This window comes from Gopherus evgoodei, chromosome 4, assembly GCF_007399415.2.
Source record: "Gopherus evgoodei ecotype Sinaloan lineage chromosome 4, rGopEvg1_v1.p, whole genome shotgun sequence".
Classification (NCBI taxonomy): domain Eukaryota; kingdom Metazoa; phylum Chordata; order Testudines; family Testudinidae; genus Gopherus; species Gopherus evgoodei.
Genome location: NC_044325.1, coordinates 36,244,486 through 36,388,664, shown reverse-complemented (window position 1 = coordinate 36,388,664; position 144,179 = coordinate 36,244,486). Strand labels below are relative to the sequence as shown.

The window sequence follows — 144,179 nt, the reverse complement described above, 5'->3', positions numbered from 1 at the left end:
TAGAATTACATTACAGCTAGCATCCGCAGCTGATGGAAATCAGCATACATAATACTAGATCCTTGTGTATGTGAAATACACTTGGGATTGCCAAATCTCCCCCCTCCTCGCCTCCCACCCCCGCACCAGGGTTGTGCCATATAGAGGATAACAGCCTACTACTGGTTCCAGCTAACGGAGTTATGCCCGGATCCACAAAGGAACCTAGACATTGTGATACTTCTCTCCCCTAACAGTTGCTTAGCTGTTTTGTGTAGAGCTAAGCAACCTCTGAGCATGACGACCAGATCAGGGCCCACGGGCAAGTTTGGCAGAGGAACACCTACCTTTCCCTGATTTGTGAATTGCTTTGGGGATCAGGTGGGAAACGTGTCCTGGTGCCTAGAGTGAGGCAGCAGTGCACATGCTCAAAGGCAACAACTTAGCCACCTAGGGAACTTTTACTGCAAAAACTTAGGTGCTGAGGCCTGAATGCACAAAAGGAGTTAGGTGCCTAAGTCCCTTTTCAGGGCCCCTAAGTCCCAGTTTTGTTATCATTGCAATTCACAAAACTCCCACTGAACCCTGGAGTCACCAAAACTAACTTGGCAACTAAGTTCTCCTGGTGCCTATGTTTCTGCCTGACCATGCATGCTGCTGCCTCAGTGTGAGCTTCCGGGCACCCGACAAAGCCCCAGAGCAATCCACTAACGGGGGAAGATAGGTGTCCTCTGCCTAAGTCACATTCGGGACCTGATCTGAAAGCATGCTCAGAGGGCAACCACTGGATCAGGGGTTGCAGACAAGTTCACACAAACCAGCAGGGGTGGAGGAGGAGGCGGTGGCCTTCCTTCATAACTTTTAGTACCGTGGTCAGGGTATATGCTGCCTGCCCCAAATGACTAAGGGAGAGAGAGCACAAGCATGAGAATGACTCTGTAGCCTGGTGGTTAGAGCATGCACCTGGTAGGGGGGAGACCCAGAATCCAGACCCCCGCAGTGAGTCTAAATTATTTATCCACAGTGCAACAGCTCCAACAGGAGAGATAGAGGGACTCGATGCAGCAGAAAATCCCATCGTCCAGTGGTGGGGGCGCTCACCTCAGAGGGTTGGTCTCTGTTCAGATCCCTTCTTCCCCTCAGGCAGAGGGGGATTGGAACCGGGGGTCCCCCATATCCCAGATGTGAATCCTAAACACAGGGCTAAAAGTTACAATGTCGTCCTTCACTTCCCCCCAGCTCCTTGCTAACAGCATAAACGCTTGCCACTAAGGGAGGGCTTGTCACAGAGAATCCCAAGCAGAAATAGGTGCTTCCCTGCAGTGCAGTCTTCGGTGCCTATCATTGAAATGGGGCAAGGCTTAGCGCACACACCCATCTCATTGGCATTTCCCATTGGCTACTTTAGGCCTAGCACGCTGGCTTTTTTGGACCACAGTCTAATGTGCCTATTGCTCCCCCATTCATTGTACAAGGAGCCCAGCTGCCTAACTCAGGCTTTGTGAATCGTAGTCATTTTCTGAATGCATAGAAGTTAGACACAATGATGCTCAGTGCCACAATTGGATGTCAGCTGAGCAGGAGTTTTGCAGATCACTGTGGTGCCTAAAAATGGCATTTAGGCACCAAAGTAGCTTTGTGGATCCACCACCATACTCCTTTAGCTAAGGCTCCTGGAGTCAAAATCTACTTATGACCTATATTTGACAAAATCTACTTATGACCTATATATGACAATGCCAAATATTAACATTGCTCAGTAAATAATGAGAAAAATTATTTGCAAACATTTCAGAGACTTCTAAACAGAATTTAATTTGACTGTGTTCACAATCCAATTTAGATGCTATAAAAGCAGCAAAGAGTCCTGTGGCACCTTATAGATTAACAGACGTATTGGAGCATGAGCTTTCATGGGTAAATACCCACTTCATCGGATGCATGACCCACGAAAGCTCATGCTCCAATACGTCTGTTAGTCTATAAGGTGCCACAGGACTCTTCGCTGCTTTTACAGATCCAGACTAACACGCCTACCCATCTGACAATTTAGATGCTGTTTGCAAAGTCGGGTGATTGGAGTTTTGTTCCTATGGATGTTCGCAAAAGACAAATTTCTGACTCAGTGCTGAGGTTCATTTTATTACAAAACAAAATTTCATTTCATGTTCAAAATCTGCAATTGGTGTCTTCTGTGGAAAATACTAAAATTAACACATAGCTGCTATAATGCCAGGTGCTTTATAAATATTAAAAGTAAAGAGAGGGGTGGGCATGAAACCAAATTTGTTTTGATCTCTAACCTGAGAACAGAAACAATGTCACGTGATCAATCATACAGCTCAAACATCTGATTCCAAGTACAGGAGTGACCATTCACAGTGAACAGCTCATAAACAAGCCTTACGTAGACATATGTCTACACAAAACATTTGTCTGACAATTCCAAATAGTCATCAAATTCATTTAAAAAAGCCAGGTTCCTTGCAGAACATTTAACCGCAGGGAAAAGAGCTCAATTTGCAGAATAAATTGTTTGCTGTGAATTGTTCCCTCAGCTCAAATGCTTAGCTTGAATAACTGATTTATCTCCCTGGTTTTAGTTGTCTTCCATTTCAGAAAGCAATATATTATATAAAAATCATGGCTATTTATTACCTGAGACGCGTTATTTTGAAAAGAAAACAAGGGAGTATATTTTTTAAAACTATAAATTTTCAGTATGTTTACCCCTTGCATAAACAAACAGTGCTGGAGCATGCAAGTAATATTAAAGTTAATTTAAATTGCAAATCTGACCTTATTAAAATGGCTTTTTGGAGAGCTGTAAACAAACAGTGTGAGCTGGTATTGTAGCCAAAACAACAGAACGCATTCACAACCAGCACTATAATTAACATGGAAAAATTTCTTTTTCAGTTCTGAAAATCTCAGAAGGGGAGAAGGAGCTGGGGAAAACATATTATGGCAATATCTTGGGGTGGAGAAACGATTCCATCTGGACAGCCCCTTTAAGAATTCTTTGGGACAATTACTCTTTCAAAGTCAATATAAATTCTGATGAACAGCATGAAAACATTATTACACAGTTGCTAATTTAATGTGTTTTGAATATTTTTTTCCTACAGCTACTACATTCCTTCTTAATGTTTGAAGCACAACCATTAAGATTTACTATGTTTTCAGTGAGAATAAAAATGGAACAATTAAGACTGTGCTTGTATCTGCAACAGATATAGAGAGCTAGTAAATTTCAGCATTAAACGCCAAACAGATATATAAGGTTTGTTTCTTGGTTTATGGAAAATCTATACCTAAAGGTATATTTAAATCAGCACATTGTCAGCAAACAAATTGTTTCCTTTTACTTAGAAAAATAATACAGGCTGCAGCAGACCAAGCAAATTAGATGGAGTAGAGGTGAAACTTGATGGGTATTTTTCCCTCTGCAATTGAGCTTTGCGGTTGGTAATTGTGGCTCTTTGGTACAGCACACCTGGCAGCTCCCCAGGAGCTCAGAGGAGTACTGGCTCAGAGTTTAAAAATACCTCTGAACAACATAAAAGCACAAACCAAATATAGTCATGGCTAAAAATACAGATTTAGTTGAAGAACATCTATAACAACACAATCATGCAGAAGGTTCTGAAAAGAACCACCTGCATTCCATGTGTCCAGAAAGGGACTGGCTAGGAAGAAGCATTCTGCTGATGAGAAGCAGGAAATCCTATGCATGAATGGACAATGAACCACTAAGGCTACTGACTCTCTTTAACATGGGCACAGTGGGGAGTAAAGATTTCCCTCTCTGGGGGACTGCACTGGGGCTACTTGGATTAGCATTGAGAGCACGGGGTCTGAATGTCAGATGCTAATCCCTGGAGCAAGCGGGTAGGGAATTGGCAAATAATTTGTGGCTGTACCTGGCTGTACCTCAGATGCAGTCATCGGTGAAGATGGCTGGCCACATAGAAGGAGGGAGCTGCACCACAGAGGTGCACCACAGTACTTGACTCCAACCCTGCTGGGGTCTCTCAGGAGGAATTGTGTCTCAGTGAGATGTAATGCTTCCCTCCTGGGCCAACGCAGCTACACACCATCTTTTATTCTGACCAGTGCATAAAATGCACCATCCAGCCCCAAATGACGTTCTGCAGAGGCAATGAATTGTATGGGAGTTCTCAATCCTCTCTCATGTAGCGAATGCAACACAGAAATGGATTAAACCAGCCTTAGACTAAACTACCAATGGTCAAAGCTCAGGTTCTGGTGAGTTCCTCAGTCAGAGTTCATTGTTTTCCTTTGTGCTTGTACAGTGCCTCGCATAAATGGGGCATAGATACTCACTGTCGCCTCTAAGCACTACTGAATTGTATGTATATAACCCTTTGCACCTGCCAAATGGGACTGGAAATCTCACAAGAACAGGATTTGTTGGGAAGTTTCCAATAGTTGCTATTTCTGCACAGGCTGACAAAACTATGAGAACGAGCTTTCTTTGCAACAGTTTGATGCTTCCACTGCCAGCCAGGACCCAGGAGTGAAGATGCAGCATGGAAATGAAAGTAATGGGGAAAAAAGTAATCCAATTATTGCAAAGCTTGGAAAGAATCAGTTCAGGCCTGATGCAAATTCTGGATCAATGCTCAGGGCAGGTCTTGCTTTGTTCAAATCAGTTCACCAAGCCCTTCCTTTGATGTGCCAACATAACTCCATTAAACACTAAACAGGCTCTGGTTCCTTTATTAGATTTCATTCTTTTGGTTGCTTATTTCAGGATCAGCTGACTACATCTAGGGATCAGTCATCATCTAACAAAACATATTTACTATAGAACTAAAGGAGCTAGTTCAATCTCTAACCAAGAGGCAGGGTTGGGCGGGCAAGGCAGAGTGGGAAGGTGAAAGCTTTCCATGTTAATCTCTCCTGTTGGCCACTCCACCAGACACCTAAATCAGAGTCAGACACTCCAAGGTAGATGAATAGGAAAGTCTTTATTAAGGTTAAATTGCTAATGGGCTGCCTGCTAGCTGGATTATTACTCTCACCTCCAGCTAGCTGCTCCCACAACTGGTTCAAACCAGCTCATCTCAGAGAACAGTAATAAAGAAAAAGGCCTAAGCAACCCTTCCAGAATGAACTCTGAAACACACTGCATTGTCACATGACATATCTGACAAAGGGCCACCGACTGAGGCACAGTGGCAGTCCCAGTTGCAGACAGAAATCGCAGGAGCAAAATGATCAATTGGCCTGCCAGGTGATTATACACAAGGCATGCCAAAGAGGCACTGAGAAATAAAGTTCACAACCAGCCACGCTCAACGGCCCTGAACATTTCAGTGTTATTGCCTGGGAATTAGATAGAGAGGAGAATGGAAAAGGCAGTAGGTCATGCATGAAGGCAGCAGTGCAAGGTTTAGATCTGCTTGCCTGACATTTAAGGGAGAATTTGAATTCAACCAGTTACTATCTGGCAAGCAGGAAAAGACAACTCTTAAAAGGCTAAGGGAAAACTCTCAGTTAATCTACAACACACTCAGCAGGTAAAATATCAAATACCAAAGAAACAGCATTTCCACTATGGGAAGGAATGGCAATTTTTAAATGAACTGGAGACAATACCTATGTAGTGTATAGCAAAAAATATTTTAACAGGGGCGTTGTTGGTGAAATACAAAAAAAAATCATGCTTGTTTTTGTTGTGAGGAAGCTCTGGGACCAACTTTTAAAGGGATTTAACAATAATATCCTTTCATCTAAGGAGCTGAATCAGGAATGAATTAAGTCTCCAAAACACCTTTTTGAGGTTAGGAAATATTAGACCCATTTTATAAATGGTGAAACTGAGTAGTTAAGGGAAGCACTCAAAGTCACAGAGTGAGTTAGTGCCCAAGATAGAGTCCAAGAAGTCTTGACACCCTGTCGCTTGCTGTTATTAGACAACACTCCCTTAGTTCAGGGAGGACTGCAGTTAAGGAAAGAACTGAAAGAGTGATGGGGATTAACTAAGTGGGTACTAAGCACAAGGCAAAGAGACTCACTGTTAGATCAATAAAGCTAGTGTGCAGGATCTGAAATAAATGCAAGCTCTTATGTACTCATTTTGCAAAGAAAGACTGACTAAAGATAATGAACTCAGACTAGGGGAATGTTTAGATAGGGAGTGGGATATTATAACAGGATGACCTGAACTGCTTAGTAGGAATTAACTGGAGAAGACAAATAGGAGTTTTGATGGTCAGCAGGAGAGTGGATAGGATGTGACATTTCTCTTCATAAGGATTAGGCCAATGAATGTTGGTAGTAAGAGCTTTTTTAATAGATGCAGAACTAACAAGTGAGAACTGGACATTTCTGGGTACAAAGTCAGGCAGAGGACCCTCCTTAGGTTGAACCAGTGGGACTTTCGGGCAATGACAACTTCTGACTAAACTTTTCACAAGCCTGTCAGGCTTGTGTAAATTAACTTATGTAAATGACACAGCAAATGTGGCAGTTCAGAGCCTCAGTTAATGGGCAGGCTTCAGCACCTACAGCTGTAAAGTAACTGAAAGGCAGTGCATTGCCTGACTGGTTTTCCATCAGTGCAGGCATTCCATCCTCAAGGCTAAGTTCAAGCTCCTTGTTTTGCCTACTACACCAGTGATCTCACAAAGGCATTTTCCCCGTCAGTTGGAATGGAGTTCTGCACTGCATGAAAAGAAGAGATTTAAATTAGAATTATGCCAAGTCCCTAGAACCAAGTACCACTCATTGCACTGATGGATAAACACCAGTTCACCCACACTATGTGGTGCATTTCAAAGACTAGCAGTACTAAGCATGAATATAACATGCCTGCTATTCTTTCATAAGGTCTATCAAGACCCAGCTGGGTCAAGGGCATGGAGAAATCTACACCTGTGGGTGACAGCTCAGCTCAGCCCAACCGGTAAGAAGAGCAAACATGTCCACAAAGAGTTCTCCTGCCATCCAAGGAAGACAGGTGATCTTTGTTGGTGATTCAAAAGAATCCAAAGAACATTCTTCATGGGACAAGAGGACAACAGGATGGTCTGCTGTCTTCACAGAGCCAAGATATAAGATGTCACTAAGACTGGATAGGCGTCTGAAGTCGATGCACACTGTATGTCAAAAATGGCATTACCTCTTTCTGATCCACTGATAATTCAGAAGAAAATGATTTTGAAAGCTTATGGATCAATGTCTTACCACATAAGGCACAAGATGGGGTATTAGTTGGTATCTGCTATGGACCACCAAATCACATTAGGGAACAGGATGATCAGCTCCTTATGCATCTATCTATAATGTGTAGGAAAAAGCTGTAAGATCATGGAGGACTTCAATTTGAGAGACATATGTTGTCGGTACTAAAATGTCCTTGCAATTTCTAACATTAGAGATGACAATTTCCTTAACTCAAAAAGAGTTGCAACCAACACGGGGGAATTCAATATTAGATCTAGTCTTGACAGGTAAAGAGGAACTGATCACAGATCTAACAATTAATGGTGGCTTAAGCGAAAGTCTCCGTGACTTGATCACATTTCTAATGTGCAAACAGAATAAAGTCCAAACCAGTAATGTATATACTTGACGCTTTCAAAGGGCCAGTTTTACAAAGCTAAAAAAATGTTATGAACCAAATGAGCTGGGAAGATGAATTTAATCAGAAAAATGTGAATGATAATTGCAAGTTGTTTAAGAACTCTTTGCGAGATTCCCAAAAAGCCACAACCAAGGAAGGAGGACGTGTGTTAAATAACCAACCTGGTTTACAAGAGAAGTGAAGGCAGCTATACAAAATAAAAAATGCATCTACAACAAATCCTGACAATGGTATTTGTCCAATACCAGATAGAAATGGTAGAATTATCAATAATAATGCAGAAAAAACAGAAGTGTTGAATAAATATTTCTGTTCTGTATTAGGGAAAAATAGATTATGCAGTCTCATATGATGATAGCACTCATATTAAACAGCAACTATTAAAGTTAGACATTTTTAAATCAGCAGGTACAGATAACTTGCATACAAGAGTTTTAAAATTGCTGGCTGAGGAGCTCACTGGTCCATCAACGTTGACTTTCAATATGTCTTGCAATAATCTCCAGAATATTGGAAGAAAACTAATGTTGTGCCAACATTTTAAAAGGGTAAATTGGATGACCTGGGTATTTATAGGCCTGTCAGTGTGACATCAATTTCAGGCAAGATAATAGAGCAACTGAGAAGGGAATCGATTTGTAAAGAATTAAGAGGGTGATATAATTAACATGATGTAGTGGGGCAGCTGCCCCACTCCCACAGAACAGGGGTTGAAACCAGCCCTGGAGAGAGCTGTGGCTGGGAAAAAGTGAAAGCAGCTAAGGGAGTAGCTGACCACAGGTGTGGCCAGCCCAGTCAGGCCACAGCTGGCCCTATAAAGGGGCTGTGAGCCAGGAACTGAGGAGTCTCACTCTAGCCCTGGAGTGGGAAGAGCTAGCTGCCTGGGAGCAAAGTACCTGAAGTGGAGCAGTGCTGGAGAAGGGCAAAGGGAGCTGGGGAGCTCCAGCCTGGTAAATCCCCAGGCTGCAGGCCTTAGTGAAGGCCTACCCAGATATTGGGGCTACAGAAGTGCAACTTGGGAATAGGCAGAGGCAGCTGATTCTAATCCCTTGCCAATGATGACTGGCCATTACAAACTGCAGTCTGCTCCAGTGAACAGGGGCTAGATGGTGACTGGCAGTAGCCACTGAAGCAAGGTGGCTTTACATGGTTGAGGGTTCCCCTAGGAGGGGAGACCCAAAGCACAGGAGTACTGCTGGGCAGAACTCTGAGGTAAAGGGGCACTGGGGTCTGGGAGGGACACAGGGCCAGCGGCAGGTGATCCACCAGCCTGCAGAGGGCACTCTGGGCTGAAATCAAGCTAATTCCCAAGACGACCAGCAGGAGGCGCCGCACCAGTGAGTCTGCTTCATTACACATGGGTTTATGGGAAATAGATCCTGTCAACAAACTGTTTTTGATGAGATGACAAGTTTGATTGATAAACGTAATAGTGCTGATATAACATACTTTGACTTGGTACTACACAGCAATTTGATTTAAAAAAAACTAGAATAATATAAATAACTTGTCACATTAAATGGATTAAAAGAAATCTAACTGGTAGGTCTCAAAATGTAACTGTAAAAGGGAATCATCAAGTTAGTGGGTGTGTTTCTAGCAGGGTCTCACAGGGATCTGTTCTTAGCCCTGTGCTATTTATGAATGACCTAAAAGAAAACAAATCCATCACTGATAAAGTTTGCAGATGATACAAAAATTGGTCAAGTGGTAAATAATGATGAGGATGGGTCACTATTACAGAGCAACCTGGATAGCTTGGTTAACTGGGTACAAGCAAACTACGTGTTTTAAAACAGCTAATGTAAAAGTATACACCTAGGAATAAAAAATGTAGGCCATACTTACAGGATGAGGGGCTCTATTTTGAGAAGTAGTGACCCTGAAAAAGATTTGGGAGTCATGGGGGATAATCAGCTGAATATGAGCTCCCAATGTGACACTCTGGCCAAAAGGACTAATGTAATCCTGGGATGCATAAACAGGGGAATCTCTAGTAGGAATACAGAAGTTATTTTACTTTAGTCTTTGGTACTGGTGTGACTGCTGCTGGAATACTGTGCCCAGCTGTGGGGTCCACAATGCAAGAAGGATGTTGAAAAATTGGAGAAGGCGCAAAAAAGCCATAAGAATGATTAAAGGATTAGAAAGCACGTCTTACAGTGATACACTCATAGAACTCAATCTACTTAGTTTAACAAAGAGAAGGTTAAGGGGTTGCTTGATCACAGTCTAAGTATCAACTTGGGGGAAGAAATATGTAATAATGGGCTCTTCAATATAGCAGAGAATGATATAACCTGATGCAGTGGCTAGAAGCTGAAGCTAGACAAATTCAGACAAGAAATAAAGCATAAATTGTTAACAATGAGAGTCCAGGATTCTCCATCACTGAGAAATCACGATTGTATGTTTCTCTTGAATCAAAATTGGATGTTTTTCTAGAAGCTATGCTCTGGAAATGATTTTGGGGGAGTTTGCTGGCCTGTGTTACACAGGAGCTCAAACTAGATGTTCATAATAGTTCCTTCTGGCCTTTTCATCCCCACCCCCACCAAGCAGCCACAGAAAGCTTAGACAACCAAACTGCTATGGGCCCACTGCATAGGAGAGGCAGGCCACAAAGGGTCAGCAAACGGGAATCCATTCTGGGGCTCAACAGGCCCAATCCTCCTGTGTCATGTAGAAGGAGCACAACAGTCCCCTTCCCACTATAGCAGCTGCTATACTATGGCAACAGAATGGCTTGGTCGGCATGCGGGATAATTTCTCCCTCCTCCCAGCATCTCTTGGATTACTCTGCACAATAATGGCCAGGCTTTGCACAACAGGGGAGGTCGGGCAGACAAGCTGCTTCTTCAACTGAATCCAATACCAAGCCACATTTTCTGTATGCAACATATTTAAACCCAGAGCTTATTACAAACAGAACTAATTTCACTGATCAATGAAACACACGTCTGGTGTGGAACACAGCAGCTGTTTAAGAGTGCCCAGCAACACTGCCCAACAGTTTATAACAAGAAGAGAAGCACTATGCATTGTCCTTGCCTCAATGCCATACTGTAACGACAACAAGGAGTCCGGTGGCACCTTAAAGACTAGCAGATGTATTTGGGCATGGGTTTTTTACCCACGAAAGCTTATGCCCAAATAAATCTGTTAGTCTTTAAGGTGCCACCAGACTCCTTGTTGTTTTTGTAGATACAGACTAACATGGCTACCCCTCTGATACTTGATACTGTAATGGATTGGATTGGAAGTTAGCCAGGACATTCAGGGCCAACATCTCTACTTGTGAAAAACAAGCCATGAGTAGATTAATACCACAAATAGTCAGAACCTCAGTTTTACGCCACACCTGACTGGCAGTGCTTCTAGCAACATAACACCCCCTAATGCCATGCTGTGTTATAGGCTCACCCTGGGTAAGGGGGAAGACTGATGTTTACTGAATACCCAGTTCAGCTATCTACAGCAGCTTGAGTTTTCCTTAAAGGTTTTCTGTCCAGGTACTGATCAGTCCTCACCCTACACAGCTTATAGAAACTGAGTGCTGGTCTACACTGGGGGTGGGGGGGTGGGGGAATCGATCTAAGATATGCAACTTCAGCTATGTGAATAGCGTAGCTGAAGTCGAAGTATCTTAGATCGATTTACCTCTCGTCCTCACGGCGTGGGATCGAGGTCCGCCGCTCCCCATGTTGACTCCGCTACTGCCATTCGCACTGGTGGAGTTCCAGAGTCGACGGGAGTGCATTCGGGAATCAATATATTACGTCTAGATGAGATGTGATATATCGATCCCCGAGAAATCGATCGCTACCCGCCGATACGGCGGGTAGTCTAGACGTACCCTGACAAGATTACAGCTAAAGGTGCTATGGCTACAGGCTAATCAAAAACTCACAGTTCTGAATGGATTCCATCACCATTACCTTTGACCATCCCGTGCTTTGCTGCACATTGGGCTACCCATATTTGCTATCCATCACCTAACCCAGGCTTAATTGTGTATGTGCTGCACTGTAGAGGGAAAACATTATGTTCACCAGTGGGAGAAAGGATGAAGACACTGAACAGGAAAACCTGTGTTACTTGTACTATGGTGGTGGCCCAAGGCTTTAACCAACTTCATTGTGCTAAGCACAGTACAAAGGGCTTGCAGTCTGAACAGACAAGGCAAAGGATGGGAAAAGGAAGTATCATTATCCCCACAACTGGGGAACTGAGGCACAAAGAGATTAAGTGGTCACACAGAGAGTCTGCGTCAAAGCCAGGACTAGAACCCATACCCCTCAAGTTTGAGGGCTTGTGTAGACAGTGTGTGGCAAGGCAGGGTGTAATTCTACAGTGCATTAGCCTGCCACACACCAGCTGGCCATGTGAACATTGCAAACTTGTAGTGTGTGGTAGTAGTGTGTGGTAGCAGGATGGTAAAGTGTGCTATGGAGCTTTTAGTGCACCAGTAGCAGAGCCCACACGGTGACTGTGCACAGCAGGTTAACATTACACATTTACACCCTAGGTAGCTGGTCATGCGCTACATTTCCTTGTGGACATGCCTCTTTCCAGTCCTTTAAACACAAATCTAATTTTCCTTTCTTTGTCCAGCTCTGCCAAGGACTTTCAGTGTGACCTCAAGCATATCACTTCACTTACACAATGTGATATATTGAATGTCCCCTAGGGATGAGAATCAGTACTGGTATAGTTCTTTGACGAGTTCCTCAGATGAAAAGCTCTGTAGAAGTACAATGCAAAATTATTATATGGTCCAGAAAATGGTACAATATGGAGAGCCCTGCACAGATACAAATTTTGTATCTGCAGCCAATTTGCGATCAGCGAAAATCATCTGCAGATATAAAGCGGATATCCGCAGATTCGCAGGGCTCTAACAATACACTGACACAACTGCTGCATAACAACAACTCTTTCAGTAATAAACTTCTTTCCTAATTGATTACATTCTTGCCTATCCAGAAACTAACACTCCAGAGTAGCTTATTTATTAACCACCTTTATCTTCTGTAAAATGGCACCATAGTTGTGGTAGCCTGGATATATCATTATTATTCACTGACCAGAGAAACAAACTTCATTGCAGATTTCTTAGAATAATTTAAACATCTTAGATTTCATCAAGAGCAGAGCTAAATAGGTACTGTAAAAGGCAATATACAAACACACACACACACACACACATACACACACACCTGTTTATATATATTAAATGATTAAAACACCAAGCTCTGAACATACCAAAACTGAATAACTGTGTGATCCGATTTCTGTAACCTTTGTCCTGCCTCATGGCATCCTTTCTTTACAGTTTGTTGTGTTACTCACTTGTCATGTTATGTTGCAGATTAGAATGTAAACTCTTCAGGGCAAGGAACTGGTCTTCCTATCTATCCAGTATGGCATCTAATACCTAACAATAATACAGAGAAACAATAAAGGATTTGTGAACATTCATTTGAATGGAGAGTCACCAATTCACTTCCATTGTACTATCCCTTCTTATTCACTTTCCATAAGCATTCATTAGTAATTTGTTTGTTCACAGGAAGATTCGTGGAAAGCATGAGAATGTTCGCACAAGATACATGCCCAAAAATATTTGTGACCATCTTGCAATTTCTTTCATTTCCTTCCTCCAGGCTATAAATGTTTTGGTCATCTAATCAAGGAGAAGAAGCAATATCATGCAAATTGGTAGCCAATACACATAACAAACAAAACAGACGTAAAGAGACAGAGAATCATTTACAAGCAACCCATAGTCTGAAAGATGTTTACATAAAGTGATCAAATGGGCAAATTCATAAAAAAAACTATTGGCAGATTACTCACAAACTGAAATTCATTAAATATTAATAATTTGCCCCATTTCAACCATCATGTTGCAGCAGATGCTACATTCCAGAGCAGTTGGCTTAGAAGCTTAAGCACAGCACATTGGAAATATCCAGCTCCAATGATCCACCGGCATGAATCCAGACATCAACCCAACCTTTCATCCCTCTAAAGTAGATGCATTGAGTTCCAGGGAGAATACTCAGTGTAAGTCTTTCAGATGAGAATTAAAAAGCAAGGTCACTCTGCATGGATATTAAAGATCACATGCCTCCTTTTAATTAAAAATTAAAAGTCCTCGCCCACAGACAACCTGCCAACCTTAAGCATATTCTCATCAGCAACCACACACTGCACCATGGTAACTCTAGCTCAGGAACCAATCCATGCAACAAACCTCGATGCCAACTCTGCCCACATATTTACACCAGTGACACCATCACAGGACCTAATCAGATCCGCTACAACATCACCAGTTCATTCACCTGCATGTCCACCAATGTAATATACGCCATCATGTGCCAGCAATGCCCCTGTGCTATGTACATCGGCCAAAATGGACAATCCCTACGTAAAAGGATAAATGGACACAAAAGTCAGATATTAGGAATGGCAATATACAAAAACCTGTAGGAGAACACTTCAACCTTCCTGGACATACAATAGCAGATTTTAAGGTAACCATCCTGCAGCAAAAAAAACTTCAGGACTGGACTCCAAAGAGAAACTGCTGAACTTCAGTTGATTTGCAAATTTGACACGATCAGCTCAGGATTAAACAAAGACTGTGAATGGCTAGCCAACTACAAAAGCAGTTTCTCCTCCCTTGATGTTCACATCTGAACTGCTAGAAGAGGGCCTCCCTGATTGAACTAACCTTGTTATCTCTAGATTGATTCTTGCCCGCATATTTATACTTGCTCCTGGAAATTTCCACCACGTGCATCTGACGAAGTGGGTATTCATCCATGAAAGCTTATGCTCCAATACGTCTGTTAGTCTATAAGGTGCCACAGGACTCTTTTTCGATGTAATCAAAGGTATCCTTGGCCAGAATTCCTCCTACCAATACTTACGTTGTCTGTCAATTGTCTCTCTCGCTTGTCCACAGAGTTTATAGAGTGGATGTACAGTAGTTAGGTTACTGTGAGCATTTTGTTTCCTGTGCACCACATCTTTAAATTTCGGAGTAGTCTCTCTATGTGCCATTTTGTTCTGAGAGCTCAACGCAGCTTGGTCAATTCTTGTTTTGATTAGTTAGTCATTAAAACAAAGGTATTTATCGTATACAGAGAAACATAGCAGTTTGTACGGCATGTGGAAGTACTCCAGGATGAAAGGAACTATGTAAATGTAAATTATTTTTATGAAGATTTCATATCATACACCACTGACACAGGAAAGGCATTATACTGTCTATTTCACGGACAACTCAAAGGCAATCCATGAGCCACATTCAGCTAGCAGAAATCTAAAACATGGCCCATGTGCATTGTTCTCTCTTTACCAATGACTGCAGATTCCATGCGACTTCCACCGAGATAATGATGAAGCATTGAAAGCTTATGCCTTTCGGCTCCATAGGTGCAACATCCCTCTTAAAGATGAAGGGGGCTCCAATCAGCTCCACTTCACACAAATTAAATGTAGCCAACACTGCCCATAACTGAGGAAAATCTGTGCTAATCTTGCTCTACTTGGCAACCACTATGGAAGGTGAGGGGAGAAATCCTTCACAAACAGCCTAGGCAATCCTGGAATGAAGCTCTTGCTAGTGCTATAGCCATAAATCATTTATCTGGAGGCCCTGAAAAGGTCTTCATTATTCTATTGACATCTAAGCACTAAGTCTTCTTTATGATGGTCCTTACTTCACGTATGGTACAAACAAGTTTGGAGGAGTTGGAAGCAATTCAGATAAAAATGATCCCATGAAATGAATCGGCTAAATCCAAAACCAGTCTGGCTTCTGCTTGCTCTAAACAGGTGCTTATATACATTTTAAAGTAGTACAGAGCTGAGAGAACTGTTTGGCAAAGGAAAACGCCTGAGAGGGAAGTGACTTCTTCAACACGCTGTCTTAAGTGCAATCCAGATTTATTGTACTATGGCTAATGTTGAAATTCATTTGATGTATTTACAGCGCTGTTACTCTGTGTTATGTCTTCGAAGAATGTGATGACCAAATGCCACACGGGCTCCTCAGAAATGCACCGTAGACCTAATAAATACATAAATAATCTGACATTTCTTTGACATTTATTGACTTCCCAGAGGCTCATGGTATATGGAAGATAGGCCTCTGGAATTTTAAACAGTGTCTGACCCGGATAGTTAGGAAAGAAAAGACTTCTTATACCTCTAATCCAAGATCCAAAGAGTATAAGAAACTGAAAGTGAGAAAGATAGGGATGGATATTGACAAGATTTTAATGCTGGTGATATACAGGCACTGGTCTCCCATCCGGAGATCTAAATCAATTTATAATGTAGACAGCCCATCAGTTAAACCTCATCTATCAGTATGAGCTAAAAAATGTGTTTGGTTTCCAGAGATTGCAAAGTTTCTATGGAATTTAGGGCTGGGTGTGTGAAGGTGAGAGAGGCTTTTTTGCTTTCAATACATTGGGGTTTTTCCCTAGTCCATTTAACTATATCAGCATCACTGTAAGGCAGGTTTAGGTATAAGAAAACATTGTTTGGTTTTGTTTTCAACAGGACTACCTATCTTTTCATCTAATATTTTTCAATAAGTAGACTGTGGCATTTTGAGAGAAACAAATGTGACCGGTATTCAGTCTTCCCACTAGCGCTTTTAACAAAAGCTATTTGTAATTATAACCAGCTTTTGAGAGAAAGGGAGGCAGAGTAATAAAGGCAATGAGCGCAATTCCATTAAAAAAAAAAAAGGGTCATAAAATGATCATATGGTTCTCAGTGATACAAACAACCTGAAAATGTGGCGTTAGATTAAAGTGCCATGCAGGGCTGTGTGATATAGTGTGTTTCAAAATCATAAATGCAAAAGGAGTCAGGGGAGGGGTTAAAGGAGGATGGTAAAGACAACTGAAGAACTCAATAAAAGCCAGTTCAATAATGGCCTTCATAGCACTTGATTTATTGTTTTTAATAAAGTATCTTAAAGGCCATGTTTGAATACACCATGGTGTTTTATTTAGTTAATTTGCTATGGGACAAAATATGGTGTTTGACAAATGCCTGTTATTAACAAAGGAGTAAATGAGTTCAGAACTTCCTCCCATGAGAGCCAGAAATGACCACAGTGCAATAGGCAAGACCCACCACTCTGCCATAGCGTCCCTGTTACACTAATGAGCATTATCTCTGCCTACTCTGACAATGGAGGAGAGGACAAGAAAAGTGAATGAAGCTTCCTATAATTCTCGCTGTGACTGGACAGAGGGGGAGAAGAGAACACGGAAGCCGGCTTCTAGGTTGTTCACAAGGATTGGTGTAATTTTGGAAGATGGTCACATACTTTGGTGGTGAGTAAAAGGTAAATACCTCAGGTGACATCCTAGCTCCAGTGAAGTCAATGGCAAAATTCCCAGTGAAGTCACAGTGTGGCCAGGATTTCACTCAGATTATACAGAAAGGCAGTACTACATCCAGTTATGGACATAGACAGTCTGAGCAACATGAGTTAGGTAACAAGAGGGGTAAGCTGTTTTCTGGGAGTATTATTTTGAAAAATAAATTAGTTTCACAAGATGAGTAATTCTGGTCCATTCCTTTCTGGAGACAAGTCTGGACCAAATTCTTGGATCCAAACTTTGCACTGGACCATCTTTTCCTACTGAGTTAAACCAAAACCCTGATTCCAGATGACCTCAAACTTTGGGTAACTTGTATCCTAATTTCATGGCTTTGACTCATCTCTGTGTCATTCACCCATTCAAGCCTCACACTCTTCATCACCCACCATTTGCCATTGATACCTCCTGGGCACTGGAGTTGTATCCAGCAGATGCTATAACTGGGGACTTCGGCAACACAGACATAGCTGCTCAAAGAGCTGATCTGGTTCCCAACTCCCTGGGCAGTTGTTCTCCATTCTGCCTGACACCCCTTCCCCCCACCCCTCATCCCCTGTCCCTCAGGGAGCTGGCTGCCTAGGGAGTCTGGCCTCCAGGAACAAGCTGACTGTCTCCATTTCAGTTCCCCCACAATGGAATTTTTCAGAATTTTTCCTCTGTTTTTATTATCATCTTTGTACTTTGTCCCAATTTGAGGTGAAAAACTTCCCGCAAAATTGAAATTTTCCACTAGCAGGAAATTCCATTGTCTGGCCAGCTCTGCTCTAACTCTAGAGGTCGGGTGGGGTGCCCATCAGATAAAATGTGAAAAGGGGGCTCCCTTGCAACCCATTCTGGGGTGTTGTCCAGATGAAAGTGAAATGCTCCTATGGCTCTTTGCAAAACAGCTGGATTTCTCTGATGTTTTGACCACAACTCTGTCTCTCAGCAGCAACAGACTTCCAGCACCAAGAGCTGTACTTGAGCCCTTGTTGAGCACATAAGGGCTGTGGCATTTTCCTTACAGTCCCTAACCTTAACTTGTACTAGTACCCAGCAGCCTCACAGCACTTTTCATCTATAGATTTCAAAGGACTTTGCAAAGGTGGGGTAGTGTCATTAATCCCATTTTACAGACGGAGAACCTGAGACACAGTGTCAGTGACAGAAGACTGCACATCTCCTAACTTCAGGTCTGGTGTCCAGTTCACTAATAACCCTGCCTCCCCCAGCAATTCACGGTTGTCTTACTGCCCATAACAGCAGGGCAATAGCTTGCCCCATCGTAAGCCCACCAATTGCTGTATCAGGCCTGTCGCTCAGTACCACCATCAGTAGGCCCTGCACGTAAAATGGAGACCTAACAATGAATGGCATGTTAAGATGGCACAATTCTATTGTCTGGCTCTTCAGATGTTCTACCACCTTAAACTGAACTCAGTGACAAATACAAGTAACAGTACTGCCTTCACCAAAGCATATCACACAGGTAGAGAACACTAATGGAACATGAACAGAAAACTTGCATGTATGAAGATACCCAGTGTCTGATTTCCAGAAGTGCTGAAGCAGCCCTTCCAAGCAGGTTCAGGGCTTACTGAAGTCAGCGGGAGCAGCAGGTTCTTGCTACCTCTGGAAATCAACAAGTTCATCTAGTACATCTCGTTGCTTATTCAAGATTGCCCATGACACTGTATTCCCAAGCACTGCATCTCACGATCTAGTTTTAAAGCATGGTTCAAGTCATATGTCTGGTACAGCATTTTCCATATTCTAAGAATGCTCTCTTTTGTGTGTAATGTATGGATCTGTTAGGCATCAGGATTATAGTGAGGCTCTGTTACTAGAACTCCTTACTATTCGCTTTATATTATATATTGTATGAGTGCGCAGCCCAGGTGCTAGCCAGCAGTGGTGCACTGGGGCCAGACAAGGGGGCTCAGCTTTACAGAACTGGAGCAAGAATTACAAGCACTATTACCTATACCAGCTGCTGCTAACCACTAATTTAGATCAGCAGTTCACCCTGGCTCTCTCTTATCGCTCAGGAACTAAAGTTCTTTCTTAAGTATGTTCCCTTACTAACTAATCCCACAAAGAGCATCTCAAACCATCACAAACATGCTGCCAAGCTGCCTCCTTGTGCTGACTCCACAAACAGTGCAGTAATCAGGCGCAGTATCCTGGTGTTATCTTGCTTAGTGAGGCAGACCTATATAACTCACCTGGCTCCAAAGATGCTTGTAAATAACTGCTGTCTTCCACAGGCCCTGTGCTGCCTTGGGATCTCTTTTCCACCATACTGTGTGTATTCTTTGCTTATCTAAGCTTTTTGGTAAGCAATTGGCCTTCAGATTACTGTAAATAAAAGGAAAAAGCTCATAGGTTTAATGCGCATATTTCAGTACCTCACTGCTCAATGGAAACTTTGGTTTCTGGTCCTTATGCAGTAGAACCCAGTTAGTCCCAGGAATGCAATATGAAGATTTGAAACATTGGCAGAAGAGCACGTACATCAATCAAAGGGAAACAATAGGGGAAAGGGTCATGACCAAAGTGTACAGGATACTCAAGGAACTATAAAAGCAGGCCAATAAAAATCAATGGGATTTCAACAAGGAAATACATCAAAACATAAATGAGCAATATTAAGGTTATAAACCAAATGTCTGTAGTTCTTCAAAGCAGATCAACCCCCTAGGCTCCATGGCAATGCATATAAATCACCATCATCCCACCATCAGAGGGATTTGACACACTTGGAAGAGGTTAGCCTCCTCCCCTTCCCCCAACACCTTCTTCTATGCTAAAGCTCGCATGAACAGCCAACCAAGAGAGCCACTTAGTTAAGTACCACCAAAGCCTTCAGATCCCCTAAAAAGGATGAGTTTCTTTTCCAGAAAATCAGGCTTACAGGACACTCCATACTCCTATGAAAAAGAACGACTCCCTTCAAGTGTGTCAGATTCTACACACACAAACGTTGCTAGGAATAAGCAAACTAAGCAATTGCTTAGGGCCCTGAGCAGCTAAAGGGGGCCCCCATTCACTTTATTATAAAAAAAACTTGCCTGTTTTAGTATTGGGGGGGGGCTAAAAATATTCCTGCTTAGGGTGCCCAATGGGCAAGCACCAATTCTGTGTACGCATATTGCTGTAATCGCAACAAAAATCAAAACTGTTTCACACATCATCCTTCTGAGGGACAATGAAAATGACGACCTTTCAGGTCAGATTTTTAGATAATTGTTCTAAATTCCACTGTGTGTTTCAGTTTGACTATCATCCTGTTTCCCGCACTGTTCTGCGCTGCTAGTCTCCCTTTGCACTGGTCAGCTATGCATAGGGACCAGATACTGGCCGTCTCCCTCGAGCTGGGGATTCCTCTGGCATGGGAGACATTCCCAAGAGAATTGAGCTAGCTTAACTAGTTCCCAGCTCCCCTCCCAATCACCCCGATTCAGGTGCCATGTCAGGAATGGTGAAGTATTTCCTCTCTGCAAAGAAGGAAGCTAACCCATAATGACTATAGAAGCGAAGAGCTGGCCAGTAACCTAGGGCACATCAATCTTTTGGAAGCCTGACACGAATTAGTCAGTTGCTTTCCCAAGACTTGAAGAGGAAGCTCATCTGCCTCTCTGACCTCTATGACTAAGTAATTCTGACTGTCCTTTGAGCCCTATTGCTGGCCCTGCATCCTCTTCAAACCTATCCTTGCCTTCAAGAATCTTTGCTCCCAGCTTTCAGCTCCTGCCTCTCACCCGTGCTGCACTCTGTCAATTACATTTCTCTTCAGGGTCTCTTTACATCATCGCCCTATACTGCTTACATGCTTTCTTCTACAATGCCACTCCCCAAGTCTAGATCCACCTCTTTGAATATGGAAGCGCCTTAAACAGGTTAGACCATGTAACCACTTCCTCTGCAATCAAACCCTACCCCTTTTGTCTCTCTCTGACTTCGCTCCTCGCCCTGGTCCCAAAGATGTTAAAATAACATTTAAACACAAAGAAATCTCCCTCTCAAAAAAAAAAATCACCCAGATGCAGACATTATGAGAACTAGCAAACTCATGACCCTATTTTATGTAAAACATGCCTTTCTCTTACCTGCTGCCCTTAGTCATTGTTTTGTGTAATCTAGGCCTCCATCCCACAACTGCATATGCAAGTGCAGACTCTCCCTCCTGCAAAGTCACATCAAAGTAAATTGGTCTTTGGGCAGTGGTAAGGGTCTGGCCAGTAGATTCCTTTGGAGGATCAAAGCCTTACAATGCCAAGCTCTTCAGGGCAGGGACTATGTTTCATAACTGCCTCTAAAGCAAAATGCAAATACATAGTGCTCTAGAAATATACTCATACATTTCTTAATAGGAAGGAAAGGAGGGGTGGCTTTTTGAGACTTGTGCAACAACTAACTTACACCTGCCTGCTTCTGGCAACAGTTGGAGACGGGTTTTTTTTTTATTTTGAATTACTTAGCCCCAGACAAACCTATGTGGGTAACAGATGCTTTATGAAGCACTTGCTTTGTTTAGCTTAATCTGTGCAGAGCAGATACAAAATTAGTAAGAGGTGAATGAAAATTCCTTGTGTGAGTAGCAACATGTTTTGTGTGCATGAAGTCTTCCATAGTTTCAACCTCATCTTTCCCCACAAATAAAACTGTATCTGTTCCACATTTTCACAGCTGAGAGAGGCCGGCTCTTAATCTGCTGAAAATACCAAACACTTCTTAGTTATAGTAACACTGCCATCTAGTGCTTCTGGGGCAAAACAGAAGTTTTTCTGCTTTCATGAACTTGTCACAAAAGATAAAAAGTCGTAAGGTTCCTGTCAACCCTCTATTTTTCATTTGGAAACCAATCTTTGTGATACCTCTATAGATTTTTCTGAGTACAGCTCAGGCTAGCTTTAATGAGGTTTTCTTGTAGCCTGAAGTATGTGCTAGCCCTCTTGACTGCCTTGGTTGAGTGGTGTTTTTCAAATATTGTGTCAGTCACACTCAAATGAACTGGAATAGCATTGCTGTTTATCCGTTTTCAGTTAGGGCTAAGAGGCTTTACATGGGGGAATAGGATGCCAGTGTGGAAGTTGCATCAGTAACTAAGCAATAACGTGATCCTTGTTCCTTAACTCCAGTGACGTGATTTTTAAAAGGCAACAGATGTGAGCATATTGGCTGGGCCTTGGTTTTGCTCTCAGACTATCTGGGGCTTGCACTCTGGCCAGATACTTTTCTTCAGACCTAGAGAATCCTGGCAGATTCTCAGGGATTTGTGCAGTTTCCGGGGGACACATCAGAGGCCAGGGCCATCTGTGGGAAGACCCGTTGTGACTCTACAGCAGTTATGGACCGCAGTGGGCCCTCACGAGCACTGTAGCCATACTTCTTGAAAAAGAGAGAGCCATCCTTCAGATCCACTCGAGACAAGTTTGTGTCTGTAAAGCATTTGTATTATTGAATCCATTTTCTAATGAGGAAATTGTGACAATGTCAGGAATAACACCCAGATAGCCTACCAGTACCCGCTAAAGACTAAAAGACAAACACACACACACACACCAATGTTGTAATCAGCATGTTACTTAAATGAAAGCCAAAGAAACTTCTGCAAAGTGGTTTCTCTTTTGAGATGACCTAGTATGGCTAAGTACCCCCAGCAGAAGCCGTCAAAGGTATCAGGGAAGCTGGCAGGCAGAGAATTGCAGTAATCAGTCTTTGAAATGATAAAAGCCAGACAGCATCTTTCCTGCATTGGGCTGCATTAAACAATTTGCTTGCAAAAGATTTTGGTGGTAAAGGGACAGATGATAAACAGAAACCTGAAAGGAAAGGAAAAAATAATGTGGAGACCATTAATACCTCCCACTCCTGAGCATTTTGGGAAGGCTGACCCAAAATCCAGGAGTTGATTTTTTTTTTGAATGGGGGGAGGAAGGGAATGAAGGAAAGTAATAAAAATGATCAGAATCTATTTTTACACTTAAAGTGTCATTCCCAATGTTCTCTGGAGAACAAACAAAAGCAAGAGACACATATAATAGATCATTATCCCACACAGTAAATGTAATATGATCTTAAAACTAGCACTCAAGATTTTGTTCTTGTAAGCACTGTATAGTTTGTGTGATGAGCCGACCTCTCCTATGGTTTATGATAAATAACCCACTAGCTGAGCTACCCTCATTTTCTTATGCATGGAATCTCTGACACCTATTCACAATGCAGTAGTTTAATTGTATTTGTATTACAAAAGCTGGATTACAATGAAAACCTTGTCAGTCCCACTAGCTGTACAGTGGTAAGGGAAAACCCACAAAAGTGACTATTAAACTTAACAGGTGTAGGGAAGATAAACTAGCTCTAACATTGGAGTCCGAGGGATTGACTTTTAAAAGAGAGACAAAAAGCATTAAAGTCTCTATTTATAGTTTGGCTAAACTATTGTTTGGGTACGTAATAGCGTCTACAAATATTTGTAGTTTGGAAGATGTAAACAGCATGGATGGAGAGAAATTCTTTACAATGGTAGCAAGCATTTTAAAGAGTATATTTAGGATAAATATTAGGGATATTTTCCTGATATTGAGATCTGTCAAGCTGAACAGTTGTGAACCAGGGATTTCTTGGTGTGACATCTGAAGTCTCTACCAAGAGCCAGCAGCCCACTGGTCATTATAATCAGTGTGAAATATATATATGGATAATATTTAAGGAATTATGAGTCTGTACTGAAAATTATGTTCTTAAGGCAGATAACCCGGGGATGACTTGTCTTGGATAAGATCCTTTCAAGCAAGAGGTAATAGACTCATCTCTCTGTCTGGTTGCATATTTTGGACACACTCTCTCTCACAGTGTATGCCTGTTTGCATACTGAGCCAAAAGCTAATAGAATCGTAGAATATCAGGGTTGGAAGGGACCTCAGGAGGTGATCCAGTCTAACCCCATGCTCAAAGCAGGACCAATCCTCAACTAAATCACCCCAGCCAGGGCTTTGCAAGTCTGACCTTAAAAACCTCTAAGGATGGAGATTCCACGACCTCCCTAGGTAACCCATTCCAGTGCGTCACCACCCTCCTAGTGAAAAAGTTTGTCCTAATATCCAACCTAAACATCTCCAACTGCAACTTGAGACCATAACTCCTTGTTCTATCATCTGGTACCACCAAGAAAAGTCTAGACACAGAGACTGGAAAATCTTTAAGAGAGGAAATTTACAGGAAGAAAAAATAACAGGAGGAGAGCTTTTCCGAGTAAAGACAGAAGATTTTGGGGGCATATCTGGGGGTGAAGAGATACACCTGAATCCTTCACTGAGGAGGCAAACTAGCAGTATGTGTCCTATGAACAGAGGATCACTGGCTCTAAAATTCTGGAAGGATTGTGGGGTGAGCCTTACTCTGTAATACATGAAAGTATCTAGTTAAGGCTAGGTTCTAGATCATTCCAGATGATTTATGTATTATGATTTATTGTATATGTAACCATTTGTTTCCAATACTTTACTTGCTATCACTTGAATCTCTAGCCTTTGTTAAATAAATATTGACCAGTTTTCACTATAAACATATCTAAGTGCTGTGTGTTAAGCAGAGCAGTGATCTGAAGTGTACCTGGTAAGCTGGAAAGTACAGCTTTTGTGAATAATGCAAGCGTCAACTGATGCGGGGGCTGGGTACTCCAGGAAGGTGCTTGGAGTGTTCCAAGGTTGGTGCCTATCGCTAACCTGGAGGGGGTGGGGCCTGCAGCAGTTTAGAAGGGAGTGCTTGTGTGTTGCCTGTTGCTTCTGGAGCTGGGGAGCTGACCCACGCAGGCATAGGCAATATTCCTTCATGCTAAGGGCAGGTTGTAGTGTAGTGCCCCGGGCACCCCATCACAACAGTCACCCAAAGGACATCAGGAAAAATTTTCAACTAAACTGCCCCATGCATTCAGTACGCTGTCAGGGATGATCTATGCTGAGCAGAAGGAACTAAATCAGTTAATATAGAATTTACCAGATGCTATCATACCAGTTGCCCATCTATTCCAGCATTCTGTCTCTGAGGACGTTTGACTAATAGATACTTGCTAGCATATGCATGAATTATGCTGATAATACTACCCACAATATATATTTTAAGCATTTAAGTATACATATTATTAAACATTATTATAGTAGTTATATAGACCAGATTGGCCTATACCTTTGTTATAATCCTGTACACTTATGCTAAGTATCACACAACACCTTGCATTAGCTGAAGTAAGCCTTGGCTTGAGTTGCTAAGAAAACTGTCAGTGTCAAGAGAGATGATCATTTCTTCATGGCAACAGGAAAGGAATTACACACAGAAATATAGCAGATGCCTTCATGCTCCTTAGTACCTGGAATGCACAGGTCCAGAACAAAAAATAAAGAGGTGTTTCAGAAACAAAGTAGAAAGTGGATTAGTTAAATCCAGTTTCAAATGACAAATACAGTACCTTTTACTGGTACACAAGTAGGGTATAAAAGGATGGCTTTGGAGATGCAAATTCAGGGAGCACAACTTCTGCCTATGGTGAATGTAACATTGCCACACAGGATTTCTCTTCAAAGACTGGTATTGCAGAGAACCTTTTTCTTATACCATTAATTTTATTAATAAACTTGACTGACATTGGTTATTTGGTCTCTTGAGTATATTCCATAACGAAATAATGAACCAAAGTGTGGTCAAGCTGGCTAGATCATCGGGCTCAATGGATAGTGATCAACTGCTCAATGTCTAGTTGGCAGCCAGTATCAAGCAGAGTGCCCCGGGATCCGTCCCAGCACCGGTTTTGTTCAATATCTTCATTAATGATCTGGATGATGGAATAGATTGCACCCTCAGCAAGTTCGTGGATGACACTAAGCTGGGGGGAGAGGTAGATAAACTGGAGGGTAGGGATAGGGTCCCGAATGACCCAGTCAAATTGGAGGACTGGGACAAAAGAAATCTGATGAGGTTCAACAAAGACATGTGCAGAGTCCTGCACTTAGGATGGAAGAATCCCATGCACTGCTACAGGCTGGGGACCAATTGGCTAAGCGGCAGTTCTGCAGAAAAGGACCTGGGGATTACAGTGGACAAGAAGCTGGATAGGAGTCGACAGTGTGCCCTTGTTGCCAAGAAGTTTAATGGCATATTTGGCTGTAGAAGTAGGAGCATTGCCAGCAGATCGAGGGAAGTGATTATTCCCATCTCTTCGGCAATGGTGAGGCCACATCTGGAGTATTGCATCCAGTTTTGCTCCCCCCCCCCCACAGAAAGGATGTGGACAAATTGGAGAGAGTCCAGCAGAGGGCAACAAAAATTATTAGAGGGTTGGGGCACTTATGAGGAGAGGCTGAGGGAACTGGGGTTAGTCTGCAGAATAGAAGCGTAAGGAAGGATTTGATAGCAGCCTTCAACTACCTGAAGGGGGGTTCCAAAGAGGATGGAGCTAGGTCGTTCTCAGTGGTGGCAGATGAAAGAATAAGGAGCAGTGGTCTCAAGTTGCAGTGGGGGAGGTCTAGGCTGAATATTAGGGCTTGACAAAGTCCTGGCTGGGATGATTTATTTGGTGTTGGTCCTACTTTGAGCAGGAGTTTGGAAGAGATCTCAGGAGGTCATCTAGTCCAATCCTAATCTTCTATGAATCAAGCAATTAGCCATGCAATCAACAAAGGATGATCACAGAAGTTGTGCAATAGCAATAGCACAGAGGATGAGACATGGTCTCCTGTGGTTTGTGATAAATATGCCACTAGCTGAGCGTATACATATGGATCTGACAGGTCTTTTCTAGCAGTAGTTCCTACAATTTTTAGACTGTTTATTTTTTGTTAGTTATTTTGGCCCTGATTCAAGAATGTACTTAAACATGTGCCTAAATTTAAGCACATTCATTTTAGTTGGACTTTGTGCCCACAAAGTCCATCTTACCTGGTTTGGATGGGAAACATGTTGCTTGAAGCCTGCTCTTCCATCTGGAAAATGTAACCCAAGAACATTGTCATGCCAGATGTGTGTGTATGTGACACATTGGCAAGGCAATAAGAAGTAGAGTTTTTCCACCGTAACAGGGAGAGTCTCTGTCCGAGGAGATGCACAAAGTTATTTCCTCTTTTTGCTACCTCATTGCCCAAAACATTTGGTTCCATTACTCAAGATGGAAGGAGTGACATGGTAGGAGGTAAAAATTAGTTTGAGCAGAAAAGAGAGTGGGATAACAGATGATCAGGCCTTAGGAGAAGTGATTTCTGAGGAAAGGTTAAGATTTTCACATAAACTGGTCTAAGAGGTAAGGAGTCAAACATTTAAATTAGTATTAGTTGTGTTATGGTAGCGCACACAGACACCAACAGAGAGCAGGACCTCACTGCGATAGAAACTGTAGAAAAGCATAACAGAGATGGCCATTGCCCCAAAGCTTACGATCGAAAAAGACATGACAGGCTCAGAGGGGAGAAAGGCACAGAGAGGTGAAATGAAGTGACTTGACCAAAGTCACACAGCAGGTCAGTGGCAGAGCCAGGAATTGCAAGGCTGGTAAGGAACAAACTCCAGAGAAGATAACAGGTTGTGCTGAAAAGAGAGCTATTGGGCTGGAGGGAGTTACTGGTGGAGTTCCTCAAGGATTGGACTTGGAACCCAATGACCTAGGCACAAGAAGTAGGAAAAAACAGTTACCTGTTCCGTAACTGGTGTTCTTTGAGATGTGTTGCTCATGTCTATTCCACAGTAGGTGTGCATGTGCACCACGTGGACTGGTGCCAGAAGCTTTTTCCTTAGCAGTACCTGTGGGGGTATAAGGGGAGCCGCGTGCTCCCCCAACCCTTGGTTCCTTCTTGCGGGACAACTCCAACAGAGGGAAGAAGGGAGGGATGTGGAATAGACATGAGCAACACATCTCGAAGAACACCAGTTACGGAACAGGTAACTGTCTTTCGTCGAGTGCTTGGTCATGTGTATTCCACAGTAGGTGATTCCAAGCTATATCTGTTGGAGGTGGGTAGGAGTTCATGAGTTCCTGGGATGCAGTACTGCTCTGCCGAACCCGACATCATCCCTAGTTTGGAAGACGATCGCATAATTCGCAGTGAACATGTGAACTGAAGACCAGGTGGCAGCCCTACAGATGTCCTGGATAGGGACATGGGCTATATAGGCAGCCACGAGGCCTGGGCTCTCGTTGAGTGCACCCTGATGATAGGTGACAGGGGAACCCCTGCCAGATCATAGCACCTGCATATGCACAAAGTGATCCAGCGAGAAAGGCGCTGGGTGGAAATAGGCTGCCCTTTCATACGCTCGGCCAAGGCAACAAAGAGTTGCAAGGATTTTCGGATCGATTAGTCCGATTCAGGTAGAAGGCCAGTGCCCTCTTCACACAGAGCATATTCGCATAGAGCATTTCTCATTGGAGGAATGGGCCTTGGGACAGAGCACAGGGAGAAAGATGTCCTGTTCCATATGGAAGGTGGAGACCGCCTTCGGGAGGAATGCAGGGTGTGGGCAAAGTTGGACGTTATCCTTGTAGAAGACAGTACATGGAGGTTCCGAGATCAAGGCCCTGAGCTATGAGACACTTCAAGCTGACGTGATTGCTACAAGAAAGGCTACCTTCCATGAAAGATGAGACAAGGAACATGTGGCCAAGGGTTCAAAGGAAGGCCCTGTGAGGTGGGACAACACCAGATTCAGGTCCCATTGCAGTACAGGGGATCTAGCATATGGTAATGAACAGTCAAGGTCTCTCAGGACGCGGGAAGTCATAGTATGGGAGAAGACCGAGTGGAAGGCCAATATGGCCACCAAGTGTACCCTGACAGAGGTGGGTGTCAGCCCTTGGGTTCTAAGGGACAGGAGGTACTTGAGGATAAGCTGGAGCAGTGCAGACGATGGTGAGACTCTCTGCTCCCCCGCCCACCTGGAAAACCAGGACCACTTCGCCAGGTACGTCCGGCATGTGGATGGCTTCTGATTTTCCAGGAGGACCTGACTTCTTCAGAACACCTCCTCTCCTCCTTGTCTAGCCACTGAGCATCCATGCTGTCAGGTGGAGAGTGGCCAGATTGGCATGAAGGAGGCGGTCCTAGTCCTGGAAGGAGATCTGGGTGTAGCGGCAACCTCCTTGGAGGAGCCTGTACCAGTAGGGTCTCTTACCAGTCTTGACAGGGCCAGGCTGGGGCAATAAGGATGATACATGCTTTGTCTGTTTTCACTTTTTCTAGGACTTTGCCTATAAGGGGAAACTTCGGAAAAGCATAGAAAAGTTGGTCTGACCACTGCAAGAGGAAGGCATCGAGATCGCATCGCTCTCTAACCCGTCCACCTCCTTCCCCCCAGAACAAAACCAGGGGTGGTTGGGCGGAGCTGAACTGAACTGCAATGTGTAGCCCTTAGAAATGGAGTTGAGGACCTAGCAGTCCGAGGTTATTCATGACAATTCCCCACAGAAGGCAGACAAATGATTGCTGAACACAAACTTTATTAGTGGGGGGGTTTCCATGGCAATTGCCCTGGTGTCCCCCTGCAAATAGTCAAAACCATCTCTTTCCCTGCCTCTTGCCCTTAGAGGGCCCAGGCTGTGGGGCAGAGTGGGACTGTCATTGAGGCTGGTGCTTTTGGTCTCTCGGCCTCTTGTAAGGGGGCCCATATCTGCTCTGCGCAGGGTGAGCTGGTGTCTGTGGTTTGGCCTTGTCCCTAGCCGGAGGGATGTAGAGGCCCAAAGTCTGCAGGGTGGTACGAGAGTCTTTCATCCCACGCAGCCTGACATCTGTCTGTTCGGCGAACAGGGCCTTCCCGTCGAATGGCAGGTCCTGCATGAGGGACTGGGCCTCCGCCGAAAGCCCAGACAGGAGGAGCCATGACGCCCTGTTCATGGAGGTCACGGAGCTCATCGAGTGAGCCGCATATCCACTGCGTCCGACACAGCCTGCAGGGCTGTTTTAGCTGCCATCGCCCCCTCATCCACCAATGCCTTAAAGTCCTCCCTATCCCACTCTGGGAGAAGTGGCTGGAACTTTGGAAGGGACTACCATAAATTAAAATCATATTGGCTCAGTAAGGCCTGATGGTTGGCCACTCTGAGCTGGAAACTCGAAGGGGAGTAAAGTTTTCTACTAAAAGAGTCTAGTCTCCTGGCATCTTTATTCTTGTGTGTGGGCGCAGGCTGGCTCTGCCACTCCTGGTGGTTCACCGATTCCACCACCAGAGAGTTAGGTGCTGAGTGAGAGTAGAGGTATTCGTGGTTCTTGGCCAGCATGAAATACTTCCTCTCAGCCTTCTTGGAAATTGGGGGCAGAGAGGCAGGAGTTAACCACAGGGCGTTGGATATGTTGGCTACTCCTTGGTGAAGGGGTAAAGCCACACGGCCTGGTACCAAGGGGGACAGTACATTAAAAAGGGAAATTGGACGGGCCCTCCATCTCCTCGGCCTGCAGCTGGAGGCTCGACGCCACCCACTTTTGCAGGTCTTGATGTGCCCTGCAGTCTTTCTGTGGAACAGAGAGTGGTGGTGCCATGATGGTATCATCTGGTGCTGGAGAGGAGGCCGGCACGGAGCTGTGGGATGCAGCTGGTGCTGGGGGATCAACCCCCAGGTCGGAGTCTGGGTGCGGAGCCAACAACTCATGACCTGTCAGTTTGTTCCTTGGCTTAGATAGCAAGGGCGACGGGGTCCCAGACATCCCAGCCACCGAGCAGATCCCCAGCTGGGTAGGTATCGGTGGCCACGGTGCCCATTGACACCATTGACCTTGCCTTGGGACCCCTTTTCACTGTCCATGCTGCGGGCCATGTGGCACTATCTGGTCTTGCTGATCGGTACAGGCCAGCAAGGGGCGGCTGGGTGCCAAAGCTGAGGTCACCATTGACCAAACGGTACCACATGAGCGGTGGGAGCAATGGTGCCTACGATGCCGTCTTCCATGGAATTGGGACCTCGACGTCGAGGACTGGTACCCCTCGGAAGTACTGCTCCAAGATTCGCTTCGGTGCCTGGAGCTGCGGTGGTGCTGGTGATGCACAGTCAGAGCCCCGTGTGTGACATCTGGCAGAGTGGGAGTGTCAACATTAGTCGCACCAAGACCAGTTACGTTAGCTGTGTCGTGAAGAGGAACATCTGTGATGCCTATTTCGGTGCCTGCACCCGCTGCTGCATGGCATGGTGGAACCCCAAGATTCCTGCCCGGACGGCACTGAACTGGGTAACCTGGCTGGTGTCGAGGGTGGTGGACACGAGCTGCGTGTCGAACGAGGTAGAGAGCGGTCTTCGGAGTGAAAGCTGTGTTGTACTGGGGAGGCCTGTCAAGCACCCAGTGGTGGTTTGCTTCAGGACCGGGGGGCCAGCCATCAGCAGTGTCCCAGGCATCAGCAAGCTCAAAATGCCTCAAGCAGCCTGTAGAGTCTCCGGCGTCAATGGGATCCAGACCACATGCGACACGCATGTCAATGCTGCCAGGCTACTCCGCTCAGCACGAGTCGGAGGTTTAGAGCCCGAAGGGGACCGAGGGCTGCCCAACGTGGGACCAGCCTCTCCCCCCCCTTCTCTCGGTGCTGCTGTGAAGTCGAACTCTTCCTTTGCTTCTTGGAAGGGGAGCAGTGCCAACTGAGGGAGCAGGCTTCGCTACGCACTGACGATGCTGTGCCCAGCACTGAGTCCACTTGGCGTACCAGAGCCGGATCCAGAGCCGATTCCATAAGGAGAGGATGAAGTCTGATGTTCCCTCTCCTTCTTAGTTCATGGCTTAAAAGACCTGCAGATCTTACAGCGTTCACTCACGTGAGTTTCGCCCAAGCAGCACACTCAGCGTGAGGATCACTCCTTGGCATGGAACAGCAACAGGAGTCGCACGACTTGAAGCCTGGGGCACGGGGCATGCCAGCTCTAAAAACTGAAAGTTACTTTCTATGAGCTACTAATAACTAGATAAAGGTACTACTAAGATCAACTGGAAAGGCTGAAGCAGAGCTGAAGCAAGAAGTTTCAACGCACCTTCACTGGTGGCAAGAAAGAACTGAGGGTGGGGGGAGCATGTGGCTCCCCTTATAGCACAATATAGAGGCGCCACTCTAGGGGTTGCAGTGGTGCTCCCCCCCAAGGGTACTGTAAGGGAAAAATTTTCGCCACCGGTGTACATGGCATGCACGCACACCTACTGTGGAATGCACATGAGCAAGCACTCAAAGAAGAATATACTAATGCAATTTGCTGACAGTACAAAGTTGGGAGGTATAATCAATGCAGAGGAGGATCTGAGTATTACACAGGAAGACCTGGATGATCTTGAGAACAGGAGTAATAGAAATAAGAATTAAATGTAATAGTACAAAGTGCTACACCGTGCACTAAGGGACTAACAACAAGAATTTCTGCTAAAATCTGGGAGCTCGTTATTTGGAAGACAGAACAGAAGAGAGACCTGGTGCGTGGGTGGATCGTAGGAGGACTATAAGCAATGTGTATAGCTGAGAAAATGGCAAAATTGATCCTAGGTTGTATCAGGCAGTGCATTTTATTTAGAGAAAGTAGTATTCATGCCATTGCACAAGGCATTGGTAAAACTGCATCTGGAATACTGTACAGTTTTGGTCACCCGTGTTCAAGAACAAATGGTTATAAATTAGTCATAAATAAATTTAGGCTGGAAATAGGTTTCTAAGCATCAGAGGGGTGAGGTTCTGGAACAGCCTCCCAATAGGAATAGATGGGGCAAACAACCTAAATAGTTTTAAGATGGAGCTTGATACACTTATGAATGAGATTATATCATGGACTTGCCTGCCATGGTAGGGGACTGGACTTGACCCAGAAGGTCCTTTCCTGATCTATGTCCCTGTGTGGGGCTAAAGCTCAGCTCTCTCCTCAACTCCCAGCACTGTGCCCACTAGCCTAACCTCTCTGTTCTAAACACAAAAATGGGAGATAGTGTGGTATGATACAGGGGTGTATACTGAGAAGCAATGGGAAGTAATTAAGATAGGGAGAACATAGGCTGAACCTTAGCAAAACATTCCAAGTAGCAAGACAAACTAAACTGGAGAATAATTCCATGATGGAAAGAGATGGAAGCCCCATCAACATGGCACTTTTAACACTAGATGAAGCAAGGCACTTAAAAATGAACTACAGGGAATTATACTACATTGCCTGGGAGGTGGATTGAATGATATCTCTTTTACTATTCGTTTTGTCCTGCTAAACTGAGTGAAGTCTATAGACCATTGGCAAAAAGTATTTTAGGATAAAGCATCAGTGGAGGAATGAAAGAAAATTCAAGTTGAGCCATTAGTCAGCAATATCAGATCGAATAGGAAATAGGCAGTTTGAGCCACAGCCATTGTGTCCCCCAGTGCAGCTTTATAGATCTCACACTGAAGTATTAGCATTCACCTGGACTCAGCATAAAACCCAAACGATCTCCCTCTGTTTTACAGCTCCATGAACCCTGCCATCTATTGCTCCCACCATGAGAGCAATCACAGTAGAGCAGAGTAGAGAATGGACATCCTTAATAGGATTTGCTGTCTGTCACTGTTGCATGCTCTTTTCAGACTGACTCAAATAATAATGTACTCTATGACCAGACTGTCAAAAAGCCTTTCATTTGAGAACCTTAAAACTGTTGATGTACTTTAAACCTCGACTCCAGCATGTGAAGGATATTGAACACAAAGCGTTTTCCCACCCCACCTAGCCCTGTCACTGTCACAGCATAGAAGACACTGGCCAAGATAGAAATGCTGGATCAGAGCTGGGTGGGAGATGGTTTCCACACCCGATTGGGAAAGGAAGTCAATTTCAAAAAATGTCCACAAACAGAAAACCTGAAGGAAAAAAAAAATCAGTTTTGGTCAATCAAAATGTTTATTGATCATTTTGAAACTGTTTCAATTTTTTACTTTTAGTTTAATTTTCTAAATTTAAAGTTCTAAATTTAAAGTCGTTTTGAACCAAAGATCAAAATATTTAATTCCAAGAGAGTCAAAATGATATGTTTTGACATTTTCAATATCCTTCCTTTTTTTGTTGTTGTTGTTGTTGTTGAAATTGACACATTCCTGAGAGGGAGCAGGAGGTTCAGTTTTGAATAATCTGCCTTTACCAGTAGAAAAAACTTTTGTCAAAAAATTCCTGACCAGCTTTACACTAGAGTCTGACATGTTAAAGTAAGACTTTCCAGGAGTGAAGTTGTCACATTTTGGAGTTCAACCCAGACCAAAGAGAGGTTATGTCACCACTTGTTCTGCAATCCTGAGTGCCTTAAAATGCATTCCTGTTTTAGCTCCCTGTCTGGACACTCCCAGCTTGCATGCACTGTATGTTGATCAGCCCTGGTTCTACAGGGCTTCACCAGCTTGCTCTTTACACTACAGCTGGTCTGCACCAGCTTTGCTTACTACTAGCCAAGTGACACCAAAACACTCTCAGTCCTGAATTTGCCCCGTATCATCTGTCCTGAAATGCCCAGCCCTTTTCTGGAACATTCAGAGTAATAAGGTTCATTGCTCCTTTAAAGAGACAAAGCAAAGCAGCTTAGTTTCTTTAATTGGAGTTAATCATCACTTCAAGTCCTACACAGTACTGGGTCGATTTAGAATAAGAGGAAAAAGGGAAGGGTTTCAAGTGAGTTCAGGTATAAGGGATTCAGAAACAATTAGATAAAGAAGTGTGAAATGCTTTCTAGTGACTCTGGCTTACCAAAACTATAGTTTTGGTTCAAGGTAAGCTTCTTACCACACCTCCTTCCATCAAGACGACTAATTGCATTACATACATACACCATGCAAGAATATTAGTGATGTGTGTTATTGGTCGTCCAGTGATACCTTACATGACCCTGATTAGATACAATTGGGGTACATTGAACTGATCAGGCCATCTGAAACACTCTGATTCCAGTGAACCCCTTTCCCTCTAGCATTGGGATGGTCGTAGGGTCACAGCAGACCAGTGTGTGCAGCAGGCTTCTGAGAACCCACATGCCTTAGTTCTAATCCAAGCCAATGACTCACTGCACAACTCTGCACTTTAGCCCTATGGGTTACTGAGAGTGTGTGTGGGGGTGCACTCCCTATATCCTGTAAAATGGGGAGCCACACAGAGGAGCTGTAAATTAGTCATGCAATCTAAGACACTAGAAGTCAGTTGAGAGGGCGAGAAGGGGAGGAGAATAGCTATTCATTTTTAAACATTTGGGCTGATTTTTCCCTCCACTTTCTACAGTGGTGTTTAACCCGGCTTTTGGGTGTACAATGGCAAATAGGGGGCAGTTTTATACACTGGCTTCAAAGTCATTCAGGTCCTCTGAAAGAATTTTAGTTTGGATATTAATATTTACTCTGGGTAATTAGTCCTGGTCTTCTTTTACACCTTGATTCTACAAACAAGAACATTGCTATTAGGATGACACCAAAGCATGCATAATATGGAGCTTAAGAAATGAAAGGAGCACATGGAGCAGCAAACAAAATTTGCTGGATATTAATGTATTTGTCTGTATTGCTGATGTGTACAGGATGATTTTTGAACCTTCCAACTCCACACACAAAGCCCATCCATCGACAACTCATCTTTGTTGTGGTGCCAGATAAGCATTTGTCATTTTATTTTTCTGTTCTTAATAAGTCAGGACATTAATTGGAATGTAATATTGTCATCATGCTTTTCAGTATGAACAAAATGTATTATATGGAGCTTTAAAAAAAGGTTGCATCCCAATCCTTGGTAAACTAAGGGGCTATTTTGCTATGCCTTGCAAACCTTGGCAAGCCTTTTAAAATGTGGTAACTGTTTTCTTTCCAAAGCAGGTCCTGTGTATGTGTTAATTCACACTCAGGAAAGGTGTTGGAGTGACAGCTCTACAGATTAATAGCCTGTCTAACCACAGAACAAATAGAATCCAGACAAGGGAAGTGAAGATGTGTGAACACACGCAGGCACATGTAGCTTCTCTCTGAACTGGAGGATTAGACCTAAAAGTAAGAGAATGAATTAGGCTCCCAGGCATTTTAAGTCCTTAGCCACCTTGAAGAGCAACAATAACCGTTGAGGCTATTTTTGTGATACTTGCACCCCTTTAGGATCTGGACTGGAACTAACCACTTCATTCACATAGGTCACTGAAAAGCCATCATATGGGAGAAAGTCACTTCCTACTAACCTGCAATAGATGAAATTTTCAAATCAGAGTTGGGATACAAATTCTTGTGAAGTGCTCATAAGGCTTAGTGAATATATACACAATAACACCAAAACATCACATAGCAACATCAGCTCCAGAAAGCCAGCCAATTTGAGGCAGCTGTATGTGGGTTTTGCTAATCCAGAAAAGAAATTAATCTGAGATAGACCACACCTTTTCACTTGACTTTCTTCCAGGCTCCTCCTGTTTGTAGATTAATACAACTGACAGTTTAAAAGGAAAATGTCAGCTTGAGATCTAGTCAGTCAATTTCAAAAATGAGTTCAGGGTAGTTTCAGATACTCCACCTGCCTGTATTCTCCTGCCAATTTTTGTGGTTTTAAAAGAAATAGAAAATGTAATTGCAAATGTTCTTTACATGGCAACAGGGAGAAATTAGGGGACACTAACAAGTATTTAGGATAACTGGCTTAAGTTCTCATAAGAAAAAACACTCTCTTTCTGTTAATCCAAAGCATTTGCAATTGGTTTTGACATAAGACCGTAAGAATGGCCATATTGGTCAGACCAAAGGTCCATCTAGCCCAGTATCCTGTCTTCCAACAGTGGCCAGTACCAGGTGCTTCAAAAGGGAATAAACTACACAGGTAATCATCAAGTGATCCATTCCCTGTCGCCCATTCCCAGATTCTGGAAAACAGAGGCTAGGGGCACCATCCCTGCCCATCTTGGCTAATCATCATTGATGGACCTATCCTCCATGAATTTAGCTAGTTATTTTTTGAATCCTGTTATTGTCTTGGCCTTCACAACATCCAAAACAGAAAGCAACCTTGGTAGTTAAAAGTCTCAATGTATTGATGGCATGAGGATGTCTGAAACCATGTCTGACGAATCCTAGGAAGACCAATGGAAAAGACACTGGTTGAGATTTTTTCAAAGCAAATGTGTGTACATCTTCTAGACTACTTTGAAAATCCCAACAGTGGTTTATAGTGACTGAACCAACACCAGTCTACATATCCTATAACCCACCAGGTGCTGGTTTGTTGGGCTAAGTGATACACCTATAATAGATTTATTCTAACCCAATCTTTGCATTATTGAAATTATTTATATCCTGTGATAGAAAGTTCTGCTGCAGCTCAAGCAGCACTCCTGCCATGAAGCTCAGATACTTGAAGGCCTTTTATTTGCAAGAGCAAGCACTGAAAATTTAAGCTACCAGCCTAAATGGCAAGTGGTATAACATGGGCAGAAACAGTCCAGATTACATGGTTGTTCATGCCAGGTATTTCTGTTCTCCTTTAAAGACCTAGTTTTTAAATTTGAACTCCAGGGAAGGTAAAAGTCATTTTTAACCCTATAAAACCTGAGCCCTTTATAATAACTCGTCATCCATCTGTAGATAAGTGGATCTGAAGTCTAATCCTACAATGTGGTCAACTGCCAATAAAGCCAAAAGACATTTGAAGACATTCTGCACTTTGCAAGACTGGACATTAAAAAAACTTCATACCCTTAACTAAGTGCAAAAGCCTCAGAAAGTGTATCCTTGCTCCAGTTAAGTAAAAATACTGTTTAAAGAACATCACACCAGGATTGCAAGCACTAACCTATAAGGGATCTTCTTGAGAGCTGTGTAAATGAAGACTGTTAAAAGTCATTCAAAGTTGCAGTAGCAAAATCTTCCAGACCAGTTAGCCTAATGACAAGCATCCTTATGAGAAATCACAAATGAAAGATTATCAGTCCTCTCTCTGAAGGATACTAAGATGATGTATTTACAGAATGGCTCTGCACAAATGAAGGGTTTTTTTTAAAGTGTTTTATTTGATCATTTGGAATCATTAGTATTTATAATCAACTATGTAAGTCTGTCTCTTACTGAAACACTTAACAGCTTATCTGCTATCACCAAGTGCATTACAATCCATTCAAAGGGAAAGAATTACAGATGTATAAGATGATTACACAACAAAACTTCAGTAAACATAGTATTCACAATAATTTAAAACATTTTAAATCCCTTATTACTTTAATTTTATAAAAGTTAACATAAAAACTATACTCCCAATAATGTACAACACATTTAGTCCATAATGTAAAAACGGTAAAATTGTTAATTAACTAGTGCAAAAATGTAAAAACTGTAATCTTTGGAATAATTGCATCATCAGTGCTGTTCCATCACCCACGCGTACACACCCTGCAGCTAATAGAGTTAGCTAGAATTGCTACAGAAATATTCGATTAGGAACATATATCCAGTTCTGCCAAATTCAAATTTCTCTTATAACTCGTTCATTTACAGACATTCCTCAAATAGGTGTCCAACTTTAGGGACCCACAAGTGGCCTGACTTTAGGAAGTGCTGAACATCTGCAGCTCCCACTGACGTCCCTCTGGAAATCAGACCACTTATTTAGGTATCTAAATATAAAGTTAGGCACTTAAATCTAGGCCACCACAGTCTGAATACTGGCCTAGAAATTCTCTCTCATTTATCAAATGAAAACGAACATGCTTAATGCCCATGACAATAGTTAAAAATCACTTTAAAATTTATTGTTTTCAAGGTTAACTGAATGTATGAGACTATGTATAAAGGCTTTTGCTAATAGTCACAAGAAGTGTCACTAATTGCTTAGAGTGGGAATCTTAGAATCGCTAGAGTGGGATGTTAGGATGGAATTCTGAGATATTTTTCTCCAAAAGCTATTTGAAAAAATGCTCTCCATTATCCCATAATCTTCAAACTGCAAAATACTTGTAATTACATTATACCTGTCTTAAGCTACCATTCAGAACAATCAGTTGCTTAAGAATTAGTCTTTATTAAAAGTGGATCAGAACTGTGCTCAGTATGTTTAGAGATACTTTGGGGCAGTCTCCTAAGACAGAAGATTGCCTAATAAATATGTCCTTGTCCAGGTTTCAAGTGTGTTATCACCTCTGGAGTTAGATTCTTGTCTCACTGGATTTCCTCAATTAAAACAGTGAAATTTGGTAAACATTTATCAATTAGGAGGTATGGAAAGTTTTCCCTTCCGGCATGACAAGATGACATACATCTCATTGAACCACCAAGTTATTATTTCCAAACTGAGCCGAGCAGAACACGAACAAACAAAGGAAGAAAAATGCAGGAATCTACAGAATCTAGAGTAGCAATATATGACAGTCTCACTCTGTACTTCAAGACTCACTTATACATGTAAGAATAAATTAACTCTACAGCTGTTGCAGTGACTTGGAAAGCCAAGGAATGATAGCAAAATGGAGAGAGTTTTTTCCTCCTGAGGATTTATAACATGCAATTATACTTCATTTAGTCTCTGTTTTAGAATACAGTCCTGTATCATAAGTGGAAGATGCTTGAAAAACCTTTTAGGATTGCTACTTTGTCATTAATGAGAGAGGTAGTTTAAAAATAAGGCACTTCCTAAATGGACAAATCAACCATCAGCTGCGCTTGTACTCCAATGCACAAATACAGCCTCAAAATATACCTCAATATCTAAAGGCTGGTAATGCAGATCTCATTTACAACAGGGAGAAGTAATTCAAATGCACTTGCAATTGTGTATTCCCTAGCCTCAGACTATGGCAGGGGGGAAAAGGGCAAATATTTTTCTACTGTAACAGAATTAAGCACTCTGTTGAAAGGGGAATTTGGGAACAGTAAATGTGACACTTTAGGAATATGTTCACTAAATTTAGGTGTTTAATTCTTAGTTGGATGGTGAAAGGAAAACACCAGAACCAGGTAAGTGTTAAAACTGAAGCTTCTGAGGTCTTCTACATACTGCACGTTAATTTCTTAAAATGGCTCACAAGTGAACTGGGGCGTTCCGATTACAAAAATTCAAGAAGGTTTTAATCCATGGCTCCTGTTTGCCATCTCTAATTTAAACAAAAACTTATCTCTGAAAATTAAAGGGCAAAATCCCAGCGCATCCTTTTGGTTAAGTCACAGGCATGTGTACACATACCTACTCTAGTAAATTTCTAACAAACAGTAATAAATAAAAGGTGGAATTTAGAACACTGGCCAACAGATCAACCTCAAAATAATATTTACAAGTTATCTCCAAAGTTTGAACTGGCTCCGATTCAAAGTAGTAATAAAACAACTGGCTTGTCTTAGTAGGCCAGCAACCTCAACTGGCCTCAATGTGAAAATTGTCAAACTGTGCAAATTCAAAGGAGCGTGTTCCAATAGCCGCCCAGCCATGACTTGTCTCAGATAAGGTGACGTTCTCCCAGAGGGGATAACCATTGAGTGATCCTGAGGCAGAAGAACCCTGTCCAAAGAAAGGGAAGAAAGTTTAACAAATCCAGTGATCAGTTTAACACACTAGACCTGTCATTAGGGGTTGACTTTCCCTATGTCATCTACAAGATGTTGGAGGCACTTGTGAAAACATTAGCCTTTTATAGTGCTTCAACTGAGGTTCTCTACTGAATAGCGGCTAAAATACTGCACCATAGTGTTACATTTATCAGCTCAGTTAACTCCAAATCAAATATGCTTATAATTTGCATGTAGAGATATATTTCCCTTAAGCTCCAACCCTGCAAACTCAACCTAGAATTTGAGAGTTAAACTGGATTTTCCTCTCACTTCTGGTGATGTAAGAGTTCCACGAGGCAAAATCTGCCATTAGACTGCCCTGAGCAACCCGTATTGTCTTCAGTGGATTTGCATGGATGGAACTAACTGAAATGCCAGACACAAGGAGGAATAGAATCCAGCTCACTTTCTCAGAGCTGTGTTAGCTCTCCAAGGTTAACAGGAATCAAAAGCGCCGCTCCTATACGTGAAGGAAAATGTAGATTCAAATGAAGTAAAAATCTTAAGCAAATCCACATGTTCCATAGAATCGCTATGGATAGAAATTTCATGCTCTAATAAAAATATAACATTAGGGATCTATTATTGACCACCTGACCAGGACAGTAATAGTGATGATGAAATGCTTAGGGAAATTAGAGAGGCTATCAAAATTAAGAACCCAATAATAGTGGGGGATTTCAATTATCCCCATATTGACTAGGAACATTTCACTTCAGGACGAAACACAGATAAAATTTCTCAATACTTTAAATGACTGCTTCATGGAGCAGCTGGTACAGGAACCCACAAGGGGAGAGGCAACTCTAGATTTAATCCTGAGTGGAGAGCAGGAGCTGGTCCAAGAGGTAACTATAGCAGGATCGCTTGGCAATAGTGACCATAATACAATAGCATTCAACATCCCTGTGGTGGGAAGAACCCCTCACCAGCCCAACACTGTGGCATTTAATTTCAAAAGGGGGAACTATACAAAAATGAAGGGGTTAGTTAAACAAAAGTTAAAAGGTACAGTGACTAAAGTGAAATCCCTGCAAGTTGCATAGGCCCTATTTAAAGACACTATAATAGAGGCCCAACTTCAATGTATACCCCAAATTAAGAAAACACAGTAAAAGAACTAAAAAAGAGCCACCGTGGCTTAACAACCATGTAAGAGAAGCAGTGAGAGATAAAAAGACTTCCTTTAAAAAGTGGAAGTCAAATCCTAGTGAGGCAAATAGAAAGGAGCACAAACACTGCCAGCTTAAGTGCAAGAGTGTAATAAGAAAAGCCAAAGAGGAGTTTGAAGAACGGCTAGCCAAAAACGCCAAAGGTAATAAAATGTTTAAGTATATCAGAAGCAGGAAGCCTGCTAAACAACCAGTGGGGCTCCTTGACGATCGAAATGCAAAAGGAGTGCTTAAAGATGATAAAGTCATTGCAGAAAAACTAAATGGATTCTTTGCTTCAGTCTTCATGGCTGAGGATGTTAGGGAGATTCCCAAACCTGAGCTGGCTTTTGGTAGGTGACAAATCTGAGGAACTGTCACAGACTGAAGTGTCACTAGAGACGGTTTTGGAATTAATTGATAAACTCAACATTAACAAATCACAGGGACCAGATGGCATTCACCCAAGAGTTCTAAAAGAACTCAAACGCGAAGTTGCAGAACTATTAACTAAGGTTTGTAACCTGTCCTTTAAATTGGCTTCGGTACCCAATGACTGGAAGTTAGCTAATGTAATGCCAATATTTAAAAAGGGCTCTAGAGGTGATCCCAGCAATTACAGACCGGTAAGTCTAACGTCGGTACCAGGCAAATTAGTAGAAACTATAGTTAAGAATAAAATTGTCAGACACATAGAACAACCAACTGTTGAGCAATAGTCAACATGGTTTCTGTAAAGGGAAATCGTGTTTTACTAAATCTAGCAGAGTTCTTTGATGGGGTCAAACGTGGACAAAGGGGATCCAGTGGACATAGTGTACTTAGATTTCCAGAAAGCCTTTGACAAGGTCCCTCACCAAAGGCTCTTATGTAAATTAAGTTGTCATGGGATAAAAGGGAAGGTCCTTTCATGGATTGAGAACTGGTTAAAAAAGACAGGGAACAAAGGGTAGGAATCAATGGTAAATTCTCAGAATGGAGAGGGGTAACTAGTGGTTTTCCCCAAGGGTCAGTCCTAGGACCAATCCTATTCAATTTATTCATAAAGGATTTGGAGAAAGGGGTAAACAGTGAGGAGGCAAAGTTTGCAGATACTAAACTACTCAAGATAGTTAAGACCAAAGCAGATTGTGAAGAACTTCAAAAAGATCTCACAAAACTAAGTGATTAGGCAACAAAATGGCAAATGAAATTTAATGTGGATAAATGTAAAGTAATGCACATTGGAAAAAATAACCCCAACTATACATACAATATGACGGGGGCTAATTTAGCTATAACGAGTCAGGAAAAAGATCTTGGCGTCATCGTGGATAGTTCTCTGAAGATGTACGCAGTGTGCAGAGGTAGTCAAAAAAGCAAACAGGATGTTAGGAATCATTAAAAAGGGGATAGAGAATAAGATGGAGAATATATTGTTGCAATTATATAAATCCATGGTATGCCCACATCTCAAATACTGTGTACAGATGTGGTCTCCTCATCTCAAAAGAGATATGCTGGCACTAGAAAAGGTTCAGAAAAGGGCAACTAAAATGATTAGGGGGTTGGAGAGGGTCCCATATGAGGAAAGATTAAAGAGGCTAGGACTCATCAGCTTGGAAAAGAGGAGACTAAGGGGGGGGATAGGATAGAGGTATATAAAATCATGAGTGATGTGGAGAAAGTGGATAAGGAAAAGTTATTTACTTAGTCCCATAATACAAGAACTAGGGGTCACCAAATGAAATTAATAGGTAGCAGGTTTAAAACAAATAAAAGGAAGTTCTTCTTCACACAGTGCACAGTCAACTTGTGGAACTCCTTACCTGAGGAGGTTGTGAAGGCTGGGACTATAACAATGTTTAAAAGGGAACTGGATAAATTCATGGTGGCTAAGTCCATAAATGGCTATTTGCCAGGAAGGGTAAAGAATGGTGTTCCTAGCCTCTGTTCATCAGAGGATGGAGATGGATGGCAGGAGAGAGATCACTTGATCATTGCCTGTTAGCTTCACTCCCTCTGGGGCACCTGGCATTGGCCACTGTCAGTAGACAGATACTGGGCTAGATGGACCTTTGGTCTGACCTGGTAAGGCCGTTCTTATGTTCCTTAAGTGTAGTTAGAACTGTATACACTCATGATAGTAATTAAAACACATTTTAACTGCTTTGATTATGATGGTACCATTAATACAAAGTAACTTTCAGTATAAACATTTTAAGTAGCAATATTACTATATTCCACTATTTTCCACTAGATGGCAGTAACAAACAAAAATACATACCAAATATCAGAGTTTACACTTTCTGAGGCAAGGATAGGCAGCCTGTGGCACGCAAGCTGATTTTCAGTGGCACTCAGGGTATGGCTACATTTGGAATTTCAAAGCGCTGCCCCAGCAGCGCTGCGGGAGCGCTGCCGTAGCAGCGCTTTGAAGTGTGAGTGTAGTCAGAGCAGCAGCGCTGCATGTAAACCACATCCCTTACGGGCGTAGCGTGCAGCGCTGGGAGCCGTGCTCCCAGCGCTGCTGCCCTGATTAAACTGACACTTTACAGCGCTGTATCTTGCAGCGCTCAGGGGGGTGTTTTTTCACACCCCAGTTGCAGCGCTGTAAAGTGTGAGTGTAGCCAAGGCCTCAGACTGCCTGGGCCTGGCCACCCGTCTAGGGGGCTCTGCATTGTAATTTAATTTTAAATGACGCTTCCTAAACATTTTAAAAACCTTATTTACTTTACATACAACTATAGTTTAGTTATATATTATAGACATAGAAAGAGACCTTCTACAAACGTTAAAATGTATTACTGGCACGTGAAACCTTTAATTAGAGTGAACAAATGAAGACTCAGCACACTACTTCTGAAAGCTGACCCCTGTTCTAAGGGCTGCTATAACCGAAGGCAAGAGCTGCAGAGGGAACACTGAAGAGAAGGAAAGAGTGGTCCGTCAGGGATTATCCTCTTTGGCCAGTATTAGAACTCTTTAGAGGGAGTTTCATTTTTTCTACCATCACATCAAACAGGGGGGTTGCCTGGGAATATTTATCAATTACAGTAACATGTACTAGAGGTAGTTCCAAAATGATACTGGCAACCTTCTCTACCACCCCCATATCTGCATATCTCACAAATAGCACATTTTTACCCTCAACATCCTTGTGAGGTAGGTTTCATTATCCCCATTTTACAGATGTGGACTGGGGCATGAAGATTAAGAATCTTCTCTGAAGTAACACAGTCTGTGGATGAGTGGAAATTGAACCCAAATCACTACAGTCCCAGTTCAGTGCCTTAATCCCAAAATAATCCCTTCTTCTTCAACTCTAAAAAAAATTAAGATGAACCAAGAACACTCACAAAGCAATGTACCAGTCTTCCAGCAAACATGGAGTAGGTTAGATAAATGTCTATTAGGGATGGTCTAGACAGTATTTGGTCCTGCCATGAGGGCAGGGGACTGGACTCAATGACCTCTCGAGGTCCCTTCCAGTCCTAGAGTCTATGAGTCTATGCTGGAATGTGGGCAATTAGGGGCACAGACTTAGTGTGCAACTTCAAAAAAGGTTTATCTCAATTCAAGCCTGTGCTTAACTGGTTTCAGGCCAGGTGTGATGGCAAAGTTTACACAAGGGCAGGGAATCTGGTTTTAGAAGTTCCACAGAAAAGCACGTGAAATCTGCTTTTAGTTACAGAAGTCAACAATACACAAAGCTGGCTAGATATGAATATTGAAGGAGTTGCTGACAGTGGTCCTGGAGGTGATGGAGAAGTGCTGCCAAATTATGGCTAGAGATGGTATGCTACGTGAAATGGTAACATTCTTAGTAGCAATGCAGAAAAAGACAACATTAGTTAATAAATATTTCCGCTCAATACCCAAAAAGAAAGTGTGACAATGTACTTATTATATGAGGAGGAGAATGTACTTTCCAGTCTATTTGTAACCATGGAGGATGTTGGACAATATCCACTAAGGATAAACATTTTTTAAATGAGTAGGCCTGCATAATTAGCCCAAAAGTCCTGAGAGAGATCTCTGATCCACTGACGTTAAATTTGTTTAATAAATAATATGGCAAAGTAGGTAAATTCCACAAGAATGTGAAAGTGCTAATGTTGTGCCAATATTCAAAAAGTGTGAGTGAGATGACCTGGGTAACTATAGGCCAGCAAACCTTGGTCATCACTTGGGAAGCTGAGCCCAGTCAAAGAAAATACATTTTAATACAGCCACATGCAAAATTATATATCTGGGAACAAGAAATGCAGGTGAAACCTACAGAACTGGGAACTGTATCCTGGAAAGCCAATTCTAAAAAGAATCTAGGGGTCACAGTGAACAAGCAATTCAACATGAGCTCCCATTGTGATGCTGCAGCTAGAAGAGCTAAGGTGATCCTTGCAGTAGCAAACAGGTTTAGGGAGGCAATTTTAGCTCTGCACATAGCATTGGTGAGAAAGACGCTAGAATACTACATCCAGTTCAGCTTTTTCAAGGATGTTGAAAAATTGGAGAGGGTGCAGAAAAGAGCCACCCAAGTTATTTGAAGGCTGGAGAAAAATGCTTTAGAATGAGAGACTGAAAGAGCTCAGTTTGTTTAACTTATCACAAAGACTGAGGACTTGTCTATATGGCCAGTTAGTGTTCAGCAAGCTGGGGTGTAAATCTACAGCTCACTGTGCACCACCAGTCTGTGTGAACCCTGCTGCCATACACTGACTGAAAGTTCACTAGATAACTTAGTGCACAGGATATTCCTGCAGGGGAATTATGTGCCACTGCACAAGCGCAGAATTCATGTCTCCCACAGATTCCACTTCTCCCCATCCCCAGAATATAGATTGTGCTGGGAAGGAACTGCAATTACACCTTTCGCACACGAGGGGCTGCTGTGGCACCAGTAGAAAGGGCAGCCAGCTCCAAGAGGGAACAGCCAGCTGCAAAGAGGGAGGGGGAAGTGGCTGCATTCCTCACAGCACCCTGCCCACAGAGCCAGGTAAAGAAACATGAGACAGGGGGAGGGACAAACAGAGAGGGGCACACAGGGCTGCTGGAAGGATCACAGGAGTTAGTGGAGTGACAGCACTGAGCCAAGGGCTGAATGGGAGTGCGGGTGCAGGGATACATGGGGACAGGGGGAGGGAGAGTGGCTGATGGGGGTGAAGAGACACAAGGATGGGGAGGAGAGGGGGGGATAGGAGCAGATATGTTTGACTGAATGGGAGAGGCTATAGGTCAGCCAGCGTCTGCATGGGAGAGGCTCCCCAACTCCTTAACAATCCCTCCTCTTGCCCCAAACCTGTTCCATACTTCTACCCACTCTCAACTTTCCAGGTTCACTCCCAGGATCCTGCCCAGCAATTACTTCCCTCTCACTCAGCTCCTCCATTATCCCTGACTTCCCCAAGCCTTTGCAGTGCTTCCAGGGGTGCAGGAAATACATTTCTGTATTGTAGTTTAAATGAATTACTACTTACAAGATCTGTATTAACTTGCCTAGTAAGGAATCTATTTACCAAAAAACATTTCCTGACTTTCTTTTGTTGTCTGTATTGTTAGACACACTTGCTGACAGGTAATTTGAAATAAATTACCAAACTGGCATGATTATTTTGTGGTATTTTGACAAAATAAAATATGAAGAATTTTAAAATATATTATGCGCTGAATTTTTTGGTGCACAATTCCCCTAGGAGTAAAAGCAGCAGGGCCCACCATTACAGGTAGCACTGTAGATCTGCACCCCAGTTTGCCACACACTAATTTACCATATAGACATGTTCTGAGAGGTAACTTGATTGCAGTGGACAAGTACCTTCACCAGAAGAATATAATAACTACTAAAGGGCTCATCAATTGAGTGGGCAAAGGCATATAAGAACCACTGGCAGGAAGCTGAAGCCAGACAAATTCACATTAGGCAGGTTTCAGAGTAGCCGTGTTAGGCCATGTGTCATAAACAGATAGCTAAGAGTTAACGTCTCTTTCACCTGGAAAGAAGTAATCTGAATCACCTGACCAGAGGACCAATCAGGAAACAAGACTTTTTCAAATCTGGGTGGAGGGTTTGTTGTGTGTGTGTCCTTTGTTCTTGGTTCTTCTGTCTGCCTGTATGCTCTCTCGGATGAGGAGTGATTTCTATTTCCTGCTTTCTAATCTTCTGTTTCTAAGTTGTGAGTACAAAAAGGGTTTGTTGTTTTTGTATTTACATGTCTATAGTTGCTGGAGTGCTTTGAATTGTATTCTTTTTGAATAAGGCTGTTTATTCATATTTCTTTTAAGCAACTGACCCTGTATTTGTCACCTTAATACAGAGAGACCATTTTTATGTATTTTTCTTTCTTTTTACATAAAGCTTTCTTTTAAGACCTGTTGGAGTTTTTCTTTAGTGGGGAACTTCAGGGAATTGGGTCTGCAGCTCACCAGGTAATTGGTGGGAGGAAAAAGTCAGGGGGGAACCTGGGTGTATTAGATGTATTAGCCTGACTTTGCATTCCCTCTGGGTGAGGGGGGAAGAGAGATTGACTCTCGGTAATTCTGTTCTCCAGGCTGGGAACGGGGAGGGTGGAATCCCTCTGTTTGGATTCACGGAGTTTGCTTCTGTGTATCTCTCCAGGAACACCTGGAGGGGGGGGAAGGGAAAAGGTTTATTTCCCTTTGTTGTGAGACTCAAGGGATTTGGGTCTGGGGATCCCCAGGGAAGGTTTTTTGGGGACCAGAGTGCCCCAAAACACTCTAAATTTTTGGGTGGTGGCAGCAGTACCAGGTCCAAGCTGGTAACTAAGCTTGGAGGTTTTCATGCTAACCCCCATATTTTGGACGCTAAGGTCCAAATCTGGGACTAGGTTTTGACACCATGGCTACACTAGAGAGTTGCAGCGCTGGTGAGGGGGTTACAGCGCTGCAATTTAGGATGTGGCCGCACTTGCAAAGCACAGCCAGCGCTGCAACTCCCTGGTTGCAGCGCTGGCTGTACACCCGGTCGAGCCTCGGGTGTAGGGATTCAGCAAGTGTGGATGCCCACCAGCACTTTTATTGACCTCCGGGGTATAAGGAGGTATCCCAGAATTCCTGTCCACAACAAACCGGAAGAAAGGGAGAGCTCGGAGTTCAGCCAAACTGCTTATTTAAAAAACAAACACAGCTCCTGTTTGCTGAGCAAGCGGAGGCAGGCAGGGGAATTACTTTGGAATGTTCACAGCTGTTTGCTTGAAGAGAGAAACAGCACTCTCACACGGCAGAGGGGGAGGGGGAAGTCCGTGTTGAGCAGTTGTTTATCTGGTCTGACGGGTATTTAAAAGTATATAATTTGCATTTAGTGAATGAGAGAGCAGTGGGGAAAGGGAGTTAGAACTTTTAAAATGATGGAAAGTAGGCACTGTGTGTCTTCCAGTCCTTAGAACTTGCAAGGCAGGGAGCTGAGAACAGTGTCAACTCCAAAAATCCATTCTGTCTGTCTCCTCCACGCTCCCTGTCACATTCCACCCCACACCCCTCTTTTGAAAAGCACGTTGCAGCCACTTGAATGCTGGGATAGCTGCCCACAATGCACCACTCCCAACAGCGCTGCAAGTGCTGCAAATGTGACCACACTGCAGTGCTGGTAGCTGTCAGTGTGGCCACACTGCAGCGCTGGCCCTACACAGCTGTAACTACCAGCGCTGCAAAACTGTAAGTGTAGACATGGCCTTAGTCTGTATCTGCAAAAAGAACAGGAGTACTTGTGGCACCTTAGAGACTAACAAATTTATTTCAGCATGAGCTTTCATGAGCTACAGCTCACTTCTTCGGATGCATAGAATGGAACACACAGACAGGAGATATTTATACGTACAGAGAACATGAAAAGGTGGAAGTCTGCATACCAACAGGAAGAGTCTAATTAGTTGAGATGAGCTATCATCAGCAGGAGGAAAAAAACTTTTGAAGTGATAATTAAGATGACCCATAGAAGGTGTGAGGAGAACGTAACATAGGGAAATAGATTAACTAGTGTAATGACTCAACCATTCCCAGTCTCTGTTTAGGCCTGAATTAATTGTATCTAATTTGCATATTAATTCGAGTTCAGCAGTCTCTCTTTGGAGTCTGTTTTTGAAGTTTTTTTGTTGCAAAATTGCCACCTTCAAGTCTGTCACTGAGTGGTTAGAGAGGATGAAGTGTTCTCCCACTGGTTTTTGAATGTTATGATTCCTTATGTCAGATTTGTGTCCATTTATTCTTTAGCGTAGAGACTGTCCGGTTTGGCCAATGTACATGCCAGAGGGGCATTGCTGGCACATGATGGCATATATCACGTTGGTAGATGTGCAGGTGAACGAGCCCCTGATGGCGTGGCTGATGTGATTAGGCCCTATGATGATGCCCACATATCTATTCAAGTGACACAAATCTGACATCAGGAATCATAACATTCAAAAACCAGTGGGAGAACACTTCAACCTCTCTAACCACTCAGTGACAGACTTGAAGGTGGCAATTTTGCAACAAAAAAACTTCAAAAACAGACTCCAAAGAGACACTGCTGAACTCGAATTAATATGCAACTTAGATACAATTAACTCAGGCCTAAACAGAGATTGAGAATGGTTGGGTCATTACGCTAATTGAATCTATTTCCCTATGTTACGTTCTCCTCACACCTTCTATGGGTCATCTTAATTATCACTTCAAAAGTTGTTTTTCCTCCTGCTGATGATAGCTCATCTCAACTAATTAGACTCTTCCTGTTGGTATGCAGACTTCCACCTTTTCATGTTCTCTGTATGTATAAATATCTCCTGTCTGTGTGTTCCATTCTATGCATCCGAAGAAGCTCATGCTGAAATAAATTTGTTAGTCTCAAAGGTGCCACAAGTACTCCTGTTCTCTTTTCACATTAGGCAGAATTTTTAAAAACAACAAAAAACAGGGTGATTAACCATTGAAATAAACTACCAAGGGAAGTGGTGGACTCTGCATCTGTTGATGTCTTCAAGTCAAGTCTAGATGCCTCTCAGTAAAATATGCTTTAGTCAAACAATTTATTGGGTTCAATAAAGGGGTACTGGGTGAAATATAAAAGACCTGTGGTATACAGCAGAGCAGACGACATCCCCTAGTGGAATACAGGATCGCCAAAAAGCAAAAAACAAAGTTACCTTAACTCCACTAGGACTTTATGCAAAGCACAATCTAGGAGATGTTACAGCTCATGCCTGGAATCTAAAAACTGCAGCGTTTAATCTCAGTGTTCCAACATCTCCCTCTGTGGTATTGCACTGATCATTTCACCATTTAAGTCCCAGGCAGACTGTGAAGATCTAGAAAAGGATCTCACAAAACTGGGTTACTGGGTAACAAAATGGCAGATGAAATTGAATGTCGATAAATGCAAAGTAATGCACATGGGAAAACATAACCCTAACTATACATATACAACTATGGGGTCTAAATTAGCTGTTACCACTCAAGAAAGATCTTGGAGTCATTGTGGATAGTTCTCTGAACTCATCCACTCAATGTGCAGTGGCAGTCAAAAAAGTGAACAGAATGTTGGAAATCATCAAGAAAGGGATAGATAATAAGACAGATGATAATATATTGCCTCTGTATAAATCCATGGTACACCCACACCTTGAATACTTTGTGCAGATATGGTCACCCCATCTCAAAAAAGATATATTGGAGTTGGAAAAGGTTCAGAAAAGGGCAACAAAAATTATTAGAGGTATAGAACGGCTTCCGTATGAGGGGAGATTAATAAGACTGGGACTTTTCAAATTGGAAAAGTGGCAACTAATGGGGGATATGACAGAGGTCTATAAAATCCCGAGTGGTATAGAAAAAGTAAATAAGGAAGTGTTATTTACTCCTTCTCACAATACAAGAACAAGGGTCCACCAAATGAAATTAATAGGTAGCAGGTATAAAACAAACAAAAGAAAGTATTTTTTCACACCGTTGCTATTTTTTCACGCAATGCACTGGAACTCCTTGCCAGAGGGTGTTGTGAAGGCCAATACTGTAATGGGGTTCAAAAGGGAGCTAGATAGATTCATGGAAGATAGCCATTGATGGACGTATGAGCCAGGATGGACAGGAATGGTGTCCCTAGCCTCTGTGTGCCAGAAGCTGGGACTGGGTGACAGGGCATGGATCACTTGATGATAACCTGTCTGTTCATTCCATTTGGGGCACCTCCATTGGCCACTGTCAGAGGACAGGATAATGGGCTTGATGGACATTTGGTGAACATAAGAACGGCCATACTGGGTCAGACTAATCTGTGCCTTAATCTTCTACAAAAACAGGATTAACACTTCACTAGGGCATTGTATGTATGTTACAATGTATGTAAAGCTCACTGAAGATGTAACATGAGTATTTTCATTATTTTAACTAACTGATGGAATCACCAATTGCTACTGGACAGTCAATATCCCAGGGTGCCCGTGTGCTGTATTTTAAGGTGAGCTATGTAAAGAATATTTTGGTTAATTCTTGTGGTTTTCAATTTGCATCCTTACCTTGAGATTCAGAGTGAGTGTGTGCCATACTCTGGCTCGCACACCAGACATTCCTTTCATCAGGACTTCCTTTCCAGCTGAAACATACACGATATTAGTGGATTAACAAACAATTCCAAATCCCACAGGCATGTTATAATAGGGACCTTCCTTTTCTTGGCTTGATATTTAGCACCTGATTTTCAGAGGTGTTGAGAACCTGCAACTTCAAGTATGGGGGGGAGGAGAGACTCCAAATCCCTGAAAAAAAAAAGTCAGGCCCTTAGCAGAACAACCAAGTCATCCTATTAGGCTAGCCAGACCATTTGTCCTTCCATTGTTTCATCCAAAATAACAATAGCACGTGTCGGCAACAGAGCAGTTGTCTCTGTTGACTTTAAGTCAGTTGAGTTAACCTAGGATATGGATCCTTTCACTGGTAGGATTTTGACCCAGGTTAATAGTAAAGTTAAAAAAATAGTTCTGTCAGCAATATGGTCATTCCAGTGAAGTAAGAGAGCAATCTCAGTGCAGTTCTTCATTTATGCACTAAGTATATGCCAAAATCGGGTTTAATACATTCTTAAACAAAAAAACTGTCATACCAGTAAGGGTTTAAACTTTTGATTTGACCAGATGAACAGGTAAGGTATGATCAGAACTTTGATAGGAGACCAGACTGTCAAGCGCTACAGAAAGTAGTGTGTGTGATTCAATAGATAGCACGTCCGTTCAGTTTTGACTCACAGGGAAGGAGGCTAAGTGATAAAATACTGCTTTGCTGGAAATATCTTCTAGGTGAAATGAATAAAACGGATGTCCTGTCTACTTATGATTCATTAAAGTAGTGATTATTCTCCCCCTGAGTAGGGATGTTAAATCTAATGACTTCGCTAAGTTCCACTTGGAACCACATTTTGTCTACCAAAATTCTCCTTGTTTCAGCTGGATAATTTCTTCTCAAATCCTATCAAACTGATTGTGTAGTGTTGCTGTATGCTAATCTACTTACATTCGCATACCACATCCACCACCCTGGTATCTAAGCACCTGCATGGACGTCATCTTGTCAAAGGCATCCTACATCAATTAATTTCAATTATTCTAAGTATACAGCACAGACAGTGATAACTATCATCAATAAAAGAAACCATGTGCTTGTCCAGGAGCCTGCAGGCATTATCTTTAAGAAGGATATAACTCATTAGAGGACAATGGGTTTATAATGCAAGTGCCATCTATGAAATTAAGCATCCTGCATTTTCTTCAGCTTTTTCATCAAACCTCCAGTTGGCTTTCTTTCAGGCTTAGATACAACCAAGCGTCAGCCCTTTAAAAGGGTGTGTGTCTGTTAATAATGAGTTACTTACAGAGATCACCAGTGACCTGGTAGGTGCCATCTGCAAACACCCAGAAGAAGAGTCCTTTGCTATGTCTAACATATATCCCGCCATTGTTTACTCTTCCTGCAATGAACACACCACCGTTGCCCAGGTGCTCTATGTAGACATCACAAGTTATCGACACATTTACCCTGCAAGAGAAAGTTAACACTTAATAAAGAAAGGAGAAGAGAGATGCTTCTTTACTATCCTTAAGTCTTCTCTGTACAGCCTGGCAGTCATTTCAATGACACACACTGGAGGAATAAGTATTTTTAATATGAAGATTAAGTCCTGCAATTCCTATCATCAATGGGAGCTGCACAGCTTTGGCAAATCTCACCAAATCTCTCAAACCTTAGTCTAGAGGAATGGAATGAACCCCAATATTTCAGGTCTTATTGTCACTAAAAAAAATAAAAGATTAACCTCTATTTCTACAGAGCTTTTCATACAAGCCAAGTAAAAGGAGATCAAAGTCCAAGTCCCAACAGACTCACAGTATGATTAGGAGTAAGTCACATCAACTCCCTGTGTCTCAGTTTCCCTAGCTGTGAAATAGGTATAATGACACTTACCCAGCTGTGCAAAACACTAAGATTTATGGATAAAAGCACTATGGGAGTTAAGCAGTTGATGCATTGTGATCACTTAGTCTGAGCTGTATAACATAGGCCATAGAACTTCCCCCAGAAATTCCTATTGCATTTCTTTTAGAAAAACATCCTACCTTGATTTAAAGACTATCAGTGATGGAAAATCCACCACAACTCTTGGTAAATTGTTCAAATGAGTAATTATTACGACTATCAAAAACAACCTTTATTTCTGGTCTGAACTTGTCTAGCTTCAACTTCTAGCTATTGGTTCATGTTATACCTTTTCCCTGCTAGACTGAAGAGCCCATTATTAAATATTTGTTCCTCATGTAGATACTAACAGACTAATCAAGTCATCCCTTAACTTCTCTCTTTATTAAGCTAAGTAGATTGAGTTATTTTAGTCTATCACCACAAGGCGTGTTTGCTAACCCTTTACTCATTCTTGTGGCTCTTTTCTGAAGCTCTCTAATTTATCCTTCTTGAATTGTGGGCACCAGAACTGGCCCCAGTATTCCAGGGTGACATCCTGGTTTTCTACAAAGCAGTATATTTTTCTGCAGTTATAGTATAACGATAAGCAGCTTACAGTGTAAATTGCACTACACCTTTACACAGTACCAAGATATTTTCTGGTGCAGAAAAAACAAAAACAAAAAAACCCCACAACTCAAACGGTTTGAAAACCCAATATGTTTAAAACCTGAAGTGCCTTAAGATAAATGACATTAACAGAGAGAGTGCCTCAAGGCCACACATTCAACAAACTTCCACTATTCAGAAAGTCGTCTTAGTGTACGCCTCACCCCTCAAGTCAGTTGATAAATACAGCTGAAGGAATATCTGTTTCTTTTATCTCCTCCTACTGGAAGATATGTCTGACGCTTGGCTCTTTTGTAACACTGTTAAAGGATGGATAAGTTTCTCAGTTATACAGTTACTCATTAGATACAGAATTCAAAAACAGCACTTACAAATACTTCAGCAAAAAGCCAATAGCACCGAGAAATTGGAAGTGCAAACCCATAGTACAAAGCACCAAGCAGACAGAGACCCTTTTCTCATGTCATCAGTTAAACTGCATGCAAAAAGCAAGGAGGAAACACAGATCTATCCAAAGCTATTGCCATGGACCATGGATCACAATGGTTCACATGGCCATTAGAATGCTGCTGGGAAGCAGGGCATTAGGATGCACTCCAAGAACAATAGACAGCAAAAAGAAGTTAGTGACTTGGAAGCAGAACTGTGATAGATCTACTGGTGGCTATAGCTAAATCCCCCACTCTATGGTCAAGATGAGGTTATGGGCGGATTCAACACTCAACCTCATAATTTCAACAGCAAGGGATGAGGATAGAGAATATCAAAGGATAAGTACCTCAACAAGGCTAAGGCTAGACTTGAACTGGGAATGAAACAAGCAAATCAAAGGGGCACTAATTAGATGCAACAGGTATGTAAAATTAGTGATTATCAGGCAAACATTCAATTGCTCAGACATTCAACACACAGGAATATGAGGTTGCTAATCTGTAAACGCCTTCATTTTCAGTTTAAAAAACTTAAAATTCTAGGGTTTCACAAAAAAAAAAGCATTATCCCCCTCCACCCCTCCGAATTTCACCCTACTTTTGTATCATTCAAATATAAAAAAAATTGTTTAATTAGGGAAATACAATCCATTGCATGGAGATTTATGTATTACAATATATTAGTCTATGTGTATATGCAAAGCTGCCTGTTGAAGTAAGGCTGTGTATTAGAAGATGCACACAATAAACAAACAGGGATGCACACAAGCTCTGAAGTGCATGAACATCTTAACATACTGATGAGTCTCATGCCCACCGTGTACACATTTCAAGCTGTTAGCAGATAATGGTGTGAAGATTTGACTCATTAAAATGGGAAGACAATGAAAATCTGTATCAAAATATGTTTCAGAACACTAGGAAGTACACTGAAGGTCTTCACATAAGACAGCGAGGATTTATAAATATTGAGCCTAATTATTAAATGTAAATATTTATATGCTGATAGTTCTAAGTCTACAAAAGAATTTTTATCCAAATTAAAAGTTTGATTTTGGGATTAGAGATATATTATTTTCTTAAACTCAGAGGTGGAATCATGCTTTGAGTTCTGTTTTAGTTCTGCAGCAAACTACATTGCATTCCACTCAAAGCATTAATCTACTGAATATTCCCGCCTCCACCCTTCTGTTCGCCAAAATGAACCCTGGTATTTGCCCAGAAAAATTAATACTAGTTTTCTGTACCCAATTTTCAGCTGCTTTTGTTGTTGCAGTAACACACACCAATAAATTCCTAGGAAAAAATTAAAATAAAAAATGAAAATGAAGGGTCCAACTAATCTGAGAGGTCAGAAGAGTAACGTGGAGTAGGAACATTTTTGACAATACTATGGGATTAACTGAAAAACTCAGAGAACTCAAAATGCCCGCTATTCTTTTCCACACCACCCAACCCTTGCACAACTTTGATTCTGCATCCCCTCTTTTCTCCAATTAGTCATCGCATGTAAGCCAACTGACCTCCAACTCAAGTGTAGAGTCTCACTGGAGTCTCCCAGTTTATCAGGTTACTAACGTACTTTGACTAACCTCACTGATGCATCCACAGCCATCTTTACCTAAAATGCAGTATTCCATGGGCTCTACAGATCAAGTCAGTGCAATTTTTGGGACTGGCCAGAATATGGCACTACAAGACCAATGTAACAGAAATTTGAAAGAGTTCATTTGGTAACATCAAACATTTGAATTGACATTACAGATCACAGCCAAGCTTGACCCAAAGCTTTTGCATCTTAAAGTCATCTTACATTCTTCCCCATTTGTACAACAGATTTTAAGCGGAATCATTCAGCATGGTTACAAACACATGGACAGATATTTGTACTGGATTCACAAAAATCCGACCTCTACCTTAAAATTAGACTTGTGTTTACAAGCTGCCACTAATTTGGCCTAGAATTTTTTCAGCATTCTAAATCAAAAATCACTCAATCCTTGGGATTCAAAAAGAGAGATATGCATACTCAATCTATCCCAGGTGTGGATTAGTCTAGATACAAATTAGCTTTGGAATGAAAATTCAAGACAGAAGCTGCCCGTGAGAGGGCATGGGATGCCACATGCATGGGAATACTGGGTTAAAATTAGTCTTGGAAGGATGAAATTTTTAAAAGTAAAATGTCAGTAAACATTGATTTCACCATGCACACACAGGGTAGTGAAAAATATTTCCATTAATAACTAAAATTTACAGATAGGCAATTGCTACTTGAAAAAAAAATTTTTTTTAAGAGTTTAAGGATATTTCTTTGTATGTTTTAAATGTGATGTTGACAATTTGTCTTAATAGTTATAAAGTTTTACCTTTTTCAGTCTCACTGTCTATTAATAAATTGCAGGAAATTATTGGGAGAGTGTCAGACACCTTGAAAATTTAAATAGATAAGAGTTCTTAAAAATAAACAAACCAATATTATCCATCAAAACTACCAAAAACAAAACAAAACAAAAAACCTAAAAACTGAATTCTGCAAAGCCTACTTAAAGTGGATTCAACATACCATTTAAAGTCTCCTATAATGCTGATGGCCTGGTCTGCATCAGAAGCCCAGGTGATGGGTCGCTGAACCACCACCTGGCGGAGTGTGAAAATGTGGTCCCCTGGATCAGAAGTGTTGACAAAGTACTCGAATACCCCTGTCTGATCAGCAAAATGTGGAGCTTCACTAAAGGGCGGATTACCTATTCAAAGAATTAAAAAAACCAACAATGAGGGTTAGGTTTATTTCTTTTAATCCCACACACGCTTCAGGTTTTCGGAAAGTTCTCTTCCAAAATATTCTTCATATTTATAATTTCTTCCATCAGCACATCTGTGCTTGAGAATCAACAGCAGTGCAAAATTAGAGTGGCTAACACATACCATACGGTTCTTGCTGGTTCCAATATGGCCTCATTGACTGGGAGTGCTATTAGGCTAGACCTCATGGGCTATAGAATATCCAAGAGCTTGTATTGCGCATCCCGGACCTCATCTAAGTGGATCTGAAGCTATTCTGCTACTCTCTGAAGTAGTTTTTAGAAATGTTTATGGTCATCTAGAGGACAAGGCAAGGCTGAAGCGATTACCTCATCGAGCAAGGAAGAAATGTGTTAGCACTAGTGGTAACAGTGGATCTGGTTCATCTTCCTCCTCTTCCATAGGTTCAGAAGGCTCCAACAAATTCCCTGAGGGAAGGGGTGGTACGATTTCCCTCCTGGCTCTCACAGACTCTGGTTCTTCTGTATATGGGTCCCATGGTCCCCAATAAGGTCAATATGAGGGATTGAAAATAGGTTGTGAGGGTCACCAAGACACAGAGTACCATTGGTCCAAGGGGGTGTCCCTTACTTAACCAGATGAGACTGGAAGTAGGAGGCTCTCAATCCTCTGAACTCCCTCAGCAGAGAGGAAGATGGTTCCACAGGAACATTAGACTGTCTAGAAGATAAGGTTGGGTCTGGTTCCATTGATGGTACCAGTGTCAGGAAACCATGGCTAGTGAATGGAATGAGAGATGAGATTCTCCCCAGCATCAGAATCTTGCTGGAGAGAGTCAACAAAGGGGACTGCGAGTCCAGGAGGACAAAAATACAACATGGTGTGGGGTTAGACATTGGAGCCTTAGATGGCTGAGTCTTGTCGCCCCGCACCCTCGGAGCCTGCATAATAGAGCTCTTAGCAATCTGTGGTTCTTTCCTAGGCTGTGACAGTATCACTGGTGTTAGAATTTCTGACCGCATGGTTATTGCCAGTACCAACAGTTCATAATATTTTGGCTCTTGGGGCTTTGTGTTAGTGGTACAAAGGTCAATGTAAATGATGGGGGAGCAGTGCTGAAGACAACTTGCTCTTATGTGCCTTTTGATCATGGTCATGAAGCTTACGAGGATCTAAGTCCTTGTGTCCTGGGTGAAAAATACTCATCCAACCTGGACACGATCGGGGAGGGATCCCTTCTCTTAGATCTAGGAAGGAATCCACTCTGATGTTTATTAAAGCGTCTCTTATTAAGGGTTTCTTCACTCAAGCTGTTACTGCTTCTGAATCAGACATCGAACTAGAAAACACAATTCTCAATAATCAGGCTGATGTACAGGAGAATGGATCTCACTGGACTGGATCCAACTGAGGCCTCATAATATGTTCCAGCATGGACTTCCCAAGCCAGAGTTCTCATGTCTGCCATGTTCTGCGAGGAAAGGAGCAGCTTATACCACACTTAGGGGAGACAGGAGCTTCTCTAAGTCAGCAGAGGCAACTCTGGTGGTCATTGCTGATCAAAAAGGAGCAGGGGGCAATGGACGCAATTCTCACTGCCTGGGCATAATTCAAGTCCCACACCCTGGAATCAGAGGATTTCCCAGAATAGGGTCGTAATTAATTAACTACTTATCAAACTATGAAAACTATTAACAATAACTAACAATATAAAAAAACAAATATTTACAGGAAAGAATGTCAAAGAGGATCAGTTCCAGATACTGCAGGATTCTGACTCAGGCCTTGTGGTCATAAGAAGGAACTGGAGAGGCGTCAGTCGGGACTGCTAACTCTTTGGTACAGAGCACAAGGGGAACAACTGCGCAGATGCAGACCAGTGGACACCACTTGCCAGAAATCTAGTCTCAGACACATGCACACCCACAGTGGAATACACAGAGGAACCAGCACTTGAAGTATTCAGTATTTCTACTCCAGGACAGTCAGTAGCAGCCAGAAGGTTATACTATTTGTGATGTATTTCACTCTCTCACAGACCAGCTGGAGGGCTTGTCTACACTTGAAATGCTACAGCAGCATAACTGCTGTAGCACTTCAGTGTAGACAATACCTACTCAGATCAGAGGGGTTCTCCCATCGGCATAGGTAATCCACCTCCCCCAAGAGGCAGTAGCTTGGGTCAAGGACAAATTCTTCCTCTGATCTGTGCTGTCTACACCAGGGATTAGGTCAGCTTAACAACGTCACTCAGCAGTGTGGATTTTTCACACCCCTGAGCAATGTAACTGGGTCGTCTTAACATTTTAGTGTAGACTAGGATACTAATGCAGATTATTCCTCTAAGCACCATAGCCCTTTTGCTTTCACAGACAGCACAGACCGTAAGAAATTAAGAGTTGACTTACGAATGTTGAAATCATCCTTGTAATTTGAAGGAAAAGGCTTGGACTGGGGAGGATCTGGGTAAGTGCCTTTCCGGCCTGTCGTGAGGGTAGTTAACGTGTAGACTTCATCCACATCCAGATTTAAACTGAACATCCCTTCATGTACCTGTAATGAAAGAAAGCACAAGCTAAAGAAATGCAAGAGGTGGCTACTGCGATCGCATCAGCGAATCCCAAAATTCTGCAGCATTGCCTTTAACTTTCCAAGTTAACACAAAAGCATACCATCTTGCATCAGCAGGTCTAATTTCCCTATAGGTATGTTGAGCTTTACCCCCAAACTCTGTACTTCACTCCATTTTCCAGTGAACTGTAACACTGCAAACTACCTATAAACCAGCTAATGAGGCACAGCCTGTTTGTCCCTTCTGAGCATGAAAGTCACCAGGGAGCTACCCTGAAGAGGGGAGGCAGCAGTTGGCAGTACAGAGATCCATCTGGAAACACTCATTTACAACAGAATTTAAGCAACAGCTTTTTTGAGAAGTGGTATTTATCGAGGCAATCAGAACCCAGCCTGCAGAAGCTTCTCTGTATTCCCATGTTCCCATTACTTGAGATATAACAGATTCACTGGCAACAGGGGTCCCTCTTCCCACACTTTACTTCTAAATGTGTGGAGAGAAAATCACCACAGGGAAGCAGCAGGGCCCGAAGACGACATTGGGTCGAGGCTGTGAAAATGGGATGTGGGGGGTCCCAGCCAGAGAAATATTAGGCCTTGACCCTGCAAATTGCTGAGCAACAGAGTGCAAGATTGATGCCGTCTAGCACAAATGCAAGTGTCAGGGACTGGGTGTAAGTGGGTGGGTGTAAGCAAGTTTAAGTGCCACACTGAACAGTAAAGGCTCAGGTCCACTGTGCACCTACTCCAGTGCTCAAGTGTACAAGGTAAAAAGGGGCAAGACGAGGGGAAAGAACAGAGTTTCCGAGTAAATCATTATGCTAATGAATCACTTAGCTACATCCTCCTCTCTCAAGATTCACTCCAGCTACCATGAAAGAGTGATGTGGCAGCCATGCAGCAGGGCTCTCACTAACAAGAGTATCAGTGTCCCTAGAACTCAGCATCCTGCTCAGCACTTCATGATTACACAAGGAATATTGTACACCTACATCACGTGGCGTCAAGCCCAACCGGCCAAATTCTCTTCTCTCACCGGGGTAAAGCTGAAGTAATTCCACTTTTTTACCTTGCACCTATACATGTAACGTTCCACAACCAAGCTGGATAGGATTAAACCCATAATACATAAAATACAAAATGGCCAGAAGTCTTTGAACAAATCAGGGGTGTCAAAATCATTTTTATCTGTAAACCAGGTTTTCTTCCATTCCCCCATCAGTCACCCAGAATAACAAAATGGCAAGGGTTTGAAGTAGAACGACCAGATGTTCTACTTTTATAGGGACGGTCCCGATATTTGGGACTTTTTTTTTTTTTTTAATATAGGCTCCTATTACCCCCCACCCTCTGTAATGGTTTTTCACAATTGCTGTCTGGTCACCCTAGTTTGAGGAGAATTAACAGTGATCAGTAAGTAACAAACCCACCTTTACAGGAGGAAGAGGATGGAATAAGGTGGAATTTGCAGATTTGAAGCCAAGCTTGGTATACCACATTTTCAAGATTGTCACTTTATGCTAGGAAGAAACAAAAAAAACAAAAAACACTTTCATAAGATTCTTCTTTAGAAATACTGAGGATTTAAAGAGACATTTAAGTCTGTTTTAGTGAAACATGTTGGGTGAACAGCCCAAGAGACAACCATTATCTGCTTATCCACAGAACAGGTATAGCATGGGCAATGGCAGCTCACAATTCCCTCACATCTGTGGGTCTCTGCCTCAATACACAGGAACAGCTTTTATGAAGAGGGGAATTCACTCTTATTAGCCCACTGAATCCTTGGCTTCCGTCAAGAATGCTAACAAGATGGCCAATTAGTGCCAACTGTGATGAAGGTTCTGATACAGACATCTATCTCCAGCAGCTGGGATTAGATTGCCCCATTCATTTCATATCTGGATAACTAATTTATCACAAGTTTTGGTCACAAGTGCCTGGGCCTAATTAGAACCACTGAATAATGCAGCTGATGAGTCCCAGGGCTACAAGAATGTGAGGGCAACTACAGTTCTATTACTTAAAAACACAATCATTCAACAAAATTCTAGAGTTTGAATTTAGTCACAGTGAAGTTAGCAAGAGAAAAATCTAGAGTTAGAAACATGGTGTGCACACTATTCCTACAGGATCTCTTATACAATTTTTCCTGGTAAGCCACATGGCATAAGAGCAGTACCACTTGGGGCACTAGGGGCAGCTGTGTTACAAGAGCCATGATTGAGGGCTGCTTGTAAGTCTTTTATTCCATTATTCCAGGGTGAATGAGGCACTACTTGCCTCAGCCTGTACAGCTGTGAAGGGAGAGGAACCAATCCTACTAGAAATTAAAACCTAAGAGGGTTCAAACACTTTCGCCTTCTGATAAGTAACTCCCCAAATCTGCCATTTAACACAGACTAGTTACTGTGGCTATTGGAGCATGGCTCACGTTTTTCCCAGCTAAGCTGCACTCATCCACCCACCGAGAGGTATCCAGACTATCTTAAACACAGGCCTCTCTTTTTCAGCAGAATAGCTAGAGGAGGAGGAAACAAACTATTTCACAGGAAGAGGATTTGTTCCCATTAAGTGAGGGTTAAATATGCCTACAAGGGAGGCAGAAAGTAGTGGATTTCCAAGTCAAATAAGGGAAAATGTGCTCCTCTCCATACTACCGAAAGTATTTTCAGGAAAACATTAAAGAAAAAACAGTAACATTCTTTGAATGCTTTTTGGAGTTGGGAGAATCAGTTTTTGGTAGGTGAAGGTGATTGTAGTGTAACAAATTGTTCTTCTGCGAATACACGAGTGCTCATCTTTCAGCCCCCAAAGTATAGGCCTCCACCACATAAGTTCAAGGAGAACTTTCAGCTTACAGTAGTAGTCAGTCCCTTATGCTTTACGTGGCTACGATTTTAGATGCCAACATCACTCACATGCACAAAGCTAGTTCTTTACACAGTGACATCTTATTTTGTTACAGGCCCAGTGAACACATATCAAACGATATGCAACAACCTGATGTCCCTGAATACATTTATATGATACACACACAAAAATTTACTTACAAAGGATCCTTTGAGGTAGAAAGTTGCTTTCTGAGGTAACACAATGAAGGGAAGCAGTGGAGGCCTGATACACTGAGAGTGGCGATAAGTCTGGAAAGAAAATGAATGGAACAGATGGGAACATGCATCACTGAAATTGGTCATTTGCCAATTTCGATGGGAGTCAAGATCCCCAAGTATGAGCCAAAAGCTATAAACATTAACAAAATGGTAACAAAAGGGATCAGGTAAATTGTTTTGGTTCCAAGTTCACTGCTATTTCGGGGGTAATGGAAGTTAGAGTCCATATTTATTTTGGATGCTGCTTACATCAGCAATGTGATAGGATGCGCAGGACTCCTTGCCAGACTACTGGAACTAAGGCAATTAAGGAGCTGGAGAAAGAACTGATCACACTCTTCACCAGTAGGACTAAAACACACACAAAATTGATTTACGTGAAGATGAGACCAAGTTAAATGAACTCTGCATCCAGATAATAAATCTTACAGTAGTTTGATTTCTGCAGAAATGATGGCCAAGATCTTCTGAAGTACCCAATTCGAGATGCCTTAAACATGCATGATTTTCGTGGGTGAGGGGTTGCTCAGAACTCTCTGAAATCAGACCCCTTTACGGTATCTCAAACTCGGCCCAAAAATCCCAAGTCACATTTAAAAAATCCCTGTGGGTGCTCCACTCTAAGTGACAGCGCGTCCTGGTGCTGTCGATCGGAGATTTTCGGTAGCAGTGCCTGGTTGGGGCGCACGCACCCAGATGGTATCTCCCATCTAGTTGGAATCGTCCTGAGTGCGTGCGCCCCACACCTTCCTCAGTTCCTTCTCTACCGTGGAGCATCATACTAGTACTCCAAAGTAGAGGGCAGGAGGGCAGGGAGTGGAGCACCCACAGGGACACACGTCTTGAAGAACCTCAGTTACTGTAAGGTGAGTAACTTTCTCTTCTTCTTCAAGTGCTGTCCCTGCGGGTGCTCCACTCTAGGTGAATGTGTAGCAGTACCCACTAAGGTTGGTGGGACTTTGGAGATGCGGCAGGGAATACTGAAGATAGTACTGTATGGCCTACTATTGCGTCTGCTGTGGTGTCTTGTGTGAGAGCATAGTGTTTTGCAAACGTGTGTTCAGATGACCATGAAGCCGCCTTGCAGATATCAGGATTGGGAACGTTGTGTAAGAAGGCAATGGATGCCGACATGGCTCTAGGGGAATGAGTTCTAATGTTTTCGGGCGGTTGAAGATTCTTCGCACGGTAACAGGATCTGATACAGTCAGAGATCCTGGATAGACGTTGTTTAGAGATAGCCGTGCCCTTTGATCTTTCGGCAATGGAAACGAAGAGTCGTGGAGACTTGCGAAATGGTTTAGTCCGTTCTAAATAAAAGGCAATTGCTCTCCTCACGTCGAGAGTATGCAGGGTTGCGTCCTGCAGAGTTTTGTGAGGTTTGGGATAGAAAGTAGGTAAGTATATAGGTTGGTTGAGGTGGACGGTTGACATCACCTTAGGAAGAAATTTAGGATGTGGTCTCAAAGTGACTTTATCTTTGGAGAAGATTGTGTAGAGAGGGTGGGCCATGAGGGCACTCATTTCACCAACTCTCCTCGCTGATGTTATGGCAACTAGGAAAGCCACCTTCATGGACATATGGAGGTGAGAGGAGGTAGCCAACGGCTCAAATGGAGGTTTCATGAGGGCATGAAGAACGAGGTTAAGATTCCATGTAGCCACTGTTGGATGAATTTCAGGGTAAAGATTCTGCAAGCCAGTGAGAAAGCGTTTAATGGTGGAGTGTGTAAAGAGTGAGTACCCATCCAATAGGTCATGGAAGGTGGTAAGCACCGCCAGGTGCACTTTGATGGAGCTGATCGAGAGTCCGTTGGGTTTTAGTTTCAGGAGGTAGTCTAGAATGTTAGGGAGGGTCACATTATTGGGTGCTAAATGTTTATGCGAGCACCAAAGAGCGAAACGTCTCCACTTCTGAAGGTAGGTTTTACGAGTGGAGTCTCTCCTACTGTGCAAGAGGACATGTTGGACCTGCTCGGAACAGGCTAGTTCATGGGTTTGGAACCATGAAGGAACCAGGCTGTGAGGTGGAGTTTTTGGAGCTGGGGGTGAAGGACTCGTCCGCTGTCCTGGTAAAAAAAGAGGTCTGGTCTATTGGGGAGAGCCCATGGGTGATGGGAGAACATGCGGAGAAGGTAGGGGTACCAAGTCTGTCTCGGCCAAGCCGGGGCAATAAGGATGACCTGGGCCTTGTCGTCCGCAATCTTCCGAAGAACCCTGTGTAGTAGAGGGATAGGTGGGAAGGCATACAGGAGGCAGTTGTTCCATGGGATGAGGAATGCATCCCCTAAGGATGCAGTCCCAAGTCCCGCCCAGTGGCAAAACAGAGGGCATTTCCAGTTTCGGGTCGTGGCGAAGAGATCTATGGATGGCATGCCCCAGTGGGAAAAGAGCTGTTGGAGTACTGCGGGGTGCAGTTCCCATTCGTGTTCCATCAAGAAGTGTCTGCTGAGTGCGTCGGCAGTCGTGTTGTGACAGCCTGGTAGGTAGGAAGCGATGATCTGTATTCGATGTCGTATGCACCAATTCCATAGTCGAATGGCTTCCATGCAGAGGAAATGTGATCGGGCTCCTCCTTGTCTGTTTATGTAATACAAACATGCTATGTTGTCTGTTAAGACTCGCAGGTATTTGTTCTTTATGAGGGGAAGAAAGTGAAGGCATGCTCTCCTCACTGCTCTGAGCTCTAAGAGATTTATGTGCAGATGTGTCTCTGATGCAGACCACCGGCCTTGTGCCCTGTGTTCCCCTAGATGCACTCCCCAACCAATCAGGGAAGCGTCTGTGGTAAGCATGAGCGTTGGGGATCGTTGCTGGAAGGAAACCCCCCCTGTGCAGAGGTTTTCTGGACTTGTCCACCATTGTAGGGAAGTTATAACATGAGGTGGAGGAGTTAACAGCATCCCTAAGGGATGTCTGCTGGGTTTGAAACTGGAGTTGAGCCAGCCCTGGAGGCATCTCATATGTAGCCTGGCGTGTTGAACCACAGGGGTGGTAGTTGCCATGGGACCAAGGAGCTGTAGGCAGATTCTTGCTTGCATCCTGGGACGAATAGAGAGCGTACGTATGAGCTGCGTGATAGCGAGGAATCTGTTGTATGGGAGTGAGGCCCTGCTCTGGGTTGAGTCCAGATGAGCTCCAATGAATTCGATCTGTTGCGTAGGTATCAGGGTAGATTTATGAATGTTTATTTGGAGGCCTAGGCTGTGAAAAATGGAGATGGCGAAGAGCGCGGCTTGAAGTGTCTCACCATAGGAGTCACCTCTGATGAGGCAATCGTCCAGGTAGGGGAAAGTGTGACCCCGTGTTTGCAGAGGTGAGCCACAACCCCGGCTAGGGTCTTGGAAAAAACTCTTGGAGCTGTGGAGAGTCCGAAAGGGAGAACTCTGTATTGGAAGTGATCCTGACCGACTGTGAATCGTAGGAAGCATCCGTGAGCTGGATGTATTGATATATGGAAGTAAGCATCTTGTAGGTCGAGGGCTGTGAACGAGTCCCCTTGATCCAATGCAGGTATTATTGTGCCCAATGTGACCATCTTGAATCTTTGTGTCCTCACAAATTTGTTCAGTCGGCGTAGGTCTAGTATAGGCCTCTATCCCCCGGTTTTCTTCTGCGTTAGAAAATAATGGGAGTAGAACCCTGTCCCTTGATGTTGCGTCGGCACAGGTTCCACTGCACCTATTTGCAGAAGGTGTGCCACTTCTGTGCGAAGTAACTGTTCGTGAGAGGGGTCCCTGAAGAGGGAGGGGAAGGGGAAAGGGTAGGATATGAACGGGATGGAGTAACCGGTCCGAACTATTTCGAGGACCCAACGGTCCTGTGTAATCCGCTGCCAAGCATGTTGGAAATACTGGAGGCGGTGGCCAAATGGATAAGTAAGTGGTGGAATCAAGGGGTTGTCGTGCAGACCCTCAACCAAAGCTTCAAAACTTTTGTTTATTGCCTGGTGGACGGAAGGTGGTGGCTTGATTTTGATTTTGTCTGCGTTTGGGAGGTCTAGTACGATTCCTAGTTGTGTCATATGGTCTGGATTGAGGGTGATAGTACTGATGTGTGCGTGGTCTTTAGTATGGTTGGTATCGTTGTCTCCTGGGAAGTGATGGGTGAATGCCCAGGGTACGCAGTGTCGCTCTCGAATCTTTCATGGTGTGGAGGAGTTCAGTTTTTTTCAAAAAGAGTTTGTCCTTATCAAAGGGGAGGTCCTCCACTTTGGTCTGGAGCTCTTTAGGAATGCCTGACGCAGAAAGCCATGAGGATCCGCATAACCACAGCAGTTGCAATGGTACGGGATGCTGTGTCCGCCGTGTCTAAGGACACCTGTAGGACCGTTCTGGAGATCAGTTGTCTCTCAGACAGGATTGATTTGAAGTCTGCTCTTCTGTCCTCTGGGATGTATGAGGCAAATTCGAGAAGCTTATTACAATTATCAAAATCATAGCTGGCGAGGAGAGCAGAATAGTTTGCAATCCTGAATTGCAGTGTAGAGGATGTATAAACCTTGCCGCTCAGGACATCAAGGCATCTAAGGTCCTTGTCTTGTGGGGTTGGTCGATATTGTGACTGTTTAGTTCGCTGTGTAACTGCATCAATGACAAGAGAGTTCGGTGGTGGATGAGAAAATAGGAAGTCTGTGTCCTTTGCAGGAACGTAGTATTTATGTTCGATCTTCTTACAAGTTGGTACTAGAGAAGCTGGGGTTTGCCAGAGGGTGTCAGCTGGCTCCATGAGTGCTTCATTTATAGGGAGCGCGATTTTCGAGGGCGTAGACAGTTGAAGAATTTTGAGGAGTTTGTGCTGATTCTCCTGAACCTCTTCTAAGGGGATATCCTGACTGAGTGCAACTCTCCTGAAAAGTTCTTGAAATTGTTTACAGTGTCAACGCTCTGTGGAGGTGGAACCCAGGCATCGCCCACCGGGGGGGGGGGGGCAACGTAGGGAAACTGAGGCTACTGGGCTGGAGCCGTGACCTGAGGTGGTAAAGGTGCCTGTGGAGGAGAAGCAGGAGGGGAGAACTCCGCTTGCTGCTGTAGCTCAAGGTCACCGTTGGTGAAAGCCAGTTCAGGTGGAGAAAGTGGCAGGTCAAGAAAGGAGTCCTGTGTCTAGGAGCGGAGAGTGAGGCTCAGGTGGCATTAGAAGGTCACTTTGAGTGAGAAGCTGTTGTTCCTGCTCTTTAGGTTGATCTAAGCCTGCCCTCTGCTCTAGTTCTTTAGTAGAAGAGAGTGGCAGAGAGTGTCCTGCTGTGTTGAGCCTAGAGGTGCCCTGCAGGGGGTCTGCTGCTGGTGCGCGGGCAGATGAGTGGCTGGGTGCCGACCCTCTTCGCGGTGCCGAGGCTGATCGTGCTGTCAGAACTGCAGCTATTTCCGTGGCTGAGGCAGAGCGCGCTGGCGGGACCGCGGCCGCTTTTGGTGCTGAAACTGACCAGGCTGTGAGTACTGAAGCTGTTTTGGGTGCCGGAGCCAAACACGCTGCAGGTACCGGTCCTGAAGAGGAGTGAGTTGTCCGCGCCGCAGTCGTTTGCGGCGCTGAGGGGACCGAATCAACAGGTGCCTTCCTAGCGCGGGAGGTCTGGTCCCTGCCTCTAAGTTCTGTCAGAGCGGTTGCTGAGGCATTTGAAGAGGCTGAAGCAGCTATCTTTTGTGTTGTCAGCACAGGGGGTAGAGATCTTGCTGGAGACCCTCTACCCTTGTTAGAGTCTCGTTTGAGAGACTGCTTAGCTTCTTGCCTCCGCTCCAGGGAGAGTGAAGCAACGCTCCCCACCAGTTCAGATCTGGCTGGGGAGCGTGTGGGAGCGGGTTCTACCTTTCCCGTCTCCGACAGCGGCTGCAGGGATTTTTCCATCCTAATGATCTTGAGGCGCAGATCCCTGTCACAACGAGCTCTTGACTTGAGGCTCGCACAGTGAAGGCACTTCGCTGGGATGTGGGTGTCCCCGAGGCACTTCACACAATGAGAGAGGCCATCTGAGTGTGGCACGGAGTCCTGGAGATGCATCTTTTGAAACCTGAAAGTCCTGGCATTATGAGTTAGAAATGGCCGAGGAGAGTGTCTAAATGGGAGACAAGAGGTTTTTTTTTTGTTTTTTTAAACTAAGTAACTAACTATGTAACTATACTAAAGGAAGGGAAAGAACTGAGAAGTAATTAATAATTATTCCTATGTTCTTTGTTACTGTTTCCTATAGAGATCAGGGAAGAGAAGGTAGCACTGCCCCGAATCCCGTCTTCAGCCGAGGACGGTTGAGAAGGAACTGAGGAGGGTGTGGGGCGCACGCACTCAGGAAGATTCCAACTAGACGGGAGATACCATCTGGGTGCGTGTGCCCCAACCAGGCACTGCTACCAAAAATCTCCGATCAACAGCACCGGGACGCACCGTCACCTAGAGTGGAGCACCCACAGGGACAGCACTCGAAGAAGAAATCTTGGCTCTGATACTTCTTGCAAGACTATGCATGTGGCCCAGAAAGAAGGGGGAAAAAAAGAAAAACAAAAAAAAAAAAGCTTAAAAAATTCTAATATCCCCTAGTCCTGCTTCATCTGTTGTTCCCTCTCACTATAAACTTTCTACCTTTTCCTGGGATATTCAAAGCCCTCTACCTGATTTTAAAATATTATGCCTACTCAATCAAGGAACTAACAATACCACATGACCAAGGCCCTTCATTTTCAGTTTTTAATTTATGTAAATCTGCCTGGGAATTTCAGGGTTTATTACAAAATTTTAAAAAACAGGTGAAAAATCAGTGCAAAAATTAATTTTACACACAGTTTGCTGGGTGAATATTGGGGGATGGGAGGACAGAACAGCAACAAACAGAGAAGTAAAAGTATTGAAAGTAAAAGCAGTTTAATGCTATGGTTTATTTCATGAACTGTACATTAAATACATGCATGAGCATACATATTTATCTTCCACATTAAGTTAATTTAATTGATGCCTTTGTTAATATGGTAGTCTCCCTGGCAAAGGTGCAAGCGACACGTACATAATGAGTTTCTGCAAGACAATTTTTTTTCAGAAAAATCATCCTAAATCTCCATCTACTGCTTTGGCCTGGTCTACACGGCTGGCGGGGGGGTGGGAGGGAGAGACACACACAGGACTGTCTATGTAAGATATGCAACTTCAGCTTCGGGAATAGCGCAGCTGAAGTCATCGTATCTTTTTTCAACTTACCTCCCATCCTCACGGCGCGGGATCAACGGCCACGGCTCCCCCCTCGACTCCGATACCACCAATCGCCCTGATGGAGTTCCGGAGTCGACGGAAGCACGTTCGGGGATTGATATATCGCGTCTGGACAAGACGCGATATATCGATCCCCGATAGATCAATCACTACATGCCGATCCAGCGGGTAGTCTGGATGTACCCTTTGTTGGTTATTGGAGAACATTACCATAGTTTCAATGATGATAGTAAGGTTGCCTAGGCCATCGGTCAGAGCTACATAGCTGCCACCGTGTTCTAAACGTCCATCCACCTGCAGGTAATGCCAGCCAGGGTGGGTAAACTGAGTTGTATGTGCTGTGCAACAGTGAAAAGAAACCAAAAACAAAACGTCAGCATTCATTCCAGAAAGGTCATCCTGCTACCATTTTGTAGATTTGATGCCACTGGTTTTACAACCATACACTTTACTTTGAGAGAGATCTCTATATAATTTACAAGGCATTACTTATGGCTAGTTAATTGGAAAGAGACCAAAGAATCAAGAAGGTGGATATAGCTAATTCTTGTGTCTGAACCCCTTGCTACGTGATACTTTTTTCTGTCTGAAGATGAATAGCAGAAGATACAATATAGGGGAACTTCACATGATCCTGCCACATACAGGAAGGGGCAGGGCACCTGATCTGGTGACCAACTCTGCAGAGACAAGAAAAGGTTATGGATGGACCAGAGGGCGGCCACTGGAGATGGATTATATATATATATATATATATATATATATATATATATATATATATACATACACACATAAATTTTTATATATTATACAGACAGTAAAAGTGATGGTTTACAATCTCAACCATCACAGAACTGGAGTACTCCTATGTTCTGTTTGTTTTCTTTTCCTCCCTCTCAAAACTCAAGTACCCAGATATTTTGGAGATAAAATAGAAAAATAAAAATCAGGCATCGAGTCCTAGCTTTTACAGAGATTTTAGCTCAAAGCCCTTTTTTTTTTTTTTTAAGAAACACAAAATGTTACAAAACCCAAAAAACAGTCATTTGCAATGAAAACAGAGATCTTTAATAATGGGAGCATGAACTACATTGATGTGATTCTTGTATGTGTTGCACAAGTCAGATCAGAGAACCAGATCTCATTCCCTGTAAGGATTTCTTCCTGCCCCCATTCTAGTTAAAATGACTAACGGAGAGTCTTTCAATTGCTAAGAAAGTAAGAATGTTCAATAAAAGTACTGTATCCAATAAAAAGTGAGCATAAAAGAAAAATTATTAAAACACCAAAAATAGAGGACGTTGCATTAGTTTAATTTAGCATAAAAAAACCCCAGAGTATTTTGTCTATACTTTTGTAGGACTATCTGAACTTTTTATTTACCTGTGATCCAGATGGGACCTTCCACTGCATAATAGCCACTCCATGGCTCTTGCGCTGTCATTAATCCATCTCGACCAAATGGCAAATCTTCATAATAACTAGCCACTAAATTCCAAGCAATGGTGCTGGAAAATAATTTTGTTTTTAAAGTCACAATAGTTTTGAGTGCAGAGAACTTAACAAAATATCTCTGATAGTGCTGAGATTGAACACCCCTGTGTGTCTGCATAAACTAAACATTCCAATGAAGCTACTTCCTTTGGCAGATATATTACATATTTGCAGTGGTGGGAATTACAGAATGTGGCAGCTCTGAAGGTATCTGTGTTTCTATACTTGTGCACCTAAAGAAAGTTTAGGAAGACTTGCAAGACTAACCTGACTAGCAAAGTATTGCAAGATCCTTAGTATCTGGAACTTGCACATTCTAACCTCAGTTGCAGTGGAGCCCTTAATTAAAGCAACCGTTTATCAATTTATGATATTTGCTCAATTCATCACATCATGTCTTTGGGAAATTTGAAGAGGAAAAGTCAAACACCTGGGGTTTATATATGAAGAACTTTTAAGGTTGTAATATGGTTTTAAGCACTAGTGAAAGGAACTAAATGAAGTACCTTGTGGACTGAACTCTTTTTACACACACAAAACGGGCAGCAGCAGCACAACCTTTACCCCACATTGTCCTCTCAAGGAGCCTCAATCATTAAAGGAAAAGTTCTCAGTACACCAAACAAGCATTAGTCTGATCAACTACTTTTGAAAAAATTAAAGAAAACCTAAAATCAAGAGAGCTTGTTAATAAAAAAATCCTAGGTCTTGTTCTCATATTGGCACATTTGCAGGTATCAAATTACGGCCCCCCATTTGTGATGGCATACATATCTAGTCACTGCTGCAGGCAAACAATAGTTATTCTTTTAGTACCCCCTGGTATGTGCCAGTACCTAATTCCCACAAGTGGTCATAATAACTGTGTGCCACTGTGCACCTGAATTTTTAAAAAGGGGTCCTAAAAAGGTCAACAAAAAAGATGCTCAGAAGAAAACTTTTTGCTTTGTACACTACGCAAACTTGTTCTATTTAAATTTTCAAGAGCTCCAACTTGGCCGACAGGAACTACAGCAAATTTCAGTCCAAAGGCAGGCAGCAAGGCCATAGAAAGGCCAACATGAGTTTACTATTCAGGTATTATAAGCAGCTCCACATCTGGCTTACATTGATGACTATTGTGTGTTGATGTGGTTATTGGGATGTTTACTGTATGAATATGTTGGTGTAGTTTAATAGAGGACTGTAAGGAAAAAACAAGCAGAAAGGGAAAAAGAATGACTCAAGATAAGACACTACTCAGCAAATACTTGAGAGCTTTTTAGAGACCATGCCATAACTACAGCAGACTGGGAATCTTCCAGTGGATTGTTTTACTGTCTGAACATGCCAATTCATCGACAGTGAATCATTTCAAAAGATAAGGTAGATTTTGACCAATTTCCATTTCATAACCACCATGAAGCATTTCGACATCAAAAATGGAATGTTTTGAAATTTTAGGAACCAAAAATTGGTTTTTCATTTTCAGATTCCTTCTCATTTCAATATTTATATTATAAACTTTTTTTTTAAATGTAAAGTGTTGAAATCTGAACAAAACCTTTTGATCAATCCAACCTCTTCCACCTCACCACCACCCTAAATTTCATTTTGTCTGAAAATTTCCAACTTTTTTGGTTTTATTGTTTTTCAGAACAGACTTTCCCACAAAACAGTTTGCACCTGCCTCTAGTCAGGACAGGAAAAGGCCCGGGAACCAGAAAAATCAAAAGAAAAGAACTGTGGAAGACTTAAAACAGAAAAATCTCTCAAAGGGATTAGGGAGGAGTGTAAAGGGAGTTGTTCAGCAGAACTAGATGGAAGATGCAGGTACTCGCTAGGGTATTTCAAGTTAGGACTCCCTAGGCCTTACACCTGACGGGTGCACTCAAAGAGACCAGAGAAGTACAGATAGCCTTGTAACCATGACAGTATGCTGAAGTTATGAAAATAACTGACTGCATGAAAGACTTACGAGGTCATATTTCCATTCACATAGTTCTGGTTCAGGATCCGAGCCCAGCAGCCTGCACCCACTTCATCATTGAAAGTGCTATAGTCTTCCGAAGCCCATAGTTTCTTCTGAGTTGCTAAGGCATTAGGCACTGTTCTTGTTCCAGGATAATGAGCCCTGGATAGTATTTCAAAAAAGGACATCACTTAACACAAGAAAAGCAGGAGAACTCAATACACATTCAATTATTAGCTCCAAGGACAAACAAAATGACTGGTGCCAAAAAAAAAAAAAAAAAAAAAAAAAAAAAAAAAAATCACTGTGGATTTCACTTCAGAGAATCATACTACAGTAGTTAGATCCAGAACAGAGCTACAATATTTAATAATTTAGCCTCATCTGTGCCAATGAAGGATTCTTCCTTATAATGTATTCTGATGCTTTAGCAAGTCTAGTTTTAAATATCAAATGCAAATCAGGCTTTTTATTCCATATCTCGGTGTGCACATTTTTTCCTGATATTCAGCATTAGTGCCCTAATACTTTTATCTCATTGCTGCTAATTATACCACCTTGTACCACCCTAAATAAATCCTCTCCTGGGTTTTTATGACTTTCACATACTTGTGGATTAATAATAATGCTTAGCACTGGGTATCTTCAAAGCCATGTACATAAAGTGAGATCTCCCCTTAGTCAAGCAATTTATGCTTACGCTTGTACTCTTTCCTCAGAAACCAAACCTTTGGATTTTCAGCAAGTATGTTGTTAAAGCCAAAAGAAAAAGCATTGAAAGTTTGGAGCAGCTGCAATAAACTGAGGTTAAGTACAGAATATGATAGGAGCTCTGCTTATTTCTCTTTGACAGATCTTTCCTACTCCTAATGGAGATACTTGTTCTCATCAAAGATCTTTTGTGCTCACATTGGTTTGGTTACCACTGATTGACTAACGCAATTTCATCTTACAACTGTTTCAAAGGCTTTCTTTCAGGCAATAAGGGGCATTTTTAGTTTCCCCTCAGATAAAAAGTAACCAACAAGGAAGTCAACTTAACTACACGCTGAAAACAAAACCATAAATTCTATAGATAGAGGTCAGAGAAAGGTCCTTAATATTAGTCTGATATAGAGGCAGAAGGAACCTTGCTGTGGGCAAGGGAAGGAAAGAAGAGTATGGACCACCTCTCAGTACAGTACGCATTCACATATAGCTTTACTAAGCTAATAAAGGCATAATACAGTGCTAATAAATATGTTGAATATTCATCTCTCTGCTGTTAGGTTTACTGTATACACATTCAACTCTTTTTGGTTTGGAAGCAAAAATGTAAGTGACTAAAATATTAACTTTGATGCTTCAGTGATTAGATGAAAAGCATAGTTTGTAGAGACAGATGTAAAGCAGAGAGGGAGTAAATGTGCACTTCTATGCCCCTCTCTCTTGAAGGCTCTCAAAATGCTTTACAAACATTAATTATTACTCAGCACCCCTGGTAGATACTATCCACATTTCACAGAAGGGGGTGGGGCGGAGATGCAAAGTGAGTTGCTCAAGATCACGCAGGAATGCAGTAATAAAACACAAGTCTGAGTATTGGTTTTAACTACAAAGACCAAGGGGTGGGTGTAAGTGTAAAAATAAATAAGAGGTGGAATATGGAAACTGGATTAATCAAATAAAGGGAATGAGAGGAGAGCACTAAAGGTAAGGGAAGAAAATGGATAAGAGGAGGACATCAACAAAGCGTTAACGTTAAAGAAGTAGCTGAAACTGGGTCTTGCAAAAAGGGCAATCATTTTCAGAACATATTTATGAGCAGCTTTGCTCCACTTCCAGCCCACATCCTGTCAGACACAACGCTCCCCCACCCCCCTCTGTTCCGTTAGCTTGTGCTTAAGTGGAACAGTCTCACCAAAAGTGAGTGGGTCATTTCCCCCCCACCCGCCTAGATGCCAGTGAATGAGCAATAATCATGAACTCTCTGCTCTTCAGACACTACCTGTACCTCAGGTGCTTTGGTTTCTTTTATTAAGATCTAAAGGACTCCACATAGAGTAAGCCACACTCAAGCCTCATTACCCCATAGGCAGGAGCAGCGCCAGGGTTTTTGGCGCCCTAGACAGGGGTCCTTCCGCACTCCCGTTCGGCGGCAATTCTGCAGTGGAGGGGGGGGCCTTCCGTGCTCCCGGTCTTCAGGGCACTTCAGTGGCAGGTCCCGGAGCGAGTGAAGGACCCACCACAGAACTGCCACCGAAGACCTGGAGCGTGGAAGGATGCCCCGCCGCAGAATTGCCGCCGAAGACATGGAGCATGGAAGGACTCCCCGCCGCCGAATTGCCACCGAGGGCCGCAAAATGCCACCCTCCCAAATCCTGGCACCCTAGGCGACCGCCTAGGTCGCCTAAATGGAAGCACCGGCCCTGCCCATAGGCTGACTTTTTATAGCGACAGTAATTAGCTGATTCACTCACACTGCCAAGCATCAGTTTTTAAAGAGTACATTTTTAAACATCTAAATAAGCATTCACCATCAATAAGCATTCACCATCAGAAAAACTTATAGCCCTTCGATATGCCCTCAGTCTGCTGAATCAATCACTACTTTAAAACTTATGAGGACACTAGACTGGGTTGCAATCTTCTTTTAAGTTATCCTTTCCACCTAAGCAACTCAGCTACATTGACCTGACAAATAAGGAATATGGCACACAGCAAGAGGTGCATTGTGGAAAAGAACAAGTTCCTTTCACAGAGAGCAAAAGGCCAGATTCTTCACATCTGCCAACTTCCTCAGGAGAGCAAGCTGTTCCCATCTCTTCTGCAGATTTTCCAACAGCCTTAGAGCTAGAACAGCTGGTTCCTATGCCACCCCCACCACCCCGAGCATGCTCCAACACAGGGGACACGGCCACAGCATGCTGCTCTGCAGATACCCCAAGCTAGCAGACCAGTGTGTGGTGGGGCTTAGGTGCTGTGGAGTGTATAAAACTAGTTAAAGCAGTGGTCTCCAAACTTTTCAGTCACACCTCCCCTTACCCGTGTCTGTGCACACACCCCGAAGCCAGGGCCGGATGGGGTGCCACAGCTCCTGGGAGGAGAGGTGAGAAGAGCACAGACGGGTAAGGGGGCCGAGGCTGGGGCCACAGCCAGGGGCCAGGAGTGGAAGCCATGGCCAGGCCATGGTTGGAGGCTCAGGCTGGGGCCGGAAGCAGAGTCAGAGCAGAGCTGGAGGCAAAGCAGGCTGGGTGGTGCTTCCTCCCTGACCCTTATGGAGGCTGGCCCAGGTCCTGCTGTGCCCTCGCTCTGTCTCAGGGGGCCACACCTCAAAGTTTGGGGACCACTAGGTTAAAGTGTTAGAACATCATAATTGGTTCCCTGATATATCTCCTCCTTCCCAGCTTCTCCCTATCTCTGGATAGCTGCAGAGAATTTGAGCCCTACAAGCTAAAGTTAGGAGTGATCCGTATATAGCTGGGATGCTTCAACAGAATAGGTAAGATTTTAGGACTTATTTTACAAGAGCAAAGAACTAGAGACACCTTAACAGGGAAGCTGTTCCAAACATATGGAAGAAGAGGAAGTATGGTAGCAGGAATGGGCAATGGAGAGAAAGAGAGAAGCTTGGATGGAGAGCAGGTAGTGAGAGGTAGATAGGAATGGAGTTCCAGAGAATTCTGAATGTAAGCTCAAATGTTAGCTCAATGCCAAAGAGAAAAGGGCACTGCAAAATTCCACTAAGGGGAGAGATGGTAAGAATTGTCTGAAGATATTATTTTAGCAGATGCATTGTAGAAGGAATGGAAAGTATGCGGAGGGAAGAGATAGGACAAGGCCAGTGCATAGGATGTAGGACAATGGGAAATTAACAAGCCAGCATGAAGTACTAGCAGAAGGAATGAGTTTTGAAAAGGCTACACAGAAGTAAAAAAGACTGATACTAATGGCATCATGTTTTTAATGAAGGAGGGAAACTGCTCTTGCTTTTGACATTCATTCCCCATTCCACAGCCACTGGCTAAGTAGTATTTTCATTGCCCCCTTCCATAAAAAAAGCAAAAAAACAAAAAACACACCACTTTCAGACAAGAAGGAGCAATGTTTTGAGTGCTGCATTTTTCAAGAAACACTGGGACAATCTTTTTTCTCTGTGTTTGCACAGTGCCTAGCACAATGGGGTCATGGATCCATGACCAAGGTACCTAAATTCTACTATAATACATGTCTATATATTACCAAGCATTTTAACATTAAATATATCTTTGTATAGTAGGCCATGGACTAGTAGCACTCCCATATAAAAATAGTCCTGTGAGTGGCAGAAGTTTTGCATGAGAGAACTAAATTAAATCCCAGTTAGAGCAACAAGGTAAAAAAAAAAAATCATTGTTAGGAAATAAATTTCTCATAGCAGGAGGTGGAACTAACAGTAATCTACAGTGAACAAAAATTAAACTAGATTTTCCAGATACACTATTTATGCTGCTGGCCTTTTGCACTTCTCACTATTGGACAGAAAATTGACTAGCTTATTTTACTTTTTGACTTCCATGCACTAACACAATATTGTGCAAAACATTGCTAGGGAATATTTAGTCATAAAATAGTCTGAAAAATTCTATTCTGAGGAGGCTTTACAAAATTGGCTTATTTGCACAAAACCTGAAGTCTTAATTATGCAGTATCATCCCTGTGAGAAAGTTTAACTAGGATAATAGTCTTTTTTTGTTTCTTACCACCCTCCAACTTTCTCATCTTGATTATCTAATCCACTTTAACCCAACCTAGATAGAAGTGCTAGGAAAGCGGACTTTCCTGAAATGATGTACTGTATTTATTCAACCTTATATACTCTCAGAACAACAAGTTTGTTAACATGAGCCTCAAGCTGCCAATTCCACCCATAGCCACTTTCACAATAATGTATTTTAAATTCATAGCTACTAAGAAACATTTGATGCCTTTATTTCCAAAGACACTATATTAAAAACAGAGTTATTTGTCTTCTAGGAATGGCAGCTTGAGTAAGTCAACAGTAACATCAAGCTTAAAAAGAAAAGGCACTGCCAGAGGTTCCTAGTAAGATGAACACATGCTGACAATTTTAACCCTTTTTACAGTAGTTTTACATCTTCACTTGTTAGATGATTCATAGATACTAAGGCCAGAAGGAACCATTGTGATAATCTAGTCTGACTGCCTGTACAGCCTAGGCCATAGAACTTCCCCCGTCCTCCAAATATCCTAGAGTGTATCTTTGCCAGTGCTGGAGAATAAATACAGGTCTGTAGTTAATTTTAATTTTCTGCTTCTGAGACAATACATTGGTGTCCATTGAAACTCAACTAGAAAAACCATATCTTCCCGTCCGATGGTTGTATCGGCCTCCACATGAACAAACCCTGCCTTCCTAACCTAAACCAGTAACGAGACTCAGATTAATTGAATCAAGCATTGCTAGTTGAATCACAGATGAAGTCATAAGGCTCAATTCACCCTATAGTCTATGACAGTTTTTGCCAACGTAGACCCTAGGGGAAACCAGTCATAGCAGAATATTTGAAAGAGGGCAGCGTCAAAGCATGTTTTGTGCACCAACTGTAGGAGTTCCAAGCATCCCCAAAATAGGCAGGGCTGGGCAGAGAGGGGGCCTGGATCTATGATTGAATTGATTTGGCAAGCAAGTGCCAGCAGATTTTAAGGCTAAGTCCGCTCAGGTGGAAAACTCAGGTGGAATTTGAAAGGAACCAGGCTAGAACACAAAGCTCTAATGATCGCCTCCCTACAACTGACAAAGTACATTATTTAGCAAGAAAGGTTAAGGTATCAAACCTTCGGTGAGCACTGAGCAAAGCCAAAGCTCCCAGCAAACGCTACCTCTTAAGTTATATATGAGCAACCAGTGGAAATACATGATCAGAGCAGGTTACTAAGAAAGCAGCTTCATTTAAAAAAAAAAAAAAAGTGACTTACCCTATGATATCGACCACTTGATGGAGTTCACAGTCGAACATCATGAAAAAGGAAATTGGCTCCCACATGTTATCACTAGCTATGATCCTCACCCGCTGCAGACCTTGTTTATCCAAGGTGTACCTTAATAGCTTTTTTAAGTGGAAGGAGAGAAAAAAAATTGTGTCAAACTGTCACAAATTCAGGTTTGGAACAGGTTACCAAATGAACATTTTACAATTTTTAAAAAAATTATCTTCCTCTTACACTTCAATACAGAACAGTTATGTCAAGAATATACTCAGCAAAAAGGGTCAATCATAAGCCGGCGATCAAAATGGACAAAATGTTGTTCTAACACTTTCTGTCAAGCCCCAAAGTTCGGTTAGTCCCAGACTGCACTGTACAAAAGGGAGGTAGGGAAAATGAAAAACATTTGATTCTCATTATCTACACTCTGCATGTATGTAAGAAAAAGTTAGACAAGGCAAAGCCAACTACATTTCATGAGAGACAATCTATTTGCAGATCAGTGACTTACAAAATGTCAGTAGTTTGATAGTCTGGGTGTGAAGTTACAAGAAATACATACAGAAAAACATGGACAAGTCTGATCCAAAAGGTATATACAACATTTCTGAACATAAAGCAAATATTTCATAATCAAAACACAATGAAGAACAACTGCATCTCCAGCTGACTGTTTCAATTTAAAACTGAAGCTACAGAACATAGATAAGGTTTACAGTCCATATTGGGGGTATGGGAGGAATTACTCTTATGGAAGTTTTTGTTTCAGAAACAAAGCAAGCTGCTTTCAGACAATACTGTATTTGTTAAAGTCATTCAGATGTCTAAGAATAAGTACTTTCCAGGACATTCTATTGTTTACATGATACACACGTAAGATTTGCTGCCTTCAAAATACCATTAATGTCATATTAGAGTCAAGAAAACAAAAACGCCAAATAAGGAAAATCTAAAAGCAGAGGTTTCTCCTGCAACATTAGTTCGCCCACTGTGCATAGCATCTATTTTGTGGTACATATTAATCATCATGACAGGACTAACGTTTGACAAGAAAAACAGCAATAGAAAATGCTACACGCAGAGGGCCAAAGACAGTTCAGTTACTTCTTTGTAAAGATCAAAATATGAACCAGTCTACCACAGGACACAGCTAACAGCAGAGAATATCAGTTTAAGATTTCCTGACTGTTCAGTTCTTATTTTCGCAGCCTTAATGTGATATCATTGCTTCTCATGCACATCATAAAACTAGCAAAGTAGAATGTTGAACACTACAATCTCCTGAATTGGCTTCCTTCAAACGTGGATTATTTTATGTCTCAACATAAAATATAAATAAACCCAGATTGAACTGTCTACCCTCTGTTCTCTTTGAGCTATGCAAACATGAAAATTCTGATTTACAGGAAAGGCTGCATGGTGCAGAAAAGAAAACAAGAATTCATTGTTCTATCCCAGCTCTACCAATGATTCAGCATGTGATTTTGGACAAGTAATTTCACTTCTGTCTGAGTTTCTCCTACTGTAGCAGGGATAGTAATAGCTGTCTACCTCACAGAAAGAAAGGCAGCAATTAGCTAGACATCTTCAGACTAGACATGGCCTTTGAGATCATTATTAAGAAGTACTATCTTGGATATACCATCACATCATACAAGCAGAAGTCAGAGCTTCCCTTGTTTCCAGGAGGGCCATTCAATTATAAGTCATTCTCAAAGACTCTTGGTTCCCATTAAATTGCAAACTTTATTCAGTGAAAGACTACTATCATTAACAAACCAAGTTACTATGATCATAGCTAAAATCTCTCCTCAACAGCAACTTCTTTTTCTCACTGATGATAGATCATACCATGATCATTAGGTGACTTGTGTCTTCTGAGAGAAGAACAGAAACTGAAGCATCATTATCTATCCTACAGAACACCAAGGGCCTTGGGGTGTTGCCATTGACTTCTAAGAGGCAGGCTTAATTGTGCATGGATTTCAAAAGAGCATGATCATCACAGACCATAATTTGAGCCAACACTTTTTAAAAATCAGATTGGAGACAAGAGAGCTATTACTTGTCATTAAAAAAGTTTTTATTTCCTCATACTTATTCACACTGGCCAATGGGCAACATTTAAAATTAACTCTTAGTTACAAAAAAACACAATTCAGTTTATCTACATTTCTTATTCTCACTGTATCTACTGATAGAACAAGAATCAGAAGAGACATCCTAGAATGCCCTCAACGTTTTATATTTGTGTTATTAGCATATGAAGCAGAGGTTTCCTGTTGAGTGAGTTTGCCCTTTGGAAAGCACAGCAAAAAAATTGAGCCTGAGATATGTTGTAAGAGACAGCTGAAAAAAACAGTACCTTTGATTTTTGTGGGGATTATAAATTTGGATATAAAACTAAGCATCTCAATAAATAAAAGTTTTCCAAAGAGAAAAGACTTAATGTGCTATTAGAGATGGATAACTCTGCAGAACATCTAAGGTATGAAGTGGAGACAAAACTATAGGTCACATCATTCTGCACTTACGTGCATCAAGAAAACCACTCCAACCAAAGGATAAAGTTGGTATTTATGGAGTGGCAACAGTTCAGTAACACTGGGACCTAAATGGCAACTATAAAGTCCTAAACTCCAGTCCACACACTAGCATTCAACAAGAGCAGAGAAACCCCTCATCACATAACCTAACACTAATATGCTTTAGCTTCTTGCAGTGGTGGAGGGAAGGGGGGAACTTAACAGAAAAAGAAGGATTGGGTCTGAGAATGAGACACGAGAGGTACTGTAGGCAGAACGGACTCATACAGGATCCTGAAGGAAAGTACAAGATGCTTGATTCAAGTGTGAGTGAGGGCAGTGAAAGAACTCACAGAGCAAACATAGCATTGGAAAGGACAATTATTTCATAGATCTTAAAAGCCAGAAGAGATCTTTCTAAGCATCTAGTCTGTCATCCTACATAAAACAGGATACAGATCTGATCCCATTATTCCATTTCAGCATGAAAAGGTGGCTGTGTAACAGGGCTGGTCAGAGGAGAAGATTACAGAAGGTGAAAGATGGCTAAGGAATAATAAGGATTTTAGGAGACAGAAGAGGAAAGGACAGAATATAGAAATGCAGAGAATGAAGCAGATTTGGCTAGAGAAACTGGACATGGGGAGAGATGTAGAGATTAGCTGAAAGACAAGACACTGGGACATAAAAACCCACCCTACTGGCACTCTTGTTGACAGCGTCAAACAGAGGCCAAAGATTTAATAAGCTTAAGACTGAACTACTCTCCATATAGCCTCAATCAGAAGTTAGGCCCAGTGGTGAGTCATAGTCTAAAATTTGTATGGTCTCTGCTTATCTTGTTGATACACAGAGGACTTCAGTTTCCAAATGTTAATCCAGAAAGTTTCATAAACAAAGTCACATCTAAAAGTAAAAAATATCATTTGAAAGTCACAGTGCTTTAGATTTAGAAGTTTTACCTACACTATACAAGTTATAAGGACAAAAGTTTCCTATGCAACAACTAACTCCATGTTAATATTATGTTGAATATTCTCAAATTACATTTTTAAAGCACCATCTCCCGGACAGTTAACATTCAGAAGCTCAATATGTCAGAATGTTACTTTCTTTATAAAATCCTGCTTTAAAGAATGCTCATCCACAACTATAGCACTGAGGTTCTCTCCTTTACCTTCTACAAGCTAAGTGTTCCAGAAATACCATTCGCATCTATACCACCAACTGTGTCCCTATTTAGCACATGTCTAAAAACAAAGCTTTTCTTCTCAACAGTGCTAATATCTCAGTTTTGATTATCGGGACCTCTTACTATAATGGTGCATTAGAAATTGTAACTCCTGTACTGTACATGTATGTTATAAGAATTAAGAACAGAGTTACCCCTAAATCCTAAAGAATGTGCATAGCACACTAAAAACCAGAAACATAGCTCTGTCACGATAAGCTTACCTAGACACAGAACAGCAAGGGATAAGAAACAAAAAGGGGTGTGGGAAGGACAAGAGTGACAACGGTAGAAGGTCAGGAGAATGTATTATATGCAAATAAATCTTGATCAAGTTTATTTGCATTGTGCACATATTGTACACACTGTAGAATAAAATATTGGGATTATTGCTTTTCAGGTAAGATGCACCAACAATAGGTGGCTCTCATATAAAAGGGGAAATTACATGTGAACAGTAACACAATCGTTACCTTCAAAGTTCAAACAACCATTACTCCAAATGGATGCTTCTCCAGTGGTAAAGTCTCCTCAATGCCTTGTTCTCTCTTTCTCTCTCTCCACATACACAAACATACACCTGAATATGTATGCTATGCCCAGTGATCCTTGACTGTATTGAGTCAGTATACTAACTGCCATGGATATTAGAATTTAAAGTACTCTGGGCAGGATCCTTTGCCAATCATTTATCTGCAGTTGCTAGCAGAAATAATGTTATAGAAATAACATCCCTCCAGTATCTTAATACTTTTTGATGTTCATCTCCAAACTCTCTTCAGTCTGTCACTAGCCTTCTGGTAACGAGATGCCCAGAATGTGTCACAAACAATATTCCAGTGGCAGTTAAACCAAGATCGTACAGTGGAATTATCCTCCCTTTTGGTTCTACCAATTCAGCCAGAAACTGCACAACTTATTTTCTTTGGTTTAGAAAGGTATAGATCTGACCCAGTAGCCTAGTAACACAAAGTTTAGGACTGAGATGTGCCCTTATTCTCAAGTGGCATGGAGGTGTACTATAGAAAGAGTACATATACTGGTTCATGGGAGACTCCTTCCGCTCACTTGAAGATTAGTTTATATAAGCTCTTTAAAAAATTTCTTGTAAAATCTTATGGACAGGTAAAGTGGAGAGTAACTGGAGTAAAACAGTAGTATGTGGGGATATTTCTTTTTTATCCACAGAAGAAGCTGCAATATTCTTGGGATTACACAGCAAAACAAGTTCAAGCCTAAAAATACAAATAGCTGATAAGCAACTAGCCCTAAAATATAAAAACTATCAGTAACTAGTCTGTCAGTGAGAAAGATCATGACTCATTCAAGAGCTTGGAACAGTATTATGGATGACCAGTGTTTACAGAACAGATGACCTTCACTAAAACATATTCACACAACTGTAGAATAACTTTCTGCCAATGATTCCAAAGTAAATCTTCCTAAAATTCTGGGTTTGTCTCCTTTTCTAAACATAGGGAAGTAATTCAATTAGATTAACTAATCTAACTTCACATGCTAAAAACGGAGCATAATGAAACATTAAGCAATTCTAATCAAACTGATCTGCACTGTATCTAACCAAGCCTTCAAACACAAAGGATATTAGACCAAAAGCAATAATATGTATCCAGTAAGTGTTTCAACAGGTAAGAGCACAACTGTGAGTTCATACACGTCACATATTTTCCACGTGATCAGGAATGCAAGGTGGGTGCTTTAGCAGCAGGGGTGCCAGAACAATTTTTCTATTGGGGGTGCTGAGAGCCATTGAACCAAACTCTGAACCCTGTATATCAGGGATGGTAACCTTTGGCAAGCAGCCCATCAGGGAAATCCACTGGCAGGCCGGGACGGTTTGTTTACCTGCAACGTCTGCAGGTTCAGCCAATCACAGCTCCCACTGGGCGTGGTTTGCCATTCCAGGCCAATAAGGACTGCGGGAAGCGGTGGCCAGCACATTACTCGGCCCACACCGCTTCCCACAGCCCGCATTGGCCTGGAACAGCGAACCGCGGCCAATGGGAGCTGCGATTGGCCGAACCTGCAGATAAACAAACTGTGCCAGCCTGCCAGTGGATTTCCCTGACGGGCTGTGTGCCAAAGTGTATATCTTGCTGTATATAATGGAAGCCATTTCAAGTCAGGGATGCAACAGCATCCCCCACAATCCCTAGTTCCAGCACCTTTGTCTACCAGTGTCTGTTTGGCATTTCTAAGATGACAAACCAAAGACCATTCTCAAACCTGCCAGTCAATCATTCTTCAACATTACTGTTGTACTTACTGTGGTCTCAATTCTGCATTCATTGATGTCAGAACTCCCATTGACTTTAAAGGGTGCAGGATCAGGCCTTGAAAGAGTTTTCAGTGAATATTACATCTATGGAAAAGTCCTATGCAATTTAATAGGGGTGAAGCCAACAGGGTTCTACATAGGTTTTTAGGGTAACTTCTAGAATTTAACAAAATAATAAATCCTTTTTTCTAGGTGGTTTGAACCATACTATATAGTTCTATAGCAGGGATACAAGTCTTATAACATTGTCTGAGACGGTTAAAAAGCAAGAAAAGCTACAGAATTTAATGGAAAATAGGACTTATCCTCAAGGGTAGAAAACATTTCCTAAAAGCATTTTTTGAACTTGTAATCAGGAGTTTTCATGCCAGAAACCTGATTCTACAGTTTACACTCCTAATTAGAATTATTCATTCCTCAGCTTACAGAAGCTGTTGATATGATGTACTCAGTTTTAGATAAGAAAAAAAAATAGTTTTTCCGGGCTAATACAACATGTGGAGTACATGAAGTATAGTGTGATACAGGTTTTATCCGCATGAATCAGGTGAGGCTGCATTACTCACAAGAGCAAAAGCCATAATAGAGGTCACTCCAAGTTCACGTCGATAAATCTTTAACAGCATATCACACAGTCACCTATTCTGAATGTGCTACACGTTATAGGAAAAAAATGTTTTGAAAATTGGGATGTTTTTAATCCCTCCAAATGTAAATCCAGACTCCATTAGTAACTGCATTCCTTCTGAGCTCTGCACAGCTGAAATAGAAAATGACTACATATAATATTGCACATTTAAAAGTCAGATGTCAGGCCTTTCATGGGCTAGCATAAGCACTAGGAATCTTCTTTAATAATTGGTTCAGCACTTCCATTTCTAGCCCTGAATTGTTATTGCAAGATACAAGATCAAAAACCTCTTAACTCAACAAGGATGGAATATTACCAATTCAGTGGTGTAATTATTTTCAGCAGGAGGAAGGGAGTGAAGCCAGAAGAATACTATTTCAGTGACAACTGGACTTTTAAATATGATAGCTGATTTAATGACATGTCTACAATACCCAGAAGTTCAGACTCAGAGGGATGTGAATAGAAGTGCACACCAACCTGTGCTGTAACTTCCCCATGTAGATGCTGTGGGTGTAAATTTAAAGGTCGAAGATGCTGATTTGAAACATCAGAATAAGTATCAGGGACACAGAATGGTGGGCAAAACAAGTAGCATGATAAATATAACGTATCACATGATATCACCATGTGTGAACATCATATATTCCTTACGGGAAATATATCAGTAATCCTGTTTTTTGTAACTACTTATCCCAGAGGTTGTTAAATCTCTAAAAAAAAAAATTTAAATATATGAGTTAGTGTCCTGCCCCTTTACTTTTGTTTTCTACTTAACAATATAAGAAGCAGTAACAAACTAAGGAGGGAAGATGAATACTTCAAAACACGCTTAGCAAGATCATAGAGAATTTAAATTTATACTAACAGACTTGCAAATTCCCTGTTATGGCTAGCATGATGACAATGAAATATTTTTCAAATGGCTGACGAGCAAATAGAAGCATTGTAAGATAGGTGCAACACCACACTGAACAGAGGTAGCAGATTTCTTGAGTGATAAGTAGCTGAACTCCTAGAGCTAATTTTTTGCTTATCACTCAGAAAAAAATCTACTCCCAATTCAGCAGCTTTTTTCCAAAGCTAGAAGGAATGAATGCAATGTCATTGTCATTGTTCCACAGTTTGCTCCACACACTCAGTATCCCTCCAGATCAATGGCTTAAGGCAAACCAACTGAATAGGGTGAGGAAGCCCTCAAATGGCAATAAGCGGGACTCAGCTCGTAAGTAGGTGGAGAGTTACTGCCAACAAATTGCACACACAGCCAAGAAAACGCCTGAAAGAATCGGAGGACAAATTAATGTTGTTAAGTGATCAGGTAAGGTAGATTTCTGTGAAAATAAAAACATTGTTCTGCTTGGCACACCATCTCTATTGAGGGTTCAGTTCCACAGGCTTTTCCAATCAAGCAGAACATCTGACCTATTTTTGGCTGTCAGTTACCTTTACCTATTTTATTTTCCATGTTATATGGGTTTTCCTGTTTCTGCCTGAGCACATGCTATTGTGAAAAGGAATGACTTCAGAGAGAGTACATACAGATTTCAAAGGGAATGCTGCTCTGCTGTTCTCCCAAGCTAATCCCACCTACTATAGAGGTGGTCCTTAAGAAGGCTTATGGTTTAAGGCAGTGGTTCTCAAAGCATCGCCCATGGGCTGCATGCAGCCCAATTAGCCCACAGCTGAAGCCCAGCTGTGTGCTAAAAAAAAATTCAAAATTTGCTGCTCTGGTCTGGCAGGTCTTGCTAAGGGGGAAGACAGGGTACTGCAGCCTGCACCAGCAGTCCTGCCAGCAGGAGGCTAGTTAGTGCCGCAGGGGGCAGGAGAGTGGGTCTGTGGATAGGTTGGGGGGGGCCTCTGGGAGCTAGGGGTTTACCCCAGGTTTTAGGTGGGGTTCCTTTCCTGGGCCCCCTTCTGGGGTCTTGGTTGCTGACCCCCTGGGCACTCCGCTCCTGGGCCAGCTGCTGGCTAGCCACGTGTCCCGACCCCACATTTTGGCGACAGGGTCCAGCTGTTTGGCCCACGCTCAGGGCTCCACTCCTAGCCCTGCTTTGGACAGGGGCACTGAGCATAGGGGACTGTAAACAGTTTTAGAGTGGGGGATGCCATGGTTCTCTACCGGCAGCCCACAATGATAAACAGGTTGAGGACCACTGGTTTAAGGGATAATATCAACTGCATATCATGGGGAGAGATTCTGCCAACCTTATTTACTTTTAGGACTTCAATAGGACTATTTTGAGTCAGGTACTATTCAAGGTGAGCAAGGCTGGCAGAATCTTGTCCAAAATCTGGAGGGTCTAGGAAGCCAAGCTACTAAAACAGTGACAGATCTAAATTGCAGCTGCATAGTTTATTATGGTCCTCTTCATAAGAGTTAAATACCCACTTGGAAGTAGAGACAAAATCCTCTCTTCTCCTGGCAGATCAGGTAAAATCCAGCATATAGGAACAAGACACATTTGTCTAAGGAATGCTTTATCCAATCAGAGCCTATCCATAACCAATGAGGAACTGCAAATGTAAGGCTAGTATATGGTACAATAAAAAATCCTCCTCCTCAATGGAGGACACTGTGCCGAAGGACTTAATCCCAACAGGTGCTCAGTATCCTCAACTCCTATTAAATTAAATGGCAGTGAATGGCACTCATCACCTCGCAGGATCATGCCCTTTGTTTTCAAGAGTGAGCAGTGCTCTATTTAAGCCAACTCCAGCTCCTGAGCAAAGAGCAGATAGTTTCCTTTTTAAGGAGAGAGATGTTGACTTAAGTGATCTATCCTATTAGTGGGGACAGGTTTAGACTTAGTTAACTAAAATACTCTGTGGTTTCAGAGTAAACCGACAGCATTTTTCTAATGATAGGTGTATGGGATAAACAAAATCTAGTTTCAGAAGAACTCGCATGTAGTTGGGCCAAGTTAAAAGTCAAATAATTCAATTGGCCACAAAGCTTTTCCCAGAAAACTGCCTCAAAGACTGCACGTCTGTACGGCTGAATAGAGGCCTTTATTGCTGAAGTGCCAGGTTAGCTTTGCTTGGATTTAAAATTGTATGGCAAGCAATGGTGGAATGTGAAAAAGGGAAAGTTTTCTGTATAACAGAAGAAAGTGAACACGAAGAACACAGAGAAATAAGTGTTAACTTTATGAACACAGGCAAATTTCTTAAGACATACGGAAGTCAAAAAAACAACATTATTATAGAAACTGTGGGGGATTTTTTTTAAATTATCTATCCAATTGTTCAGGTCCAATATAGTGAATGAAACCCAGCAATATTAAGGTTAACCAATAATTATATTAGAACTATTGGCTTGACTCAGTTCTAATATAATCATGTGTAGAAAAAACTATGAAACTCTACGGCAAACAAAGATCTATAGCAGTTCTATAATTAATAGAGTAATATAGTCTGGGATCCAATCCTTGTTCACATCTGTGGGAAATTCAATGTCACTCCATAGATAGTCCAATCCAATATTACAGAGAAAAATGAATTTTATTTCCTAAAGATTAAGATGCAACAAAAGATAATTGAATTTAAGGTAGAAACCGTTTATCTGCCTTAATAAAATTCTACTTTCATGTTACATGCCCTACTGCACATCTTCTGTCAAGGGTAAGTGTTTTGGGTTTTGAATCACCATTAAGGCCTTGTCATGTGAAGGGCTGAGCTACTTTAACTTCCCTTTATTTTAATGGGTGTTGAAGAAGCTTGGCCTCTTGCAGAATTTATCTTTGAAAGTGGCAATGTAGTTCCCGTGATTAGGCATCACGAGTATTTGTGAGAAAACTTTCACTTCAACCATGACAAACAGAATTAAACATATACTCTACGTTTCAGTAAGAACTTATAATTGGTAGCATGAGTTCTATGGTGGTAAGATAAAGGATGATGTTATCATTCCCAGTGGAAGTTCTGTAGATTTTCAACTGGTTCCAGTTGGCAACTAGGTTTTAGAACATGCAACAAGTCTACTGGTCCACAGGCCCTTTGGTAGCAGCCAATAGAAATCAATAGTGACCACCCTGAAGGATCCTAATGGTGTCTACTGGAGTTTCCATTAGGGATGAGAGTTCCATATGTAACTTCCTCACATGAGAGGATTACCATCCACAATTTAAGGTGATACCATCCTGACTTCAAAGCAATTTTATTTCAGCCAACTAAATTTGAAGAGAAGGATCTGACCCTGAAGGCACTTCACGCCTGGAACCACTATGGGAGACAAAGGGAGTTCAGTGGGCAATGTATTTACAGGCAGAGCCCTGCAGCAGGACTGGGATCCTGCAGGACCCATTGCCATAATAGTGGGAGCAGGAAAAATGTACTTTGTTGTGGGTGGGATTTGGGGGGGAGAAACAGACTGCAGTAATTTTCAGAAAAAACACTAAATCTCTTGTCAGTTTGCCATAAATAGAATTTCAGCAACGTAAAGCAATTTTTTTTAAATAAAAGGTTTTAATACACCTCTACCCCGATATAACGTGACCTGATATAAGGCGGGTTCGCATGCAAGGTGGTAAAGCTCCGACACGCTGCTCTGAGCAGCGTGTTAAGGGTGCCGGGACAGGCCGGGGCTGAGGGGTTCAATAAGGGGCAGAGGGTCTCGCAAGTGCTCAGGGGCTCTCCCCGGGTCTGGGGGGCAGGAGCTGTGGGAGGGCACTTTTGGGGGCCCCACAGTCCCAGAGTGGCCCGAGGGATTAGCAGGGGGCCGGGAGCAGCCCGCTCTACTTCCCTCGCCCTGGCCTTGTTGCTCAGGGAGGTGACTTGGGGGGGTGAAGGGAACCCCCCCGCACTCACCAGCAGTGGCAGAAGCGGAGCAGCCCAGCCCCAGTCCGCTGCACTCCGCCAGCTCCCAGCCTGCAGCGCTCCACTTCCCGCCACAGGTGAGTATGGGGGGCATCCTTTCCCCAACCTCCTCGCACTCATCTGTGGCAGGAAGCGGAGCACGGCGGCTGGAAGGTGGCAGAGTGGAGCAGGCTGGGGCCGTGTTGCTCCGTCTCCGGCCACAGGTGAGTGTGGAGGGCGTCCTTTCCCCCAACCTCCCCGCACTCACTGGCAGCGGGAAGCAGAGCAGCCCAGCCCCAGCCAGCTCCACTCCCCGCCACGCAGGTGAGTGCAGGACCTTTCCCCAGCTGCCCCGTAGCAACAGGGCTGGGGCCATGTCGCTCCACTTCCCGCCGCAGGTGAGTGCAAGGGGAGGGGGGCATCCTTTCCCCAACCTCCCTGCACTCACCGGCAGCGGGAAGCGGAGCACCGTGGCTGGGAGGTGGTGGAGTGGTGTGGGCTGGGCCAGCCAGGCTGCTCTGCTTCTCACCACTGCCGGTGAGTGCCTGTCAGGGGAAGGGGGGGAAGGGGAGGAGGGGGAGGATGGATAGAGGTCAGAGCAGTCATGGGACAGAGGAGTTGGGTGGGGTCCTTGGGGTGATTAGGGATGGGGGTCTCTGGAGGGAGCAGTCAGGGAACAAGGAATTGGGGGGCCAAAGCAAGTTTGATATAACATGGTCTCACCTATAACGTGGACCACGTTATATCAAGGTAGAGGTGTACTTATATTTAAGCAAGAGATATAATAGACGTCAACTCTCTTTCTAAACAGGAGAGAAAGTATTTTTACATGGTTTAAGCAAGATTTGTTTTATTCCTTTAGTGATAAAAATTGTGTCCAAATTCCATTTATATATAAAACAACCGTGGGGTTTTGGGGATTTTTTTAAGTGTAACATGGGGGAATCTGTCTCTTGCAGGATTTGTGGGATCTAGGTTTCTGCAAGTGGGAATAGGATAATCAAGAAACAATGCAGGAGCAGGTGGGAGTGGGTATTGCAGGGCGAGATAGGAGTAGGATTAAAAAATAGTCTCGCGCAGGGCTCTACTTGCAGAATTGGACCCTAACTCAGTCAAATTCAGAAGAGTTGGTCAACCTACATACAACTGCCAAAAACACTTTATTTCTAAGTTTCAAAAGTCATGTACACATACTGATAAAATATAGTAGCACTGTACATAAAATATGAGAGAGATAAAATCATTACATACCTTGATATATTTGCTACTAAATGACCTTTCATTCCATATCTATAGAACAGAACATAGAAAGCAATTTCAAAAATAAATGTATTAGTCTGAACAGTAAAATTAATCGCATCAATACAAAAAAGGAAAGTTTTAATCTGTAAAATTATACAGCCACTATTGTAACTGAATTCTGTGGTTTCAGATTCTTGTGTAAGGAGAGAGCAACTCCACTTGTTTTTGTTATTGGTTCTAAAGGCAGCAGCTTTAACTAAAGTTCAAAGGCCCCAAGACAGAACTACCATCTTCCTTCTGAAAAGGAATAACTTGCCTATTAGTAGGTTTCTACATTTACACAAGCCTATGACTGCAGGTTTACACTTGCATGTTCTAACGTTACTGGACTGATTTCAAAAGTCCCATCAAAATACATGTATTGAAAAGACTTCTGAAGTTCATCATATATTAAGATGACAATTGATGGTATCTAATCTGTACCACATGTGCTGCAAGACTAAAGGGAAGAAGAGGTGGCTATGAAACTGTTAAACAGCTTACTGGCAACAACTTTCTCTTGCTCAATACAGTCTTCGCTATTTCCCCATTTTTAAGACACCATGACCAAAGAGTTCTACCACACAAAATATCACCAAGAGCATATGATTTTTTGAAATGAGGCTTCCACTTAGAAATACTTCTACCAACTTTATAAAGGTCAAACATTGTTTACTGTACAATATATAATGCTGAAGCCAAACACAGCATAACTCAAATAATTATGGAACATTTAGACACCAAGCACTTCATGCTATTCTCAGGGAAGTGAATATTCCTAAGGCAAAACAGAAATAAAACTGCTCTTCAGAAGTATTGTCCTCATTTACTGACCATGGGGGATATAAAAATCTACCCAGGCAGCAAAGACTTAACAATATCCAGGGGTGGAAATAGCCTCCAGTAGAGGCAAACAAATCAGATAGCACATTCTCTGTGCTGCTGAAAGGTGTGTGTGAACTCTGGGGTCCATGGACCACAGTTTCAGAATTCCAAACTAGGTTTCCACCCCTTCATATTTAACAAGTTGAGCACACTGCTACAGCTTCAAAATAGTCAGTGGACTAAGTTCAGTCGTATAACATGTGGGTGAAATTCCCTGAAATCAGAGGCAAAGTTCCCAGATCTCAGGTGATCTGCCACTTTCCTTCATTCTAGCTATAAGAATGAATCTGTTTAAATGAGAAAATAAACAGCACAGTCCCTCTACTCTCTTACAAACACGTGCACCTCAGGATTACTTAGTTTATCACAAGCTAAGGGGGAACTTGTATGTTGCTGCTCCTTTGCAAAATATTGTCTGCACATCACTGCATTATATAGGTCAAGGATCGGCAACCTTTGGCACACAGCTCACCACGGTAAGCACCCTGGTGGGCCAGGCCAGTTTGTTTACCTGCCGTGTCCGCAGGTTTCGCCAATCGTGGCTCCCACTGGCCGCGGTTTGCCGCTCCAGGCCAATGGGGGCTGTGGGAAGCAGTGCAGGCCGAGGGATGTGCTGGCCGCCGCTTCCCGCCACCCCCATTGGCCTAGGACAGCGAACTGTAGCCAGTGGGAGCTGCAATCGGCCGAATCTGCGGATGCGGCAGGTAAATAGAGGTAAGCTGTGTGCCAAAGGTTGCTGATCCCTGATATAGGTCATATAACCTAGGTTTGGAAAGTTTTCAAACCTCACTTAATACATTTTGAGTTACTTCTACGAACTTCAGCCTGAACAAGACAAAGTCAGACATCCATTTTATACAGTTTAGAGTATGGAACCCTCAAATGTTGAAAATCAGCATTGCATCCACTAAGAATAGCAAAACAAAGCCAGCCCATGTGACTTTTGCCTGCTCCACCAGAAACCAGAGGCAAATATAAGGCTCTGGATATGGAATGATTTGTTAACTGGCTGCCACAGAGTAACTGGGAGATGAGAATCAAAATCGGGGACTAGAAAATAACAATTATGAAACAGACAAACAGAAATTTGAGATGTGTACTTTACTGACCCCAATATAATCAATGTCCAAATTGTGATACTGCTTGGCGCCTAGAATCCAGGAAACAATATAGTAAGCAGTGACATCCGGATGATTATAGGGCCAGTTCTGACCCCTCCCTATCCATCCAGGAAATGCCCAAGGTAACCCTAAAAAGAGAAAAATCAGAAGAGAAGGACAGTTAATTAGGTGCACTGCATACATCAGTAAGAAACAAGAGCAAGCCACCGCATATATTAACTGAAAGATTTAAGGAAAGATCCTCATTGCAAATCAATGTAGTTCCATTGACTTCAATGAAATTATGCTTCATTTACACTGGCTGAGAATCTAGCACAAGTTGCACATCTTTAGTGAAATCTTTCCACCTAAGAATCTATCTTTAGGCAATGATACTAAACTGCTCAAGATAGTTAAGACCAAAGCAGACTGTGAAGAACTTCAAAAAGATCTCACAAAACTAAGTGATTGGGTAACAAAATGGCAAATGAAATTTAAATGTCGATAAATGTAAAATAATGCACATTGGAAAAAATAACCCCAACTATACACACAATATGATGGGGGCTAATTTAGCTACAAGAAGTCAGGACAAAGATCTTGGAGTCATCGTGGATAGTTCTCTGAAGATGTCCACGCAGTGTGCAGAGGCAGTCAAAAAAGCAAACAGGATGTTAGGAATCATTAAAAAGGGGATAGAGAATAAGATGGAGAATATATTATTGCCCTTATATAAATCCATGGTATGCCCACATCTCGAATATTGTGTACAGATGTGGTCTCCTCACCTCAAAAAAAGATATACTGGCACTAGAAAAGGTTCAGAAAAGGGCAACTAAAATGATTAGGGGTTTGGAGAGGGTCCCATATGAGGAAAGATAAAAGAGGCTAGGACTGTTCAGCTTGGAAAAGAGGAGACTAAGGGGGGATATGATAGAGGTATATAAAATCATGAGTGGTGTGGAGAAAGTGGATAAGGAAAAGTTATTTACTTATTCCCATAATACAAGAACTAGGGGTCACCAAATGAAATTAATAGGCAGCAGGTTTAAAACAAATAAAAGGAAGTTCTTCTTCATGCAGCACACAGTCAACTTGTGGAACTCCTTACCTGAGGAGGTTGTGAAGGGTAGGACTATAACAGCGTTTAAAAAAGAACTTGATAAATTCATGGTGGTCAAGTCCATAAATGGCTATTAGCCAGGATGGGTAAGGAATGGTGTCCCTAGCCTCTGTTTGTCAGAGGATGGAGATGGATGGCAGGAGAGAGATCACTTGATCATTGCCTGTTAGGTTCACTCCCTCTGGGGCACGCGGCATTGGCCACTGTCGGTAGACAGATACTGGGCTAGATGGACCTTTGGTCTGACCTGGTACAGCCGTTCCTATGTTCTTATGTTTATGACAATCATCTACCCAACATCTCACGCTTGACGGCTCAAATGATGAGTTACATCTAGTAAAAAAATAAACAAACCAACCCACTATTCTTGAACTGCAGGATCAAGCAATACATTCTGTTGTATCTAAACACAGGAGTCTGATCCTGCTTACCATAGGCTTTTAGCCCACTACAGAGAATGGGACTGATCTCTCGAGTAAGGCAAGAGGATTTGGTCCTATTTTAATTCTTGTACCATAACTGGTCTGTTTCCTTTTTAACAATTATTTAAAAAAAAAAATTAAAGAATTCTGCTTCCAAAATTTCTGTGGGCTTTTCAGGACAGGGACTGTCTTTTACTCTATGTTTATATAACACAACGGATTGCTGATCCTCGTTTGGAGACTCTAGGCACTCCCACAGTAATATAGTTCATGCCCCTTGCAGTGATGCACCATTAAATTTCCCTATGGGAGGAAGAGCTCCATCATTCACTCATTCTTAATATACAAAGACGGTTCTCTCCAAATACTCCTGACTATAAACTATTAAGCAACATTAAACTAAAAAACAGCATAATTCATGACGTAGGCAACTTTTTCAGTCAGAACTGAGACAGTGCAAATGGTTCAGAGGGCAGAGAAGGCAGTGTGGTCATTTACACAGGTGAAGAAATGCATGAGAGCAAGGTATCAGAACAGGTGTGACAGTAAATCAGTGATCAAATAGGAGGGAGACAGCATAGAGATTGGCTTACAACAACTCAGAATGATTTCAGCCATTAAGGAGATTAAAATAGCAAATATGTTAACACTTAAAGACAATAGACTTGCTGTAAACCTGTGGTTGGAGAGATTTTCCTATGTGTATGCAATCTTATTTCGGCAACATTTATTTTGCAATACGAATGTTCATTCTGGAGTTTATCAAACAGGCAAACTGTATAAACTGAATAAATAAATAGTGCAGACATAAATTACAGTACACCCTCACTATAACGAACCCCTGGGGATCCAAGTGATTTGTTTAGTATAGCTAGGGATTCGTTACAATGAGGGACGGGGGATAGCTCTGCCGACCCTGCAGCCACGGGACCTTGGGGAGGAGGAAGAGAGCTCCTCCTCCAGCTGCTCCTGTACGTTTTAGGGGCAACTTTGGTGTGAGCATAGCAGTGGTGCAATGGCAAGGTGGGGCTATCAGCCCTCCAGGAAGATTCTGTAGTTAAGGCTTTGATGAAGTAGATTTGAAAATCAACAGCAACCTGCAGTCAATTTGTCAATGAAGCTTTTTACTTATATTATTCATTTTCATATACAAATATAGGGTTTTTTCATTATTTTGATATTAAATTCAATTTAATTTACTCTGCCTCTAAGTCTCTCATTTTCAAGTTGCCATAGACTGACTAAGAATTAACATCATAGAACTGGATTAAAGATGTGTCAGAGGGGAAGCCGGAGGTTTTGGCCATAGAGTAAGGAATTCTGGGGTCATTTGGCACATGGGAGGTGGGTTTGGAATTATGGAATTACACATGAGCTTGGTAACTCAGACACCCACTCCAAATCACTGCATTGGTTTACATTCAGTTCAGGTTTGGAACATTTTCTTTGCAGCCATAAAAGAACAGAAACCATTTTTTAGTTTAAATGACAACTTCTGTTTTGGAACACATTTCAGTGGCAACAGGTAGATTCCACAGCTGGAGACACAGGGCTCTGACTTGAATTGAACAGAATAGTGAAGGTGTTACAGAACTTGTCTACCCATCTGAGGTGAAAATCAGAAGTCAAAGCACATTTGTTTAAGCTAGTTTTCGAAAGCATTTGATAGAAGTCTGAAGGAAATAAAGAGAGTCCTGGAAGATATGAAAAGTTAGTTTATTGTATGTAGGATTAGAAAAGATTCCTCCTAAAAAGGGTACCTGGGAAAAAGGAAGAATGAGCATGCATAATGTGGGGGATTCTTAGTCTTGAATTTATTGTCTCTTGCCATTGGCTCTCACAGCGTGACACTCTCATACTGACTGTTTTAGTATAGTTATTTTAGGCCAAAGAAATATCACCCAGCACTGGGGAGAAGGGGGGGGGGCCCACACACCAAACACAAGGCGTTGTCACAATAAAACCTTACAAAATTCACACAATAAAATATTCTTTAAAAAGAGAGGGAAGGCAAATTGGAGGAACCAATTAAGAATGAGTCAGGTATGAAATCATATTTGAAAACAGGAAGACAGAACACTGAGAAAACTCAAGTCCTTACCAATCAATTTAATGTTGGGGTTCCTCTTTTTAGCTTCTTTCATTAGCCACCACTCATAGCCCCGGAAATAATTCTCATCGTTTTCATAGTGCATGTGGGAGGGTTCAGTACCATCTACAGAGGAAACAACAAAGATATCTCACTAATTGTTTTCTGTGTCATGACAAAATTCCTATGTATCTTAGGGTTTTTTTTAAATACACCTCTACCCCGATATAACACGACCCGATAGAATACAAATTCGGACATAAAACGGTAAAGCAGTGCTCTGGGGGGGGGGGCTGCGCACTCCAGTGGATCAAGCAAGTTCAATATAAAGCGGTTTCACCTATAACACGGTAAGATTTTTTGGCTCCCAAGGATAGCGTTATATCGGGGTAGAGGTGTATTACTCATCACCATAATATCTAGGCACATCCGCAAGCACAGTTCATGAATTCTTTGAAGTAAATTTGAAAGCAAAGTGAAATTGGAAGCTAACATGAAAGACTAGCCATCCCTCCCTCTTAGAGTACATCACCTCTGCAAGTGGAGGTGTGATTGCAGCACATGTAGATATACCCCAGCGAGCTTTAATCTATTTAGTGCAAGTATCGATAGCAGTGAAGCCACAGGCACCATGGGCTAGCTGTCTAAGTAAGTACCCAGAGTCCTGGGTGGGCTTCTACAGTCCATGCTGCAGCAACTGCACTGCTATTGGTACTTATGCTATCTAAATTAAAGCTAGTCAAGTACGTCGCCATGTTGCAATTACACCTTTGATTGCAGTGCAGATGTTATTCTGTGGCTATACTTACAGTGGCATGAAGAGCAGTAGTTCTCAAACTCCCTCGGCTCGTGCTGCTTCCTGCAGCCCCCATTGGCCTGGAGCAGCAAACCACAGCCAGTGGGAGCCACAATCGACCAAGCCTGCAGACACGGCAGGTAAACAAACCAGCCTAGCCCACCAGGGGCCTTCCCTGAACGGCCCTAGTTTGAGAACCACTGATGTAGAGTATAGGCACTACACACATAGCTACATACTGCACTGAAAGGTAGGCTGTGTCCATTCTTGTCACTGCGGTGTGTAGCTACACATGGCAGCAAAAGACTCCAGCAGCAGGAAAAGACTCTAGCAGATAACTGCTGCCAGAAGCTTTCACTGCCAGTGAGGAAATGCTCCAGCAGGGGGGAGCTGCCATATCCTTTCCCCACAATTTTCCCCTGCCGGAGACTTTAACTGTGACAGGGAAAGACTCAGGCAGTGGGGAGGCAGCTAGACACTACACCATTAAAAATAGTAGTGTTGATATGGGAAGCAGAGCTTGAGTGTGCAGGCTATATACCCTGGGGGTTCAGTTGTGTAATGCAATACTCTACAAAGCCGCAGTTCACTATCTACACTGCTATTGACATGCAGTGTCTGTATTCTACATGCCACATAAGTACAAACATAGCCTATGTCTGTTGACCATGATCAAGTACAGTATCAGATTAACATGAACATGTTTTCTGTCAAAGAGACTATGCAGAGACTTGCAGAAGGATTGATCTAATGATCCAGTAGATCTTTTATATTCCCCAATTACTGTGACGCTAAGTCTATCTTCAATATTATTTTGGGCTGAGGAATCACTGCATGAACATTATCACAATAGTATCAGGAGGAGAAAAAAAAATATTTTCACCATTATGCAAGGACCCTGAACTGAGAAACAACAGGCAGCGTGGCACAGATTACTGCATGTTTACTTCTTGGGGGCAAGAGAAACACATGGGGAGAGAAAAGGAGGAAACTTGTTATGAAACCAAGAGTTCAGTTCAAACTACACTATATCATAAGAATGAGAAGTTCCTTTTCATATAAGATTTGGACTAGTGTTACTGTGGGGTTTCACCACCCTGGTCTACATTAGAGGGAGGGAAATCGATCTAAGTTACACAACTTCAGCTACATGAATAATGTAGCTGAAGTTGACGTACTTAGACCTACTCACCATGGTGTCTTCACTGCAGCGAGCCGCCTGCTGCCACTCCCGTCGACTCTGCCTGCGCCTCTCGCAGCGGTGGAGTACAGGAGTTGATGGGAGAGCATTTGGGGATCAATTTATTGCATCTAGTCTAGACACGATAAATTGACCCCCACTGGATCAATTGCTGCCCGCCGATTCGGCAGGTAGTATAGACATACCCATACTAAGTAACAGTCTGTACCACAGTTCTCATGTAAAAAAAGACCCTCCCCACACCAATTCGAGAAATGGTACTAGAACCCTGCTAGCAGCAAACATTTTTAGACATGGTAGTGCAGTCCCAAGTGTATCATGCAGAGCCTTGCTATTTCAAATGAGGTGAAATGTTTATCACAATGGTTATCACTAAACTGGTAGTATTTCATCTATTGTATCGCCACATCATTTGAAGAGAAGAATGATGTACATAAAAACAGTAAGCCCAGTCCCTCAAGAATTCATACCTGTTGACTGTCCATCACCACCAATCTCTACTTTCAGAATATGCAAAGAGGCACCAAAATTTGGCTTTAAAAAAGGAGAAAAAAAATATCTATGAATATAGATTCCCACTATAAGCAGAAGAATGTCCAACTAAAAAGTGCATCATCATCAACCTCATCACATTTCTATCTGAATATTTTACCCATTATTATTACAATCGCCTAAGATTAATGCAACTGAAAGATTAGAGGGAAAAGCTATTCCTCTTTTAACAGTTTATTTATTTTGTGCAATTGAGAGTACTTGGTTTCTAGTCAGTTTCACAGTCCCTCTTGGAGTTATAAGTGTGTTTCCCTGTTTGGAATCTTTAGCACAGCAAAGCTAACAAAATAGGAAGATGTCAAGGTAAAGCCAAAAAATGTGTATGGTGGTCCAGAGGCTGATGTAGGACAATACTATTTTAAGTTGCCTAGATTTCAAAATGAACATGTTGCTTCAAAAAACTAAAAAGGTTTGCAAGTTTGAGGGTTGGTACTGATGTAATTATATCAGTTTAGACCGGGGATCTCAAACTTAAATCACCACGAGGGCCAAATGAGGACTAGTACATTGGCCTGCGAGCCGCATCACTGACACCTTTTCAAGGGAGCTATGGCGGGCTGCAGGAAATAACTCTACATGCAGCCCACGCGTTTCAGACCCCTGGTTTAGACACTGATATAGTTAAAGTGGTACAGCCTTCTAAATGGACAGTTTTAATGGCATAAAGGTGCTTATATTCATTTATCTCAACAATTCAGAACCATAACTGATTAATTTCTGTAGTGGGTAAAGTAATTTCTACATATAAGAGGTCATATGCTACATTCCCAAATTCAGTGTAAAAAGGGCAAAAAAGACCATTTTCCAGATGACTGACTACACAGTAGGCAAAGCAGCTACATCATGTCTTTTCCCCACTCCCCATCAAAAACCTCCATAGCTACTTCTCTCTCTCTAACACAGAAACTATGCTCTAGAGGGCTGAAGCCAAGGGAACATCTATTTGAAAGTGGTATGTTGCCCTCTCAGTTTTGGTACTGCTCTAACTATATCAGTGCAGACATTGATATAGTTTAAGTGGTACAGACCTCTAAATGGACAGCTTTACTGGTATAAAAGTGTTTTAGTAGATTATCTAAAGAATTCAGAACCATAACTAATTGAACTTGCATCCTAGGCAAACCTTAGGATATTAATTCTATTGAAATGGAACAATCTTAGCAAGTTAGAGAGCAAGGATACTCTTCAATTGCCAACTAAAATATACAGTAATTTTCAGAAGTCATGAAGTATACATACTTTTGCACTGATTCAATATTGCCTTCAGAATTTACTACCCACAATAGTGATGACCACCTCAACCCTTCACTTTATCCACCTTTAAACTAGGAAAAAAAAAAAAAAACCTTCTAGTTCTAGCCCAATATCGCAAAATATTTAATAGAATAGAATTAATCATTAGCTATTTCAGAATAGCAATAAGAGGGAATCTCAGTAATCGCTATTTCCAAAATTAAATAAACTCCCAACAGAAACAACAAGATGTTGATTAGCCTAGATTATGGTTATTACCAAGAGGAAGTACCCTCAAATTGTTTAGTCATTTCAGTATAATTAGTTGTTTCCTCTTAACATAAGAAGGGTGTTTACTCCTGGCAGCTACCACACCTTGGAGTAATAAGAGTTGATTGTTCAGCCTCAAAATTTAGGTCCCAGAAACAGTTATCACCACACAAACAGGACATACCTTCAAGTTACTGTATTAATAACCATAATTAAGGCTACATTTATGTCACAGAGGTCATGGAAGTTACGGAATCCGTGACTTCCTAAGACCTCCTTGACATTCTCTGCTTCAGCCCCCAGGGTCTGCAGGAGTCTGGAGCTGACAGCCAGTGGGGCCTTGGCAGCGTTCCAGCCACAGGCAACAGCAGCAACAAGGGGCTCCCTGCAAAGTTCTAGCCACAGGTGACAGACTCCTAAGGGGGCCCTCCTCGAGGTTCCAGCAACAGGCGACGGCCTCACACAGGATGGGGGAAAAGGGAGATGCCTCAGGCGAGTAGACGGGATGTCTCATTTTCAATCTGAGTACATATAGAGTACATATTAAAACTCTAGAGGAGGTTAGAGATATGTCTTACTAATATAGAACTATTACCATAAACAGATAATCTAAAATCTGAGAGCGATAAGGCTCTGGGTAATTCACCAGAAGTCGAGAGGTGGCCTGAAAAAGAACAAAGGCAAAAGACCATATTTAGAGTTATTTTATATTTTATTTGGATTTAAAATAGTAAAGAGCCTCCTATCTAAGGTTCTAGGCAACCTAACATAACTAACAGCACACTTAAATCCCACCAAGAACTAAGGAATCATGTCAGCAGGGACTCAGCCAGCCAGATACCACAAAAACTCAACACCCCTTTAAGACACAAAATTTACTGTAGAAAGACATTAACAAATGACTAGTCTCCAGCTTTCTGCAGCAGCACTATGGTGTTGTGAAGTATATATTAGGGAGTGGGAGGAGAGAATGGGATCTAGCATGGGCATGATGAGACAGGAAAATTTTCCCAGGCAAAAACCTATTTCCTACTAATGTGGTTTTCTTTCCTCTAAAAGTTTTCCCTGCTTTTCTTCCTCCTAAACCCAAATCAGCCTGTGTGTCCAAGCTAACTCCAGAGAAGTGCCAATTATGTATCACAGTAGAGCTTGAATGGCGCTCATGACACTTATCATTGGACTGGAAGAAATCCCTGGAAAATTACTGGTCATTTGGTGGTATAAATATTTTAAAAACTATGAAGGGAACTCTTTTAAATGTAGGTCAAGAATAAAATTAATCCCAGGATTTCAATGGAGTTACACCAAAGATTAATTTGTCCTTAAGAATCTCCTATCATCCTAACCAGAAACAGACCGCAGCAAACACACATCCCACATGTTTTTTGCAAGAAGAAAAAGGAGAACAAGAAGCACTCTCCCACACCATTCCTCAGCCTCAAATGCTATTCTCAGACAAGACCTGCTACTCAAATGTAGGGAATCTCTCATCTCCCTCCAACACTAACTTGGTGCCATGTTTTTAGCACCTGAATTTGACAGGCAACAATACCCCCATCCCATTCCCCTCAATGCATCATCACACATGGACACCTGCTCATTCTTCTGAATTTCACTATGCTATTATTTTTCTTGTTTTCCTTATATCAGTGGTTCCCAAACTTGTTCTGCTGCTTGTGTGGGGAAAGCCCCTGGCAGGCCGGACCGGTTTGTGTACCTGCTGCATCCACAGTTTCAGCTAGGAGCTGCTGGAAGCAGCGCAGGCCAAGAGATGTGCTGGCTGCTGTTTCCTGCAGCTCCCATTGGCCTGGAGCAGCGAACCATTGGCCCGGAGCCGCGATCAGCCAAACCTGGGGATGCAGCAGGTAAACAAACCGGACCGGACAGCCAGGGGCTTTCCCTGCACAAGCAGCAGAACAAGTTTGGGAACCACTGCCTTAGATGACACCCTTCACTCTGCATTACAAATCCGAGGGGCAGGCCTCATGCACAGACAGCACAAGAGACTGTCACCTCAGGGAAATCCTCTTCACCCCACACAAAAGCACAATGGCCACCCAGAAATTTGCCTACGGGTCTGATCTCTCTCCAGCCCACCTTCCCTCCCTCCAGCCCTCACTCCCATCTATTCCCCATCCCTCTTGCCCCGACAGGCGTCCATTCACCCCTATTCCCACTCCCTCCAGCCCTCTATCCACCCCTGTCCCACCCACACCCCCTCATTCCCTGCCCACCCCCTCTCACCCCTCCGCCGCTCACGGCCCCGATGCCGTCGAACTCACGGCCCAGCCCGCCCGAATCGTCCAGCGCGTAGCCGGCTAGGAAAGGGGCGGCAGCAGCCCCCGGGGGGCGAGGGCCCCAGGCGCAGCCCAGCAGGGCCCAGCCCCACAGCAGAGCCCGCCCACAGGGAGCGCCAGCCCGGCGAGGGGAATCCGGACACCGTACGCGCCTCCCTCCAGCAGCGTCCATAGCAGCCAGCCCGTTCCTACAGCAACTCTGCTACAACCATCCGCCAGCCATTGTCATATGACCACGCCAGCCGGTGGTCACCTGACAGGGGCTAGGCCTCTCGGCGAACCGCCCCCATCGTCCCAAAGGGGAGGGAGGGAGAGAGGCCGGAGGTCACGTGATAAAGTGAGCTGACAGTAGCGGCGGGCATGTTGTGTCTGGGCACGGACGTGCCGCTGCGACGCCATGTTGGAGGTGCGGTAGAGCGAGTGCAGGCGCTGTATTAGCTTTGGGACGGAGCTTTGCGCGGAAGGGTTTCCGCCAGGGCAGTACAGAGCCGGGAGACAGGGCGGATCCAGCCACACATGGGAAGAGGGGGCGGCGCTTGGAGTCAAGCCTCAAGTTCAACCCAGGCCACAGCTGGCGCCAGCAATTAAATTCTGTAGCAGGTTCAGAGCCTGACGTAGTGAGACGGGGCGGGCCGGAGCCAGGGGCCGGGCTTTACCGTTGCCAATCGTTCGAACTGCCCAAAACCTAACGCCCTTGCCCCGCCTCCTGCCCTGAGGCCCCGCCCCTATAGCTCACTGTCACCCACCCTCGCTCACTTTCAGCAGGAGGGGGTCCAGGCTGGGGGGGGGTCAGAGTGTGAGAGGGGGCTCTGGGCTGAGGGGCAGGAAAGGGAGGGGGAGGGATCAAGCTGGAGGTCCGAACTCTGCGGTGGAGGAGAGGGGGCTGGGTGTGGTCGAGGGATTTGGAGTGTGGGAGGGGGCTCTGGACTGAGGCCAGGGGTTGGGGTGCAGGAGGGGGCTGAAGGGTGGGGCCTAAGGGTTAGAATGTGGGAGGGGGCTCTGGGCTGAGGCAGAGGGTTGGGGTGTGGGAAGGAGTACCATCCTGGGCTGTGGGTGCAGATTCTGGGGCGGGTCCAGAAATGAGGGCTTCAGGGTGCAAGAGGGGGCACCAGGCTGGGGCAGGAGGTTATGGTGTTGGAGGGGATGATGGCTCCGGTTGAGGGTGCAGGCTCGGGAGTGGGGCTTGGAATGAGGGGTTTGGAGTGCAGGAGGGGGCTCTGGGAGGCTGGGGTCAAGAGCAGCAAACCTGACACTCATAGCACGCAGAGACTTGGTGGCAGCCCCTCTGCCTAGGAGTGGAAGGACCAGTCACCGCTTCCCAGGAGGATAGGGAGCTTGCAGGTCTCTCTGCAATGCCAACTGGACTTATAATAGCCCAGTCAGCAATGCTGACTGAGCCACCAGAGTCCCTGTTCAACTGAGTGTTCTAGTCAAAAACTGGAACCTGGCAACTCTAGCTGGCTTTGGCACCTCCGTAGGGGTTTTAATATTTTATGTGTATTTGCACCACCTGATACTGAAGGACTCTGTCTCCAGAGCCCTGCTGAAGCAGTCTGAGGTGAACCATTGCACCACAGAGCCGGATGGGGCTGGAAGGGAAATATCAGCCCCAAATCACTAAGGTGTAAACCATATGCTGCCACAAAATATAATTGTAAATATACCAGACAGCACTGATGCAAGCAGCCAAGTATGCTCACACTGGATCAATAAACTACTTTCAGGCTTTGTATCCCAATGTAACATAATAACTGTTTCTTAGAGTAGCTAGTCCTGGAACCCATGAAGGCGCCTCTTGATTTAGTCCTAAGTAGTGCCTAAGATCTGGTCCAAGAGGTGAATGTAGCTGAACTGCTTGGTAATAGTGACTCTGATTTAATTAAATTTAACATCCCTGGGAGTAGAGGGAACACCAAAGAAGTCAGCCACAGTAGCAGTTAACTTCGAAAAGGGCAACTACGCAAAAATGAGGATGCTGGTTCAACAGAAATTAAAAGGAACAGTCACAAGAGTGAAATGCCTACAAGCTGCATGAAAACTTTTTTAAAACACCATAGCAGAGGCTCAAATGAAATATGTAATCCAAATAAAAAAAAAGATTAAAAAAATGCCATCGTGGGTACCCAACACAGTAAAAGCAATGGCTAAAGGCAAAAAGGCATCCTTTAAATATTGGAAGTCAAAATCTACTCATGAAAATAGAAAGGATCATAAACTCTGGCAATCAAGTGTAAAAGTATAAGGCCAGGTCTACACTACACACTTACTTCGGTATAACTACTTTGCTCAGGGGTATGAAAAAATCCACATCCTAAGGAAGATAGTTATACTGACCTTAATCCCCCCTAACCCCCATGTAGACAGCACTATGTTGGCGGGAGAGCTGCTGCTGGTGGAATAACTAAGCTGCCAGGAAAGCTCTCTCCTGTCATCCTACAGTATCTTCATCAAAAACAACGAGGAGTACTTGTGGCACCTTAGAGACTAATAAATGTATTTGGACAGAAGCTTTCATGGGCTAAAACCCACTTCATCAGATGCATGAAATGAAAAATACAGTAAACAGAATACATATTCTAGCACATGAAAAGATAGGAGTTGCCTTACCAAGTCGGGGGTCAGTGCTAACAGGCCAATTCAATTAAGGTGGAAGTGGCCTATTCTCAACAGTTGACAAGAAGGGGTGAATACCAAGGGAGAGAAAATTACTTTTGTAGTGCTAACGAGGCCAATGCAAACAAGATGGCCCATTTCTAACAGTTGACAAGAAGGTGCGAGTATCAGCAAAGGCAGGGCCACATGTGGTCTGGGGAACTAGCCTCCCCAAGCAGCAGCTTCACCCACTGCCCATGACAGTAGGTAAGAGTGGGTCGGCTCCCACACACCGAGTGCGCACTGCAGTCTCCTGAGGCAGGGGCCATATTCACAGAGCCGAATGCATCGGCACCGCACATTATGCATGAGGGAGAGAGTACGAGGTTCTCTGCGGGGAACTGTGAATCTCTGCTGCCATGAGTCTCGGTATCCTTTGCTGCCTCGTCCCTCCCCCACCGGGCTCAGAGCCCAGACTGCCATTGGGCATAGGGGCATCAGTTTAATAATACTGCATAGGGTCCCATAAATCCTAAGGACGGCCCTATCTAAGGCCACAAGATTGTAGCCCTCTGGCAAGTAGTAGTGAGCTGGAGGCAGGTTTTATTGGCGAGGGATACTTGGCTCTGGAATGCATTTCTCACTTTGTTGTGCCAGTATCTGGATTTTGTCTTCTTTAGAAGCAGCAAAGAGTCCTGTGGCACCTTGTAGACTAACAGACGTATTGGAGCATGAGCTTTTGTGGGTGAATGCATGCATCCGACGAAGTGGGTAGTTCACCCATGAAAGTTCATGCTCCAATACGTCTGTTAGTCCGTAAGGTGCCACAGGACTCTTTGCTGCTTTTACAGATCCAGACTAACACGGCTCCCCTCTGATACTTGTCTTCTTTAGAGTACACTACATAACAAACTTTTTTTCCAAGGCTTTTCCAAGGGACTGTGTGGTAGGTTGGGTGGTGTATGGTATGGTATAGGGGTATGCCTAGCAGGATGAGAAGGTTCTCACTTCCTGGGGTCTGTTTTTAGTATCTACGTTGGAGGATATTTAATTGCTGTACTGCCATGCACCTACAAAATATGAATAACTGAAATAGTAAACAATATTCCATAAAAGCAAGCCAGGTTTTTCACACAGATCCTATTCCAAAAAAACATTCTGTATGAAGGGAAGGTCGCCAAATTGTTAATACACTGAAATAATACTGTGTCTGATGAAGTGGGTATTCACTCACGAAAGCTTATGCTCCAATACATCTGTTAGTGTGTAAGGTGCCACAGGACTCTTTGTTGCTTGAAATAATACTAACACTTCTTATCTATAAATGAGACTTTTCATCTATTGAGCTCAAAGCACTTTACAAGAATAGTCACTCCTTTTGCAGATGGAGAAAATAAGGCAGAGAGAGGTGAAAGGATTTGCCCACGATCACAGAGGTAGTCAGTGTCAGATCTAGATATAGAAAGCCAGCTCTTATCTATTTATCCACATAAGGGATGTTGCTGAGCTTACACTAGCAACTGCTTCTGCTCTTTATGCTGCTGAAGAACTGTAGTGTCTAAATGATGACTGTTTCCTATTTAAGCAGCAAAGAGTCCTGTGGCACCTTATAGACTAACAGACGTATTGGAGTATGAGCTTTCATGGGTGAATACCCACTTTGTCGGATGCATGTTTCCTGTTTGTTTGCTAATCCTTAATAACAACATTGAACACGTGTATACAATTTTTTATTTTCAAAGCATTACAAACATTAATTAGTTATTCCCACACCTCAGTGAGATATGTAAACCAGTATTATTAGCTCTGTTTTACAAAGGGGAGAAGGACAATAAGGAGGTTAGGTGACTGCTCAAGGCTACAAAGTGAGTCAGTGGCAGAGCCAGGATTAGCATTCCTGGCCTCCAGTCCATATTCAATCCACTAGACTATATCTTGTCACATCCTAATGCTTTTATGTGAGCTGCTTAGTAATATTATTTTGTCATCATGATGAAACAGATGAAGTCAGTTGGGTAATTTTTGCTGAGCACCTAAATGAATACATCTGTGGAGGCATATTATTCTCAGTAGAAGACCCTCAGCTCTGGAATGAACATCATGTCATTTGCCAATCAGAGGCCAAATCTGATTTTCAGGACATGACTCAGGTCTCAATCCTGCAAGGTGCTGAGTCCCCTCACCTCTCAGTAGTTGAGGGTGCCAAGCAACCTGCAGAATCAGAACATCAAAGGCTTCTTCCTTGGCAGGCAATTTTAGACAGCATTTGAAGAATCTTAATCTGGGTTGAGAATCTTGGTCTTTTCTTCTGCCAATCATAGGCACCAACTCCATGGATGCTCCAGGGCTCAAGCACTCACAGAAAAAAAAAATAGGGGGTGCTCAGCACCCACCAGCAACAGAAGTTCCATGGCCCTGGAGCTGGCTGCAGATCAGTTGGTCAGCAGGCCCCAGGATGGCCAGTGGAGCAGCAAGCAGCTGGTGGGAGGCGTTTGGAGGGGCAGAGAGGAGCAAGCGGTAGGCAGTGGGGGCCTTGGGGGAGGGGGAAGAGGGTAGTGGGAAGAGGCAGAGCGAGGGTGGGACCACCCCCTGGGAAAAACAAAAGTCAGTGACTGTGCTGCCAATAAATTACATTTGTTGCTTTTAGCTTTTCTACATGCACCCCAGGGAGGTATGAGGGAGGCACTTATTAATCCAAAACTAAATACAAATATTAAAGCTTTAAACAAAATGCTTGCCGTCTATTTCCTATGTAAAGCATTTTAGACACAGTAAATTAGTTTTTTTTCTTTTCAGTTTCTCTTTTTCAATGACAAATGCCCAATCCAACAGTGACAGCATCTCTTTGAATGGTAGTTGGTAATTTGGGGCACAGACACTGGGCAAATTCAGCCTCAGTACAAGGAGACACCAATGAGAAGTGGGTTTTCTTGCACAGTGTATGATGCATCATCCCCTTTTCAGCTTCCTTTTCTGATAAGCACACAGTGAAGAAATATGTAATAGTAGCTGATATACAACATAATACATGGGAAAAAACCAGCAATTGGAACATTTTACAATGATAAAAACAAATTGCTTCTTTCTCACTGCACAATGAGAACCTTCAACAGAAAAAACTGAGCTACCACCAATTTCATCCTGAGTCCACAATGGGCAGGCGAAAGGTGAGTCAGAAGCTCTGGAAGCTAGAGAATGTTTCTGATAGAGAACAGAATGAAAGATTGACTGAAATTTCCTTCAGAATAATGCCCTGGTCTGCCCACCATCTCAGCTTACAGAAAACCACCCAATTGCCATACTGGGGAGCAGTGTCGGGACCTCATTTTGCAGGCATTCTTCAGTCTGAAACTATTCAGTGATTTTAGGTTTGATGTATCCAGCCCATCACTGCAAACACCATATATGAAAATGTTGTGTCTCATTCTGGCTGGAAAATAGGATCCAAATCTTTGAATCAAACAGAAAAGAGCTCTCCAGCATTATCTTCTGATTCAGCAGAGCCTGTATTTGCTGTTTAGCCTAGTTCAAGGGTTTGAAATATGCCACTATAGCAGGGTAGTTACCCTGCTTCTGCCCAGAGAGGTTAAAAACAGCCCTGGAGAGGGCTGTGGCTGGGGAAAGGCTGATTGGGGAAACAGCCTCAGCTGGGGCCATGCCCCAGTCAGGCCATAGCTGGCCCTATAAAAGGGCTGCTAGCCAGTGCTTAATAGTCTCTATTTAGCTGTTGAGAGGAATGGGCTTGGCTGCTGAGCAGGAGACCTAGACTGGACCAGGGCTGGGGAATGGCCAGAGGAGCTAGGGAGCTCTGGCCTGGAAAACCCCTAGGGTGCAGGCCTTGCTAAAGGCTGAGAAGGGTACTGGGGTTGCAGAGGGCAGCCCAAGGGTAGGCAAAGGCAGTAGGTCTAAAATCTCCTTGCCAATGATGAGTGGCAATTATACTGCAGTCTGCCCAAGTGAGTGAGGGCTAGATGGTGACTGGCAGTAGCCAAAGATTGAGGTGAGGTGGGGATAGGGGTTTTGAGGTGATGGAGATGGGAGTTTGGAGGTTCCCTGGGGAGGGCAGACCCAGCAAGACTGCAGGAGGCAGAACCCCAAGAGAAGGGGCACTGGGGTCTGGGAGGGACACCAGGGCCAACAGCAAGCGAGACACTGGCCTGCAGAGGGCGCTCCTGAGTGGACAGAGCTAATTCCCAGGATGACCAGCAGGAGGTGCCACAGCAGTGAGTCATTGCCCCATGACAGCCACTAAGACCTATATTTAACTTCTCCTAGCATTTAACCTGAATCAGCAAACAGGCCGTCTGTTTGTGTTACCCAGTGTGTAGAAATCTGGTGTGAAGTTGTACCAATTTCCCAAATGCAGAAGTGAATCGCTCCCATGCAAACTCAGATTTTATGAGAATTAATGTATACAAAACCAACTTGTCTTACCCACAGAAAAAAAGAGGATCTGTACAGATTAGCCAACTGTGCAATAGTCACATTAAGCCAGGATTATTTCTTAAAAGAATCAAATGGCCTGAACTTCCTTCTTTTAACTTCAATGGGGGCAGTCCTAGTTTCAATTTATAGAAAATAATTATATATATATTTACATATCATGTATATTACATATATTATACTTTCATGCTGTGGATCAAATCCTGTAGCCCTTACTAAAGCAAAACGCCCATTGAATGACTTGACCCTGGGTGAATATAAATACAATTTTAAAATCTGTATTTACAGCTTTTGAAGTGAATCAGTTCTTGCTGGGTCAAACCCTTAGATCCTTTCAGTTTATATAGAGGCTTTGCTCAGGCCAATTCCTATCTAATTCAATGGGAGATTGCTAAAGAGAATCTGGAATAAAAAATGCATGTCTGATACTTCAACCAGCAGGATCGGGTCCTCAGTAAGAACCTCTGATTTTTGGCATATTAAAATAAAAAAGATGGAGCACTGCATCTATGGAGCTGTCATCTCTGCATACTCCACATCAATAGCATAGATAAAGGTGGAAGCAATATACTCCACTTTATGGAAGCAGGTGCTGACTTTGGGCTCCTGTAAAGTTGCTAAGGCAACCTCAGATGGGCAAAGTTTGGGCACCCTGGCTTATTCAGCCATTTTGCCCACTTTCTTGCTGCCAAACCAAGATTAATAGGACAAAGTGGAAGACCAACATTAGTGCCTGAAAAATAAGGCAGATTTTTTTCAATTCTGAATACATATATCCTATCTATTGAACTGCTTTCTCATTGGTGTATTCTCTATTAAAGATATGCGTTGCAGTTTCCTGTTTCTTTAGGGACACTCTTTGCTGTAGTTTCCTGTCTTAAAACCAGCTGTTCACAGTAGCTAAAGTAGTAAAAACTGCAACACTGGAAAGCATGGCTTGCCAGGTAAGTCCAGAACTTCTAAGAAGCTAGCAGGGACATAACTTTTATCAGCAGCATTATCCTCTAGTACAGTTCTCCTGCTGGTTCTCCTTGAATGTGATGCTGACAACATCAGATAGAACTGCTAAACACTGAGACATGCAAGGGTGTGGAGAGAGATTGTCTGATGCTATAGTACCAACATGTGCATGAGGCAGAAGGGTGAGTGGATCGTTCCAAAGATGGGGTGATTTAAGACACTACTCCAACCTCCTGGATATGGTTTATTGCTCTTAAAGAACTGGCTGAGTTAAAAGCCTCTATTGTTTTGTAGAGCAAGGAGGGAATAATGAAAATATTTTCAGATGGGTTTTCAGATTATAAACTACAGTAGAACCTCAGAGTTAGGAACACCTTGGGAATGGAGTTGTTCGCAACTATGAAATGTTCATAACTCTGAACAAAATGTTATGGTTATTCAGCTGTAAACTTTTAAAAGAACATTGACTTAATACAGCTTTGAAACTTTACTATGCAGAAGAAAAATGCTGCTTTCCTTTTTTTAATAGTTTACATTTAACATAGTACTCTGCTGTATTTCCTTTTTTTCATGTGTTTGTCTCTGCTGCTGCCTGAGTATATACTTCCAGTTCCAAATGACACGCATGGTTGACCAGTCGTAACTCTGAGGTTCTGTTATATAGTTTCCATTACTACGTTGCTCTAGCATCATCATGGCTAAGGAGTTTCAGCAGCTCATCTGATTATTTTGTTTATTATTTGTTTAGCACCAATAATATGTGCAGCCATGTACAATACAAAAAAAATCAAATAGTCTCTGCCTCAAAGAGCTTACAAACTAAGCAAGAGAGACTGAAGACAAGATGCTCTGGAAAGTGGTTTATTAATGTTTCTAGCACCATATGTATTGTATTTCGCATAGTTTCTCTCTCTCTAAACATGCAATATCAAAAATTTGTTTCATATAAGGTGTAGCGAAATCATAGTAATAGACAAATGTGTGAACTACATCCTACCAAACCAATGACCTCTGTAATTTATGCATTAGCTGATTTATTTTAACAATAATATATGGGATTTTTTTTTTTAGTGCTTTATAAAATAGTTTTGTAATCAGGGCCGGCTTTATGGCCCGCGGGGCCCGATTCGAATACTTGGCGGCGGTCTGGGGCTTCGGCAGCATTTCGGCAATGAGGGCTCTGCTCTGGGTCTTCCACAACACCGAAAGACGCCCGCCACTGAAATGCCACCAAAGACCCCCGGAGTAGGGCCCCTTTAGGCGTGGGCATTCTTCGGTGCAGGGCCCAAATCAGGGGAATCGACCTAAAGCCGGTCCTGCTTGTAAGTATTTCTCAGAATTAACAGAAGTTCATGCTTTGTAGGCTTCCCTGGCTCCCTAATAAAGGTAGACTACATTTATAACAGTTGTGAATATAATTTAACAATTCATGAAAGAAGATGCTTTTTTTTAAGTATGGGGCACAAAGGATACCGTACTAGTATAGGATGCATTTTAAGTAAATAGTAAATATGGGCTCAAGCATAAAAAGTCTCATAAAAATCCGGTCTTCAAACATCCAACATTTTGTCAAGGTTCAGACTTGAGTTTTTGGATCTGCTCATTCTAAAGATAGGGACTACTCGCAAAATTCAGATCGAAATCTAGATTTGGGAGGTTTTACTGTTACAGGGTTTCAATTTTAAGCACATGAAACAATACAATTTACAATATGGGTCTGATAGGAAACAGGCATTTCAAGTCAACTAGCTGCACCTACAACTTCTGGCTGCTTTATTACTATTTTGCATAGAACCACTGCAGCAGCAGCACTCGCAGATCTTCCAGCTTTTGCAGTACAGTTCTCTAATTGCTTATCTTACCTGCAGAGCCATTTATTACAGCAGCGTAGCACAGTATACTGAAAATTGCTAGTAGCAATTAGTTGGATCTTTTTGAATTAGAAATGTAGGAATGGTGATATGTGCTTGTTGCAGATGCTTCAAAGGAGATTAAGCTGGTTGTCAGTGGCTAAAGTAGGATTTGTTGAAATGAGCGCATAAACTTTACTGTTCATAACACAAAACCATTAGTCAGACTCTTGGGCTTTTCTAATTTCCAAGACTAAGATATTCTCCAGTCTGGAGAGAGGAAAAAAGACTTTCTTCTACTGAATTGAAGTAGGAGGTCTCTTCAGAAAATGGTAGAATGTTACTAGAATCTTCATTTCATGTTTGTGATCAAATCAAAGGATATTTTTGGTGCTGATTCTATTGCTTTGAAATGGCAATGTGCAAAGAGAATCTTGCAAGTCCTCTCTGGACAATGCTTTGTGGATCTAAATTGCAGTGTTCAGAACACACATACCATGGTGATGGGAACTGTAGCGATACCATAGATGAGAGAAACTTTCCTCCTGGCATGATTAGAAAGGTCTTTATTAGCTTCTTTACATACTTCCCTAAAAGGATATAATTTCCCAGTCCATTTCTCCAGATGTTACCCAAGTCTATTATTCCATAGTTAACTTTCCCAGTCTACTCCTACAGCTGGTTTCCTATACTAGAGTTGTGGAGAGAGTAGCAAAATGGTGATCAAGGAAATGGACTGATAAATAACCACGCCTGTTGGTTGCTATTGGAGACAGGAGAAAATGAACAGAAAGTTGACCCCACGTAGGGTTATGTTGGGGACATATCTAATTTGGAAACCAGAATATAGATATGATGGGCCAAACTCTACTCTCACAGTTACACAAACATGAGGCTGGAAGAACTCCAAAATCTGGATTTACTCCAATGTAAGTAAGAGTAAATTTGGTCCTATAATAGTTATTTTTTTTGAAGCGCAAATTCAAAGTTAGATTTATATGTATTCTATAATGGAGAAAATTAAACAGTCTTGACAATAAATAGATATAAATCCCAAAACTATAACCCAATATCATTTCTAAGCAATAACTATAACTCTCCAAAACAGAAGAATAGGCTACCTATTGAATGGAGGCTTTAGGAATGATTCATTTCAGTCATTCAGAAAAGGTGAGTCATGTATGAAATATTCCAACCAGGAGTCATGAAGTTGTGAAATAAACATTGTAGCCAAATTCTTCCCTTCCCAGCCAATAAAATAGAGTATGTGGCTAAAGGCAGAATTTAGCCTGCCCTGATTATATGATTCTCTTCAAGTAGCTACAATTTAAGTATATGCAATGTAGGCTACTCACCAGGTTTATTCAGTGACAGAATGACAGGCAGCAAATGGGATGCTCCTACTGAGAGCATGACTGGGCCTAAATAGTATCAATATGTCAGGGCCTGAAAACAGTTTCTTTAGGAGGTCAGAAGCTGCCTCCTGGCACAAGCACTTTCCTTTGTCAATGCGCTCATGCTGAAACATGTTGTTGTTGTTGATGAATATTAGTAAAGAACATTTGCGGGCAGTGACCTATTCAAATAAGGACATAAAGAAATGCTGGGGAGGGACAGTCCACTTGTCCTGTGAATCTTCACCTTTCTTGCTTCATCTCTCCATTTTTTTTCATGCAAAATTGTCTCTGAAACTAATCTCTAATCTTTATTGCATAAGGTATTTTGCAGAATAAAAGCAAAGCAAGGTCCAAGCCCTAAAGATCTTGCAGTCTAAGTCTGACAAATACAATACATGGGACAGCAATTTTAGCATGAGGAGAAGGTTCATGGTCAGTGAGGAGATCATTATAGAAGAAAGGGTGGGAGGAAGACCAGGATGCTGGTCTAGGAGTAGGGAATGGTATGAAAGTAAACAGTGTGAGGAATCAGGAGAGCAGTTACAGTATACGACAGGAAAGGGAAGAATGCAGTGACTCAGAAGTGTTGGAGGGTGAAACAGCAGCATATTTTTCCCCTCATCTGGCTTTCCTACACGTTTACTTTACTTTCAGTTACAAAAGGGCCTGACCAAAACCCACGATCCAAACACCTGCAAATTGAACATTTGCAATCTGAGCCTATCTCTGTGCTTTAAGTGAAATAATTCTGCCTACATTTAAATACTTTATTCACCAGGAAGGCAGTTTAGCAAACCATACTGGCAGCTCTCCTTCACTCTTGCTAAATATTCCTTTCTCCTTGCTAAATTTTCCTTTTAAAATTAATTCTCAGTCTCTCAATAATTAAATATCCACAGGGGCTCAATTTGGCTGGAGTCTCTTTTCTCTAAGAGGAATTTCCCCGTTTTCCAATTTGTGTGAATTTCGTGCTCCCAGAAGTGAGGAATTAGTTGCCCTTGTTTGAGTCAAACAGTGGCATGGACAAGTGATGTGCTGAATGCCACTTCTGACTCCTTTCGAGTAGGGAAAGTATCTCTATAGGAAGGGGAGTAGGGCAATAACAGCTAGAGCTGGGTGAAAAATCCACAGTGAACCTCAGACTACGCACATCTGACGTTGGGTTTTCTGTCTGATGAATCCGCAAACTTTAGCTCATGCATGCAAAATCCATAGAGCATGGGCTGAAATTGCTCACACTGTTCAGAAATCCGAGTGCCCCAGCTGGCTTCCTTAACTGTCCCCTTGCAGGAACAGTTCTTTACCGCTCTAGCCTCAGTCAATGTACTTGACAAGTACCATGGTTCTTCCACACTGGGCCTCTAACATTCTCATTCCACAGCAAGCTTCTCCTTCTCTTCTGCTGACACACTGTCTGACACTAAAACCACAGATGAGTCAGAGAACCATTCCTTTCTCTGTATTAGTTAGCAAACTACACTACAACTGAAATGGCCCATTGAAACGTTCTATCTCCTGAACTTTATTTAGCAAACCTTGAAGTAAGAGCACCACTAAAGACCAAAAGTTGTGGCTTAGAAGTCTTAGCTCTAAGCTGATTGTTCCACAGATTGCTTACAATCACAGGTTCTGTAAAAGCAGCAAAGAATCCATTGGTACCTTATAGACTAACAGACGTTTTGGAGCATGAGCTTCCGTGGGTGAATATCCACTTCGTCAGATGCATGTGACAGGCTCAAATCCCAGTAGGGTTGATTGTCATTCTCAGAGGGCTCTGGTCAAACTGAATAGCATGCAGTTTACTACATGAAACTTCAAATCAGCAGCCTTGGCATCTATGCAGGGACATTAAACCCCTATTTTTTTAAAGGTGGGGGGAGACAATGAATTTAACACCGGCTTCAGCAAACAGCCAAATTTACATGGTGAATGACTGACAGGACAATTTATTTTGAAAATCAGAAGGTTTGTGGTTAACTCTAAATTGTGGATTCAGATTCAGGGTGAGGGCGTAGAAAATGTATTTTCAGGTTTAATTCTACATTTGATATTTGGATTGGAGGGAAAGGAAATTTAGAAATCTACCTCATTGGTGGGTTTAACTCTTATTTAGCTATTTGGATTCACAACCAGCTGATGGGAAGAAGTAGATATTAAATGCTTTTACTGGTTGAACCATAAAACTATAGCCTTATGTTCCCTACTTATATTATTTACCAGAAGGATGGCAAAGGTGATAAGAGGCAGCCCATTCCCAGTATAACTACTAACTGAGCCTCATCACTCGCCCCTATCAGGTTGTAGGTATTATTCACAACATTTCACAAATAGTGAATATGAAGCACAAGAAGTTGAAAGGCCCATCTTACACTACAAAATTGAACTATTCTTTGACTACCTCAAGAAAGAAGAGGGGTGACACAGCAGTTATTTGTAATGTAGATGGAGCCTTCTTAACCAGGAGATCTTCAATGATCTAAAAATAAAAAAGATAGCTTTCTTTGCCAGGGTAACAAGCCTTGTGGATGGCGGAAAGCGGTAGATGTGGTATATCTTGACTTTAATAAAGCTTCTGATACTGGCTCACATGACCTTCTCATAAACAACCTAGGGAAATGCAACCTAGATGGAGCTACTATAAGGTGAGTGCAAAACTGTTTGGAAAACAATTCTCAGAGAATAAAAAGCGACAGAGTCCTGTGACATCTTATAGACTAACAGACATATTGGAGCATAAGCTTTTGTGGGTGAATACCCACTTCATCAAACACGTGGGTGAATACCCACTTCGTCAGACGAAGTGGGTTGCACCCACGAAAGCTTATGCTCCTATACGTCTGTTAGTCTATAAGGTGCCACAGGACTCTTTGTCACTTTTTACAGATCCAGACTAACATGGCTACCCCTCTGATACTCAGAGAGTAATTATCAGTGGTTCACAGTTATACTGAATGGACATAATGAGTGGGATCCTGCAAGGATCAGTTCTGGGTCTGGTTCTGGTTCTGTTCAATATCTTCATCAATGATTTAGATAATGGTATAGAGAGTACTCTTATGAAGTTTGCAGATGATACCAAGCTGGGAGAACTTGCAAGTGCTTTGGAGGATAGGATTAAAATTTAAAATGATCTGGACAAACTGGAGAAATGGTCTGAAGTAATTAGGATGAAATTCAATAAGAACAAATGCAAAGTACCTCATTAGGAAGGAACAATAAATTGCACACTTATAAAATGGGAAATGACAATTCTGTGGCCTGCATTGTGCAGGAGGTCAGACTAGATGATCATAATGGTCCCTTCTGACCTTAAAGTCTATGAGTACTGTGGAAAGGAATCTGGGGGTCAGAGTGGACCATAAGCTAAATATGAGTCAACAGTGTAACACTGTTACAAAAAAAAAACAAACATTATTCTGGGATGTATTAGCAGGAATGTTATAAGTAAGACACAATTCTTCCGCTCTACTCTGCGCTGTTTCACATTAGAACAAGACTCTTCTGGCACAGATGGGAGCCTCAGATGTGGAGGGGGAAATCACTACACAGTGCTTCATTTTCTAAAGTTCAGCCATAGAAAATGTCCTCTGTTCATCTCCCTTCTTAGAAACAACTCTACCTATCTCTTCAGCACCAAGGAAAGATTCAGCTATAGGCTCAGCAGGTGCAGAATCACAGTTGATCTTCGGTAGATTGAAAGAGCACATTCAACTGTTATTCTCAGTGCAAAAATGATAATAGCTGCTTACTGGGAAAACTTGTTGCAGGCATGGAGGTGGAGCAGCTGTCTGCTAAGTTAAACAGCCAGACACAAGGCTATCAAACAAGCTCATGGCTTAGGGAAGCTTTGAAAAAGCATAGTGAGCCCCAGCAACATTCTGTGGTGTTCTATTCTCAACCTGGGGCTGCAGAAACTGTGTGGTGCTTTCTGCACACCTGTGCATGTATCACTGACAGTGCACCTATTAATGCTGGAGAGCTTAATGCACATTTATTATGTCTACACTGTTTGGCACCACTCCTATGGGTTGTGAGAGTACAAGACCACTACTTTCACTGGCAGCAGGCATTTCACATCATGTGTTGTAAATGAATAAAGATTAATTGCTTTCAAAACAAAGGATTTTTATTTACTTACGAAAATAGCTCCAAAAAAAATTCTGAAGAAGTAAATACTTTTTAACTTAAAAAAATGTAGGAACTTTAATAAATAAAGAGGAAGGAACACTGCTATCCATTGTAGCGACATACACTGACCTGTGAGAGCTACAGTTGATTTGTACATGCCGCTGCAGCTGTCCATGCTTTCCCCCTCAAGGTGGAGTGGTAGAGGTAGGTGTGTGGGCCCTGAGGACACGTGGAATGCTGAGGCGGGGGTGTGTAGGAAGGTGCTGTTCTGCAGTTCTCCACAAACTGGAAGTCAAGCCCAGGACTGTTGAACCAGGAGTCCGCAGCATCTGTGTTTGCTGCCAGAGAAGCTTCATTATGTCCTGGTACATCTCCCTCTCCTTTTCCTACTGGGACTCCTGGGCCTTTCAGCTGTCCACTTTTTTCTTCTCCACACAGTCAGCAATATTGACCATCCCGGCCTTTAGTTCATGGTCTGATGCAGCATTTGGTTGCAGGATCTCACAGAACACATCCTCCTGTGACCTCTCTTTTCTCCTCCTTATCTGGATCAGTCCTTCCACTGATGTGGAGGGTACCCCTCAAGGCCACAGCAGCTGCAGCTGATAAAACACAGAGGTGCCATTGTCAGTATAGTAGGAATGGAAAGCAAAACATAAGATTCAGAACTCCCCCGTTCCCTTGCTTCCCTAAGGTGTTAAACAAGACATGCTTATTGACGCTTCTACTTTGGAGTGCTCGTGCCCAGTGCCACTCTCAGTTCAAGCAATGGTGAGAATGACCACCAGGGGTGAGAGAACCAAGTAGGGAATTGTTCAGGGATATGAAATTATGAGTATAGGGCAATGGAACTGAATACTGGCACCATTTTCCACAGGTAGTGTTGATTTTGGCTGATATTTCACTCCTGAGGGTAACAGACAAAAAGAGCACAGCTGCTGCTGGTGTCCCGAAGGTGCCTGGGCCCGTATGCTGCCTCTTTAAGGCAACAGGGCCTGCCAGGGATGGTTCCAGGGTTTTTGCCACTCCAAGCAGCGGAAAAAAAAAAAAGCCACAATCGTGATCGGCAGCACTTTGGCAGCAGCTCCACCGCGCCACTTTCTTTCTCCGCTGCAATTTGGCAGCAGGTCCTTCCCTCCGAGAGGGACCGAGGGACCCGCCGCCAAATTGCCGCCAAAGAGCCCGACGTGCCACCGCTTCCCCTTGGCCGCCCAAGCATCTGCTTGCTAAGCTGGTGCCTGGAGCCGGCCCTGGGGCCTGCCAAAGTTATTGCTGACTGAAATGGGAAAGTATTCTACCTCAGAGGAAAAAATAAAGCCACCATCCCTAGAAACCTCTGGAAGAGGATTGCAGTGTATCTCCATGGAAGTTTCATCAAGATCTGTCAGGAGGATTAAAGGGACATCCCTGTGTACATAAACAAACTACTGTGCACGGCCAACCCCCCTCCCCACCCAGTCCGACACTAGAAGGGAATGAAAAGCAGACAGCAATTCTACCTCTGTTTTGTACCACTACCTATTCTAGTACAAGTAAATTAATGAAAAGTCAATCACTGGGTCCTGCTAAGCTGTGGGAGCCGTAACTGTAATGGGAGATTTATTTACCCAAGGTTCAACTGCAGAGACTGACTGAACTGCAGTGGAGTCAAGAACAGCTCCTGGCTTGCAGCACAGCTAGACCCCCACTCATCAGTCCCCCATACACCTCTTCCTTGTCCACCACCTTTTCCTTGCGGTTCACGGCAGAGGCCTGTGACTCAGGCTCCTGGGAGGTATTCATGGTGGTGATGGGGTAGCCATCAAGTATGGCATGCAGCTCTTTGTAAAAGCAGCAGGTCTGTGGCTCAGTGCTGGAACGATTGTTGGCCTTCCTGATCTTCTGATATGCCTGCCACAACTCCTTGGCTTTCACATGGCTCTGCTGCTGATCCCCATTATACCCCTTCTCCTGCATCCCCTCAGCAATCTACTCATATATACTGACATTGCTACTGCTGGTTCAGAGCTGTGTCTGCACAGTCTGTTCTCACCAGCCCAAGAGATCAAATATCTCCTATCTACTTCAGGCCGAAGCATGTCTGGAGCATGTAGCCAGCATGGGCAGCTGGGCATCTGCACATAACATTGTAGAGCAGACAGAGGTGTGCTCACCAAGCTGGACCACCAGGAAAAGGCATTTCAAAAATTCTCAGAGATTTTAAATGTGGGGGATTTACAGCTTCTGTGACCCCGGGGCAGTGGCGTATCCACAGCAATCAGTGTCAGGCAGTGTGCGATAACTGCAGGAGGATAATTAGGGTTGACAAAGGTAATGTAGAATCCACCATAGGTGCCGATTTCCCTGCTTTCCCCTGGTGCTCGATCCTCCTTTACCCCCGGCCCTGGCCCTGCCCACCTCTTCCCACCTCTGCCCCACTCTCATTCCAACCCCTTCCCCAAAGTCCCTACCCAAAATCCACCCTTCCATGTGGCCCCGCCTCTGCTCTGCCCCATTCCAACCCCTTCCCCAAAGTCCCTGCCCCAAATCCACCCCCTCCCTGCCACTATTCCAACCCCTTCCACAAATCCCTGCCCTGACCCCGCCTCTTCCCCTGAGTGTGCCATGTTCCTGCTCCTTCCCTCACTCCCAGCACGCCACCAAACAGCTGTTTGGTGGCAGCTGCGGAGAAGAGCTGGGATGGAGCTTGGCTGCCAGCGAATGCAGAGCAACCACTAATTTTTCCCTGTGGGCGCTCCGGCCCAGAGCACCCACGGAGTTGGCAGCTATGGTAAAAGCAGGAAAGAATCCTGTGGCACCTTATAGACTAACAGACGTTTTGGAGCATGAGCTTTCGTGGGTGAACACCCACTTCGTCAGATGCATGTAGTGGAAATTTCCAGGGGCAGGTATATATATGCAGGCAAGCTAGAGATAATGAGGTAGTTCAATCAGAGAGGATGAGGCCCTGTTCTAGCAGTTGAGGTCTGAAAACCAAAGGAGGAGAAACTGGTTTTGTAACTGGCAAGCCATTCACAGTCTTTGTTTAATCCTGAGCTGATGGTGTCAAATTTGCAGATGAACTGAAGCTCAGCAGTTTCTCTTTGAAGTCTGGTCCTGAAGTTTTTTTGCTGCAGGATGGCCATCTTAAGGTCTGCTATAGTGTGGCCAGGGAGGTTGAAGTGTTCTCCTACAAGTTTTTGTATATTGCCATTCCTAATATCTGATTTGTGTCCGTTTATCCTTTTCCGTAGCGACTGTCCAGTTTGGCCGATGTACATAGCAGAGGGGCATTGCTGGCATATGATGGCGTATATTACATTGGTGGACGTGCAGCTATGGTGTCCACTCTCATTCCAGGTTCACATCTGTACATCAACCATCAATCAATGCTGCTCAGGGACCTGCTCTTACTATGTTGGCATAATGAGGCACCTGCATCAGTGGGAGATAAATTTAAGTCTAGACATGTGCACAAGTAAGTCGATGCAAGGTGGCTTACACTGACCTAACTTTGTAGTGTAGAGCAAGCCTGGGACACAAGGAGATGTTATAAGCATGAGGAAGGGAAAGAAGGAGAGTTTACACAAATTAAGATGATGAGATCTCCTGATTTTTGCAAAGCAAATATATTCATTCAGTAAATACACATTAGAACTGATTCTTTCCTATACTAATTGTCTCAGGTCCTATACTAAATGGCCCAGGTTTCATGCTGCACCTCTCAGGATGCACAACACAGTCTTATGAGACTAGCTCTTTTACTCCTGCATTGACTTGGAGCTTTCGAAGGACCACTGCATTTTTGCGCACCAGGTTAACTGAATGATCAACCAAATGATATTTTTTTTCTTGCTACAGAAAGAAATTTCAGTGCAGTGGATGGGATCCTTGTCATTGTGCCCTGGGGAATTAGCAGAAGAAACTGACCCATAAGAATACAGAGCTTGCTCTTCTGTATCCAGGCTGGAATTAACTCAATGATTGTTCTAAGAAGGGGACAATGAATAATACTGCTGACTGCATGGACGATTACAATCTGGATAAGAACTTGTTTCCATTTGTTTACATCACTGTGATTGTGGTCAGTATTCCTGTCAATTGTACATTCCTCTGTGTATCTTGTATACAAGTGAAGAAAAAAAATGAGTTAGCAATATATCTCTTCAGTTTATCCCTAGCTGACCTCCTATACTCTCTGACCTTGCCTCTGTGGATTGATTACACTTGGCATGGAGATACCTGGCGATTCTCTGCTTTGCTTTGCCAGATTTCTGCCTTCCTTATGTACATGAATTTTTACACCAGTGCTGCCTTCCTTACTTGCATCTCTGTGGATAGATACCTGGCATTAGTTCACCCTCTCAAGTTCCAACACCTGCGCACAAGAAGATTTGCCTTACTTGTTAGCATCTTTGTTTGGATTTTGGAAACCAGCCTGAACAGTACGATTCTGGTGAGGGATGAAACATTCAATGAGGTTTGCAATTCCACTCGCCATGTCTTATGTTATGATAAATACCCTATGGAAAAATGGCAAGCCATACTAAACATCGTCCGGATATGCTCAGGATACATGATCCCTTTGGCCATCATGATATTTTGCTACCAAAAAATCTACCAAGCTGTGAGGCGTAATCAAGCCACAGAAGATAGAGAAAAAAAGAAAATCAAGAAGCTGCTATTGAGCATCACCATTACTTTCTTCTTTTGCTTCACTCCCTATCATGCTGTGTTGCTGATTCGCAGCATCAATGAGCCAGACAATGTCAACTTTGTCCATATGTTTAAGCCTTATAGAATTACACAAGCCTTAACAAGTTTCAACTGTATTGCTGACCCAATTCTGTACTGCTTTGTGAGTGAAACTGGGAGAACAGATATCCTGAACATGCTCAAACGCTGCTTTTGTGTGCGACAATCTGAGTTACAGCAGCCAACAGATGCTACTATGACTAGTATTATTAAAAAGAGTGCTACAGCAGTGACACTGAAGTCATCTACAGACCTTTAAGTGCAAATGAACTTTTGTCCAAAATGCCCAATACAGTGAACTGCCAAAGAACTATATAATTGATGAGACAGGCCAAATTCTTTCCTAATTTACACCCAAGAAACATCACTGAAGCTGTATAGTATTCAAAATAATGTGAAATCAGTGGAGTTGCCTGGGTGTAACTGAGGGGAAAATTCAGCCATTATATTATTTGCTTTACATATACCATGCAAGGGCAAGTATGTGGTCTAGTGATCAAAAAGAGGTTAATGTGAGTCAGGACTCATGGGTTCTATTACTGGAGGATCTAATAGGGATTCATTATGCGACCAGGGCAAGTCACTGAAGTTGCACCAATATACAACTGGAGTGGAGAGGCAGGATTAGTGTCATTGTTCTAACCCAGGGATCGGCAACCTTTGGCACACGGCCTGTCAGGGAAATCCACTGGCGGGTTGGGCCGGTTTGTTTACCTGCCGTGTCCACAGGTTCGGCCAATCGCAGCTCCCACTGGCCGCAGTTCACCGCTCCATGCCAATGGGGGCAGCGGGAAGCGATGGCCAGCACATCCCTTGGTCCGCGCCGCTTCCCACAGCCCCCATTGGCCTGGAGCAGCAAACCGCAATGAGTGGGAGCCACGATCGGCCAAACCTGCGGACACGGCAGGTAAACAAACCAGCCCGGCCCGTCAGGGTGCTTACCGTGGCGGGCCATGTGCCAAAGGTTGCTGATCCCTGTTCTAACCAGAAAAAAACAAATGCAGAAATCAAACAGCAATCACCTTGTGCTGTGCTGCCAATAATTTAACAAGTGTCTCCCACAACACTGTCTCCCTTATCTCATTCCATACACTTGAATCGGGCATGCATGCGCCCACAGATAAGAGGGTAGAAAAGTTATGAATCTATTTGCTTTCCAATTTTAATATACATATGAAGGTTGTGGGGGGAAGCATCCCCTCATGGGATTTTTTAAAAATACCTGGTCTTTTGATACAAACCATATTCCAAAGGCAAAAAGAGCCTAAGAACTCCAGGGATAAATGTTACAAGTGTGACTGGAATTATACTGCAGTAGTCAGAAAGAGAATGACTACACGGGGCACTCATCTTAATCTACCTTCTAATGTCGTTGCGCAATTTTAACAAGCAGGTTTCTATAAGCCCTCAATATCTTCAGCAATGTTTTAAACCTGTACATTTATACAGGCTTGTCAAAAAAGTCTCCACTTTTGTCTTTGCTAATACATATGCTTTCCCTTTTTGAAATAGTTTCATTATAATAGGAAGATCCAGATTCAGATGATTAAAAGTTAATTATTGTTGAAACACACATAAGGCTTCACACTCCTCTGTTGGAATTATTCATTGTGTACACTGGTGGAACTGTGGCCCCATGTCTCCAGGACACAAAGAGGCACAGCAATGGGGATACAGCAGTAGGAAACCATGAACTACTAATCCTCATGCTGTTCTTCTCCTGGGGTTAAAGTAATACAGGGCTAGATTCTGCTCTTGGTTATAATTGTCTAAAGCCAGAGTAACTGGATTTACGTCAGTTCACTGAGAATAGATATTGGTCCACATTCCAGTCCTCAGGGCTGTCGATCTGGTTCAAAAAAATTAAAACTATAAAAAAACCTGAAGCCAACAATAACCTGTGCAACAGATACTAATTATGGGTTTGGTTCTGTGCAGTGCTGAGAGTCTCCTGTGAAGGTGCTGATTTTTAGAGCTTCTCAGAAAAAATTCCACCCAAAAACCAAAAACTTCACTTTTCAGCTGAAAATTTTCATTCATCCGGTTTTCCAACAACATCAACAACAAAGAGAGAAAATGTGTATGGAAAGCATTTTGCTGCAAAAATTTTCATTTAGGCAAAATGCCAATTTTCCATTAAAAAAAAAGCCTTGCTATATAGATTTATATATCAGAAGGACTTGGGCCCCTGAAAGCAGCACCAAGGAGTGAGTCTTCATGTTAGCATCTGTTTCACAAATTCTTTTTGCATTTCAATGTGATTGTTCCACAATTACTTTCTTTTAACCTTTTAAGTTATGGGTTGAATTTTACTGTTGACAGGGAAAGAACAGCACAGCACAGCAAAGGAAGCAGCTCTGCCAGTTGCTTCATCAAAGTGCTTCAATGCTGGCCTGAGAACATGATGCATTTCATAAGTGAACAAGAAATTTCATCACCCTGGAAGAATTAAAAAAGGAAGCATCTCCGCTGTATTAGCATTGAGGTGCATTGTTTTGAACAAATATCAGAACCTGTTGACTCCTGAAAAGATCAGCTACAGGGAAGCATAACAGTATTAAAAAGTACTGTTCTTTGATAACTGGCTAACTTTGTGAGCTGCCCTCAGAAAGAGAACAGCCTTGCTGCAATACCTTGACATGTAAACATCTTTCAGCACATACTGGAAAAGGTTAGAAAAAAATTCCAGCTGTAGTACTCACTTGCTGGCAAGGTAGCGCCCTATCTGTTGCAGCATGGATAGAGTATTGGAGTGGGATTCAGGAGACTTAGGTTCTGTTCCTGGCCTTCTAGTCTCTCACTTGGCAAGTCACTATGGTCATAATCCTACCCTGAGTTCTGCCCAGGTGGACCTCTGCATCTGCATGGAGTCCCACTGACTTCAGCATGGTGCTGCCCAGGAGCCTGCCCCTGCAGATCTCAGTGTAAGATCTTCATGTCTCTATTTTTTCATCCATAAACTGTGGGAAGTGCTTCTCCCCACACCTTTCCAAAGCACTTTGCAATGCTAAGTTAGACAGTACATTATAACATGTCTGTTGCTATAAATGTAATTCTTGTATTATATTAAAAAGAGGGTGGGAAAAATCAAACCAACAAAACCAAATCATCCTAAACTTAGCCAAATTTAATTCCACGGTAAGCAGGTACATCTCTACTGAATTCAGGAGTTGCAGCCAAACTCCTTACAACAGGCCTGAATTTGGCCCTGAGCTTTTACAAGCCTTTAATTTCCCCAAAGTACTACCTAAGGGCCTGATCCGGGAGTGCTTGCATAGTCACACACATGTTTTTGCAGCATCACCTCCAAAATTGACTAAATTTTCCAAATTGTTTTGGAGCTATTTGGAGACAAAGAAATGATGCAGCTGTTCTTACAATAGGCATAGAGACTGGGATTCTCAAAGGAGCCAACAGGACTTAGGTGTCCAACTGCCACTGAATTTCAATAGGATTTGGGTGCCTAATTCCCTGAGGCTGCTTTGACAGTCCCAGTGTCTGTGCCCAAGACTGAATTCCAGCTTCAAGGGAGCTTTGGGGGTGTGGGGAATGCAATGTGTTAAACTTACATCATTGATGTATTTGTCTAATAAATATTACAAAGCTAAAAAATGTAGAGTGAGAGAAAATACATTTTTTCTACCTTATTCAATGTCTCCAGATGTGGCAAGTTTGCTTGGGGTGCTTTCACATGGCAAGGTAGTGGGCAATGGCTATGTTTTGTTTATATTTACATGGAGTTATTGCAGTGACAGCAATATAGAAACAACTAAGAGAAAATCCTCCCCCAGGACACACACACTGCAGATTTCTTACCCATACCAGAGATTCTTCTTTTCCTAACTATCTATATGGGGTCCGCCCTTCAAGTACTTCCCTTTTCCAGTCTGTCTCAAAGCAGTTCCTCAGAAATTCTGCAGCTTATCAAATCCTGTTGTATGGCATCCATCCAAGATCCAAGTTTTGGGTCTTCCAACTTTTCTCTTACCCTTCATTTCTAAGTTCAAAACCTATTTCCTATATATTCTTCTGACTATCTTTTCACACGACCAAACCATCTAAGCCTGGATTCCCTCAGCCTTTCTCTAATTGTTACCACCTTCAAACTTCCCTTCATTCCAAACATGGTCCATCCTTGTAACTCCAAGCATTTATCTTAACCATACTGCAGATTACTACTGCATATTCTGCATTGGACTCCTGATAACAGTGCATTCATAGAACAAGTGCAAACCCAAGTGAAGAATTTTGCCCTAAGCAAGGAAATTCCTCCTAACAGGCAAAAGGCCTATAAAATTATATGGCAGTACTATGAAGTGGGCTGAAAACAGGATAAGGAAAGAGAAATCTCGGAGTTCTAATCTCGGCTTTCTTTGAGACTTGGATATGGCCTTGGCACATGTGACATTGATAATGCATTATTTCAGGTAAGTCACTGAACCGAACTTTTCTTCATCTCAGTTTCCCAAGTTACAGAATAAGAATGCTAATACTCACAGTGTGTGTGACTGCTGAGAAATAATTAATTAATATTTGCACAGCACTTTCAAGCTCAGTGTAAGTAGCAGTCGCATTATTTGCACAATAACAGCAGTTATTTTTGTACATCAGTAATTACCTGAGGATAGGATCATTGTCCCGTAAGCCCAGTTATAAAGGTATAACTCAAGTTCTATGCAAGTAATGAGTTTTTCAGGGAATTAGGACACCTTGAGGCTGACCCAGTTACATTTAAGATTTCACTAATATATTTTGTGAACATTCTTCACAATATTTTAGAAGTGACCTGGCTCACTCTCCAGAATACAGGGCCTGATTCTCCTCTAGTGTCACTTTCACAGCAGTGTAGCGCCACTGACTTCAGTTGAGTTACTCTAGATTTATGTTGATCTGCATGACAGATGAATCAGGCCAGTAGCTTTCATTTCCAAAATTAGCATTCCTTTAACTCCCAGCCACTATGAAACACGTCTGACTTCTGAGAAACAGGAAAGAATGTGGTTTGAGTATAAAGGTTAAAATATTCTATTTCCTTGTTCCACTGAACAAGAAGCAAACTAGTAATTTTATTACAGCTTCAAGAATAAAACCCTTATAAATATGTTGGTTGTGATTTGTTAGTGTTAATTAAGAAAATGAAGAGAAAAAAAAGAAGCGGTTATGATAAAAAGTAAACAGTATAGGTGTTTCCCATTTACCGTACTCCTTTACCATTGTAATCAAGGCATTGTTAGTTACATATAGAATTACACCTTCTGCCAGGAAGTGTCAGCAGCAACAAGGGCTGGGTCCAATATCTAGGGGCTCCTCTTAACATTACAAACCAGTACCAGATAGAGTCCTTACCCCCATAATCTAGGAAATAGTAACCACCACCCCTGGATGCCTCCAAGAGGAAATACTTCTCCACTCACAAGGACATGTACTAAAAGTGATTAGTTTGAAAAAACATCGGAAAAAATGACTGAAAAGTATGTAAACAAGTAAACATCTAACCTACAATATGTTGGGCAGTAGTCCTTTGCCTCAGCATCCCACTCTATGGTGTGAAAGTCCAATGAATGACTGTACTTTTAACACATCACTCTCCTTTCCCTCTGCTGCACACTACTCACAGTTGGTTGCTTGCCGTCAGAAAAGTCCTAGAATTCAGTGGTGCGTTCACATGGGTTCACCTCACTTCTGAAACAGGGTCGGATTAACCTTTTGTGGGCACGGCGCCAAACATATTTGTGGGCTCCCCTGGGGGCAATGAAGCAAGGCATGGAGAGGTGGGTCCCCAGAGCAAGGGGCAGGCCAGGGGCAATGGGGCATGGCAGGGGCAGCCCCACTCCACCCAGCCCAGCATGAGGGCACTGTTTACAAACAGGCAATCTCCCCCAGCGCTCTTCCCCACAGCCCCATCACCATAACTACACAGCACCCCACACTGACCCCCCCATCCCACAGGGCCCCACCCAGCCCTACCCACCTGGCACCGGTGGTGCCAGCAGTAGAGAGGAGGCGTTTCCTCGCAGGGGTGGGGTGGAGCCGCTGACTTCCCCAGTGTGCTGCTTCTGCAGTGCACCAGGGAGAGGCGGGCCCTGCCCCCGGGGAGGCCTGAAGCAGATGGGCACCAGCCCAGAGCAGCAGAGGCTGAGGCCTCCTCTCCATCCCCATCACTGGCAGGCAGCCAGCAGCTAGATGATCAGCAGACAGACCTGCTTTGCCAAAATGATCAATTTTGGCTGTTTTGGGTTAAAATGTACTTCAGTCTTGGATTTACGGGGAAATGTTCTCATAGATCGTGGAACTAGGAGCGCTGGGGGTGCTGCTGCACTCTCTGGCTTGAAGTGGTTTCCATCATATACAAGGTTTACATTTTGGTTCAATGGCTGTCAGTACCCCTGCTATACAAATTGTTCTAGTACCTCTGAAGGCGTGTCTATGCAAATACGGTCTGCTCTTGGTGTCTTTCCCCCCATTTCATCAATAGAGGACAGAGGAAAACTCATTCAGACCCTGCTTACATAGATTTTCTTCTGTCTAGTGTTTCATCTGCTGAGAGGCTACCAGCAACTCATCCAGCTGCTTCCTTCTCAAGCAGACCTTGAAGAGGAAGCAAAGGTAGGAGCATTCGACGCCAGACCTTTTTCAACATACTGTATCGGCTCTACTATTCAAATGCACTAGCTCACTAGTGTTAAGAAGCTTAGGAAATCTTTACACCCACAACACCAATGTAATAAAAAACAATGCTATTTGACAAACAGTGCCTTATAATGACCGGGAAAGACTCCATCTCTGTTCTTCCTGACTCAGACTTTGGAAGAACCAAAGAAAAGACCCGTCAAATAATCCATCTCAGATTTTACACAAGAAACACAACACAGTGCAACAAATCAGTGTGCTAGAGACAACAAGGCTGGACCTTCTCCCATTGTAAATCAACATAGCTCAATTGAAATTATCACCTGAGAATCCATAGTTTCTAGGAGCAAGAACCCTGGTCCATGAGCTACTGCTCGGCCTCAACCTCAAGCTCCCTTACACTATTATAACCAAATTAGAGTAATTAATAAGAAAAGGGAATCATGTAGAGTAAGAGGTGTGAAGCAGTTAGTAACAAAAGAGAAGTCTCAAAGGAAAACCATTTTATTTTATTTTGTTAAGAGGAGGCTGTGGGTCTGGGGCCAGTGAAAGGAGATGTGACCCTCCATATTCCTCAGGTGGGGTGAGTGAGGTATAGAAGGAAGCTGGTGATCAGTGTATCACAAGGAGTGAGGTGGCTCACAGGAGCTGGTGCTTTAAATATAGCATTTTGAGAGAAATTATTGCTATAGCAACCACTTTCTGGAAAATCCAATGCCAAGGACAAAACGGTCTTCTTTTTTCTCTTTCTTTTTTTTTTTAGGGTCTGAACTGTTTCTGGGATTGGAAGTTGAAATGACAGAGAATTAGCACATGCAATTTCCTAGTGTTTAATCACATATTAATATGCGTATAAGCACTTCACTCAGCACTACACTCTTTGCACATGGAAACTAAAGTACACAGAGAAAAGGCAACCTAAGCAGCTTTGTACCCCAAGACAGGTTGGTGGGGTGGTTATATAGCATGCCTGGTGATGAGGATTGGTGCCCTATAAGTATGACAGACATATGACATTCACAGATAAGATATAAAACCAAGTTAATTTGTGACGGATATTGACCCCATAGTGCTTTTTTAATAGCAGATGGGTTAATGCCAGTATCCTTCTCAAAATCTATTTTGAGCAACTACATTCTACATCCTTGCAAGTTAAACTGGAGAAGAAATATTTCATTAACCTCTCTTAACAAATAATGGGCCCAAACTTGGAGAAGAAATACAAACAAAATTGCAGGGTTGGGGTGGGGATTGCATTCAGCCTGCTGGAGTTAAGAGCCATTTGGAGTCTTTCAGCCATTTGGAATCCAACTTGCATCCAAAACCACAGGAACCTCTTTCCCCTTCTAGCACACTCTCTCCCCTTAGCTAGTTCAAGTCTGGGACCAGGAGTTGCACATCTTCGGCTCTCAGAGAAATACACTTCACACAGTGACAGGATCATGACAACGCATCCTTTAATGGCTGAAAACAGCTTCTTTTTAAACAATAGGCAGGACTTCATAACTCTCCTGCAGCCCACCTAAATGTGGTTAGTGACAGGAAGTGGCACATCATCTCTCCCTCACTCAAGAATATTTGGCTGCTTGATGGTTGATTGTCTCACCTGTTGATTTGTAGAATGACTGTTTTGAGCATCTAAGCTCATTCACGCCCCCCTCTTCTTTAATGTTTAAATTAATTTTGAACCGGGATGAATTAACAGCACTGCAAACAGGAGTGCTCAGTTTAGCACCAGAAAAGGTAGCAGGAGCACAAACTTTGACACACTGCCTTGCAAACAAGTCTCTGTCCTGTGCTGCCACCTCAGAGTTGAAAGGGCAACATCCGTGCCCCCTCGCTTACAGCAGAGACTGCCAGTGAGCTTGCCAGTTAGCACCAGCTGTGATGTTGGTATTCTTCATCATGTTAAGGTCCACAGACCCGCTATGACAGGTATTTCAGCTGGCACTGGAGCAGAGCCAGACCTGTCAGTCACTGGCAGCAGAGAGTGCCCCAGTCCCTAAAGCTCCTGCCTGCTCTTGCTTCTTTGCTAGCAGCAGGCGGGTGGTTAAGCTGACCTCCTCGCTGCAGAGCTTTCTGAGGAAAATTTCAACCTTTGATTTCAAATTTCTGACTGTCAGCTCAGCTAAATAATTCGTCTGTCCAATTCCCAACCGTATCCCAGAGCTGCATTTGTGTTATGGGGAGATCATCCCTTCAGCTCTGCTTCCCCTTCTGAGGCATTTGCAGCAGCTCAAGCCCTTGGAGGCTGCAGGGAGAGAGGTAGGCCAGGAAAAGATAGAGCCCCCCAAGGGAATGATCTGTGTCTCCTGCCGTGCTCCCCTACCCTACCATTAAGTGCCTTATTGAAGAGCACAGCTGGCTGTGGGAGCAGAGTGCAGTTCCCTCTCTAAACCCAATCTGGGTATGTCACCTTGCGTATGCCTACAGTTTGTTTTAAAACGCATGGCAGTGAATCTTAGAGCCTACATCTACAGCCTCAGGCTTGCACTACGGCGCTAAAAACAGCTGCACAGACATTGCGGCTCAGGCTGGAACTCCAGCTCTGAAGCCTGGAAAAGGAGGTGGGCTTCAGAGCCGGAGCTCCAGCCCAAGCCTGAACGTCAACACAGCTGTATTTGTACAGTAGCACAAGTCCTGCAAGCCTGAGTCTACAGACCCAGGCTCTGAGACTAGCTGTCACGTGTTTTAAAATTCTGTGTAGACGTAACCCGTGTCCCCTATCGCCAGGGCCATTCTTAGCCATAGGCAGAATAGGCAGCCGCCTAGGACACCACTAGGTCTGGGGGCACCGCTCTGCGAGAGCCTGAACAGAGGGGAAGCAGTGGAGCATGTAAGAGCAGGGCTGCTGGGTCCTAGAGAGAGCCGAATGCAGCACAGTCTGAGGGAGGGGATTGGCTGCTGGTGTTTCTGGGAAGGGGTGGGGGAAGGAAATCACCTGTGAGTGTGACTCTTTCCCCTGGCGTGAGGTGAGGCAGGCTCGGCGGCTCTGGCAGTATCCTTTGTTGTCCCCCATAACATCCATTCTTCTCTCTTCTGCCTCACAGAGCACCTCCCCTGTTTCTCCCCCACCCGATGGAGCACCCCTCTCTTCCCCTTCCCCTCCATCAGGGCTGGGTTGGTGAGGTGCGGGGAGGAGGGGAGGCTGGCTGCCTGCCTGCTGAGGGATGAAAGTGGAAGTAACTCGCTTCCTCTGCAGGCAGGCAGGATTGGAATGGTTGCACAGGGCTGGGCTGGGGATAGCCAGATAGCATGTGCGAAAAATCAGGACAGGGGGTTGGGGTAGGGTGAACAGATGTCCCACTTTTATAGGGCCACTTTTATAGGCTCCTGTTCCCCCCACCCCCGTCCTGATTTTTCACACTTGCTGTCTGGTCACCCTAGATAGGGGTAATGGGTGCCTATATAAGACAAAGCCCCAAATATCAGGACTGGCCCTATAAAATCAGGACATCTGGATCTGATCACCCTAGCTGGGGAGCACATCTTTCCCCTGGGCTGGCAGTGATCCATTTCATCTGGGGGGAGCTGCACAGGGCAGGATGAGCTGCTGTGGCTCCATGGGTGCCCCGTCCCTGAGATCAGATGCTGTGCTAACTTCACCATGGTCCGTTGGGCTGGCGTGGTGCCCACTGGCATGTGATCGGACCTGAGGGTTTGCTGCTGCTGTTGCCACTCTGCACCCCAAGAGGTGGATTTTGGGGTCCTGCAGTTTTCCACCTATCTCCTCTTCTACTGCAGCTGTTGGACCAGCAGGCTGGGGGGTGAGCCAAGCATGAAAGCAGTACTGTGTTGCCATTTAAAGTGTCATTTAACAACTTGGTTTGCCAAAAATGCTTGCTAACAATCTTGAATTCAATTTCAGTTTTTAAAAAAAAAAATCAATATCTTAGCCAAAAACAGAAAATTAAGTTGTTGATAATTATTTGTGACAAGTTTGGTATGGGGAAGGGAGTGGGCCAGTTTTCATCAGAGAAACAAAAAAATGTTGACTGACTTTCCTATAGCCCTGTTACTGCTAAATAGAGCCCTCCAACCATGTAATATGCTCATCTCCTTACTAGTGTATAGAGCAGGGGTCGGCAACCTACGGCACACATGCCAAAGGTGGCACGCGAGCTGATTTTTGGTGGCATGCAGCGGTGGGCTGAGCGGCTCAGCCCGCCACTGCTCTAGGGTTCCAGCTGCTGCCCCATTGGCACCCAGGGTCCCGGCCCCCGGCACCACTCAGCACCCACTGCTGGCCTGGGTACCCCCAAGGAACCCTAGGCTGGCAGCGGTTGAGCAGGCCGGAGGCCGAGACCCCAGCTGAGCCACTCAACCCACTGTCGGCCTGGAGTTCCATTCACTCAGCTGGCAGCAGGCTGAGCAGGACTAAATTCAATGAAATAGGAAAACAAGAGCAACTAATGACAAAGTGCAAGAGCCTAGAGCAGTGGTCCCCAACCTTTTTCGGCTGGCAGGCGCCAGATGAAGGACCATGATGGCGGACAAGCATCTGCCGAAATGATGCCGAATTTCGGTGGCATTTCGGCAGATGCTCATCCTCCGGCCAGTACATGGGTGCACTGAGAGGCCCCTGCAGGCGCCAGGACACCTGCGGGCACTGCATTCGGGACCCCTGACCTAGAGACCCTCCTGAAGCACGGTGATTGTTTTGATTTAAATGGACTTGAACTGTACGAAAAAGTGAGTTGTTGCCACATGCAAAATGGATGGACATTGTACAGTTTATTCACACCAGCAAACTTGTTGACATAATGTTTACATTGCCACTCGTATTCTACTGACAATTCCTGTAACAGTAGCATCAGGAGAACGGAGTTTTTCAAAACTAAAGGTCATTAAAAACTATCTCCGCTCTACAATGAGTCAGGAACACTTAACTGGTCTTGCTATTCTTGCAATTGAACAAGACATCACTTTGTCTTTGTCATACGATGACATTATTACTGATTTTGCAGCCAAAAAAGCCAGAAAGATTGCTTTTAATTAAAAACTAATCCTTGTTTCAATACCTCTCCATAGAAATTTCCAATAAAATGTTGACAAATTAAAAAAATGATATTATTTGCATCATTCTGTCAAGTCAGAATGTTTTCTATAGTGCTACTTCTTTAGGGCTAGTCCATCAGCATTACAGTGTGCTTAATTAAGTTAAACTGGTTTTAATAACATGCATGTGGCAAGTTTTCCAATACTGTAAACTTATGTTTGTGTTGCTAATCTCCAGTTTAATAATCTCGCCTAGGGCACCATAAATCTTAAGGACAGCCCTGCCTATCGCCTAGGCAGGAAAATTGCCAGTCACAATTGGTGAAGATGTCTCTGCTGGGTAAGATGCAGGCATCATCTTGGTAGCGCCACCCTCCGCCCCCCAACCCCACCGCACCCCCATGGTACAAAGGAGGCAGGCAGGGTTGACAAAGCCAAATCCAAGGGCTAGTGGCTCCCTCTCCCTAATCTCCATGAGGGAAATGATGCCAGAAGGGCGACGTACCAGATGGAAAATTCCCTGGAGCCCACAGCAGTAGCCATGCTCCTGACTGCAGAACTCAGCCACTTCCTCCCCCTCAGCTTCCTCCCCCTTGGGCCATGGCAGTAGAAACAACCTGGACACTGCCAATGCCAGAGAGTACAATAAGCAACCTTCAGACCCAGCCCCCTCCAGCTGCTGCCACCTCTGTAGCAAGTCTCCAAAGGGGTTCTTCATTGCTATCCCAGGTGGCAGAGTTCAGGGGAAATGGAGAACCGTCTAGCCCAGAAGGACTTCATGCTGTAGACAGGGAAATGCCTTGGAAGCCAAGCCATAGACCCACACTTATACTTCTGTGGCAGCCCTGGCAGACAGGGAAAAAGCCATCCCTGCATGGCTTGCAGCCAGTAGACTTGCATGTGGCTTACGTGATGTGGAAAGTCTTGCACCAGGTGCATTTCAGCAGAGAGTGCAAACCTGTATTGTTCGTCTCTCACCGTTTTATTTTTCTTCACACATTTTGTTTGCAAAGACAAACAAGTTTTGTTGTTATAGAAATAGCACCAGAAACATCAGATATGTAATATGCAATTTCCTGAGCATTTATGTTGACATGTGCTCCTGTAATCTTCCCTCCCAAACTGCAAAGGTCTTCAGAGCACAGCAGTATTATTTCAGTCCAGTATGTATGTTGCTATGGGAACAACAGAAGTAGTAACATACTGCAATGTATTATGGAGGATTCATTGTTAACTCCAGTTTAGGTTGCATTGAAATCTGCAGCTACTGCAGGAATTTGTAATGCATAAATAGAGCTGTGCCAATCCAAGGATATCCGCTTTATATCCAGGAATACCTGCATCTGCAAATGCATTTCTTTGTTTACCATCTTTACAGATCACCAATTGGATGCAGATCCATATTTTTTTATCCATGCAGAGCTCTAGAGCAGCGGATCTCAACTGGAGGTCCACGCCCCCCTGGAGGGCCTTGGTTTCAGGAGGTCCGCCACAGGGATAAAGCCTTGAGTCCTGAGCCCGGTGCCCCCTCTGGTACTCCCCTCAGGGCTGAAGCCCTGAGCCCTGCCCCCCCTCCAAACTAAAACCCAGTGTCCCTCACACGGCTGAAGTCTGGAACCCCAAGCCCTGGTGCCCACCATGGGGCTAAAGCCCAAAGCCCCATGGGTGGGAGTGCCAGAGCTCAGGGTTTTAGCCCCGCAGGGGGCACTGAGGCTCAGGACTTCTGTCCTGCAGGGCCACAGACCCCTTGAAACTCCCTCGACGCCCCCCAGGGGACCACAGAAGCCCACTTGAGAACCACTGCTCTAAAGGGTGCTAGTGCGGATGTGGATCCATATAAAAGGTGGAGTGTGGATCATGGGTCGGATACAATTTAATTATCGGAAATGCGAATCGGATGCAGATCCAAATTCTTGTATCCACACAGGGCTCCATGTATAAACAATAAATTAGGTGATGTATTTCATAACCAAATTAATGTAACCCTTCTGCCCCTCTGAGTTGGCAGCAACAAGGGCCGGGTTCAGTATCCAGGGGTTCCATTTCAATAACCCAATGCCAAACCAGCTCGAGCCCCCACCCAGTGACCTGGAAAAATCTTACACACCCCCCTAGGCGCCTCAAAGAGGCAATGCTTCCCCTCTCACAAGCACAGAGTCTCGGTGTAGCAGAAAAGGTTTAATACATGAGATAAACAACAAACACTAAATTGGGAAAAACACCTCAACTAGAGTTCATAGACCAAACCGTGAGCAAAGACCCACCCCAGGAAATTGGGCTGTGTCCTCTTTCCTGGGCTCTTGAGTCCAGCAACCCCCAAATCACGCACAGTCCCAAAAGTCCCACAATCCCAAAAGTCTCTGTCCTGGGTCAGTGCAGCCCCAAAGTTCGAGAGTCTATCTGCAGAGGTCCCCCCCCACCAGCCTGGGCAGAAAGGGGCACCTTACGTGGTCGAGGGCCAACTGCCCTGCCTCTCCGTGGGTTCTGCTCCCGCCTTCTCCATGAACTGCTCCGCTTTGCCAGCCGCTCCACTCTGCTCCTCCAGCCGTCCTTACAAACTGCTCCGCTCCACCAGCTGCTCTGCTCCACCAGCTGTCCTGTGAGCTGCTCCAGTTGTCCCTGCAAACTGCATCAGCTCTGCTCGCTCTGTGAGCCGCTCCACCCGTCTCACAGCTACTCCGCTCTGCCAGCCGCTCTGCTCCACCAGCTGTCCCGTGATCCGCTCCAGCCGTCCACACAAACTGCTCCACTCCGCCAGTGGCTGTGTTCCACAGTATAGCTTTGGGCTCCCCACTAGTTAGCACAGTACTCGGTGCTCTCAGCTCAGTAATTTCAGCTCTTTAGTGATTTTCAGCTCTTTAGTGATTTTCAGCTCATAGTAAGGGAGCCCCAGTGCTAGTGCACCATTAGCCCAAAGTGCGTTCAGCTCAGTAACCTGTATTTAGATTCTTAAGGGAATAAAAAATCAACTCTAACATTCCACAGTGGAGAGAGAAGGGGCTAGAACTGGTGCTTCTGGCTCCATAAGGAGACTGCACCACCAGACACAGATACCTGTCCCCAGCCTCTCTCCATTCATTGGGTTTTGGAAACCATGTCCCTTGTCTAGCAAGTACCACCCAACTGAGGGTGAGTCATTTGTCACCAAGTAGTCCACAGCTCGGTAGTCTGGGATAGGGTAGGCATGCCTATGCAAAGACACTCTCTGAAATTCTTTCCACCAGATGTCAGGGTAGAGCTTATCTTGACTCTGCTTACATCAATTCTGAGCAGAAAGGCTTAATTTTGTGGAAAATTACAAGCAAATTTGGGCAGTAGTTTAGAAACCAGCATCAACTTAAAACTATTCATTTTGGAGGTGAAGGCTTTGGGTCTGATGTTTCTTTTGGATCCCTCCAAGGTCACCAACCACTTGGCGGTAACAGTTCCAAAGTTTTATGTCATGCCCATCAATGTGAAATGAGTTCCTAGACTGCTTATCACTTGCATTCCCTAATTTTCATGGATTAGCCCAATATTATTGCTGATGATTGGATTTGCAACACTGCATATGAGCCAAAAATTTTTTGTAAGGGAATGAGATGGTGTAGCTTCGGTCTCTGCTTGAGATAACATATACCATAGATCAGTGATTTTCAACCTTTTCTTCATTTGCAGACCCCTAAAAATTGTGAATCAAGGTGTGGACCCCTTTGGAAATCTTAGACATAATCTGTGGACCCCCAAAGGTCTACAGACCACAGGCTGAAAATCACTGGCACAGATCTAAGAGATCCTGAAGAAAAACTCCATGTGGCTTGAAAGCTTGTCTCACTTACCAATGGAAGTTGGTCCAATAAGATATGACCTCACTCACCTTGTCTCTGAGATAACATATCATTTCCTGTTTAATCGGGGCAACACCTGAGTTTCTATCACTTTAACAAATGTCATGCTTAACTCATTACTGCAAAGCAGGTAATACTTTGACTATGAAAGGTGTCAGTGAATATATATGTAAAGACTCTTGTACTCTTCTGTATGTGAAAATACACTACAGCAACTCAAGGAATTAAATGAGTGAACTGAGACGCTGTGATCAGTAGGGGGCAATTTTGCTCCATCTAGCACAGATTTAAAGACTATAGCGTGACTGTAACAACAGAAAAACTTTTAACTTAACCAAGCGAAAGGTAATTCCAAACTCCTGTCTCTTGCACCACAGGAGAGTCTGGAAATACTGTTGGTGCAATGCACCTTGTCTCATATTAGGAGGGAATGTGTTGCATCATTCAGTAGTGATGTCTTAGGCTCCGTCCTGAGCTGGTACAGGTTGGCCTGAAGGGGCAGGGAGTGGAAAAAGCCTTGCATTCACCTCTTTCCTCCTCCCCAAACATGCCAATATGGAGGGAAAAGTAAGCTGCCCCAGAAAATGGGCTCCTGCAGCTTATTTTGCCGGCAGAGCAAGGGGGAACCTCCATGCTGCTCCTTACAAAGAACAGTCTGCAAGGTGCCAGTCTGGCAGAATTCATCTCTCCTGAAAAGTTTTTCCCAGACTCTGTTGTAACGAGATGCACTAGCTGCACAGACGGAGTTACTATATAACCTCACACATATACTGCAAACTGGAACTAAAACCCTGGTCCCCTATCTTCAATAACACAAGCCTCTGCACCTTGAGCTAAGACATTAATTCAGGGAAGTTCTGGGACCTGAGTTACATAGGAGGTCAGATAAAATGATCACATGTTCCCTTCTAGCCTTATAATGTATGAATATATGAAACTCCTCTAACTAGTAGCAGTAACCAGCCCCATATCTTTTCTATGGATCAGCCACTAGACCAGGGATCGGCACCTTTGGCACGTGGCCCGCCAGGGTAAACCCCTGGTAGACCAGGACGGTTTGTTTACCTGCCATGTCCGCAGGTTCGGCTGATCACAGCTCCCACTGGCCGCGGTTCACCGTCCCAGGCCAATGGGGGTGGCAGGAAGCAGCGCACAGCTTCCCGCAGCCTAGGACGGCGAACCGCTGCCAGTGGGAGCTATGATCAGCCGAACCTGCAGACGTGGCAGGTAAACAAACCGGCCTGGCCCACCAGGGTGCTTATGCTGGTGAGCCGTGTGCCAAAGGTTGCTGATCCCTGCACTAGACAGTAACATACAGAAAAAGCACCATGTGCTGTCATTACTACAGGTATGCTGGAAACGATGCCAAGAGACCAGAATGTGACCATTCTAATGTCAATAGTTGGAGTTACTGAGTAGGTTCATGAAGTGGTGTTCGTGATAGCAATACAGACCTCACATAAAAGAAAAAGCCAAATAACACAAATTAATTGTTATGTTTGTAAATGTTTCAGAAGTAAAGATGATAAAAGAGATCACTTTGAAAACCCTCAGTTTTACTTACTGGTTGTTTTCTTATTCCTCTTTTTTGCTCCTCCTTGGCATTCACTCCCTCCTTTTCCTCTTCTTTCTTCCTCAAATTCCTTCTCCTCATCTCAGTTGCCCTCTGTCATTCTTTCAGTCCAATGAACTGGGCTAGGTAGATGTAAAATGTTCTCCATGCACACTGATGTTATTACACCGCCTTAGCACAAATCTAAGTGATTGCACAAAAGGAAATGCAGAGTGTGATTCTCCACTGCATGTTTAGCAAATAAATGCCTTGGCCTGCTCTACAGTAGTATCTTGACAGGGTCAGACTAGACACATCTGCACAGCTGGCATCAAGGGGTAAGATCAAAGATGGCTTTGCTCAAAAGTTAACTTAACAAAATCCTCAGACTCAACTATAAGGACAAGGCCTTTGTCTGCAGCCGTATTAAGAGAGCAGCAGCCATGAGCTAAGAAGCAGGAAGTCACATCCTCACATTCCATCTAAATTACATTAAAATAATGTAATATCAGGCTGTTAAAAAGGAGACCCTGTCCTAATGGCACCCACTATCACCAGATAAAGAAACAGATCTTAAGATGGTTAAAGAAAACTCAGTTTGATAGCATCCTGTCTGGCAAGAAATCACTTATCAATAACTGTGGTTGTTAACTCCTCATTTCTTTATTGTTTTGTCATTATGATCCCCACTTTCCTATTGTCTGTATGCTCTGTGGTTCTTAGATAGTTTTTGTCTGTTACATAATTAATTTTGCTAAGTGTAAATTAATTAAGGCGGTGGGATATGATTGGTTAGAGAATTTTGTTACAATATGTAAGGGTTAGTTAGTTAAAATTACTAAAATAGTTGGTTAAAGTATAGCTAAGCAGGACTCAAGTTTCACTATATAAACGGGGGTCCAAAAGGAGATTCTTTGGGCAGGGCCACTCAGAGGATTCAGGGGGCCTGGGGTCTTCGGCCACGGGGGACCCCACTTTGGTGGTAATTCGGCGGCACGGGGTCCTTCCGCTCTGGGACCCTCCACCAAAATGCCCCGAAGACCCGCAGTGGGGACCCCCCGCCGCTGAATTACTGCAGAAGACCCAGCACTTCGGCGGAAGGACGCCCCACCGCCAAAGACCCGGAGCGGAAGAAGCTCCAAGGGCCCGGGCCCCGCAAGAGTTTTCTGGGGCCCCCAGAGCAAGTAAAGGACCCCACTCCAGGGGCCCCAAAAACTCTCATGGGGGCCCTGGGGCAAATTGCCCCACTTGCCCCCCCCCGGGTGGCCCTGTCTCTGGGAACCAACTCCAGGATTCAGTCCCAAAGATGAGAGCTGCCAGACCTCATCACTCTGCCAATGACACCGTGCAGAAACTGGAGTCCCCCAGATGGACCTGATTCTGATTGGCCATCAAGAAAAGTTCATCTGTCTTACTGGGAGTCGTGAGCACTGCATGTGTAGTGTGTGTATTTTGTTCTGGTGATTGTTAATAAATAGAGGTTAAGTAGGATATTACTGTGTAAGGCTCTTTCACTGGTAAAAGCCCCGTAAACAATGCAGAGGAGTATGCCCTGTGCCCTAGGAATTGGGTAAGGGTAGGTACCTTTTACCTGGAGCCGCAGGAACTGGAAAGGATATGGGTGCCTAAATCAACTGGATTACACCTTGAGCCTTAGGAACTGGGTAAAGGTGGGTGCCCCTAGAGTGAGTCAGTAACAGAGAATTTTTTGCAGGTAACACAACTACCTCCAAGGTTTGATACTGTGCCAGATCGGATCGGGCTGCAACACTATAACTTGGGATGGGTTGATCTCTACTAGTAATATGCTTCTCTTGTGTGTCCTAGCATCAGTGTTTTATTTTTCTCTCTCACCCAGCAGACTGATCTGAAGAAACCAATGAGTAATGTAGAAAAGGTGGTTTTGGCAAAAGCAAGCTGCCACATGGAAACAAACATAAAAATGACTAGTTTTGAAAATACCCCTTCTTGTATTTCTTCCATATAATGTTGCCTGAGGATATATGAAAAAGAAGCAAGAAAAATACCCAATGTGGCAGATTTCATTAACATCTGTCGCTTACCAATGGGGAGTGGAGACTCATGCCTTAAGAAAGAATCTGAGCTTTATTGTGCTCCTATTTAACATCAGCTTATGTACATTATCAGCTACTC

The 144,179-nt window shown here is 43.2% G+C and overlaps 2 protein-coding genes across 4 annotated transcripts; one reads left to right on the top strand and one right to left on the bottom strand.

Moving 5' to 3' along the window:
• Positions 1-37,961: 37,961 nt before the first annotated feature.
• GALC (galactosylceramidase) lies at positions 37,962-105,146 on the bottom strand. Of its 2 annotated transcripts, XM_030558974.1 has the most exons (17): positions 104,862-105,145; positions 103,213-103,281; positions 101,033-101,096; positions 98,578-98,691; positions 94,941-95,080; positions 92,917-92,955; positions 80,174-80,304; positions 74,222-74,377; positions 72,154-72,278; positions 70,981-71,108; positions 63,520-63,609; positions 61,897-61,986; positions 60,304-60,448; positions 57,696-57,876; positions 53,485-53,648; positions 52,136-52,212; positions 37,962-40,444 (listed from the first exon to the last, which is right to left on the bottom strand). In XM_030558974.1, exons 1-17 carry the CDS (start codon positions 105,084-105,086, stop codon positions 40,301-40,303), a joined length of 2,082 nt encoding a protein of 693 aa, XP_030414834.1. In that variant the 5' UTR covers positions 105,087-105,145; the 3' UTR covers positions 37,962-40,300. The 2 variants fall into 2 exon arrangements, with proteins under 2 accessions (XP_030414834.1, XP_030414835.1); XM_030558975.1 differs by lacking the exon at positions 92,917-92,955 and having other exon boundaries at positions 104,862-105,146.
• Positions 105,147-112,823: 7,677 nt separating this feature from the next.
• On the top strand, positions 112,824-125,690 carry GPR65 (G protein-coupled receptor 65). Of its 2 annotated transcripts, none has more exons than XM_030558971.1 (2): positions 112,824-112,893; positions 124,125-125,690. In XM_030558971.1, exon 2 carries the CDS (start codon positions 124,267-124,269, stop codon positions 125,275-125,277), a length of 1,011 nt encoding a protein of 336 aa, XP_030414831.1. In that variant the 5' UTR covers positions 112,824-112,893; positions 124,125-124,266; the 3' UTR covers positions 125,278-125,690. The 2 variants fall into 2 exon arrangements, with proteins under 2 accessions (XP_030414831.1, XP_030414832.1); XM_030558972.1 differs by lacking the exon at positions 112,824-112,893 and adding an exon at positions 123,610-123,741.
• Positions 125,691-144,179: the final 18,489 nt, after the last annotated feature.

Excerpts from the sequence above, each read along its gene's own strand:
- GALC (XM_030558974.1), bottom strand. The coding sequence starts at position 105,086 with ATGGACGCTGCTGGAGGGAGGCGCGTACGGTGTCCGGATTCCCCTCGC. Across the intron at positions 63,610-70,980 it reads CTATCATCATTGAAACTATG|ACTTATCGCCACTCTCAGTG; the intron begins GTAATGTTCTCC and ends TTTTCTTTCCAG. Across the intron at positions 61,987-63,519 it reads TCTACCTCAAAGGATCCTTT|CATAAAGTGACAATCTTGAA; the intron begins GTAAGTAAATTT and ends GTTTCTTCCTAG.
- GPR65 (XM_030558971.1), top strand. The coding sequence starts at position 124,267 with ATGAATAATACTGCTGACTGCATGGACGATTACAATCTGGATAAGAAC.